Below are 144,179 nucleotides of genomic sequence, written 5' to 3' on the forward strand. Positions count from 1 at the left end.
TACAAAATAGAAGGATTAAAGGTGTTGTCAAAGACGCGGCCAAGGTCAAAATCAGCAGAGAGGGGCGCAAGGTCTGATACAATAGGAAGAGACGGAGGCAAGGGTCAAATAAAAACAGCAAAGCCACCTCCATATGAAGAACCACAAGCGGGAGCATCGCCGTACAGTACAATAATTACACAAATAATGCCTCTTACTCCCTCAGCCCCTTATTTCACAGACGAGGGCATAATAGATGCACTAATAGAAGAGGGAGACGGAGGTCTAAGTAGTAAATACTTAGTAACTACTGAGGATGAGGGAGGCAGCTCCGGGAGTGAAGAGGAGGATGATGAAGGGCTTGTGCCTTTCAGGGAGGATAATGCACAACAGATGTGGTTAGAGAGGAGAGCTGCAGAAGCCTATCATCAGTATAGAGATGTGACAGGGCCGAGCAATAATGAGAGCAGAGAAAGAGACGCTCTCCTTGAGTTTGAATTAAAGGAATTAAAATTAAGATGTGAAACGGCTGAGGAAGAGCATAGGAATGCTGAAAAGGAAAGGCGGAAAAAAGAAAAAGGGAATCAGGAACGACATCTCAGGGAGTTGCAAATATTAGAAATAAAAAAGAACATCCAAATAAAGGAAGGAGAAATAGCAAACAGATCAGCTTTAGAATTGCAAAAACAATCTTTCCAGGAACAAGTCGATCAGTACAGACAAGAGTTGAGCTATGTGGAGAAAAAATTGAGACATTATGACCAGATTGTAAAAAAGCAGGAAGAAGAAGCGAAAAAGCGAGAGGAGACAATTAATGCTTATAGAAGCTCAGGAAGCCTTCACCCCCCCAGAGAAAAAGACAACAACCCGATAGAAGTAAGCTCGGAGGAGGGGGATGATGAAATTGTCCAAACGCCACATTCCCCCCCACCACAGAAAGAACTAATGATGACGACAGAGAAAAAAACTAATTTACCAGAAAAAGAGGAGCTAAGACTCACAACTGATAATGGCCAGATAAAAATAATAAATAGCACCACAGAAAAATTTGAAATGCCACGAAAATACGCATATGTCACCTGGGTGAGTGACTATGAAACAGGGTCTGTAACAAAAATAATACAAACATCAAGAAGACAGAGCTCTTTTGCACCACGACAAACATATCAAGGGAATCACAGGGAAGAAAACTCTCCGAGGCTAAATTCAACAGCGGGAGGTCGAAGGAAGGGAAACCCAAATCAGATCAGGCCTGAGATACCAGGGTATTTTCCGCGAAAGAATCAAATGGAGGGACAGAGGTTACGGGAGACTCAGAAGGGTCAGAAACCAAGGAATTCAGGAATAAAAGAAGGAGCACCTGCCTGTCCGAGAGTGTCGGACGAAGATTTTCAGAAAATGACAAAGGCAGAGAGGGACAATTTAATGAATGAAAAGGAAGAATGGAAGATGAAGTGGATAAAGGACTATCAGGTAGTTCCTCGGGCAGGAAGGAGCAAAGCACAGTAACGCTCCCGGGGTGAGAAATAATCGAAAATGATATAATAGGGTGGCTAAAGATAAACGAGAACTCCAGGGGGTTACATCAGACACAGAACAAATATGTCCATCTTATTAGAGCCTTGGACAGAACCCATGAATAAATATGCCTTAGTGGAATTAGCAAATGGGAAAGAATGCACCATGCCAATAGGAAAATTTAGGGGCAGGGGTGTCTTGATAGGTCCCCATGCACTGTTGGCTTTTAAAGATATAGACTGGCTGGAGAGAAATCCAGTAAGATGGATGAAAGAAATAATAATTCCAGAAGTATTACAAAACGTAATAGATAAATCTGAATTAAGTGATAAAGAAAGAATAATAGGCATACTAAGAAAAGCAGAAGTGGCAAAATTCAAGAATGACGTAGGTATGATAAAAACTCAGCCATATGTTACTAGGGGAACGATGCCAGGAAAACAAAAACAATACCGGAATTGGAGGAACTCGGAGTCGTTAGAAAAGTAGATGAACCGCCTTGCTTGATGCCTGTTCAGGCTGTACCAAAATAAAATAAAAAAAAAAAAAATAAATAAATAAATAAATAAATAAATAAATAAAAAATAAAATAAAAAATAAATAAATAAATAAATAAATAAATAAATAAATAAATAAATAATATATAAAAAGTTCTTGGTAATAGCAGATAACGCAGGAGGAAATACAAGGATATTTCCCCTGATGCCTGAGACACAAGAAGAGGCAGAAAAATGCTCGCTGTCATATCTACAGGGAAACATGACAATAACAGAAATAAAAAGTGATAATGCCACAATATTCTCTGAGTCAAAGTTCCAGAAACTGTTGTATGATCTTCAAATAGAATACGTTCTTGCGATCACATACCAATCCAATACAAACGGTGTTGCGGAACGAGCTGTTAGATCAGCGAAAGAAGCAATAACCGCGATAGGGAAAGACTGGTGGAGCCATGACGATTTATTTTACATCAACCAAATATTAAGCCAGCCTAAACATCAAAAACAGTTACCAGATTGACCCAGAATTATCCTGTGTTACAGGCAAAAGACAGGTGGATAAAAAACGGAAAAGAATTCCGGGTAATCGACCGACAGGAAGGTAACGTAATATACATTACGGATGGAGGAAAAATATCACCCCCAGCAAGTCCGAGTTAAAAGGCGGTTTAAGGAATAATGATGTAAAAGGGATTGATAGGCTGGGACACAATTCCAACAGGGCCTCCGAAGTTATGACTTCAAAAACTGTGGTGGAAGAAGCGGTTCTCCCCACTTGGGAGGTTCCGTATCACCCTTCGGAGGTTGATGAGTTTTACCAGGTCTTACCGGACCGAGCCCAATTGACCATGGGATTGGTTATGCTCTGCTCTTTGGGGTGAGATGATGATGGTACGTGTACTGTTCCCAGGACATTTTCCTGGTTCTCTTCCCACGGAGAGGTAGTATCAACCGGGGAAGTGTTGTCTGTGTATGGAAGGAGTTTTCTGTCTCAGATGGATGGGTAGAAGACAGGACAGGAGGTTAGGATATGACTGTCAGCCGGAAGGAAAATTGGTAGGACTGGAGTTGGCTGGGGCCTGCCGAATTTCTAAAACTAAACGGAGGTTTGCTAAAGATAAAGTAGAACTCACAAACATAGGTGAAAAGCTAGGAGAAATGATTATAGCCCTGCAGGAGGAAAAGGAGGGAGGAAAAATTGAGGAATGGACGCCTCAAACGCTAAGTGCATCACAGAAAGATTGGATAACAACGGGGAGTGTGAATCCGGCTGGGGACCCAATGAGGGTTCAAGTGATAAAATATAAATTAAGTATCTTAGTGGGGTCTGAAGTGACAGGAAAAAGAAAAGATAAGAGAAAAACAGAAGAGAGATATGAGGATCTTTATTTAATTATGGAGGTTCTCACTCAAAGATGCATAGAAAATAAATCTAACATGAGTCAGATCATTGCTGTAGCTGCTAAAGCATGGGTCCGCGGTGGAATAATCAGGACATCAAAATTAATGCGGGTGGCTCCAAAAGATAAGAAAAAGAGGCTTAGGTGGCTAACGGAATGGACAAAAAGGAGAAATCAAACAGAGGATGATGACCTCACGGGAGCAGAAGTTGAACCAAGGGAGACTTGGGTGGATGCTCCTGTGAATGCACATAATAATAAGGAAAAGGAAGGATCGAGGAGAAAGCTTGTCTTTAGTGAAGAAAGAGATGTAAAAAGACCACAGGAAAACGAATCTGATAATGAATAGCGTCAATAAAAAAAAAAAAAATATAGAGAGATAAAAATAGAAATGGAAAGATGTGAATAATATAAGGAAATAATTGTGGTGCTATTCTCATTACAGAGAAAAAGGTTAGCCCATCGGAAGAATGGAACGGCTCCACCTAATTTGGAATAAAAGACATTATGATAAGGAGGCTAGAAAGGTATTATGGGAAAGAGATTATATCAAGGATATCAAAGAAAACAGACTTAAACCTTACGCCATAGCCGAAAAGAATAGGAAAAGAAAGGAATGGAGGCGGAGATGGGATGAAAAATCAAAAATAGGGATAATCAGTAAGGCCGTTGTAATCTTTCTGATATTGACACTCCTCGGCCTATTAACGGCAATTGGAGTCAGGACATGGATGGAACTAGGGAGGACAGGTTCCATTAAACGAGTGGTTAAAGAGAAACTGGTTAGGTGTAAATCATGTAATGTATATACACCCAGGGCAGAGGTAGAGATCCCCATCCCTTTTGGCACTGGGAGAAAGATGGTCTTTGATCAAGAGAGATACATAAGAGGAGGGATCCAATTCCTAGCTCTCACCCGAGGCTTGGTGGGAAGATGTGACAGGGAATTTTTTCTCCCTGAAATTACGGATCATAAATTAAAACAAGGGCATAATGAGGGAGATGAGAATAGGCGGCTTAGCTGCATTGAATATGACCAACACCCGAGGTCAAATCGGCCTGACAAATGCCTAAAGGAATTAATGTGGAAAAAGCTGGTGCTAAGAAACAACACAGCTTTAATGGAAAATCTTATGGATAAAGGGGAGGAAATATGCAGGAAAATAAGACTTATAAAGTTAGAAATGGTTAAAAGGGGCCTGAGTGACTATAAAGGAGAAATAGGCTATGCAATAGAGGGATGTATTTCTCTGTTCCCGCACCCACGGGGTGTAAGGTCAAAGGAGGAGCAAACACTGTCTCCAACGGGATTAGTGAGTATAAACATTACAAAGCCACAAAGTAAAATTTCACCTGAGTCACCTATAAGGAAGATAAACACAACAACTCCCCCGACGGCTGCATTAGACAGTACAAATGGTAATATAACAAATAAAGGAAGTAAGAAGTGTGTAAAGAAAATGGAAACAATGAAACTTAACGGATGCAAGATAACCTTTGAGGCTTACCAGGGGCCATGCTGTGAGGAAATGATAATGAGGATAATGGAACAACTCTCAAGAGTGGCCTATAAAAACATGTGTGAGGCAGTAAGTGGGGACATGGAAATATGCACAAGGGAGGATTATGAGAAGATTTATGACGATACTACTGCAGAAGGATTCGCTGTGAGAGAAAGCTGTATTGGTGAGAAAGAAGGGATACTTCAATAGAATGTAGATATCAATCCTATATTCAGATATTAAGGAAAAAATGGGAAATAACTGAAGAGAAGTTTGGAGTGTATAAAACAAACAGAAATTAGACGAATACTCAGTGTGGAATGTCCCATCTCATGATGAGATCACAGAGGAAGAATATAACATTGTGAAATGTCCTTCCACAGTTGATAAAGAGGTTTTTTTTGCAAATTTAAATTTGAACCGTTGGGAAAAAGGCTCTGGTTCATGATATTAAAACTATGCCATTGATGACCCCGGGGTTTACGATACAAAGAGATAAGAAGATTTCAAAGAAAATTAGATGGAAACGTGGTATTAGAGATTATAAAGGACAAAAAATGTAGCGTAGACGCCGTAAAATGGTATGTCAACATTTTCCAGAAATGGAAAGACGTAACAAAAAATTGGACTAGAAATTTCACATACGGGAATGGGACGCAATGTAAATCGATAAGGTTGCAGGAGACTATTTTGGAAAAAATAATGATGCAGGATTTTTTGGAAAAAAAAATAAATAAATAGGAGCCTGTATCATACAGGGAATGGTAGTCTGCCACGGATTCAAAGGAGGAAATATTGGATTGCACAGAGAAGCGATGACAGAAATCCTTTAAGACACTGTGTTTTTAATACAACCAAATCCCGATGAAAAAAAAAAAAAAAATGGTTAAATGATGATGAACCAAACAGTGTGGTGGATAAGTTAAAAAAAAAAAAAAAATGTGTATGTCTATCATATTGGGGTTGATTTGACGCAGGCTACGAATGCATATAAATTAATACTGGAAGTGGTCTTCAGCAACACCAGCAGAAAGGTAGCTGAAGAACCGTTTAGAAGTGATTTATGGGAAGAGGCGATGTGGAACTGCAGCGGACACCTACCTATAAATCTCACAGAACTAAGAAAGGAAGCAAAGATGAGGCCCTCTGCATTCTTTGAAGCCTGAGAATGGAGTCAATTAGCAGGTTTATTACTGGGACAGAATGAAGGCTGGAATAGTTTTGATTCGGCTGTAATGGGAGTCTTAGTGATTCCGCACCTGATAGCAATCCCTAGGGAGGATGGGTCGGTGTTACATAAATTTTTGGCTTATCCATTGCCTCCCGAAGACCATGACGGTTTGGAATTTTTTAATGAGAGGAACACCTTTGATTGGAAAGGAAAAATAGAAGTTAAGAAGGATTTGGGGAGTTTCTCTGATGAGATCAGGGTAGAAAATATGACAGAATGGGGAGAAGCAAGGAAGGAGTTTTTGCCAGAGGATATGCGCATATTAATAGAGGACATGCATATACGTTGGCAGATGCAGTTCTTTTATTCGTACCTGACAAAAACTACTTTTGGAAAGAGACAAGAGTGGATGGATGTGATGAAAATGTATAAGGCATACAAAGCATTTTTACAAAGAATAGAATATGAGAATACAGAGAGTACAGGTGAAATCTGGATTAAACCTTGGGCAGAAAAATTAGCTGCAAAAAAATATACATTAACAAATGAAGATAGGAAAATCCGCCATCTACTCCCAGACTTTTTGCACACAATTAAAAAGCATCACAAACACCAGGGTGAATGGAATTGGCAAGACTTCATACAGTCACCGTTCCCCTATCAAATGACTTTCCTCTATACCACCGAGAGATCATTATTCCTCACGGCACCCATAAATGATTGGAACGGCGAAAAGGATAATGAGACAATATTTAAGAAATGGTTGCCACTAACTCCTGATGCTCAATGGCATCAGCTTCGCTGGTCTCACGAAGATGAATCATGGAATCTGACGATTACAGAGGCGGCAGGTGCGAGAATAATTGGAAAGAAACCAGTAATAAAGAATGGTGAGACTTATGTAGAAAATATATGGAATACAGCTGAAGTTGAATGGCAACCTTGTAGGATGAGAGGAGGCGAATGGGAGTGTCTTAAAGATAAAACTCTAATACAGGAACTAAAGAAAACTGTAAATTCCACATATGCCTTTGCATCACACGATATGCTGACCGAGAACAGAAGAGGGATGTGTGTGATTCCCGGAAAGCATGTGAGGGTACCTCACTGGCCATCCCATGTGGCGTCTGTCGGATGGTTACAGGGAATAGACATAGGAGGATTGATGTATGATAGATTGAGGTTTGTTAGAAATGTGCTTTGTGATGGAAACAAATTAAAAAATAGGGAGAAAACTGTTCCAATTTTTCAGGAATGGAAAAATGATAATACAAAAATGAAACTAAAAGAAGATAGCCCATGGTATATCCCAACTGATACTGTGAGGAATTGTGCAGTGACAGAAATCGATAACTCAAGAATTGTACTGGAGGCCTCGGATGATGTTTTTAACTGTGAAGCAATAGGGAAGCATAGTTATAGAGAAAAGAGTATGGAAAAAAGGGGGACAGGCCTGCCAGCTTGGAGGATGTTTGGGGCTATGATGATCGGGGTCGCCGTACAGGGAGTAAAAAAGGGAGTGGTTGAAACTGCTCAAAATGTTTGGTGGTGGACCAAAGAAATAATGTGGTACCTTAAATGGATAATGCTAGCTATTGGGGGTATAATATTTTTGGCAGTAGTAGGAAAAATATTAGCAATTTTAAATTGCTGCAGAAAAATGTGCAACTGGGCATTTAGTAGAGCAGATAGAAGACACGAAACATTAGTGACTCAGTCTGCCAGGAAGTTGGACAAAGAAATACAAAAGAAGAAGAAAAGGCATCGTTTTAGGAAGAAAGGAGAGGCCCTTTAACCAGGGGCCTCCTGCTCAGCAAAGGCGTAAAAAACATCATAAGATTGGGCGTTGACAGGGCGTTCCCCGCCCACGGGGGGGGGAATAGAGGGCTCCTCTCAAGAGATATATACTGCCCATGAGGCGCCTTTCGTTACTCTTGCACAAGGAAACGACCTGCAGGAGAACTGATAAGCAGCTAACAGGCGACTGACAGAGACCTGACCAGATAGGAGGAGAATAGAAATGGCTGAAGCAACACCCAATTTCTATCATCCGGTAAATATAACAACAACTCTCACATCCACACCTATGCCTTGCAGCACGGCACTAAATAACCCTTTAGAGGGTACACTGGTTTTCAGCTGTTTAATACAACTGATATTGTGCTATGCTAATACAACAAAAATATTAAGAAACAACACAAATACGAATATGGATTGGGAATTTTGTAGTAAGGAATGGGAAAAGTGTGAGAAAAATCGACTGACAACAACTGAGGCACTAACTGCCTACTGCCACCACTATGTCCCTTCGGATGATACACTTGTGTTCCGCTGTTTAATACAACTGATGTTGTGTTATGACAGTGAAATTCAAAATAACACAGAAAGAATAATAGACTGGCAACTTTGTGCAAAGCAATTGGAAAATTGTGAGGCAATGACACTGGCACTTAACGAAAACCCAGCTGTCAGCCATGAGAATATAATTCTAAAAATTAACGCAGACTTCTTTCTGCTGGCCATAATAGCATGTCTATTGATTTTGATAGCGAGGAGAAACAACTTAATTGAATGGATAAAAGTTTTAACCTCATCAATTATGATAATTGTGGTGGGTATTCTCAGAAGATTCCTGCTGAGAATCACACCTTTACATACCTCCTTAGTAATTTTTTACATTTTATTTGGTGGCCTCCCTACCCGCAATTGGCAGGATGAATTCTGGATTGCGACCACAGTTATATACATCCTAGATATAATTTTAACTATAGTTAGGATAAAGACAACAAGAGTTAACCACTTTCGTTTTATAGGCGCAGGTATATATTCAATTTGTTTTCTATTAATATTAATAGCTATGTACAAAAAGGGATCGGCCCTCAGCAAAAAAATGACAAAAAATTTAGCAATAACATGGGGGTTTTTTTTTTATCTTCTCAGGAATCATCATGATAACTATGAGACAACCTACACAAGTTTTGGCCATAGCCTTTGTGGGGTTCGTCATAGGAATAAATCACCATAAAAGATTGATAGTACGGGATAGAAATGTTATTGACAGGGGAGGAATCCCCTTGCATAATATTTAATTTCATGCTAATGTTTGAATTCTCCTCCCCCATCATAGGACGGATGCTTGGGTGCCCCGCAATAAAAAAGTCTATGAGACACCCTTGACCCTGGGGAATTACCCCTATCCGGACAGGGATACTCCTTATTTCTTCAGTGAAATTACTGAGGGAAGGATGAGTTACCTGAACCCCCATCTTTACCTAATGACGAGAGCAGAAGCAAGGAAAGTTAATTTTACTGCACTCAGACAGGTGAGGGAGTTAGGCGATGGAATGGAGACAATTAACATCGGGAGTGACTACATCTCGTTTTACCAGAAACGTTACCAAAAACAAAACAGAAAAAACAACATCCTTGAAAAAAACAGATGTGGGGATATGTCCAAAATTCCTGCCGTGGCTCGGTTCCTGGCATTAGGGTGGAGCATGAGTGATGATAAAGACATAGAAGAGAAACTTAGCATTGAGGACGGGGAGGGAAGTGATTCTTCTTCAGGAGATGAAAAAGCTGGAGTTGGTTCCCCCGCTAAAAGACGAGGAGAGGATGGAGATGATATGGGTCCGGAGTGGAAAAAGGAGAGAATGGCTCTGACTGAGGCCCTGTCTGTGTCACCTCCTCGTGCTGTCTCACAGTCTCCTGCGTGTATGGAGATGGAATGGGAGAGAGATGACAACACAGGAGAGATCTTCTTTGCCGAAAGGGTGGCCAGAATATCCCCCTTCCCCACTGTGATGAAAGTCGAGTCTGCTGATGAAGTGGCTGACTGCTTTCCCCCGCTGGAAAATGAATCGGATGATGATGGGGCGGAGCTGTTGGGTGCAGAGACATTCGTGGGGTGAAAGGGGGGGGGAGGCCCCAATGAAGGCATAGAGACAGTGACACCTGCCCCGACTGATGACAGTCTGGAGAGACTGGAGCGGGCGTTCTCGGTTCTCAGCGTCATACTGGAAGACGTCAGGGGTGTCGTTATGTCGGTTGTAAAGGAGGGTCTCACCCCGCCACAAGGGGCCTCGGATGCCAGCAGGCTCTGAGAAGTAACGCCGTAAGGGGTTGACACCCTAGACGGGGGTGGCTACTCTGGAAACACCCGGCGGGCGACAGCTCTGACCGATGCCGGTCATATATGCTCATGATGATTAATAAGGAGGATGTTGTACGTTGGGTGTATTAATCATTCATTCATTACTCTGCAAAGAAGTGTTTATTTAACCACTACAGCTATATGCCTGTCCTGATGTGTCACGCCTATTAAAACTGCCATTATTATAAAAAATGATAGGAAAAATATTACACAAGAAAAGTTATGACCATCTGGTGCTAATACTTCTATTTTTATAAAAAAGGGATACTGTGTTTTGCTAAAACGCCTTGTGCAACCTTTTACACTGTTGTACTCCCGTTGAACCATGACATCTGCATATATGCATAACCTTTTGTACTCTTGTATGCCATGACATCTGAGTGAACTTGAAGCATCTGTTACACCAGTAAGGCATTGAAAAAAAAAAAAAAAAATAAAATGTACTTGTATTCTCTTTTCCTATTCGCTAAGGCGGTCAGGGCATGAATTATGACACACTATCACGCCACGCTTCTTGCTATATATATCTCACTGATTGTTAAGAACGGGAGCTTTTTAGAGGGAGAGCTTTTTAGAGACGGACATTCTGGTTGTTCGGCAGGCCCCTGTCCGTTCTTGTCGGCTGTCAGTTCAGGACTTTGATACTTTGAAACTTGTGATTGACTTTTGATTTTCTTTTTGTTTAATTTTTGTGAAACCTTTAATAAAATATATTAACTATTAAGAAGCCTTCTTGAGTAAATTAACCGCCTGCAATCATCCACCTGAGACAGCGCCCGGGTTTTGAAAAAGATACACTCCTAGACCTCTGGTAAGTGAAAGCCCCCTCGGTTCCTTTCCTCACAGAGAAGGGAAAGGGGGGGGGCTAGCTCATACTGTTGTAAAAAAGAATTGTTTCCAGCTTTGACCTACACTCGGTGGGTCTTAATATCAATCCCACAAAATAGCGAGACGACTCTTAGACTTCCTATAAGAGGAGGTACAATTAGTCTTATCTTTTATTAGAAAACAATAATAAAGGATAGGCAGCCAGCCTCGGTGACAAGGTAGAGGGGGAATTCTTGTATTAAGAACGGCAGTTTTAGATCCCCTACCGTTATAAAGTCCCGCGGGCTATCGACAGTAAGTCAAAAAATCTGGCTAAAAAATTTCAAACTCGTCAAAATGGAGATAAGGCTATAGTAAGGCATAAAAAAGGTCGAAAACATTTCAAACGCAACAAAATGCAGGTAAAGCTATAGTAAGGCAAAAAAAACCAAATTATCCGCATATTATCCGCATAAAAATGGGCGAAAACATTAGAATTGCCTCAAAATGATGGTAAGGCTACAGTAAGGCAAAAAAACTGGCGAAAAAATTTAAAACTCTTCAAAACGCAGGTAAGGTTATAGTAAGGAAAAAATACTGGCCAAAAAATTCAAATTTGTCAAAATAGAGGTAAGGCTATAGTAAGGCAAAAAAATGGGCGAAAAAATTTCAAACTCGTCAAAACGGAGATAAAGCTATAGTAAGGCATAAAAACGATCGAAACAATTTCAAACGCCTTATAACGTACGTAAGGCAATAGTGAGGCATAAAAATTTGCAAAAAAATTTCAAACACCTTAAAATGGAGGTAAGGCTGTTGTTTGGCATAACAAGAGGTGAAAAAATTTCAAACGCCTGCCTCATAATGGAGGTAAGGCATCAAAATGGGCGGAATTTTTTAAACGCCTGATAATGGCGGTATGGCTATAATAAGGCATAAAAACACCGCAAAACGGAGGTAACGCTATAGTAAGGCATAAAAAAGTGCTCAAAAAATGTAAACGCCTTATAACGGGGGTAAGGCTACCGAAAGGCAAACATTTTTCAAACGACTCAAAACCCAGGTAAGGCTATAGTAAGGCATGAAAAAGGGCGAAAATTTTATACGCCTTATTAGAGAGGTAAGAATATATTAAGGCATCAAAACGGGAGGAAAATTTTTCAACCACCTCATAACGAAGGTAAGGCTATTGTCAGGCATAAAAATTTGCATCAAATTTCAAACACCTGAAAACGGAGGTAAGGCTATGGAAAGGCATAAAAAATGGGCTGAACATTTTCAAACAACTCATAATGGTGGTAAGGCTAAAGGCATAAAAACGGGCAAAAAAATTTGAAACGCCTCATAACAAAGATAAGCCTATTGTAAGGCATAAAAAAGTGTGAAAAATTTTAAACGCCTTATTACGGAGGTAAAGCTATAGAAAGGCATAAAATGTTGGTGAAAAAATGTCAAATCTTTCACAGGTATTTTCAGAAATTACAGTTGATTCAGAAAAGTGCAGCCAGACTCCTGATGAGGGTGCAGAAATACGACCCTGTCCTTCACACCCTGCACTGAGTTCCATTCCAACAACACACCCACTACAAAATCTGACTCTTCACTCACCAACGTATTCATGGATCTGCACCTCAGTACCTCAAAGATCTCCTGACCTTCTACACACCATCACAATGCCTCCAAAGCACTGACAGCGTTTACCTCCACTGCCCCAGGAGACAGGGCTTTTCAGTCATCGGGGCCCAGGCTCTGGAACACCCTGCTTGACCACCTCAGGGCTCCACAGTCTGTAAATAAGAAGCATTTGAAAACGAATTTCTTTAAGTCATTTTTAGCCATTTTATTCTGTCTTGATTGTTAATTATTTGATTTTATATTACTGTTCTCACTCCCTGTAGCACTTTGAGATTTGTGTACAAATGTAAAGTGTGTAGCAAATAAAATCCATTATTATTATTATTATTATTAAATGCCTCAAAATGAAGATAAGGCTGTAGTAAGGCATACAATTTGTCGAAAAAAAAATTAAACACCTCACAACGGAGGTGTTTTGGAATTTTTTTAGCCCATTTTCATACCCTACTATAGCACTTCCAACGTTTTAATGCCATGAGTTTAACACCTCTGGCCTAAGGTCTATCTTTTTTTAAATTGGTCATAATTCGTTTAGTACTTTAGGCGTATTCTTGCTAACAAACAAACAAAGTTAGCAGTGATAATTATAAGACCAAAAAAACAACAAATACACATAATTTACACCTTTAACATGTTTAAAAGCAGATATTAGCATCTAAACTTTGTGTTTCAAGATTTATATCTATATGAGCTTTTTTCTCGCCTCTTATCGCCCTCTGCTGTCTGCCACTGGAACTGCTTCTATTGGTTCATCAGTAACCATGACAACAAGTAGACAAAAGTACCAAAATGTCAAAAACACAAACACAATTGAGCATGTTTTATTTTATTTGAAAATTCGATTTAAAAATTTTATACAAGGCATTTTTGCTTCAACATAAATGTGGAGGATCCATGTGCACGTCCACGGTTCACTTATAAATAAGCAGGTTTGGCCACAGCAGTAATAATACAATCCATCCTGGTTCTGAATCATACACACACACACACACACACACACACACACACACACACACACAGCTGTAGAAAAATAAATGTTCAACGCACACGTTTTAAAACCATCAGATTAACCCATTTACATCATTCCATCAATCCACTCCAGTGTTTACATTGAGTTACAGATTAACTCTGTTCTGTGTGGCTGTTTCTATTAAATGTGACGCACACACGTGCACACGTACATGTGCACGCTGATGCTCCAGTGTAAAGACATCATCACTTTATTACATCCAAACATTATCATATGTTAATGTTTCATTTATCAGGGAAATTTACTTTGATCTCCTGACATGTTTCGACTATCAGTCTTCCTCAGAGGCGCCTGCTGATCACTTTGATGTGTCCATTTAACAGTGCTTCTCAAAGTGTGGGGCCCCCTGGTGGGGACTAGAGGTATGACAGGTGGGGCGTGACTTTCTGGGATCATTAGAACTAAACAAACAAAAGTAAATAATGAGAACCTAAAAATGTATCAGAAATTCAAAGAGCATTAAATGATTAGACTGCATTAGATATGGAATGATAACTAAATGTAAAGTGGAACAAAAGTGTAAAAATTATGATTTAAAAAGTATGAAAACATAAATTTCTTAAACTTTTTGTCACAGATTGCAAACAATGCTCCTTTATTTCCTGTAATTTTGACTAATTAACTAATATTGTCATTAACTAAAACTTTCACATTCGGTTTTCATTAGTGTAATTGGGTCTTTGATTTTTGATTAATTATGATTAATTAGTTATTCTGTTAGTTCAATAAATGTGAAAATGTGATATTTGTCAGGATTATTTGGGTGGTGATGGGTGGGGGGTGATGGGTGGGGGGGGGGGGGGGGGGCAGTCGAAACATGTCAGGAGATCAAAGTAAATTTAATGGAAAAAAAAAATGAAACCACCTGAAGTGACATTAAAATGTGTCCCAGGAATATTTGACCATTTAATTCAAGCTCAACAATAAGGATAAATATGTCAGTCAACTCAATTTAGAATCATCATCATCATCATCATCATCATCATCATCATCATCATCATCATCATCAGAGCGGGGGAAGGGAGACACAATTCTCTCCTAAATCAACAATTCCAATGTAATTGTCTTAGCATTATTTTATTATTAACTATCTAAATTGTTTGATCTCTAGTGGGCCACAGATTTTAAGAAAGAAAAGGAGTAATTTCAACATTATTGTGCCCTAGTTTCCACTTCTACGTATACATAAAATACTAAATATGTAAGAAACTGACAATATCCTACTAATAAGTGACAGTTATCAGTCCCAACAAGATCTTAACTTTACATTTCTTTGATTTTTGGACCAATTTCTATTTAATTAAGGAAAATATGATGTAATAACTTGAGGAATGACATGTGATCTAGTCCAACACATCAGCTGATCATAGCACACGTTCATCTTCACTCACTCACTTCTAAACATTGCAAACGATGGTTATTCTACAGTTATTGTGCTTCAGGTTTGTTGCTAATCATGAATAAATTAAACTTGAATAAATCAAACCTTTTGTGCAACGTGGAAATAATCAACTACAGGTGGAACAAGTCATGTCACTAAAAGTAACGAGTAACTTTTACTTTGAGTACTATTTAATGGAGCTACTTTTCACTTTAGTCTATCATGTATTACATGTACTTGTGTAAAATTTCAAACAAGTTGATAAATCAATATTCTTTACACCTCTGCTAAAGTCCTAAGTCAAGTCTAAAGTCATGTGACTCCAGTCCTTCTTCTTTTCTCCTTTAATATTAGCCTACAAATTAGCCATTAGCTTGCTAATTAGCCATTAGCTTCCTGCTAGCTAACGTAATGCTTTTAAAGGGCTTGTTGTGTGTATAAAATCATTACAGATTAATGCTGTTCTGTTCACTTTCTGACAGTTATTTATAAAATAGAAATTAAAAGAAGAACCAGAGTAAATAAGCAAAACAATGAAGCTGGTGCCAAATTACAAACCCTTAATGTAGCTTAATATTTCACTAAAGGCTTTTTGTAAGTTGGTTATTCTCGTGTTGGTGAATCTTCAGAGTCATGTGACCCAAACATAGACTTTTAAAGGTCACAGAGGCTAAAACAGACCAGAATAAAGGATTTGTAATTATTTCAGCATTTAAATAAGTCACATAAAAATGTTTTATTCGGCTCATATAAAAACGGGTTCTTTAAAAATCTGGAATTAATGGAAAAGATACAAATCCAGCTGTGAACTTTTCCTCACGTGTTCTTTTCAAAATAAAGTAAAAAGTAGATGTTCCAACAAATCTAAAAGCTATTTTGTTCTGAAGAAAAATAATTGTGTGTTTCAGTATATATAGTGTATAATTTATTACAGTAGATAGTAATCTGTGAGCATGAGTCTGTCCTTTGTTGATAATTCAATATGTTTCTCTGTAAATGATGATTAAAATAATCTGAGCTTAAAGAACTGAAAGAGTCTGTGGACATTTTTAAAAGATTAAAAACCGACTGAAATGAAGCCAAAAGTAGAAAATAAAAGGCTTTAGGATTGTTTTGTTTTGTCCTCATGGATCATTTACTGTTTCTGTTCATTTGTTATGCAGCATTGATTTATTCTGTTGGACCCAAATCAAATAAACTAGTGGTTCTCAACCTGTTCAGGCCATGACCTCCAAAATAAAGGTCTCAGAGAGCGGGGACCCTCCAAAATAAAGGTCTCAGAGAGCGGGGACCCTCCAAAATAAAGGTTCCAGAGAGCGGGGACCCTCCAAAATAAAGGTTCTAGAGAGCGGGGACCCTCCAAAATAAAGGTTCCAGAGAGCAGGGACCCTCCAAAATAAAGGTTCTAGAGAGCGGGGACCCTCCAAAATAAAGGTTCCAGAGAGCAGGGACCCTCCAAAATAAAGGTTCTAGAGAGCGGGGACCCTCCAAAATAAAGGTTCCAGAGAGCAGGGACCCTCCAAAATAAAGGTTCCAGAGAGCAGGGACCCTCTTGGTTTAGTTGCAGAAAAAGGTAAAAATGAGCAAAAATTGTCTCAAATTGTTCATAAATATTCTTAATTTCTTGAAGGCATCTAGCAACCCCCTGTCAGTGTCTCACAACCCCAAATGGGGTCCTGACCCCAAGGTTGAGAACCACTTGTCTAAGTGACCGTCCCAATGTGCCGCAGCCTGATTGGCCCCTCCCCCTCCTCCTCTTCTTTTTTCTTCTCTGAGATGTGTCCTGGAGGATCCAGTGGAACCAACTTAATAATAATAATAACAATAATATAAGCAATAAAAGCTACATATGAAAATAAGCATAGAGCTATAGAAAGTAGAAAAGAGAATACTGGCGTAAAGAGTTAGTATTAAACAGATATCTGTGAATATAAAAGAGTTAAGGAAGTAAACAGTGCATCCTCCTGGAGCTAAATATTAAAGTATAAAAAGCAGCTGCTGTTAGACTAAGGACCCCGCTTGGTTCTGTGCAGGCACCATGATGGGCACCCCCCCCATGCGGACGATGTTGGAGGCTGTGATGGTGGAGGTGGGCAGTGGTGGGGGGGCGGGCACGACTCCTTGTGGTTGGCTGAAGGTGTGCAACACCTGGGCCTGGGGCAGCTGGCTGTAGCGCTCGGGTCCCGCCGCCGCGCTCCCATTGGTGGAGCTCTGGAAGGGGGCGGGCAGGGTGCTGCTGTTGTTGTAGCTGTAGTGAGTGGGGGTGGAAGCGCCGTGGTTGCGGGACGGCCGGTACCCTGCTGTGCTGCCCGTGGCTGTTATGATGGAGGCGGAGTCAGAGGGCGGGCGCTGGGCGTACTGCTGCAGGTGCTGCTGATGGACGGGGTCTCTGTGGTGGGCGGGGTCTCTGTGGTGGGGGCTGGAGCCGATAGAGGAGAGGGTCCCATTCTTAGAGATTATGTCAGAGCCCATCCCGCTCCTAGCCCACGACACACGCTTTGGAGCCTGGGCGTCTTCCCTGCACACACACACACACACACACACACACACACACACACACACACACACACACACACACACACACACACACACACATTTATATAAAAGATACATACACACATTTACACACTTTACAGAAAATAATGCACTAAAAAAATTATTGCAGTGAATCACTTTTTTTTTCACCACAAATACGGTGAAACCTTTCTTATTTCACTAGTTCTCAGTATACCATAATACTGATGCACAGATCACAACACAAGAAACAGGAGAACCAGCTGAGACGCTTTGCTGTGTTTTGTTTAAATAAAAACACTGGATAGAAAACTAAAGCCTCAGCTAACACCTCAATGTTAAACATGTAGCAGCTAACACCTCAATGCTAACACGTAGCAGCTAACAGTTCAATGTTAAACATGTAGCAGCTAGCACCTCAATGTTAAACATGTAGCAGCTAACACCTCAATGCTAACACGTAGCAGCTAACACTTCAATGTTAAACATGTAGCAGCTAGCACCTCAATGTTAAACATGTAGCAGCTAACACCTCAATGTTAAACATGTAGCAGCTAACACCTCAATGCTAACACGTAGCAGCTAACACTTCAATGGTAAACATGTAGCAGCTAGCACCTCAATGTTAAACATGTAGCAGCTAACACCTCAATGTTAAACATGGAGCAGCTAACACATCAATGCTAACATAAAACGGCTAACATCTCAATGCAAACATGTAGCAGCTAACACATCAATGCTAACATGTAGCAGCTATCACCTCAATGCTAACATGTAGCAGCTAGTACATCAATGCTAACATGTAGCAGCTAGCACCTCAATGCTAACATGTAGCAGCTAGCACCTCAATGCTAACATGTAGCAGCTAATACCTCAATGCTAACATGTAACAGCTAGCACTTCAATGCTAACATGTAGCAGCTAACACCTCAATGCTAACATGTAACAGCTAGCACCTCAATGCTAACATGTAGCAGCTAACACATCAATGCTAACATGCAGCAGCTAACACCTCAATGCTAACATGTAGCAGCGAACACATCAATGCTAACTTAAAACAGCTAACACCTCAATGCTAACATGTAGCAGCTAACACATCAATGCTAACATGTAGCAGCTATCACCTCAATGCTAACATGTAGCAGCTAGCACCTCAATGCTAACATGTAGCAGCTAGCACCTCAATGCTAACATGTAGCAGCTAATACCTCAATGCTAACATGTAACAGCTAGCACTTCAATGCTAACTTAAAACAGCTAACACCTCAATGCTAACATGTAGCAGCTAACACATCAATGCTAACATGTAGCAGCTATCACCTCAATGCTAACATGTAGCAGCTAGCACCTCAATGCTAACATGTAGCAGCTAGCACCTCAATGCTAACATGTAGCAGCTAATACCTCAATGCTAACATGTAACAGCTAGCACTTCAATGCTAACATGTAGCAGCTAACACCTCAATGCTAACATGTAACAGCTAGCACCTCAATGCTAACATGTAGCAGCTAACACATCAATGCTAACATGCAGCAGCTAACACCTCAATGCTAACATGTAGCAGCTAACACAGCAATGCTAACTTAAAACAGCTAACACCTCAATGCTAACATGTAGCAGCTAACACATCAATGCTAACATGTAGCAGCTATCACCTCAATGCTAACATGTAGCAGCTAGTACATCAATGCTAACATGTAGCAGCTAACACATCAAAGCTAACATGTAGCAGCTAACACCTCAATGCTAACATGTAGCAGCTAACACATCAATGCTAACTTAAAACAGCTAACACCTCAATGCTAACATGTAGCAGCTAACACATCAATGCTAACATGTAGCAGCTATCACCTCAATGCTAACATGTAGCAGCTAGTACATCAATGCTAACATGTAGCAGCTAACACATCAATGCTAACATGTAGCAGCTATCACCTCAATGCTAACATGTAGCAGCTATCACCTCAATGCTAACATGTAGCAGCTAGTACATCAATGCTAACATGTAGCAGCTATCACCTCAATGCTAACATGTAGCAGCTAGTACATCAATGCTAACATGTAGCAGCTAACACATCAAAGCTAACATGTAGCAGCTAACACCTCAATGCTAACATGTAGCAGCTAACACATCAATGCTAACTTAAAACAGCTAACACCTCAATGCTAACATGTAGCAGCTAACACATCAATGCTAACATGTAGCAGCTATCACCTCAATGCTAACATGTAGCAGCTAGTACATCAATGCTAACATGTAGCAGCTAACACATCAATGCTAACATGTAGCAGCTATCACCTCAATGCTAACATGTAACAGCTAGTACATCAATGCTAACATGTAGCAGCTAACACCTCAATGCTAACATGTAGCAGCTAACACCTCAATGCTAACATGTAGCAGCTAACACATCAATGCTAACATGTAGCAGCTAGCAGGGACAATGGTCCTAGTGGAGCAGACAGTGTCTCCAATCCACACTGACACTCAGACAGGGTTCAGAACCAATAATAAATCCATGAGTGACAAATGAACAAAGTCAGTGATAAATGATTGTAGTGACAGTCGACCACTCTGTGGTAGAGGATGTGGGCGGGGCTAGAAGCGCTGCTACAGATAGCATCGTCTGACCCAACTTATCAACTGTTATGTAGAAAAACTATTTCAGACTAAATTCATCATCTTCATCAGTTGTTCTGTTTATTTCATATTTACAGATATTATAAATATTTTACACTGTTTAGTGTATATTTCTCTGGAATGTTCTGGACTAAGTCATGTTTTTATTTTAATACAAAAATCCAGAAAAGCATGAATATATCTTAGTTAAATATAAGTTAGTGTTTTGTGAACAATGTAATCATAATAATATTTATTCATATTACACATTATGTTAGCACTCAGTGATGAAATAATCAACACTATTTAGTTGTTTAGGAACATTTATTGTTTTCATTGATTCAGTTATAAACTGGAAAACATGGCATCATTGTTTATTGTTTGGCTGTTAATTGATATTAAATATTACAAAGTTTCTAATTAATTTAATGAATTTTTTTTAATCTAGTCCAGATAAACGGTTCCTCCCACTTTGATTCTAAAAAGTTAATCTAACTCTGTGGCCTCACATCAAAGATGAAACTCCTGAACTCACTTGATGTCGTTGGCCATGTCATCCTCGCTGTAGCTCCGCCTCTTCAGGAAGAAGAAGAAGCCAATGAGGAAGAGGAGGAAAAGGAAGCCGAGCACTGAACCCACGGTGGCGCCGACGATCACCCCCACTCTAGTCGCTGAAAACACACAACGTGAGCAAGGAAGTGTGTGTGTGTGTGTGTGTGTGTGTGTGTGTGTGTGTGTGTGTGTGTGTGTGTGTGTGTGTGTGTGTGTGTGTGCGTGTGCGTGTGCGTGTGCGTGTGTGTGTTTGTGCGTGCGTGCGTGCGTGCGTGCGTGAACCTGTGACGATGTCCAGGTTGATGAAGCAACTTTCTGATCCTGCTGAGTTGCTGGCCGTACACACGTACTTCCCTGACATGTTGCTGCTCAGGTTGCTCAGCTTCAGAGTTCCTGTTTTCTCATCTACAACATAGAAGTCACACCCACTGCCTGTTAGCACGTTAGCTTCATGTTAGCTTAGGGTGAGCAGATTTTTAAAAGTCAAAACCTGGCCACTAATGTAAACAAAGAAGACAAACAGATTTTCAAAATAAACTATTTGCATATGTTTTTATTTGTAATGAAAAAAGGTCACAAAAAGTTAATTGTATTATTGAACCACATTTAAAATGGCCATCAGGAAAAAAAGCAACATAAATGAATAATAAAAATGTTCTTTTTGTCGTGTTGAGGAGGAAACATGAGAGGAAATGAACAGTAATATTGTCAATTCCATCGACCAATCAGTATCGAGTTGCAAACGCGTGGAAGACTTTTGAGCTTTTTAATTGGTTTATATTGCAAGTGTTACTATGGCAACTGTTGTGATTGACAGCTCACAGTCCACAGAGATCATGTTTTTAAGCTAAATGTGCTGCTGCTTTCAGGGTCTTTTCTGTAACAGACGTTTATTTATTAATAAACGGGACAAACTGGACTGAGTTTGTGAAAAACAGGACAAATCAATTGTTTGGGAGGAAATCGACCGAGACACGGGACGTAACTGTGGAAACCAGGACTGTCCTCAGTGTCCTAACGTCTGGTCACCCTATGTTAGCTTCATGTTAGCTTCATGTTAGCTAACAGCAGCACAGGGAGCAGTAAACCTACCTCTCAGCCCATGTTCAGGGAATAATAATATTTCAGTAAATCTGTGAAGTTTAACTCACACACTGATGATATTTACATTTTCTTCCATAAAACACACTCATGTTTGACAGGCAAAGTTAACTTTACCTGTTTCAGTCAATATTTTTCTATGAATTAAATAAAAAAAACAGAAACATTTCTCATTTATTTTTCATCAGCATCAAAATAATATTCTTAGAAATACAACAAATAATTAAGACATATTAATCCTTAACCTTTTCTTTCTATTTTAGTCCAGTCAATTCAAAAATGTCAAATGTCTCCATGTTACAGAGTTTGCAGTATTATTTTTTATTTGATTAATAATACGTCTGTTTGTCTCTTTCACTAACATTTCATATTATTATATTATATTATTATTATGTTATTAATGCCTCAAAGTCTGAAATCACATTTTAGGAACTTATTAAATCAAGCTTTAAAAAAGAACAATACACAGATAGAACATGATTATGTCATATTTGTATTTAATTATCAATTAGGCAATTACAATTATAATTGACCATAACCCTAAAAGTAGACTTATGGTGTGTTTGAAGTGTTGGACTCACTCAGCATGGGGGAGAAGAAGACCTCTGAGGTGGGGCTGGTTTTCCTCCACTTGAACATAGGGACGGGTTTACCTGAGGCAGACTGACAGCTCAGTGTCACGTTTCCTTTCACCACAGGCTTTCCAGACAGGGAGCACTTAGGGACGGCCGGAGGGACTGAGAATAGAGAGAATAGAGGAGGGGACAGCTTGTTTACAGACACTGAGGGACGTGAGGTGAGGAAAGGTGAAGTAAAGCGTATCTTCTCCTGCCTTTAACGTCCAGGCTGAGCTCAGCGGTGAGGCCTGGATTATCAGGAATGATGACCTGGCACAGGTACCGACCCGAGTCCGACTCCTGAGTGTTGTTGATGTACAGAGACACGTCTCTAGACGGCATGTTAGCAGAGAAGCCAACACGACCTCTGAACTGTGAACTGCCCACGCTCATAGAGCCTTTAGTGTAGGAGATGATCTGAGCAGAGTCAACATGACAACAACAGACAGGAAAACCATAAATAAACACCAGGAAAACCATAAATAAACACCAGGAAAACCATAAATAAACAACAGGAAAACCATAAATAAACAACAGGAAAACCATAAATAAACAACAGGAAAACCATAAATAAACACCAGGGGATATTTTATCAAAGTGTTCTTAAAGGGCCAGGCCTACGGTTTAAACCTGGTTTAAAACTGTCTGTGACCACGCCCCCTTTTCCCATTCCATCAAACCCTTTTCAGTTTGAAGCTCTCCAGCTCAGCCAATCAGCTGGCAGTGTTTGGATTAAGTGAACGTCTTCATAAGACCAATGAGATCAATCACAGATTTAATGATTAGAGAGTGACGGCTTTTACTGATTAAACAGCCAATAGAAACCAAGGCTGAGACAAACAGGAAGTGACATCATCTGGTACTGAGCAGTGAGAATAAAGGACGACCACGTTTAAGAAGTTTCTGTGGTTTGAACAAAAGTAGTAAAGGGATAAATATTTAGTCAATGTATCATAGAGAACAACTGAAGCATGTGATCTAAACATGAATTCTAATGAATGGAGGGAGCAGCAGTGGTGCTGTTGGATGCTGTTGGATGCTGTTGGATGCTGTTGGATTTCACATCCAACACTGCAGATGTTCCAGGTGCAGATGAGCAGTTAGTGATAGTGTATCTTTGTCATTGGGAGCCTTAGAGCTCCGCCCTGTGACTGTCCCTGAAGCCCCTCCCTCTCTGTATATCCACAGCTTTGTCATTATTAATCTCTGATCAATGAATAAACACATTTATACCGTGTGGTAAACAGAGGTGATGATACACACGTATATATTATATATTAACACTGATGGTTTAAACACATGTAGACTGTGATCATTAATAATACGCTACACATTAAACATATAATAATGATCATATCATCATTTGTATTAATTTACCATCATATTCTGTTTAATTTACTTTTAAAATACCTAATATTAAAGTGGTATTTAAAGTATAAAAAGTATTTTTGACTCATTTTTCCTTTTGTAGATCTATATTAAGTGTTTTAAAGAATCACTAAATAACTTCTTTAATAATGATGACATGGTTTCATTAAGAGTGACTCAGCAGATTAAACCTGGTCAGGAGCAGGTTTGACCCACGGACTGTGTTACTATGGAAACCAAGGTGTTTTCTCATTGATGAAACCACTGTTCCAGTAAGAACCAGACTTAACGGAGCCGGACTCTCAGATTAAAGCTGGACTAAACCCTGAGCTGGGTTTGATTAAACACCACCTGTACAACATCAGCAAAATAAGAGGAGGAGAAGGTTAACGCTCATGTGATCTCACCAGCTGTGTGCTGTTGGTGACAAAGTTCCATATGATGGTGTTGGTAGAGAGGTCAGTGCCTGTGTCTGAGCTGTAGGAGGCCATTAGGACCACCATCTGACCTTTGATCACATCCATACTGGTCTGAGGCATCTGGATCTGAGCAAACACTCCTGCATTAGAGATAAAGAAAGAAAACGTCTGATCAGACTTTACTGTCATTATGTCTTAAAACAAAGAAAGAATAACAGCAGAGTTCATAAATTCATGTACATTAGGCACAAGATCACTTCAACAATAAAAGCCTTTGATGTTTTAATAAAAGCTTCAAATTATATATCTGACATGTTTTAAAATATACATTTTACACAGCCAACACCACCAAATCACTTAAATCTCACTAAAGACAAATATGTCAAACTGTTTTAGATAAACTACACTACCCACAATACACCTGTAATGTGTAGTTTGTTTTTACAGCCATAGGGGGGCAGCAAAGAGCTGCTCAGAAATAAAGAACATGGAACATAGCTTACATTTAACATTTAAATACTTTAATTAGTTTATGATATTTACAGTGTACAGTACATAATTGTGTCACATTAAATGTGTTACTGTGTGTGTGTGTGTGTGTGTGTGTGTGTGTGTGTGTGTGTGTGTGTGTGTGTGTGTGTGTGTGTGTGTGTGTGTGTGTGTGTTTAAACGCTGCTCGTCCTTTGTTTTATTAGAGGACAGAAATGTCTCTTCACACTTTGTCATGTGCAGAAAAATGTGTTAAACATCTTCACTCTCCTCATCACCTCTTTATTATTTTATTATTTTAGTTCCATTAAAGGTGAAAGGTCAGCAGTGATCCATGCTGACTGCTGAATTATTGATGTGTGTGTGTGTGTGTGTGTGTGTGTGTGTCACTTCATTACAGCCGTCGTTTCACACAGAACAAACATCAGTGTCACTGATTTCGCTCTCACAGGAACAGGAAGTGATGCAATTCAACGAAAGAGTCCAATAATCAAAGCCTTCAACGACTAAACCACAAAGAAGAATCCTGACAGGAAGTGACACGCGACTGATCCAATGATCAGCTTTAGATTGATCATCTAAAGCTGATCAATCTAAATCTAAATAATAATGTCACATCAGTAACTATATTGTTCCCATGGTCACCATTAATATAAAGACTACATCCTACTTCACTTCATATTTAACAGTTACCATGGCTCAGAAATTCACAAGTTAACATTTTCATTACAATTATTTTGAAAAGGTAACAACAACTAATGTATATTTTTACTCCTATTTTGATGTATTGCATATTTTAAAAGCAGCTACACTGTTAATTTAAACTAAACTAATTTAATTCTAATTAGGTCCCTTGTTTTATGTTACTTAAGTGTTTAAGGGTTATGTTTACAGTTTGACTGTTATTATTTATTATTATTGTTTACAGACTAGTGTGCATGTTGTTCTTATTTTCTTTACACTCATTTGCCCAAAGACACAACAACAATGGCCACAGTTACAGGACGTTTTCTAATTATAAATGAATTATTCTGATATGAATTATTCTGAAATAAAGTGTTCTGCTTTGTGTTTACATGGAAAACATCTGCTTTAGGTCTGGGGGTTGGGAAGGCTCTGATTGGACAGGAGAACGTGACGTGTCACAGCTATCGGAGAAAACACATAACAACCTTTTATTGTCGGCTGTAACTGAGACGACCACATGAGAACTTTTATTTTAATTGTAGTTATGAAGCAGCAGCTCAACAATAACACACGGTTTCACTTTGGTCAGCTGAGCAGGAGAAGGAGGCGTGTGCATGTGCGTGTGTGTGTGCGCGTGTGTGCTTGTGCGTGTGTGCTTGTGCGTGTGTGTGTGTGTGCGTGCATGTGTTGGTGTGTGTGCGTGTGTGTGTGTGTGTTTCTGCGTGTGTGTGTTTGTGTGTGTGTGTGTGCGCGTGTTTGTGTGTGCGTGTGTGTTTGCGTGTGTGCGCGTGTGTGTGTGCATGCGTTTGTGTGTGTGTGTGTGTTTATGTGTGTGTGTGTGTGTGTGTGTGTGTGTGTGTGCGTGCGTGCGTGCGCGCGCGTGCGTGCGTGCGTGCGTGTGTGTGTGTGTGTGTGCGTGTGTGTGTGTGTGTGTGTGCGTGCGTGTATGTAATAGGTCCGTGTGCTTGTGTGAATGTCTGCATGTTTAAACCTGTCCACGCTTTACATCATATCCATATCTTTTAAGGCTCTTATTAAATAAATAATCTTGGCTCTAGTTCAGGCGGCCATCTTGGATTATGTTGTCACCAGCGCGTCATCGCGGCAAGTCGAGCATGCTCAGAACAACCGGAATTAACTTCCAGGGCACTTCTCGAGCACTGCCGAGGTGCCCTTGAGCAAGGCACCAAACCCCAACACTGCTCCCTTCATTGTAAAGCAACTTTGAGTATATAATAATAATAATAATAATAATAATAATAATAATAATAATAATAATAATAATAATAACAACAATAACAATAACAATAATAATAATAATAATAATAATAATAATAATAATAATAATAACAATAACAATAACAATATCAATAATAATAATAATAATAATAATAATAATAATAATAACTGAAAGCGGAATTAATTCTGAATTAAAATCGGAATAAATCACTTACCTAATTCAAATTTATTTTAATTCAGAATTACATTTGCATTTGGAATAAAGTGTTTAGGAAGGAATTAAAGCTCCCATGTAAACGTGGCTAGAACAGGATTTGAACCCCCAACCCTTCGGTTATGGGATGACCCACTCTATCACTGAGCCCTTAAAATTTCCATTCATTTCATGTAATTTAAGGGGAGGAAATACTATATCAAGCTATATATTGTTATCAGTTACATTTTGTCCATATCTCACAGAACTACTTGAGTATCTTCAGTTTTGATCCATAGCTCCAACCAAAGTCCAGATGTTCAGTCCCAGATGTCCTGGAGCTTCCAGTTTGTTCAACGCCAGCATGAATATCATCAACAATGTAATGTAATCACATGGTACGGTATGTGTCCAGTAGGTGAAGCTCTGACTGATGTGACATATTTTCATTGTGCTTTGACTGCATAATGTAGAGCTGTGAGAGGTTCAGGTAGAACACGTCACTAAAGAAACACACTTTATCCTCCTAAAGCTCCTCATAGAGGGGATGTTTCTCAACGTTCTGTCTTTGATTGCACCATCAAACACTCTTTACTTTGTTTTCAGTCTGTGAGTCGTTCAGGGACAGCAGTGGGTTTCCTCTCACTCTGGAGTGGATTTTCACTGCATTAAATAAAACGACCTTTCTATCATTTAAACGAGCACAATCTGTCATTCTCTACTGCAGTGGTTCTCAACCTTTATTAGGCCCTCCAAAATAAAGGTCTCAGAGAGCAGAGACCCTCCAAAATAAAGGTCCCAGAGAGTGGGGACCCTCCAAAATAAAGGTCTCAGAGAGCAGGGACCCTCCAAAATAAAGGTCCCAGAGAGTGGGGACCTTCCAAAATAAAGGTCCCAGAGAGCGGGGACCCTCCAAAATAAAGGTCCCAGAGAGCGGGGACCCTCCAAAATAAAGGTCCCAGAGAGCGGGGACCCTCCAAAAATAAAGGTCCCAGAGAGCGGGGACTCTCCAAAATAAAGGTTCCATAGAGCGGGAACCCTCCAAAATAAAGGTCCCATAGAGCAGGGACCCTCCAAAATAAAGGTTCCATAGAGCAGGGACCCTCCAAAATAAAGGTTCCATAGAGCAGGAACCCTCCAAAATAAAGGTCCCATAGAGCAGGGACCCTCCAAAATAAAGGTTCCATAGAGCAGGGACCCTCCAAAATAAAGGTTCCATAGAGCAGGAACCCTCCAAAATAAAGGTCCCATAGAGCAGGGACCCTCCAAAATAAAGGTTCCATAGAGCAGGGACCCTCCAAAATAAAGGTCCCATAGAGCAGGGACCCCCACTGTAGCTGAAGGTGGTTGAACACAGACATGAACATTGAAGAACAGTCATGTGGAGACAGGACCATCTATAAGGGGGAATAAAGGAGAGATTTTTGGGGTCCATCCATAAAGTCAGTAAAATGATGATCCATTGTTCTATGAATCTGTGATAACCACATTTATTTATTCATCTGAATAATATCCACTGTTATCCAGGAACGTTTATTATTATGTGGGTCATAGCATCATCTTAATGTAGCAGGCTTTATCCCAGGATTAATAGAGCATGGTTCTCAACCTTGGGGTCGTGAGACACTGGTAGGGGGTCGCCTGATGCTTTAAATAAACTAAGAATATTTTATGAACAAATTGAGCCAATTTTTGCTGATTTTTTTCATTTTTTCTACAACTCCACCAAACTCATCATATTTTAATCTATTTTCATCACTTTTTTTTGCCATATTTTTGCTCCTTTTTAATGTATTTTTGCTACATTTCTCTCATTTCTGACACTTCTACATCATATTTTAATGTCTTTTCTGCAGCAGCTTATAAACCATTTCTACCACTTTTACACCTAATGTCACATATATTGACCCATTATTGTCACTTTTAACCTCTTTTCATCATTTCATGATTATTTTTGCCATTTTAAACACATTCACTATTTGCCATGCCCATTATTTACCAGTTTAAACTAATTGTTGTGTTTTTTCCCACTCTAAATTGTAAATTAACCATTTTCCTTTTTGTCACTTTAAACACATTTTCTTTTTTGATTAAAACAAGGATTTAAACATAAGAAGAATAACATGAGTTCCACTGCATGTTATTCTTATTTTAGATGAACTAACATCATCTTGACTTCATTCCTAATGCTGTTGTTTTCATTGTTGGAGTGAAACGTGAAACTGCTTCATGTCCAAAGGTCTGCAGCGCTACTGTATCAGTTTCTGTGTCAGCGTGGGAACAACAGGGATTAATGACAGGGACAGTGTGTAGGATGGACTCAGTGGAATAAAGGTATTATTAGTGTTACACTGGGGGAAGTGGAGGAAGGAAGAGTCTGAGCAGTGAGAGGAAGGCCTGTTTGACTGATGGATGGATGAAGGATGGATGAAGGATGGATGAAGGATCAGTGGATGTGTTCAGATGACAGAAAGAAGCTTAAACATAAACGCAGTGAGTCACTGAGCAGAAGCTGAATTATGGATTTAAACTGGAAGAGGAAGGAAGGAAGGAAGGAAGGAAGGAAGGAAGGAAGGAAGGAAGGAAGGAAGGAAGGAAGGAAGGAAGGAAGGAAGGAAGGAAGGAAGGAAAGCGAGAGGAAGGAGGAAAAAAATGCTAATGAATTAAATAAAACTCAGACTAGTGTGTATGTATCAAAGTAAATATATGGAGGGACACGTGGGTGGGGGGGGGGGGGGGGGGGGGGGGCACGCTCTTATCATAACTCTTCTGTTCATATCTGATGAAAACAAAACTGTAATTACAGGAAAGCTTTACATCAGTGGTTCCCAAACAACAGGATAAAAACAGACAGAAAAAGTGGTAAAAAAGGTTCAAATATTGGAACAATTAGTTTAAACTGGTAAATAATGGACATGATAAACGGTGAATGTGGTTAAATTGGCAAAAAAAAATCATGAAATCTGGTGAAAAGAGGTTAAAAGTGACAATAATAGGTCAACATATGTGACATTATTGGAAAAGTGGTAGAAAGGGTTTATAAGTGCTGAACATATTGATATGTGATGTAAAAGTGTCAGAAATGTAGCAAAAATACATTAAAAGGAGCAAAAAAGTGATACTTCTAAATAAGTGGTTTCATTGTGTGCTTACTCAGCATTATTATTATTATTATTATTATTATTATTATTATTATTATTATATATTATTCCTCAACAGGAGGCAACATTTCCATGTAGGGTTACATTGTATCTGACATTATATTATTATATTATTATTTAAATGTGCAGCAGTAGGAGGAACATAGTTAGGGTTATTGATGAATAATTGATAAAATCATATTTTATATTTGCTCTCCATTTCATGAGATTTAAAAAGTGCTTAACGTTAAACTGCTGATGAACTTCAGAGTTCTATTATAATTCTATAATTCTGACCTCGTTATGAATTTATTTAAATCCAAACAGATTTTTTAGTCCTTAAAAAAGAACGAATCGCCATGATTTAATAATACAGCACCACGTCTACTACGGGACAATAAGAACGTGTTGATTCATCAATAAGTTGATTAGTTAATGATGTAAATGTGTTTCATATTTCCACTGTAAGTGTTTAATCAAAACTTCATAAAAAGTTAAAATAACCAGTCTGATAATCTGAGGAGATTAAAGTGGTTCTTAAACTGGGGGTCACGCCCCTTATTGAGGGCATGACGTCATGGTGATGGGGGGGCGCTAGAATGAACCCTGTGCATGAATAATATTAAATGTTTTTTTTCATGCATTTTCATGGAAATTACAATTATAAAGTCAATTATCTAAACTCAATTACAATTTCATTATGATTACAACAACAAGTTTTTAAAATTACAATTACAATTATATTTAGGCCATAATTGTCATTAATTATCAATGAACACAATTACAGTAATAATTGATCCAAACCCTGGATCACATACATCATGTGTTCATTACAATCAATTCATTCACTTTTCATTTCTATTATGTTTTCAAAAATAAATGTTTTTCTGATTGTTTTTGTTTTTACGTTACTAAAGAAAAACTAATAAACAAATGATTATCAGACACAAAGCTAAGCTACAATAACCTCATATAAATAAATAAAATATTCATCAGTGGTGAAATAATCCAAAGTTTGGGTCCAAAATAAAAATAAAGAAGTCACATAAATAAAAATAGTTTTATGCCCAATAAAGAGTAACTTTTATACTATAAATTAATACACGTCAGACTTTTTATTACACATGCAGTTATGGAACAATGAAAATAGTCATAATAAAGCATATGTTCATGCAACGAGACATTCCCCCCCCCCCGAGGGAAAAGATGAATGAAAGAAAAGGAAGGAGTAATAATTAGAGGAAGCATCGCGTTGAGAACATCTTAATAATTTGGTGAGTAAAGCTTTAATAATGTTCTACAAACCTCTGCACATGACAATCAGCTTAAAGTGTCCTACAGTGAGCGATGGTGGGAAAGAAAAGTTCAGTGAAGGAAGTAATGAGGTCTGATGCACTGGAGCTCAGAGGAGACATTTCTATTAGAACAAGCAGTGACCACGCTCTGGATCATCTGTGTGTGTGTGTGTGTGTGTGTGTGTGTGTGTGTGTGTGTGTGTGTGTGTGTGTGTGTGTGTGTGTGTGTGTGTGTGTGTGTGTGTGTGTGTGTGCGTGTGTGTGTGTGTGTGTGTGTGTGTGGAGGGGGTTCTAATGGAGGTCACAGAGGACGGGAACACTGTAGAGAACATGCTTCATCTCTTCAGGGTATAGGGTTAAACTCAGACTAGTGTGTATGTATCAGAGTAAATATATGGAGGGACACGTGGGGGGGGGGGGGGGGGGGGGGGCACGCTCTTATCATAACTCTTCTGTTGATTAAAGCATATCTGATGAAAACAAAACCGTAATTACAGGAAAGCCTTACATCAGTGGTTCCCAAACAACAGGATAAAAACAGACAGAAAAAGTGGTAAAAATGTTTCAAAGTGTTAATATTGGAACAATTAGTATAAACTGGTAAATAATGGTCATGACAAATGGTGAATGTGGTTAAATTGGCAAAAATAAATATCATAAATATGGTGAAAAGACGTTAAAAGTGGGTTTATAAGTGCTGAACATATTGATATGTGATGTAGAAGTGTCAGAAATGTAGCAAAAATACATTAAAAGGAGCAAAAATATGGCAAGAAAAAGTGATGAAAATTGGTTAAAATATGGTGAGTTTGGAGGAGTTCCAAAAATAAGCAAAAATGAGCTCAAATTATAAAAAAATATATATTTTTAGTTTCTTAAAGGCATCTGGTGACTCCCTCTCAGTGTCTCATGACCCCAAATGGGGTTCTGACCCCAATGTTGAGAACCGCTGCTCCGAGGGACAGCACGTGTGAGTGAGCTCTGTAGATAAAGGATGAACTCAGTGATCATCTAACTGTGATTTACATGTTCTGTTAAGAAGAGAAAGAATCAAGTCTTAATATCATTTTTTAATATAAAATAAAAATATATCAACAGACCAGGGGTGTTAAACTCATTTTAGTTCAAGGGCCAAATATGGAGTAGTTTCATCCACAGATTATATGTTAGAAAACTTGTAATTTCAACATTATTGTAGTTTAAACTTCTACGTACACATAAAATACTAAATATGAAACTATTAATATCCAAACAATAAGTGACAGATATCAGTCCTAACAGGATTTACACTTTAAATTTACTAGATTTTGTAAAAAAAAATTCTATTTAATTAATGAAAATATTATAGAATAATTTGAGAAAAATTGACGGATTTTGTAAGAATTTTGTTTTTTCAACAATTTAACATTAAAAATGACTGCAATCATGTGATATAAACACCTGCAAATATTGATGAGTTTTATTTACAAAATGATTCATTTTTTCTCTGTCATTTTTACTTTCTCCTGTGGGCCAAAATGGGTGCTCCAAAGGGCCAGATTTGGCCCCCGGGCCATGAGTTTGACACGTGATATAGGAGATATTGTAATTTTCTATATTGCTAAAATAGAGATGTGTATATATCTTAGACCTGAGTGTTTGTGTGTATGTATAGAACATAAATAAGTCCTTCCTGCTCCGTTCTCCTCCTCGTGTTTTTCCAACGCTAACGTTGTTGCTAACATGCTAACATGCTCACATGGCTACAATTACTGTCTATCTGTTGATCTCCTCTCTTCTATCTCTGTAATGAAAGGACCCACTGGTCCAAACTGGGATGTGAACACATGATGATAAGCGTCTCTCTAATAGTTTGTCTACATAGCGTCACATCTCCACCCAACCTCCTGAGACCCTACCTCCTCCTGAGCCTCGTCCTCCAGGGACGTTGTTTCACCGCCTCATGTTTTCCTTCCTGTGTCCTCCCGTCACGTTTCGTGTGTTTAAAGCCCTTCAACCAATGAAAAGCTTCCCTTAACGTTCTGATAACACACTTAAAGGAAGAGGATCAAAACCACACCCACGTCTTTCATTTCACAGATGCATTTAAAGCTGTTTTTGCCGTTTATTCTCAGGCCTTTGGTGATAATCAGGCTTCGTCTGAGGCTTTCCTGTAATTACCATCAGATATCATGTGTCAAAATCAAGGCCCAGGGGCCAAATCTGGCCCTTTAAAGCTCCCAATTCGGCCCGCAGGTGAAAGTAAAACATGACTCATTGTGTAAATCACAAACTAATTCAGTTGTAGATGATGTCAGCACCTCCAAATACACAGATTCAATGAAACTGATCAGTTTTCCCACGCCTATATCACATGATGGAGGTCATTTTTAACTTATAATTGTTTTAAGTACTTTCAATTTCTACAAAATCCTATAATTTACTTCAAATTATTTCTCAAAATTTCCCCAAATTAAATAAAAATTGGTCACAAAATAAAATAAATTGAAGCTCCTGCAGAGACTGATATCTGTCACTTATTGATTAGATATTGTTGGTGCTTTAAATACTTTAATTACTATTATAAGTGGACGTACATAGTGACAGATATATTTAGCGTTTCTCGTAGCTTCTTCTCTCTCAGGTGAAAATGTTTGCTATAAACACTGACATGTTGCTCAGTTTTAGAGATTATTAATATTCCATCACTATTTTAAAGCAGTGGTTCTCAACCATGAGGTCAGGACCCCATTTGGGGTCGTGAGACACTTGGAGGGAGTCGCCAAATGGCTTTAAGAAACTAAGAATATATTCTAAATAGTTTGACTTTGAACCAATTTCTGTGGTTTTTAAAATCCCATTTCACCACCTTTTCTACCATTTTTGGTCACTTTGAACCATTTTATTAGTGATAAAAACAATGATTTACATCTTTAAGATAAATAATAGTAAACTTCCTCTATAACAGTGTCACATATTGATCAGCTGTTTGTTAATAACAAACAGCTGATCAATATGGAGTTAAAAATAACCAGATGTATATCATATATAGTCATGTTGAGATATAATATATTGAGTTTTGGTCCATATTACCCAACCCTAACACACATACATTTAACCAATGATTGGTTAGAACAGATGCAGTTTAATCACACTGACATACTAAGAGTGTGTGTGTGTGTGTGTGTGTGTGTGTGTGTGTGTGTGTGTGTGTGTGTGTGTGTGTGTGTGTGTGTGTGTTCCCACATCGCTGAGCGTCTGTTTGTGTTTTCACTGAATTGCTGAGTCACTTTTCTGGTGTTTACTGACCATACACATAACACGAAACCTGATACTGATGATAAAACAAAGGTTTATATGTTGTCTAATGAACTCACACACACACACACACACACACACACACACACACACACACACACACACAGTTTTATAGCCATCACTAAATTATGTATTATCTAACACTTTCTGCTCTACTGTGTAACACTTGGTGTGCAGTGTGTGTTAATATTTAATGACTTACATTTAGCACAGACTCAACAAAGCAACATGGTAATATATTTAAATATGCTAATGTGACAATTTTAAACCACAAAAGTGTTAAAAAAAAAATCTACACCTAATGAGAATGAAAGCGATGCTTAAACACCAAGATTATTTCTAATATATGTGACAAAAATTATATTAAAGGAGATTACAACAGAATGTACAAAGCAAAAATAAATAAATAAAAAACAAAACAAAAGACAATGATATAAAAATGTATATTACATGACAAAAGCAATTAAAATTCTAAATGTGAATGAAAAACAGCTGAATGATTTGAAAAATATAAACATTTAACATTAAATGTAGATAAAAGTTCAACTAATGAGAAGCAAATTGATGCTTAAACACCAATATAATCTTTAATGTATGTGATATAAATGAGATTAAATGAAAGTAAAACAATCTAAAAAAAGTAACAAAAAGTACAAGAATATTTAATCTGTGAAAAAAATCCCAAAAAATATCTATATTTATATTGAATGATAAAAACAAGATGATAAATGTGAAAAACAGCTGCATTTAGTGAAATAATTTAAATTTAACATTAGATATGTAGACATGCTGTATGTAGTAATAATCAGATAAAATAATCTGATCAAACCAATCACAGGAATAATCCATATCTGATTAATGTGAAAGTAAAATAAACCTTTAAAATAAACCAGCATTTGTTGAAGAACCTTTTAGTCAAAATTATCAGCACATTTTAAACACAGAGAAAGAATAAAAGCTGCATGAATTATAGATGATGGAAAAGAGCAGAAAAAAACTCAGAAACAATAGAACGTTTTTAAAGCTTCCATCAGAAAACAGTCGTAAATGTTTTAAATACCATACTAACGTACTATTAATACTAACGTACTACTAATACTAACGTACTACTAATACTAACGTACTATTAATACTAACGTACTATTAATACTAACGTACTACTAATACTAACGTACTATTAATACTAACGTACTACTAATACTAACGTACTACTAATACTAACGTACTACTAATACTAACGTACTATTAATACTAACGTACTACTAATACTAACGTACTATTAATACTAACGTACTACTAATACTAACGTACTACTAATACTAACGTACTATTAATACTAACGTACTACTAATACTAACGTACTACTAATACTAACGTACTATTAATACTAACGTACTACTAATACTAACGTACTACTAATACTAACGTACTATTAATACTAACGTACTACTAATACTAACGTACTACTAATGCTAACGTACTATTAATACTAACGTACTACTAATACTAACGTACTACTAATGCTAACGTACTATTAATACTAACGTACTACTAATACTAACGTACTACTAATGCTAACGTACTATTAATACTAACGTACTACTAATGCTAACGTACTACTAATACTAACGTACTACTAATACTAACGTACTACTAATGCTAACGTACTATTAATACTAACGTACTACTAATACTAACGTACTACTAATACTAACGTACTATTAATACTAACGTACTACTAATACTAACGTACTACTAATACTAACGTACTATTAATACTAACGTACTACTAATACTAACGTACTACTAATACTAACGTACTATTAATACTAACGTACTATTAATACTAACGTACTACTAATACTAACGTACTATTAATACTAACGTACTACTAATACTAACGTACTATTAATACTAACGTACTACTAATACTAACGTACTACTAATACTAACGTACTATTAATACTAACGTACTACTAATACTAACGTACTACTAATACTAACGTACTACTAATACTAACGTACTATTAATACTAACGTACTACTAATACTAACGTACTATTAATACTAACGTACTACTAATACTAACGTACTATTAATACTAACGTACTATTCAGGCTAACGTACTATTAATACTAACGTACTACTAATACTAACGTACTACTAATACTAACGTACTATTAATACTAACGTACTATTAATACTAACGTACTATTAATACCAACGTACTATTCATACTAATGTACTATTAATACTAACGTACTATTCATGCTAACGTACTATTCATACTAACGTACTATTAATACTAACGTACTATTCATACTAACGTACTATTAATACTAACGTACTATTAATACTAACGTACTATTCATACTAACGTACTATTCATACTAACGTACTATTAATACTAACGTACTATTCATACTAACGTACTATTAATACTAACGTACTATTAATACTAACGTACTATTCATACTAACGTACTATTCATACTAACGTACTATTCATCCTAACGTATTACTCATGATAACGTACTATTCATGCTAACGTATTACTCATACTAAAATACTATTCATGCTAACATACTACTTATGCTAATGTACTACTCATACTAAAGTACTACTCATCCTAACGTACTACTCATCCTAATGTACTATTCATGCAAACGTACTACTCATACTAACGTACTACTCATACTAACGTACTACTCATGATAACGTAATACTCATGATAACGTAATACTCATCCTAACGTACTACACATACTAACTCATGATAACGTACTACTCATGCTAACGTACAACTCATACTAACATACTACTCATCCTAACGTACTACTCATGATAACGTACTACTCATGCTAACGTACAACTCATACTAACATACTACTCATGCTAACGTACTACTCATGATAACGTACTACTCATACTAACGTACTACTCATGATAACGTACTACTCATGCTAAAGCACTACTCATGCTAAGTAGTATGAGTAGCATGTGGCCCCACTTTTATCACAGCGGGGGCCACAAAAATATTGTGTTAGTTTGATGGATGATTTAGCACTGACTCAACAAAGCAACATGGAAATATATTTAAATATGCTAATGTGACAATTTTAGACCACAAAAGTGTTAAAAAAATCTACACCTAATGAGAATGAAAGTGATGCTTAAACACCAAGATTATTTCTAATATATGTGACAAAAATTATATTAAAGGAGATTATGCATTATACCACATAATGCACATTAATGTCAGCATTCAGAATAATAACCAATCAGAGCATTCACACAGGTTGTGTTTTGAGTGCGTCACAGAGCGCTCCGGTTGAACAACTGTGACGTCACGAGACAGAGCAGTTCTCATGATATTTATATAATCGCGCCAGAACGCAGTTAAATGTCTGTGTTCTAAACACAACAATAAACAGCTCAGTGTTCCTAACGAAGGAGAACAAGAAGGTTGGACTCTGGATTTGTCATAAACACATTTTTATCAACAGAGAAGAGATAAAACTGTAAAACCAGTAAAACATGAACTAAATCAAAGTTGCTGCAGTTTACAGTGAGTTACAGTATGAGAGGAATCAATATAGTGAATGTGAATTTGTTTTTACACATTATGACGTTTTGGTGATGTATTTACTTGAAATATAATCTGAAGTGTTTTATTTTGAAAAGTAATTTCCTGTTTAGCTTAATTTGCTCTGTGCTGATTGATGTGTCGTGCTCCACCAGAAATAGAAGTCCTGTGTATATCTGGTGGAGGACACTGGATACCACATCTGTGAAGGAGCAGACACACACACACACACAGTGGACCTGGTGGAAATGAACACATAGTGGAAACCTATCAGCTCTGGTGACGTAACGCAGCGGAGCCGCATCCAGTGAAGATTGGGCCAAATGTAGCCCTCGGGCCACCAGTTGCCTTCAACTGTTCTACTTGGTCACTTTCTCACTTCAAATGTTTTCAGAACTTTCAAAGTAAAAGTGGAGAATCAACAGAGATATTTAACCTCAGTGTGAACAAGGATTTTAACACTGGAGGTTCCAGATGCATCTTGGGAAAAATGGAAGTATACTTTAGTTTGAACGCTCACCATCCTATCCATGCTATAGTATATACTCATTGAGTTTGTAGTGGATGGTACATTAGTGGGACATTCTTCATCATATCTGTGTGACTTTGTGTTTTACAGGATAATTAAAGGACTGAAGTGTAACTGGGAAAATAAAGTGTCACAAAGACGTTAAACTACAGTTTATTAATGAGAAGGTGGAAGAAGCTGCTTAATAGTGTGAGTAGGAATAATGAGAGGCCAGAGGTGTGTGTGTGTGTGTGTGTGTGTGTTCATTTAGAAATATAAACTGACTTTGTGATAAACAGACTGAAGACAATAAATAACATCAACACTTAAAGCATCTGAGCTGTTGAAGATATCTGGTTATCCTCTCACTTTAATGCACACACACACACACACACACACACACACACGCACACACACACACACGCACACACACAGTTATTAAAGTAAGTGTAATGAATCAAACACCAATATAAATGTAAATTAAGTTCCTACACAGAGAGGAGAACCATCCTACATTACAACAAAGCATCTGCTCCACAAACCAGTGGTTCTCAACCTGTTCAGGCATATAGCAACCTCCAAAATAAAGGTCCCAGAGAGCAGGGACCCTCCAAAATAAAGGTCCCAGAGAGCGGGGACCCTCCAAAATAAAGGTCCCAGAGAGCAGGGACCCTCCAAAATAAAGGTCCCAGAGAGCAGGGACCCTCCAAAATAAAGGTCCCAGAGAGCAGGGACCCTCCAAAATAAAGGTCCCAGAGAGCAGGGACCCTCCAAAATAAAGGTCATTGAGAGCAGGGACCCTCCAAAATAAAGGTCCCAGAGAGCAGGGACCCTCCAAAATAAAGGTCCCAGAGAGCAGGGACCCTCCAAAATAAAGGTCACAGAGAGCAGGGACCCTCCAAAATAAAGGTCACAGAGAGCAGGGACCCTCCAAAAAATGGTGGAAAAGCTTGTGAAATGGGATTTTAAAAACCACAGAAATTTGTTTAAAGTTGTAAATTAGAGTGGATAAAAACCGACAGAAAAAGTGTTAATATTTGAACAATTAATTTAAACTGATAAATAATGGGCATGATAAATGGTGAATGTGGTTAAATTGGCAAAATATAATCATAAATCTGGTGAAAAGAGGTTAAAAGTGACAATAATGGGTCAATATATGTGACATTAGGTGTAAAAGTGGTAGAAATGGTTTATAAGTGATGAACATGGAAAGTGAAAAAAATGTGTAGAAAAGGAATTGAAATGTGATGTAAAAGTGTCAGAAATGAGCGTAATGTAGTATGTAGAAAAAGTGATTTAAATACGTTAAAATATGGTGATTTTGGTGTAATGTAATTGTTACAAAAATATTCTGTTTCTTGAAGGCATCTGGCAACACCCTCTCAGTGTCTTGAGATACCAAATGGGGTCCTGATCCCAAGGTTGAAAACCCCTGCACTAACATAGTGATGAAATCATAATAATTCCTTAAAGTGAGTAACAGCTCAGTTTTTACTACTAGTGTACACACTAAATATGGTTATGACACCGAGCAGGACACGCACGCACGCACGCACGCACGCACGCACGCACGCACGCACGCACGCACGCACGCACGCACGCACGCACACACACACACACACACACACACACACACACACACACACACACACACACACACACACACACACACACACACACACACACACACACACACACACACACACTTCCTGCGTATTGTGTGTAGATATAAGAGGAAAAAGCTGTGATCTCTGATAATGAACAGTTCCAGGATTAGTCTGTTTGTGTTAGTAAGTGGTGTTAAAAAGAAGTCCAGTCACTGGGGGTCAAACAGGAAATGACATCACTATGATCATACACAAACAGGAAGTGACTACACAAACAGGAACTTAAGGAATATTAAAACAAAAGCACAGATTTAGTATTCGCATTAAACCAACGAAATAGTTTTACTTTAGGTCGACAAACAAAAAATGAAGACTTTTCTGATTAAATTCTTTAAATGTATCGTTTTAAACTCATGTGATTGTTTGATCTGAGGAATTGATTTTAGATTGATTTTTGATTGATTTTAGATTCATTTTAGATTCATTTTAGATTAATTTTAGATTAATTTTAGATTGATTTTAGATTCATTTCTGTAACATATGAAATCGTGAGCAGCTAAACGATGAAAATGAATCAGATAAATGTCCTTTTACTAAAACCACTATCAGCCACAGGTGGAGCATCACCTACAGTGACAGAAACATGCTAGTGCTGGGCAATATATCAAGGGAAATCAGCACCTAACGTTTTTCCAACTTTATTGCTAATGGTAGACTAATGTTAATGCTAGGGTAATGCTAATGCTAGGTTAATGCCATTACCAGGCTAACGCTAATGCTAGGTTAATGCTAATGCTAGGTAAGTGTTAATGCTAGGTCAGTGCTAATGCTAGATTAATGCTAATGCTAGGCTAATGCTAGGTTAGTGTTAATGCTAGGTTAATGCTAACACTAGGCTATTGTTAATGCTAGTTAATGCAAATGCTACCTAATGAATGAATGAATGAATGAATAGTTGTATTTATCGTTGCACGTTACAGAGCGACAACATTTCATTCCAGTTTCATCACATCAAAAGAAAACATGAAATGACAATCACATACAGTATAACATGGGAGGAAAGGAGCGGGAGAACTGTGGTTCGCCACAAGGGCGGCGCCCCATATTTAGATGAAAAAAATGGGATAATAACAGAAAAAGGGGACTTGCACCAAAACAACAAGCAAAACTGCTAGCTAATGCTAATACTAATATTATTGCTGCATACTGATTTGCATTTTCTTCAGGAAATACAAATATTCTAGTTATCATAACTGTTGCACTTTCACAATTTCACAGCTGACACTATATATTTTCATATCTTCATCATCTATGACAGAGAAACCTGAAATATTTCAACCAGAGCAGAACAAAGCCTCTAATCATCACATGGTAAACATAACAGTGAGACGTGAGCCTGTTAAACCATCCAGGAGTTTTCACTATCACAGTGTGTGTGAGCGTGTGTGTGTTTCAGTGGAAGCCATTATAGTGATGAACTGCTGCCCTGGGTAGGGCCTGACAGGCACTGATGGCAAACAGGAGGAATGAGACTGAGTAGGAAGTGATCAGCAACACAAACAGATAACCACGATACATAGGGCCTGTACTATAAAGCTGGATCATTATATCCTGATACGTGTGCGTTAGCTTCAGCTAACAAAACATCCTCTGTACTATGAAACAGGATATAAACACGTTCACTAACCCAGGAAATTTCAGCCTGGCTACGTGTGCGCTCCTGTGACAAGGGGCGTGGTGATTTAGTCAAAATTATCATGATTATTGAACATAAGTTACCATGGTGATTTAGCCAGTAGTTACCATGGTGATTTAGCTTGTAGTTACCACGGTGATTTAGCCAGTAGTTACCATGGTGATTTAGCCAGTAGTTACCATGGTGATTTAGCCTATAGTTACCATGGTGATTTAGCCTGTAGTTACCATGGTGATTTAGCCAGTAGTTACCATGGTGATTTAGCCTGTAGTTACCATGGTGATTTAGCCAGTAGTTACCATGGTGATTTAGCCTGTAGTTTCCATGGTGATTTAGCCTGTAGTTACCATGGTGATTTAGCCAGTAGTTACCATGGTGATTTAGCCTGTAGTTACCATGGTGATTTAGCCTGTAGTTACCATGGTGATTTAGCTAGGGATGCACCGAAATTTAAATTTGTGGCTGAAGCAGAATAAAATATAAACACTTGGCCGAATATGGTTAAGTTTTTCACAATTTTTTTAATAGTGCATAATTAGCCTAAAATACATTTTTAGACTTGGTTTTTTAAAGAAAGCAAATGTTTATTGAATATTCTGACATTTTTTAAATATTCCAGTAGCCTTTGCTTTTCAAAAAAAGCACAACAAAGTTTTTCATTTATATTATTAGCCCTTCAATTAAGACAAAACATGTAAAACTAAAGTGCATTAAAGTGGATAAAACCACAACAAATTAAATATTAGCCACAATAAATAGACTAATTATGTAAACCTAGGGCCCAATAAAATCTGTTTTATTTTTTTCTCAAATTTCGTTTTATTTTTTCCCAAATTCCTTGTTTTCCATTTAATTTTTTAAATTCTGTTTTGTTTTGTTTTTTTTAAATATTTATTATTCTTTAAAAAAATATATAAGTTTTTAACTCTTTAACTCCAATGAGTAAACAAAATAAAAACTAATAAATAAAACCCATAATTAAACAAAAATGTATGTCAAAAATAAAGTAAGATACAATTATAAAGTAGATATTAGTTATAGTGACATGGATTATTCTGACTGCTCCTTTTTAATTATTTATATGTCATATAAAAATGTATGAGAACAACATTAATGTCACCTGATTCCCTCAGGGATCAATGGTTTACAGAATCTGATCAGGTTTATTGATTAAGTTTTAATCAACTTAGTTTAAATTAACCTAATTTAAATGATCCTATCTTCTGTAGTACTGATGAGATGTTGTTTGAATGTAATATTCTAATAACGTTGCTCCAACTGACTTTTATTTTGTAAACCGGAAGATGCCAAGGAAACGGTTGTACTTGAGGTAGCTAGCTGACTGTGAATGTGTAGCTACGACCAGTGTTGGGAACGTTACTTTAAAAAAGTAATTAGTTATAATTACTCACTACTTGATCTAAAAAGTAACTGAGTTAGTAATTTAATTACTCTATAATAAAAGTAATTTATTACCAAGTAAATTAACTATTTGTGTTACTGTTAAAATAAAAAGTCGCTCTATGTCAAATAATTCATATTTTTTAGATGTGTGTGTCGTTGTGAGATGCTTCATTAAATATGAGTTGTTTACAACAGATGTGGACAAAGTCTTCACTCCTGGATATAATGAACACTTCACATGTACGTTCTTGTTTTTGACCATAATTAATATAAAATAGTGTTTGTATTGTTACATTAAAAATAACAACTTTTCATCAGATTGTTCCACGCTCACCATCTCTGCTGATTCATCACATCTGTAGTGTGTGTGTGTGTGTGTGTGTGTGTGTGTGTGTGTGTGTGTGTGTGTGTGTGTGTGTGTGCGTGCGTGCGTGCGTGCTGGCTGCCTTAGCCAATCATAATCTCTCACCTTGTTTTTAACACCTCCTCACTACAGCTGAGTATGAAGCCAGGGATGTTTTCAGATCAGTTTATTTAATCAATGCATGTAACGCACCACATTTAACGCTCAGTAACGTTAATAGCGTTGTAACGGCGTAAAACACTTCCTACGAGGTACAGACAAAAGGCTGGAATAAAAAGAACTAAAGAACAACACAGACTGAGTTATTCTTAGATAGTCAGACATAACAGATCGAACACTGAGCAGGTGAAGATGATTAAAGCTGATCACGTTCTCACGGAGCGCCGCTGTGCTACATGAAACACAGACGGAACTTTTCAGGCACAGCAAAGTTAAACGGGCACTAAGAAATGTGCGTTGGACACCGAGTCACTGCACGTCATTGCGTCATACGCTACTATTCAGCCTTGCTTTTAACTCACTCCACCGAAGGCCGAATGTGGCATTTTTTGCAATTTTCGGCCAAATATATTCGGTTACTGAATATTCGGTAAATTCCCTAGATTTAGCCTAAGTTACCATGGTGATATAGCCTAAGTTACCATGGTGATATAGCTTAAGTTACCATGGTGATTTAGTCTGGTAAAAAGTTAAAGTGCAGCACACTGAATAAATCCGGTAATTGGACAGGACCAAAAAGTGTGTGTGTGTGTGTGTGTGTGTGTGTGTGTGTGTGTGTGTGTGTGTGTGTGTGTGTGTGTGTGTGTGTGTGTGTGTCTAAGCCAACCCTCACTGAGGTAAAACAGCTGATTAAATGTGTTGATCATCAAAATAAACTTTCATCTTTAACTCCAGCCACTTTCATCACAAAGAGCTTTGAGTAGCGCAGGAATTAAGTGGAGTCTGGAGGGAACGTCAGAGCTGCTGAGCTGAGAGATGATTATATACGCTTTAGATTTAGAGAGAAAAGGAGAGGAAGAGAGAAGAAGGTTTCTGTCTTTTTATGTGTGAGATAGAAAAACGTTTGTCTGGCACAGACGAGGTCCATAATGACGCCATTTGGTCATCTCATGGTGCAATGCACGCACACACACACACACACACACACACACACACACACACACACACACACACACACACAGACACACACAGACACACACTCATACATACACACACACACTCACTTTGGAATGTCTTCCTCTCTCAGAGCTAGCAGCAGATGCTAATGTTTGCTTGGTTAGCCTGGATACGTGTGTGTGTGTGTGTGTGTGTGTGTGTGTGTGTGTGTGTGTGTGTGTGTGTGTGTGTGTGCTACTCAGGTGTGCCCTTGTCACACTCTACTTCCAATCATCTTGATAGATTCTCACAGCAGGTTCATTAAAGCCTCTAAAGCAGACATGGACAGCTGGGGGTCCAGGGACCACCCTCGGTCCTATTTTATGTGTTCCCTAAAGTGAACGTACAAAATTACAGAAAAACACACAAAACAATAGCAAGATTCTACTAAAAATTGCAGGAAAATACAGTAAAAGACAAGAAAAACACAGTACACAAAGTTACAGGAAACAATGACAAAAGTCCACAAAAACAAAAACACATAAAAATGACTCAGCAAACCTACAGTACTAAAAAACAAGCAAAACAACAACAGAAATACGCAAAAAATACTCCAAATACACAATGTGACTCCAAAAAACATACATTTTACAAGAAAAATACACTAAAGGACTCAGAAATACACAAAATGCCTCATAACGACCAAGACAACAACAAACATACACACAACATTACTATAAAACTCTTGTTGTTTCCTGTATTAATGCTCAGATTGGTCTTTATTCTAAATGCTAACATGAATGTTGATCATGTGCCTCTTTGATATAAAAACACATTTTTGTGGCCCTGCGGTGATAGAAGTTGTCCACCTCTGACCTAAAACTTATTAAGATGAATTTATTTAATCTAACTTTAGTGCTTCATTATTATCGCTTTAACTCTCCTGCTTTAGGAGTGATCTATGATGTGTTTGTCTATAATGTAGAGCACCCTTGAATGGAGCAGTTTGTGTGTGTGTGTGTGTGTGTGTGTGTGTGTGTGCGTGCGTGCGTGCGTGCGTGAGTGCGTGCGTGCGTGTGTGCGTGCGTGTGTGCGTGCGTGCGTGTGTGTGTGTGCGTGCGTGCATGTGTGTGCGTGTGTGTGTGCGTGTGTGCGTGCGTGCGTGTGCGTGTGTGCGTGCGTGCGTGTGTGTGTAGTGGAGGGAAGCAGAGCCATTCGTCTTATTCTGACACAAACACTGATGATAAAACAGGAGGTGTCTCTGAGCACTGATGCAAACTAAAGATGTCAAACTGCTACACATGCTAATATCACCTGAAGATAAAGAAAGAAGGAAGAATAATCTGTTTTTTCTGTGATTAAAACTGTGTAAAAACGTGTTAAAAGGAACTGTTTATATACATATTAGAGTAGGGCTGCACGATTATGGCCAAAATCTTCATCACGATTATTTTCGATCAAAATTTGAATCATGATTATTGATCATGTTTGGAAAAACATCAGTGTTTTTAGGTCGAGCTACAAGACTCCTAACACCCCTCACTTTGTTGTTGTTGTTGTTGTTGTTGTTGTTGTTGTTGTTGTTGTTGTTGTTGTTGTTGTTGTTGTTGTTGTTGTTGTTGTTGTTGTTGTTGTTGTTGTTGTTGTTGTTGTTGTTGTGTACACTAGGTAACATCATTACTCCTCTGTTATTCATGAACGGGTTGGGCTGAAATTTGGTAGCTATAATCTATAGATGTGTACGCATCAACGCTCAGAGCCCAATTTTTGATTTGGGGCCCAGGGGGCCATTGACGATCATAAACCACAGAAAATAAGATAAAAACCAAAATAAATCGGAATTCACTCTTGATAATGTGTGTATGTGTGTGTGCGTGTGTGTGTGTGTGTGTGTGCGTGTGTGTGTGTGTGCGTGTGTGTGTGTGTGTGTGTGTGTGTGTGTGTGTGTGTGTGCGCGTGTGTGTGTGATTTTGAGTTTGGCCTTGATGGTCAGATGTAGCTTATCTGTGTGTGTAGGTGAAAGAAAGTGAGTCAGCATCTAAACCCTGTGAAAGGCATAAAACAAGAATCTGTTACAGAGCTCTGTTTATCAGAGCTTTGGTATGAGACCTTCAGCAGAGACTGTTTGTTGCTGGCACTGTGAATACAGCACAATCTGTCTGTACTGCGGGTAATCTAATCTAACATGACTCAGCAAAGGAGCAACGTCTCTGTTCAAAAGCACAACGATATAATGCAGTCACTGTGTATAAACACATGACACATTGTACACATGAACACATATTTGATGATATGATGATTAATATAATAATTGCCATAGCACATAAAAAAATCCTGCCTTATGCTCCTTTAAATGCAACTAAACTGCAGCCTGGGAAGAGCCGCAAAAATCCAAGTAAAGAGGTGGTAACTGGAATAATAATAATAATAATAATAATAATAATAATAATAATAAGTAGAAAAGCACTCAGAGAGCACAAACCTCCACCAAGCTGCTCAAGCTCAGCTAACATGGTAAACTCAGGATTACCATGACTACCTGTCAACATTGAGCTGTTGACTCTGAGAGAACCCATGACATCATCACAAGTTCCACAGTGTGGATGGGAAAACGAATAGGATATAAATATACTGTATCTATATATATTTTGGGAGCCAGAACATCACCAAAATGTAATCACCTGTTCCTTGTCCCATTTATTCATTTTCCTGAAAATTTCATCCAAATTCGTTCATAACTTTTCAAGTTATTGTAACTGACAGAATGACTGACAGACGGAGAGTAAAACATAAACTTACCGCTATGCAGAGTTAAAAATATTAATAATAAAATGAGAACAATAGTGTCTTTGCATCACTTCTGTTGATCAGGTCCTAAATATATCGTTATAGCAGATATTGTAAATGTCAAAATAGAAATCTGGATTTATCATTTATGAATCGTGATATATTACCCAGTCCTAATCTCATTTAACTTCTACCACTGCAGACACTCAGTGGTATGTATATATATATATATATATATATATATATATATATATATATATACAGTATAGCTTTTTCTTCAAAGGACCAGATGATCTTGTGGGTCATATTTTCACTTGCAGGTTCATGAGGAACGTGTAGAAGGTTCTGAGCTTTTGTTTTGAAACCCAAACCAGATTCATGTGATCACCTCTGAGTTCTATATAATAATAATAATAATAATAATAATAATAATAATAATAATAATAATAATCTGAGCATCAGACCATGAATTCTGATAATGTCACAGTTTATGCTGAGATACAGTGTGTCGCTCCAAGACATCATGGCTGGAAAATGTATGATAATAATAGTATTTATGCTACATAATTACACATAGAGGTGGAGTCACCCATGGGGGGGTCAGGTCTAAATACATCCAGAGTGAGCTCAACAACCTGTATTTATAAAGTAATTATTGTTTTTTCAGGAGAAATAATAATGATCATAGTACACTTACACACACACACACACACACACACACACACACACACACACACACACACACACACACACACACACACACACACCTGAGTGCTGTGAATGAACATCTCTATTAGGTGAGTGACGTGTGAAAGTGCAGAGGTGTTTATAATCACAAGACGAGCTGAAAGGAGATCATATAATAAATCATATTATTTATCAAATCATCTCAAACTACCAACATCAGTAAAAATGGTTCAAAGTGTCAATATTGGATGAATTAGTTTAAACTGGCAAAAGAAATCATGAAATCTGGTGAAAAGAGGTTAAAAGTGACAATAATGGCTCAACATATGTGACATGAAAAAAAATAAAAAAATAAAAATATATATATATATGTGTGTGTGTGACATTAGGTGTAAAAGTGGTAGAAAGGGTTTATAAGTGATGAACATGTCTGGAAAGTGGAAAAATGTGTAGAAAAGACATTAAAATATGATGTAGAAGTGTCAGAAATGTGAGAATTGTAGCAAAAATACATTAAAAGGAGCAAAAATATAGAAAGAAAAAGTGATAAAATAGGTTAAAATATGGTGAGTTTTGTGGAGTTGTAGAAAATATTTGTCTCCCAGTTTTAAACATCAATTAGACACAATTTTAACTCTAAAAATAAATGATTTTCATTACTTTATTAATTCTAATCTTTTATATCATAATAATAAGGTATGTTATTATAATGTAATATTATTCTAATGTTATTCTGTCTGTATGAATCTGTGCTACAGTTAAACCTTCTCATTGAGTTCTAATGAAAACACAAACATTAATAATAAAGGAGAAGAAGTCAAACACCTGCAGAAACACTGGTGATCAATAAATGATAGTAAACATCTTCATGTTTTATTATACACACACACACACACACACACACACACACACACACACACACACACACACACACACACACACACACACACACACACACATCTGTGTACTACAGCTGTGGAGGTGAATTCCTCAGTGTGAGAAAAGCATCATTACAGTAATATTTACTACAGACAGAAACTTTCAATGTGTTCAAATCAACTGAGGTCAAAAGAAAGAACACACAGCAACACACAGCAACACACAGCAACACACAGCAACACACAGCAACACATAGCAACACACAGCAACACACAGCAACACACAGCAACACATAGCAACACACAGCAACACACAGCAACACACAGCAACACATAGCAACACACAGCAACACACAGCAACACATAGCAACAAACAGCAACACACAGCAACACATAGCAACAAACAGCAACACACAGCAACACACAGCAACACACAGCAACACATAGCAACAAACAGCAACACACAGCAACACACAGCAACACATAGCAACACACAGCAACACACAGCAACACACAGCAACACATAGCAACACATAGCAACAAACAGCAACACACAGCAACACACAGCAACACACAGCAACACATAGCAACACACATCAACACATAGCAATAAACAGCAACACACAGCAACACACAGCAACACACAGCAACACATAGCAACACACATCAACACATAGCAACACACAGCAACACACATCAACACACATCAACACACAGCAACACACAGCAACACACAGCAACACATAGCAACACACATCAACACAAAGCAACAAACAGCAACACACAGCAACACACAGCAACACACAGCAACACATAGCAAAAAACAGCAACACACAGCAACAAACAGCAACACACAGCAACACATAGCAACAAACAGCAACACACAGCAACACATAGCAACAAACAGAAACACACAGCAACACAACGCAACACACAGCAACACATAGCAACACACAGCAACACACAGCAACAAACAGCAACACACAGCAACACATAGCAAGACACAGCAACAAAGGGCAACAAATGGCAACGTGAAAAAGGCTGATTAGAAACACAAAAAAGGTGAAGAACAATATTTATTTTTTAGTCTGAATAAAGAACAGTGAACTTTAAAACTCACACTTTATTTAACTATAGATTCATTTTAAAGATGAATTTAAAACATTTTGTGGTGTTGTGCATCGTTAAAGTGACTCAAATGTCAAAAAAATAATACAGGATTTGTGTTAATGTTTAAGTCAATGTATTATTTGTAGTAGTGTAAGGAAATTGAAAAACAAATGCTCCATAAATACGTTGGTATGTTTACAGACGGGTTGTTTAGTTTTTGGAGTTGATTTCATGATTTGTATATTTTTGTTATTTACTTTGTTTGGAGTTGTTTTTGTGTATTTTTACGTAATTTTTAGTTTAGTTTTTGTGAGTCATTTTGTGCCTTTTTTGTCTTGTCTTTTTGTGTACTTTTCAGTATTTTTTGTGTACTTTTCAGTATTTTTTGTGTACTTTTCAGTATTTTTTGTGTACTTTTCAGTATTTTTTGTGTATTTCTGTGTGTTTTTGGAGTAATTTTTGTATCTTTCTCTTTTGCATAATCTAATGTAATTTTAATGTTGTTTTGGGTTGTACACACAATGCGTGCTACACAATGTGCTTGGTGGTGGGCGGAGCTCAAAGATAGCTCTCCGTCTCATCTTTGCAGCAGTCAGGTGATTGGGTGAGATGGTGAAGCGGGGGGGTCTGTAAGCCTCATCACTAATAATCCTATCAGTGTTCAAAGGCTCTGTTGAAGGTGAGGAACATCTGGACAGAGGTGGAGAGGTGGCAGACGGGGGGGGGAGTCACACAGACACATGTAGACCCCACCCCCTCACCCCCCCTGGACCCTGACATCCAGCTGCCAACATCTGTCACTGACTGTAAACAAAGGCCTGATAGTGAAGGTGTCACTGATGCTAGCTGTTAGCCTTTGGTGGAACACGTTCTTTTAATTAGATTTATGGAAGGAAATATTTATTATTATGTTTAATAATGGGATCAACCCGTTTGGAATCATTATTTACCTGTAAATGAGTGTGAAATAGTAACCAGTGAAACTACAGACCTTAAAGGACCCAAACTATCAGAATACCTCAGCTTTAAAACCTTTGGTTTCCTTCATCGAGGAAAAGAGATGAAAAAATGAATGTTCTGTAACAGATAAATCTATCTGACCCGTGTCCTGTTCCACATCACACACACAGATGACTCACATACAGTACATGTTTGTTTGTTTTAGGATAAAATCACACATTTATACATTCACAGGTTTCTTTTCACCAGAAAACCAGAGACTTAATGTCTAGAAAGTGTCACAAACAGACCAATATGTTTAATTCCATCCATATACAGTAAGTGACTCTGCTGCTGCTCACACACTTCATAGAGCAGCGTTAGTCAGACTCATAATCAGAATAGATGCTTAAGCAGCCATGTGTTTTACTTTAACATGTGTTTATTGGATGAAAACAGAAAAAAGCTGTTGGAATTCCACTCTGCCAAATAAAGAAGCTGCTGTGCAATAAAACAAACTACTTTTAAAGACTGTCTGTGTTGTAAATGTCTCACTAACGTAGTACACACTACAAACTCAATGAGTATATACTGTCTATTATAGTATATACTATAGTATATAGTAGACTATATATACTATAGAATACACTGTCTACTATAGACTATAGTATATACTGTCTACTATATACTATTATATATATAGTCTTCTATATACTATAGTATATTTAATGGAAGACAAGAACGTATACTGTCTATTATATACTATAGTATGGTTAAGATGGTGAGCGTTCCCACTGAAGTATTCTTCCAAGTTTCCCAAGATGCATTTGGAACCTACAGTGTTAAAAACCTTGTTCACACTGAGGCTAATTATCTCTGTTGATTCTCTACCTTTATTTTGAAAGTTCTGAAAACATTAGAAGTGAGAAAGTGACCAAGTAGAATATCAACATGTGCTCATTAGATCCATAACTCATTATGAAGTATTTCATTCACTCATTTTCAGAGATCATCCATTTGTCTCCTGACAACTTCCTGTTACCTTCAAAATAAGAGCCATATTTACAAAAAAGTTAAAATATATATAAACAGTATATAATGGAAGACAAGAAAAGATGCTTTTATTTTGAAAAGAGGATGTTTGATTTTTAGCTTCAAGCTGGTCCCAGGACCATTTTACATTCAGCTCCCAATGCATCATGGGACAGTTGAGTATGACTAGTGTGTTCACTGTGCATACTTAAAACATGTCCCCATATAGTATACATCCTGGTATTTCTCACATACTCAATCTATTCATACTATCTAATGTGAACGCACTATATACTCATTTAGACGTCACACATTATGAAATCAGCAAAAACAATAAGCAGTGCATTTATACGATAGTTGTGCATTGTAAACGTGTTGTGTTGAGACGTCTAAGAGTATTAATGATTAGTAATCATTCTTTCATCACGTTGTCAATCTTTTTTCTATCTCAGGAAGTTATTGAAGCTCAGAGGAAAACTTTTATTTTATCTTTCTGCAGAAACTTCAGGAGGAACTGAAGCACACAAAGATAAATCAATTTATTGTGTGATGTAAAGGGCTCAAAGGGACACAACTTAGGCTCCTCCCACTTTATAACTCAATGCTATCAAACATGGGAAAAGTTTGGGCTAAAATATAAAGAAAGTGAAAAGTCTGTTTAGAAGCAATGGTTTAGTCATTGTTTAATGCGTTTAAAGTGATCAAACCAACAGGTCCAGCCCTCAACAGCTGTAGAATCATCCTCTGTTACACAACTCACGCTGTTACACACTGTAACACACTGTTACACACTATAAAACACTGTTACATACTGTAACACACTGTTACACACTATAACACACTGTTACACACTATAACACACAGTAACACACTGTAACACAGTTACACACTATAACACACAATAACACACAGTAACACCCTGTTACACACTATAACACACAGTAACACCCTGCAACACAGTTACACACTATAACACACTGTTACACACTGTAATACACTGTTACACACTATAACACACAGTAACACCCTGTAACACAGTTACACACTGTAATACACTGTTACACACTATAACACACAGTAACACCCTGTAACACAGTTACACACTGTAATACACTGTTACACACTATAACACACTGTTACACACTATAACACACAGTAACACCCTCTTACACAGTTACACACTATAACACACAGTAACACCCTGTAACACAGTTACACACTATAACACACTGTTACACACTGTAACACACTGTTACACACTATAACACACAGTAACACCCTGTTACACAGTTACACACTATAACACACTGTTACACCCTGTAATACAGTTACACACTGTAACACACTGTTACACACTATAACACACAGTAACACCCTGTTACACAGTTACACACTATAACACACTGTTACACCCTGTAATACAGTTACACACTGTAATACACTGTTACACACTATAACACACAGTAACACCCTGTTACACACTATAAAACACTGTTACACACTGTAATACACTGTTACACACTATAACACACAGTAACACCCTGTTACACACTATAAAACACTGTTACACACTATAACACACTATAACAAACAGTAACACCCTGTTACACACTGTAACACATTGGAACACACTATAAAACACAGTTACACACTGTAATACACTGTTACACACTATAACACACAGTTACACCCTGTTACACAGTTACACACTATAACACACAGTAACACCCTGTAACACAGTTACACACTATAACACACTGTTACACCCTGTAACACAGTTACACACTGTAATACACTGTTACACACTATAACACACAGTAACACTCTGTTACACACTATAAAACACTGTTACACACTGTAATACACTGTTACACACTATAACACACTGTTACACACTATAACACACAGTTACACCCTGTTACACAGTTACACACTATAACACACAGTAACACCCTGTAACACAGTTACACACTATAACACACTGTTACACCCTGTAACACAGTTACACACTGTAATACACTGTTACACACTATAACACACAGTAACACCCTGTAACACAGTTACACACTATAACACACTGTTACACACTGTAATACACTGTTACACACTATAACACACAGTAACACCCTGTTACACAGTTACACACTATAACACACAGTAACACACTGTAACACAGTTACACACTATAACACACAATAACACACAGTAACACCCTGTTACACACTATAACACACAGTAACACCCTGCAACACAGTTACACACTATAACACACTGTTACACACTGTAATACACTGTTACACACTATAACACACAGTAACACCCTGTAACACAGTTACACACTGTAATACACTGTTACACACTATAACACACAGTAACACCCTGTAACACAGTTACACACTGTAATACACTGTTACACACTATAACACACTGTTACACACTATAACACACAGTAACACCCTCTTACACAGTTACACACTATAACACACAGTAACACCCTGTAACACAGTTACACACTATAACACACTGTTACACACTGTAACACACTGTTACACACTATAACACACAGTAACACCCTGTTACACAGTTACACACTATAACACACTGTTACACCCTGTAATACAGTTACACACTGTAACACACTGTTACACACTATAACACACAGTAACACCCTGTTACACAGTTACACACTATAACACACTGTTACACCCTGTAATACAGTTACACACTGTAATACACTGTTACACACTATAACACACAGTAACACCCTGTTACACACTATAAAACACTGTTACACACTGTAATACACTGTTACACACTATAACACACAGTAACACCCTGTTACACACTATAAAACACTGTTACACACTATAACACACTATAACAAACAGTAACACCCTGTTACACACTGTAACACATTGGAACACACTATAAAACACAGTTACACACTGTAATACACTGTTACACACTATAACACACAGTTACACCCTGTTACACAGTTACACACTATAACACACAGTAACACCCTGTAACACAGTTACACACTATAACACACTGTTACACCCTGTAACACAGTTACACACTGTAATACACTGTTACACACTATAACACACAGTAACACTCTGTTACACACTATAAAACACTGTTACACACTGTAATACACTGTTACACACTATAACACACTGTTACACACTATAACACACAGTTACACCCTGTTACACAGTTACACACTATAACACACAGTAACACCCTGTAACACAGTTACACACTATAACACACTGTTACACCCTGTAACACAGTTACACACTGTAATACACTGTTACACACTATAACACACAGTAACACCCTGTAACACAGTTACACACTATAACACACTGTTACACACTGTAATACACTGTTACACACTATAACACACAGTAACACCCTGTTACACAGTTACACACTATAACACACTGTTACACACTGTAATACACTGTTACACACTATAACACACAGTAACACCCTGTTACACAGTTACACACTATAACACACAGTAACACCCTGTAACACAGTTACACACTATAACACACTGTTACACCCTGTAACACAGTTACACACTGTAATACACTGTTACACACTATAACACACAGTAACACTCTGTTACACACTATAAAACACTGTTACACACTGTAATACACTGTTACACACTATAACACACAGTAACACCCTGTTACACACTATAAAACACTGTTACACACTATAACACACTATAACACACAGTAACACATTGGAACACACTAAAACACACTGTTACACACTATAACACACAGTAACACCCTGTTACACACTGTAACACATTGTAACACACTATAACACACTGTTACACACTGTAACACACTCCCTACCCTCCTCTCACACACCGTCCATCCAGACCTACACACACCACTGCAGGTAGGAGACCCCCCCCCCCCGCATCACTCCCCCAGGACACTGGATATAATGGGTCCAACTCCAGTTACAGGGAACAGGTTTACACACACACACACACACACACACACACACAGACACACACACACACACACACACACACACAGGAGTCGAGATGTTGTGTATTTCTTTGTCACTGTATGTGCTTTATGAAATATGTTGTGTATTTTCTTATTGTCTTTTTGTGTATTTTTCTGTCATTCTGTGTGTTTTAGTAATAATTTTAGTATTTTTGTTGTTTTCTGAGTTATTTTAAGTATTTGCGTTGCCATTTTGTGTGTTTTGGAGTATATATTTGATAATTTTATGCATTTTTTTATTATTATTTTGTGTTATTAGTCATTTTGTGTATATTTGTTGTCATTTTGTGAATATTTTTAGTTGTTCTGGCAATTTTGTGTATTAGTGTTGCCCTTTTGTGTGTTTTTTGAGTCATTATTTGGTCAATTTGTGCATTCTTGTATTGTTATTTTGTGTTATTTGAGTCATTTTGTGTGTTTTGTAGGTGTTCTGGTAATTGTTTGTATTGATGTTGCCCTTTTGCGTGTTTTTGGAGTCAATATTTAATCATTGTGTGTTTATCAGTCACTGTGTGTGTTATCGTTGTTTTTCAGTCAGTTTTACTCACTTTGCACCTGATGAGAACTTTGTAAATCTGCTTTAAAACCAGCCCCCCCCCCCCCCCCCCCCTCACTAACCAGTGTGTGTGTGTGACAGAGGCGTACGTTCTCCAGTCGACTGCGTCGTGATGTGATAAAAACAGAAGGAATGCATTAATTCCTGAATATAAACCTTATCACAGTGAGATCGCCACGAGCCAGAAGTAGAGCTGGACCGACTGGAGAGAACGACAGGAAAGAAGAATGTAGAGGAGGGGCCTTATCTGGGAGCAGCAGGACTAGTGACGGGAAGTGGAGAGTCCGGGGGGGGGAAGAGGAAGCACACACACACACACACACACACACACACAGGCCTTTCCTGTCTAATCAGCGATGCAAGTGAGACAGAAAAGTCCCATCTTTCCCTCGTCCTGATTTTCAGTTTCATTTCCTCTATCTCCAGCTTGTTTTTCTGTCCTCGTCCCCAACCAGACCCCCCCCCCCTTATCAGCAGCTTTGAAATTGAATGTCGAACAAACAGAGGATGCAGTAGAAGGATGGAACTCAAGGACTCGTCAATATCAAACCAACAGCCTGATGAGGAGCAGTGGATCTGATCCAGTCCACAAGTCCTAGTACATTAGTTAGACCCCCCCATACTAACGTACGACTCACGCTAACATACTACTCATGCTAATGTACTACTCCTCCTAAAGTACTAACGTACCACTTACGCTAACGTACTACTCATCCCAACGTAATACTCACGCTAACGTACTACTCATGCTAACGTAGTACTCATCCTAACGTACTAATGTACTACTCATCCTAATGTACTACTTACGCTAACATACTACTCATGCTAATGTACTACTCCTCCTAAAGTACTAACGTACCACTTACGCTAACGTACTACTCATCCCAACGTAATACTCACGCTAACGTACTACTCACGCTAACATACTACTCATGCTAACGTAGTACTCATCCTAACGTACTAATGTACTACTCATCCTAACGTACTACTTACGCTAACGTACTACTCACGCTAGCGTATTCCTCACGCTAACGTACTACTCACGCTAATGTACTACTCATCCTAACTTACTAACGTACTACTCACGCTAACGCACTACTCATGCTAAAGTACTACTCATACTAACGTACTATTCATAGTAATGTACCAATGTACTACTCACGCTAACGTACTACTCACGCTAACGTACTACTCACGCTAACGTACTACTCACGTTAACATGAGTGAAAAAAAAGGAAAAAACAAACTTTCAAAATGGTAATAATAATAAAGGAATCATGTACGCATAACTGTCCTCTGATGCGTGGTCGATAAAACGGGCGGAGCAAGTTCTCATCCGGGGATTAACAGCGGCCTTGCTGAAAAGTGGACTTTGAATTGGAACGGGACATGGGCCGTGCGTGATAACGTTTCACACGCACACAAGTCCACACAAGTACACAGATTAAGAAACGGCCCATCATTTAGTCACAAACAAACAAGAGGGAACAATGTGGTGGGGGTGTGGTTAGCGCCATTGGCACCCCCCATAGTATCCTCTAAGCAGAAACGTAGTAGTGATCTGAACGTTTACAAGCTGCATTCAACCACTTTCTGTGAAGGAATTCTGTCAGACCGCATCTGGGTGCCCATTAGCTTAGCCCATTAGCTTAGCTCATTAGCTTAGCCCATTAGCTTAGCCCACCTCACATACCACCCAATGTGGTGTGAATGTAAACGTTTTCAGTGTGTATCCTGTACCGATATTATGAAGCCAACATCTGGATAACTTAATGTCTTATTTGGCTCAGAGAAGCTAAAGAAATGTTTCTGTTGTTGTCATAGCAACCATTGGCTTTACACTCAACCATTGTTTAGAAACTGTAGACCAACAGAACACTGTTGCCTAGCAACAACTAACAGGAATCAACCAATGTGCGTCACATCCTGTCCAAAACGGCGTTGCTCCATAGTTTATGACCCAAGGCATAAAATCATTCTAAAAAGTTCTTTTAATGTGTTTTTTAATAATAAAAAAGGTGCACATATTTTGTTTATCATTAATATATTAAACACATGTTTTTGTTATATACAGTTAAACTACAGGTACAGTTTAAGTATGCACAGTATGCATACTAGTCATACTCAACCGTCCCATGATGCATTGGGAGCTGAATCTAAAATAGTCCTGGGACCAGCTTCAAGCTAAAAATCAAACATCCTCTTTTAATTTTTTTAACTCTTGGAAATATACTTCAGTGGGAACGCTGATCATCCTAATACTATAGTATATAATAGACAGTATGTACTATACTATAGTATACTGTCTACTGTATACTATAGTATATACTGTCTACTGTATACTATAGTAACTATAGTATACAGTAGACAGTATATACTATAGTCTACAGTAGACAGTATATACTATAGTATATAGTAGACAGTATATACTATAGTATACAGTAGACAGTATATACTATAGTATATAGTAGACAGTATATACTCATATACTATATTTGTAGTGGAGAGTACATTAGTGGGACACTAACTACACAGCTTTTGCTTCTGTAAAGGATTAAAATCCCTTTTAAAAGTTTATAACAAAATATGTCATTTTTTTTTTATATTAAAATCCTTCAAAACATATTAAATGAAAAAGATTGTGTATCTAATGTTGTAATGGTCTCTGCACACATAGTACACCACACTATGAAAGAATTAACCAACCAATCTAATGCAGAGCAGTCAGAGGACACTGTAGAAAAGTTTTGTGTTTTACTTTGAAATGTCTTGTGTGTGTGTGTGTGTGTGTGTGTGTGTGTGCGTGTGCGTGTGCGTGTGTGTGTGTGTGTGTGTGTGTGTGTGTGTGTGTGTGTGTGTGTGTGTTCCCACTGGTTGTATCTTCATTGATTGGTTGTCCTGTTCCTGGTGTGTCCTGTTTGTCCTTCATTATACAACACTTCCTACTTTACTCAGTGGAGATTTCTAAAAGAAGCTTTACTTTGAAGGGCTTCAAGGTGTAAAAGTGGTAGAAAGGTTAATAAGTGCTGAACATGTCTGGAAAGTGGAAAAAATGTGTAGAAAATGTATTAAAATATGATGTAGAAGTGTCAGAAATAGGAGAATTGTAGCAAAAATACATTAAAAGGAGCAAAAATATGGAAAGAAAAAGTGATGAAAATATGTTAAAATATGGTGAGTTTGGTGTAAATGGAGAAAAAGTGTAGAAAAATAAGCAAACGTGTAGTTTCTTGAAAGCATCTGGTGGTGACCCCCTCCCAGTGTGTCGCGACCCCAAGGTTGAGAACCACTGTTTTAAGTCATAATAAACTGAATCTGGTCAGATTAGAAAAAGCTTTTGGCTTTGCTTAGAATGTTTACCTTTGAACTGGTTCCAGAAGCTTCTTCTATCTTAAAGACGTATTAACTCAGGATGGAACTGCATTGATGCTCTTATTCACGCCTGTCAGTTCACGCTAGGACGGAAACGCAGCATGTCCAGGTTCTACCATGGTAGAACAGAGCACATGCTGCCTCAGGAAATCATTAGTGTTGGTAAAAAAGTAGAAAACTGAAGCAGGAGAATCTGAAATGTATTAAAAATGTGTTTGACTTACACTTTAATACAGTTTTTATTCAACCTTGGGGTCGTGACCCCATATGTGGTCACCCAAATTTCAAATGAAGTTGCCTGAAATGTCTAGTGAATGATTAAAACAGCTTCTAATTAAAATTATTTTCTTGTCATTTATTGAGAATATTATTATTTTTCTAATTAAAACACTAGACATTATCAAACAACTGTATTCTACACGTTCAAATATAAATCTAGTTAAAGAAAACACAGTTTTCACTTGTTAATTAAATAATTATATATATATATATATATTTTAAACACTACTCACAATTTTAAACAATTGTATTCTATACTTTTATATATGTATATAAATACTGTATATATATATATATATATATATATATATATATAAAAATCTAGTCGAGTCACCACAGATTTTAGATCATCTTTGTTATGAAGAGAGAAATGACTTTAAGTGAAATAATTTAACTATATTGACAATAACAACTTATTTATTTATTATATTGTATTTTTCTGTTACAAGGTAGATTCAAGAAAACGTTGAGTGTCTCGTTTTAACGGAAATTAAAATACAATCACCCTCGTCACGACCGAAAAAAGGTTGTGAACCACTGCTTTGAAAAATAAAAAGAGAACGTTGTTGTATTTAAATAAGGTCTACATTAGGGCTGGGCGATATATCGAGGTTCTAGATATATCTAGTTTTTTTTTTTAAATTACAATATTGTCTATATATTAAAGCTTATTTTGTTTTAAAATCCTCGCTTTAAGAGTCGCTGCTTTCACAACCTTTCAGAACAGCATGAAAACCAAAGTTACTGTAAATGGATTTGTAATCCAGACCATCATCTAAACATCCACACTAAAGAACTCACTCACACGTGCTGTCTCTTATATTAGTCTATTCTGTTGAGGGAAGAATTGTCCATGAAATATGGCATACTTGCAGTTTTTGACCGACTGAATTCAAATCTGGTGGGAGGCGGAGCCAATTCTCAATGGTGTTGCCATATTGGACAATTCAAAATGGCGGCCTCCAAAAAACATGTTTTTCTGTTACTCGTTAAACAAAAGTCACATAATTCAAAATTAAAACACATTTCTAAGGTTCTGGACCCGAGGGATTCTAAATATGATCCAATATGGCCGCCAGTGAATATTTATGACCAAACTTTATTTGACAACATAGTATTATTAATTGATCAACCAAATCAGCTATTTGTTAATAAATGTCTGTTTCTTTCTGGTCAGACTTTATTTGAATTAAAAACATTGAGATGTATATCTATAAAAAATATGAGTTTTAGTCCACATCACCCAGCCCTAGTACACATGTTAAACCAGGGTTTGGAGACACCTCAGCATCTGTTGGTGTTTGTGTGTGTGTGCGTGGACTCACTGTGTGGAATAATGCATGCACCCCCCCCACCCCCCCCATACATCCCAGACCAGGCTTAATGGAATCCACTGGGACCATCAAACCATCTCAGAGGGAGAACAAACATGGGTTGAGGGTTAAAGTAGACGCCGTGGCATCAATCTGTGAACACGCTGACACGGCGAGAATCACAATGACATGTGATGAAAATAACAACCATCATGTATAATGCAGCCATTGAAGGCACCACTCTGACCGTCCCTCATACAAGGACCAACACCGTCTCTCAGCCCCCGTAGGAGGACGGATACATACAGACTGAGATAGGAGATGTTTGGGTTTGATGATCTACACATGAGAGGAACAGATACTTTACTCAACTGTCCAACAACAAACAAACCAGCAACGAGAGAGCGACGGAGCCCAAAGTATCCTTTGATTTTATGTTTTGATCAGTGTGAGGTCCACCTTTAGACACACCTTTACCTTCATTTCACTCCACACAGCGTGGAACCTTTTCTCACGTCACCAGTTCCCACTTTACCCATAATACTGATGAACAGACCACAATAGATCTGGGAGATATCCACCAAAACTCATATCTTGATATTTTTTCTTAAAATGGTGATAAACGACATGATTCTCAATCATTTCAATTCAAATAAAGTGTGAACAGAAAGACAATCATGGGTTAAGTTTGCTGAGGAAAAATTCCACAAACACATTTATTAACAAACAGCTGATCAATATGTGCTACTTTTGGCTTTTTCTCTCCTAAAGGATAGCACGTGTGAGTGAGTTGTGTAGTGTGTCTTTCCATCCATTCAAATGTGCTTTTCTGAGAAGTAGTGAAAGCAGCAACTCCTAAAAATAAGTATTTTGATGCAAAATAAGCACAAGAATTCCATTGTAGCAGTTCTTTTTTAACAAGTACAAATGGCAATAAACTTTATTCCATTCTATTCTATGAGCGATATTGTAATTGTTCATATTGCCAACTCAATATATCTTGAATATCGATATATCGCCACAAGAAACAGGAGAAGTCATTGCTGTGATAAAAACACTGGATGGAAAAATAAAGCCATGTTATGTAAAATTGTTAGAGAAAGAGTTTGTGGATCAGTGGAGATTTAAAATGGTTCAAAGTCACCAGAGTTGGTAAAAACAGACAGAAAAAGTGGTAAAAATGGTTTAAAGTGTCAATATTAGAACAATTAGTTTATACTGGTAAATAATGGGTATGACAAATGGAGAATGTGTCGCACACACACACACAGACACAGACACACAGACAGACACAGACACACACACACACACACACACACACACACAGACACAGACACACAGACAGACACAGACACACACACACACACACACACAGACACAGACACACACAGACAAAGACACACACAGACACACAGACACAGACACAGACACACACAGACAAAGACACACACAGACACACAGACACAGACACAGACACACACACACACACACAGACACAGACACACACAGACAAAGACACACACACACACACACACACACACACACACACACACACAGACACACAGACACACAGACACACAGACACACAGACACACACACAGACACAGACACAGACAGACACACACAGACACACACACACACACAGACACAGACACAGACACACACACACACACAGACACACACACAGACACAGACACAGACACACACACACACACACACACACAGACACAGACACAGATCACTGAATATTACCAGCAACTCACAAAACAACAACAAAAACCACAAAATGATGTTGATTAGAACATGAAATATAAATACAAAGGTCAGTGTTGGCCCCACATCAGGAGGGAGATGACAGAAAATTATAAAAACTATAGAAATAAATCTATTCAGGAGGAAATAAATACTTATTTACAAAATGAGATTATCACTCATTCATTCATTCCATTATTATGATATATAGATGTTTTTTCATAGAATTCTGAGCAAAATGTTGTCGTCGGACATAAACACTTGGATTCAAAAGTAAGAGAAAAAAAACAAGAGCCAAAAAAGTTTGAGAACCACAAATTTAGATCAAGCAGCACAAGTTGTCATTTTGACTGAAAAAGCTACTAAAGGTAGGGGTGTCCCGATCCGATATCGAATATCAATCCGATATCGGCCAAAAGATGAATATTGGATTTTATTGGACTGCGTTTAAAATCTCCGATATAAGCGCTCCAAAAAGAGAGGTGAACTCTGAACTTTGAGCAGTGGACAGTGACATTATTGTTGTTTTTGTCCCCGCCCCCACCATATACTGACAGTGAAAAATAACTGAAGTGAACTTGAATTGTTTGCATTTTAAAAGTATCATTTGTTTTTATTGGATTTATTTAGATTATTTTTCAGGGTCTTAAAATGTATTTTTTATTTATTTTATTCACTTGTAAAATACTGTAGATATTATGTTGAAGGTTAAAATATGTGTAACTAATTCATTAATAATAAATGTCTCAGTGTTTCTCATCCCTACTGTTGTTGACTGTTGTTCTCTGTTTGAGTGACATCACATGATCAAAACCATTTCTAACATTCCACACTATAAAATAAGTCATAAACATATGTATGATTATTATGAATATTGGTCTCAGCTGATACGCAATGCTGCAACATCGGTATCATATCGGAGGTGAAAAAGTTGTATCGGGACATCCCTACTAAATGATCTAAAAGCTGTTAAATGATCTATAAATCAGGCTGAATGTTTGACTCCAATAGAAAACTATGGATGTTTACAGGCAGTGTGACATCATCAATCACATGATTTCAAGATGGAGGAACACAGGCTCTAAAAGTGTAAAATAGTCCTATTTATAAAAGGTAATTAAATGAATATGATGCATAATAATGTGTTTACATAGATCGACTAACAATGACATTTAAAAGTGTAAAAACAGAGGAAAATAACTTTCAATCAACACAAATTATCTTTGATCAATTCAGACAAAATAAGAAAACCTGGAAGAGGAAATGGGTCTGAGATGATTACTATGGTGTGTGTGTGTGTGTGTGTGTGTGTGTGTGTGTGTGTGTGTGTGTGTGTGTGTGTGTGTGTGTGTGTGTGTGTGTGTGTGAGATAAATTATACTTAAGTAATTAAGTGACATCACTTTTAAAACCCATGATGTGGAGGAAGTAGGAGGCTGACACACACACACACACACACACACACACACACACACACACACACACACACACACACACACGTACGTACATCTGGTCAAGTTCTTTGCCCCCCCCCCCCAGATTAAAGCTACCAGGCTAATTTGCTGCTATGTCACAATTCCACCATAATCCGTCGTCTAATCCTCACCGACTCGATTAAGAAGCCAAATCTTTGGCTCAGTATCTGCTACACTCTCCATTTGTTCTCCTACCCCCCCCACCCCCCTCCCACCGCCCTCCCACCACCACCTCTGGACTCAGAAGTAAATCTTGATCCCACACTCTCTCCTCCTTCCATCCCAGTGATGCTCCTCCTGGGTCTTTGGTTCAGATAAACCATGTTGATGTTCTCTGTGAGAGCAGCTCTAACACTGGGTCACCTTCACAACTACATCAGATACTTCTCAACTTCATAAACTCCTCCTAATGACTCTGAGATGGACAGATATGGACTTTATGCAGCTAGAAACTGATCTCTTTATTACCAACAGTAGAGGGTGGAGCTTAGTGGCCTTTGTGATAAAAAGCAGCAACTTTAATCTATCCTCCAAAATAAAAGACTCACATTTAAAAAAAAACACTAAAATAATTGTTAAACTAACTGATGGATGCTTTTTATTGGCTAAAGGCGTAAAATACCCCCCTTTGGTCCTCGTCCTCTGAAGCCGAGCACAGTTTCAGTGCACGTTTAAAAACATGACTAAGATCTACTAAGTTACAAAAGAGACAAAAGCATGTTGTGGTTTGTCATATTCATCAAGAAAAGCCTGATGAGATAAACAACATCTGTCAACAGTTTGTTTCATTTTCAGACAGACGGTAATTCAGGGTTTTCATGGTGCATTAAGAAGCATTAAGTCATTTAATGAACTGTGCCAAAATCAAGGCCTTAATTGTTATTAAAAAGTATTAAATCTGAATTTATTGGGAAATAATGACATTGCTCAACAAGTTTTACTGTATAAGTTCAGTGAAAATACCATAATTATGGTCTAAAACATATTCAGCTGCAGTTTTTGGATGAAATTTAACACTTTCTTTTGCTGAAAACTTTCGTTTTCTCCAATTCTCATTCCTCTGTTTGATAAATGTTTGCAAATATTAAATGAAATATTTTTTTCTCCATTTGTGACATTAAAATATAGTATTTGGGCATAAAAAAAGGCCGTGGCTACGGGTACGTTAAACGGAGGAACGTAGACTGGTTCACTTGTCTGGTCATCACAGCTTCAGGTAGACTGAAGAACAGAGCTACGTGTGTGAGATCCTGGTAACAGGGACATAATCCTACCAGTGGGAATGTTTTTGATGATATTTCTCGCGCTAATCACATCAGTAACATGCATACAGCTCTGAGCACATATATATAGAAGGTGAGTTGAGCCACTCTTCATGAAAAACAATGTTCAGCTCTGTCCACAGCTTGAAAAAGGCTCAGCGTAGCGATATAAACGTGTAATCAAATACATATTAAATATGTTATATATTAAAAATTAATATCAAAATATACACCAGTATTCGGTATAAACTGGTATACCGCCCAGCACTAATTTAAATGATGCTTCTTGTGTCAAATATAGTTTGCGATTAATTTAGATGAATTAATTACAAAGTCTCTAATTATTTGGATTATTTTTATAATTAAATCCCACCACTTATAATGAACTTGTTTTATTCTTTTACCAGGAAATCTCTTGGGCATTTTTGTGTCCTACACACATTTCATCACAGTTTCTAGAACACTACTACACACCTACAGAACACAGAGTAGAGTAAATTCATTGTGGCGTTAAAAATAAAGGCCAACTTTATGCTACAGACCTCCATAAATAAGAAGCTCCACATGCTTCACTCATTCACTGATGACATGTCACCACTTCATCTGAAGACCTTTTGGTTCATCACACCACAGACTCTCTCCTCTCTGTGGGTTTATAATTTATTTACAGTGGTGGCGTGGGCGTCACGCATCAGCTTAGTGTGAATAACCTTGGGCTGGCATCACCTCGCTGAGTGCTAAGTTAAAGCTAGGAACAAATCAGCTTCAGGAGCACTTAGTGTCACTTCTGCTCATCTATGTAGTTAGCTAACAAAGCTAACAAAGCTAACAACAAGACGATGGAGAACAAAGTCCTGAAAACTCTTGGAACAAGAGGCTGAAAAATCTCGTTATTGACTCAGATCAAGAGTTTCAATGAAGCGGTTGGTTTCCTCCATGAATGGTAGTGTTACTAACTCGCTTCACTAGCATATTTTTTATTTTTTTTAATATTGTATTGTGAGTATTTCGTATCGTCAGCCCTATATCATATTTCATATCGTATCGCTAGTTAACTATTTCGTTACAGCACTAGTATTAAATGGATTAGATCTTGTTGTCATTCAGATCTCAGTAATATTAAATCGTCCAAAACTTCAAATGATTTTTAGAAATCATTAAAATTGCAGCAGAACTTGTTGAGGAAGAGGAGCTCATTTAAAAGCTCAACCAAGAGGTCACATGGAAATTAATTCCAGTGCCAAACGTTAGCAACAAATTATTTACATAAACCATTCATCAGCAGATAAACCAGGCATCCATTAGTGATAACCATCACAGATTAAAACTCTGGTTCTATGGCCTCGTGTCATCAGAGATGCGTTCAGGGACCAACATCCACATCTCATCAGCGCACGTTAGCACAAGCAGGAAGTGATTCTGTCTGTAATTATGGATCCAAACTCTGCAGCGGCAGCGGCGGCGTAAACAAAAGTTGGATGAAGGACGACCGACTAATCAGCGTCTGTCTTTTCTTTTCCATGCTGCAAACATTCCTTCCTCACTTTGATTCAAGCTGGTGAAATCCTAGAGAGACTTTGGGGAAATGAGGAACGTAGAGACGGAAAACAACGTTTTCATCTAAAAGTTGAGTTTTAAAATGGCTTTGTGTTGATGTGAGCTCTGCTAACTCCCAGTCCTCCTGGTTAGCATTCAGTGATGAGAAGATGGTGTGTAATCTGTGACTGATGTGTAGAGAAAAAGGAAAACAGTAGATATTGATGAGCTGTGTGTGGTTTGACTGTAATGTGTAATAATGACCAGGAGAATTGATCACTGATCAGCCAGATAATTATTACAGTACAAAAAAATGAGTCATTTGACAGCTTGGAGTAGTTTTATTATGAGGTGAAGGAGATGTTTGAGTAACAGGAATATCACGTATTGACGACATCACTATACCGCTGCTAACTGTTAGCCTTCCTGTGAAACCGTGAGCTTTCCCACAATATCACAATAATTATCGTAAAAGTGAGTTTATGACAGTGATTATACCAAAACGGCACATTTAGATATCGTTACATCCCTAATGAGCAGTGATGGCTCCTCCCACTCCTTCCTATTGGTCTGTGTCAGTAGCGACAGACCAACATTCCTCTGTGATTACATCATTACATAAACTTCTTTTCCTGATGATAGTGAAGGGGACAGTGGGAGGAACTCAGGAGATCAATTAGTGATCAGACCATCCGTTAGCACGTTAGCATCAGTGATGGGGCGCATGTGGGTGGATTCATCATGATGAAAGTGTTCCTATCCTGGGAATTGGTGCGACGGAAACTATGGAGGGATGAGAGGAACTCTACAGACTACAGAGGAACCACTGCACTGAGAACAATATGATGAAGACCTTTACTAAAGCCTTTGAGTAGACAGATACTGTACAGATGTGCACGTGGGAGTTACTAATGCTAATTCCAGCAAGTTCAATTTGTTAATTTATTAAGACAAACTTTTTCAGGAAATTTACTTGAATTTACCTGGTATGTTTAGACTGTCCACAACATTTAAAAAGAGGTCAACACAACAATGAAAAAAACCTCAATAAATTGTTAATAATAAATAAAATGAAAACCGTGAGCGGCGTCGTAGGTTCCGAAGGAGTGGCCGGGGTTGGTAACCCATTTGTATCTAATATGAGACTGTTTGAACTTTGTATATGAGAGTTATAGCGGTTTTCTATTATGGCGTGCTCATCTGAGAACGCAAAGCATGATGGGTAATTTTCACATTGAGTCTTGTTTATGGATGGACAGTCATCATGTGTATCAAATATGAAGTAGTTTGAACTTTTTATATGAGAGTTATAGCGGTTTTTCTATTACGTTGTGCAAAATGGCACCAGTCAAAAAAACCCAGTATGAAAGTGAAAACCAGTTAAAAATCACTCTCAGTGAATTTAGTGTAATTTACATCATAGATAAACCTCAACTATGAGAGACAACACAATAAAAAAATCCAGAAAATCACATTGTAGGATTTTAATGAATGAATTGGTAAAATAAGTATTTGGTCATCGACAAACAAGCCAGATTTGTGTCTCACAGACCTGTAACTTCTTCTTTAAAGGAGAAATATCATGGTTTTAAATCCTTCCTTTTTACATATAAATCATACAGTTGTGGTCTATATAAAGCAGAACTGCAATGCTTGGGTCTGAATTCCTCATTATTATAGCTCCACCCCTTTTCTGATGTGCTTCTGAGAGCAACTCGTTTTGGTGCTGTCTCTTTAAATGCAAATGAGACACTTCATACCCCGCCCCCTCTTCAGGTGACACTCGGTTCAACTCCACCCTGCTCGGCCATTTTTATAGTTTGATAGAAGAGATACGGCTATGTAGCGGAGCATAAACTTTTTATTCAGAGGTTATTTACAAAATGTCAACAACGTTAGACTTGTCCATCCAGCCTTACATGTTCCAGCCAGAGTCTGACCCAGTGGAGCGACATGAAAATGAAGAAGATGAACCTGCAGAACCCTAACAAGTGAGCTAACACAAGCAGCGAGCTAATGCTAGCGCCAAGCTAACGTCACGAAATGCATTTTAATAGTCTTTTCAAAGACAAAAACGTCAAAATGAAATGACTAATGAAAACTTTAGACTTAAATTAAATCACGTAGGCCATATCATCAAGGATCTAAAACGAGCACACAGCGCTAACATATGAAGACGGTGCTAATGCTAATGCTAACAAAACAATGACAGGGACGTCTTATCATCACACTTTTTAGCGTTATTTACAGCTTACCGAAGTGCTCTGTTCATCGTCTCCAAAGATAGAAGGAATTGAACCCTCAATCAGACAAAGTCTTTCTGTAAATCCTTCTTTATACTGGTGGAGGTTGATGAAGCAGTCATCATTGAAGTGCTTCACACACACAAAAATGACCTTATCCACAGATGTGGTACATTTCTATAAAAAATAAAACTCAACCAGACACTTTGAAAAGGTTCTGATGCTGGGAGACGGTGTAATGAAGCGTGTGGGTTACTACATCCAACAACCCAACATTTTGACTTATCCTCTCGTAACTTCTGCATCCTGGAGCTTGGACTACAAAATAAAAGAGAAATAAAAATGGCGGATTGCTCGAAGTGTTGGACCTGGAGTTGATGAACTAATTTGGCAGTTCTGCTGCAAATACTGTGACATTATTGTTCAAAAAACGTAATAGTGAATCGAAAAATCAAAACAGATTGAAAAATATGACCAAAACAGAATATAAAGATATTAACGGAGCATCTGAAGAGACTAATTTGAACTTTTCTGTACTTCTAAACACTGTAAATATACAACAAAATGCATTTACGGGCTAAAAAAGTGGATTTAGCATGATATGTCCTCTTTAAGAGGCTCCTCCTCCACTCGTTACCTGTATTAATGGAACCTGTTTGAACTGGTTATCAGTATAAAACACTCCTGTCCACAACCTCAAACAGTCACACTCCAAACTCCACTATGGCCAAGACCAAAGAGCTGTCAAAGGACACCAGAAACTAAACTGTAGACCTGCACCAGGCTGGGTAGAGTGAGTCTACAATAGGTAAACAGCTTGGTGTGAAGAAATCAACTGTGGGAGCAATTATTAGAAAATGGAAGACATACAAGACACTGATAATCTCCCTCCATCTGGGGCTCCAAGATCTCACCCCGTGGGGTCAAAATGATCACAAGGTGAGCAAAAATCCCAGAACCACACGGGGGGACCTAGTGAATGACCTGCAGAGAGCTGGGACCAAAGTAACAAAGGTTACCATCAGTAACACACTACGCCACCAGGGACTCAAACCCTGCATTTCCAGACGTGTCCTCCTGCTTAAGCCACTACATGTCCAGACCCGTCTGAAGTTTGATAGAGAACATTTAGATGATCCAGAAGAGGATTGGGTGAAGGTCATATGGTCAGATGAAACCAAAATACAACTTTTTGGTAAAAACTCAACTCGTCGTGTTTGGAAGAGAAAGAACACCATACCTACTGTAAAGCATGGGGGTGATAACATCATGCTTTGGGGCTGTTTCTCTGCAAAGGGACCAGGACGACTGATCCATGTAAAGGAAAGAATGAATGTATCGTGAGATTTAGAGTTAAAACCTCCTTCCATCAACAGGGACATTGAAGATGAAACATAGCTGGTCTTTCAGCACCACAATGATCACAAACACATCGCCTTGGCAACAAAGGGGTGGCTTCATAAGAAGCATTTCAAGGTCCTGGAGTGGCCTAGCCAGTCTCCAGATCTCAACCCCATAGAAAATCTTTGGAGGGAGTTAAAAGTCTGTGTTGCCTAGCAACAGCCCCAAAACATCACCAAAACAGATGTGCATGGAGGAATGGACCAACATACCAGCAACAGTGTGTGAAAACATTTGACCTCTGTCATTGTCAACAAAGGGTACATTACAAAGTATTGAGATTAACTTTTGTTATTGACCAAATACATATTTTCCACCATAAATTGCAAATAAACTCATTAAAAATACTACAATGTGATTTTCTGGATTTTTTTTCTCATTTTGTCTCTCATAGTTGAGGTTTACCTAAGATGAAAATTAGAGGACTCTCTTATCTTTTTAAGTGGGAGAACTTGTACAATTAGTGGCTGACTGAATACTTTTTTGCCCCACTGTACATGTGACGAATTTTGTATGAATAGGACAAACCTGCTGGTCGTGCGGGTCCATCACAGTTTGTGCGCGGTTTTGCGTTGCGTTTGTAATGCTCGTACGACCAAACCATTAAAGATACAAAAATGTCTTCAATGATTGTTAATCTTCAGTGAGTCCCAAGTGTTTGAAGCGAATCATATGAAGCCCCTCAGACTAGTTCGCGCAAATGTGTTTCCAGGGCAAAACACCATTTTTTGACTAAAGATGGCTGACTTCCTGTTCGGTTTTGAGCGTGGTCATTACGTAACTTTTTGCTCTTCTTATGGTCAATAATACATGTGTCGAATTTCATATGGATTGGCCAAACCTGCCAGTCGTGCGGTTCCATCGCATTTTTGGTGTTTATAATGTCGCCATGTGTGCATTTTTTAGCGATTTTTGTCATTGTGACAAATTATCTCGTTATTCAGCAGGCCTGAGGTGTGTGCAAATTTTGGTGAGACTTTGGGCCTCGTAGGGGGTAAGCTGGTGTGAAATAATAATAGAGACCCTAATTAAAACCATCAGAAAGAAGGTAAACAACACGTACAAAATAACACATTAGTACAGAACTCTTTGAAGTTAGTCAATGTAAACTTTTAATGTTGATCAAACTAGAGCTTTGGAGTCTATGTTTTAGTGTAGGAACAGGAGCTGGTCAACATGCTGGTAGAAATGCTGATGGTCAATCGTTTGGCGCGCATGTGTAGCGTGGAGGAGGTGCACGTGTAGCGGGGCTATGATGGACAGGGTTGGCTCCGCCTCTTCTGACATCACGCACGTAGCCGCCTTGACCAGCTTCATTTCCTGGATAAGTTTATTTAATATCCATCCAGGGTCCGTTGGTCTGCTGCTAGGCGTCTGATCTTTCTCTAGCTTTATGTCGGCATGGTGACGGACATGATGACGTAATGTTTGTTGTTACACAATACGCTATTTATCCAGAGCAGAGTTTAATACAGCTTTAATACAGTCATGGAATCAATATAAAGTCTTTAAATTGTACAGGTGCAGGTTTAATCACGGTTTGCTAAAGGGAAATGTCACGCAGCTGCAAGTCTTCCTCGTGTTTGCAGTTATTGGTGCATTACCGCCACCCAGTGGTCGCCAACAAAAATGTGAAAAATACAATAAAAAAAACAAAACGATACTGGGAAGCAGAATCGATTATTAAAATCGGCACCCAGAAAATCGCGATAAATCATTAAATCTTTATTTTTCCCCCACCCTTAATAAACAGATTAATCAGAATAAACTTGTCTGAACATCTGTGACATGTTATCAGTCATACATCTCTGGAAAGAAATGATGAGACCACCGCTAAAGCGTTCCTCTGCCTACATCCCCCAGAATGCCTTGCGGTTCTGGATCAGGAGTTGTTTCTTGGGTTGTTTTCCAAACAGAATTCAGAGAAATTATCGCACATATTTTCTATTGATATTGAACACATCTCTATTACAATATATGTATTATGGTTTTTATCGCCCAGGTCTACAACAACTATAGAGATAAATAGTGAACAGAAACACACAGTGTGTGAACTGACAGATGAACATAATTCTCACTTTATAAAAACAGAAGAGGAACAAATCTAATCAGTCTATTGATCAGAGGTAGGCAACTTTTATCACAGCGGGGCCACAACAACCTGTTTGAGAGAAGGGTCACATGATCAACATTCATGACTCAGCATTTAGAATAGTGACCAATCAGCATTAGCACAGGGAACAACAGTGTTTTTACAATCATTCTGTGTGTTTTTCTGTCATTCTGTGTATGTTTGTTGTTGTCTTGCTCGTTATGAAGCATTTTGTGCATTTCTGTAGTCCTATTTTACCTGCAAAATGTTTGTTCTTTGGAGTCATATTGGATATTTGTTTTGTTATTTTGTGTTTATTGGAATATTTCTTGTGTTGCTTTGTTAGTACTGTGGGTTTGCAGAGTATTTTTTTGTGTTGAGCTTGTCTTTTTGTGTACTATTATTGTCCATTTTTATATTTTTTTAGTTATTTTGTGTATTTTTGATGTTGTTTTGTATTATTTGGATTAATTTTGTGCATTACTGTTGTTGTTTTGTTCACTTTTAGTTGTAGTTTTGAGTGTTTTTGGAGTATTTTCTGTGTTTTCTTGTCTTTTAAGGTATTTTCCAGCAATGTTGTAATTATTTGTACTTTTTAATATAGTCTTGCTTTTGCTTTGTGTATTTTTCTGTCATTTTTCATCTGGTAATTAAATTAGACCGCATATGGCCCCCGTGCCGCCAGTTGTCCACCCTGCTTCAGAGGAACGTTGCTAAATTTTCCATGATGAGCAGAAAGTCCTGATATCCAGTGATAACACAGGGACAGAGCACATAGAGTTCAATGTCATCCCTGGTATAGATTACCAAACGCCTTCAGGATATCGTGCATTAATTCACCTCAATACACTTTTCAGTGAAAATGTGTGTATAAAAGTGAGCACTCTGCCTAATTACTCTTAATGTGAGCTTTTAATGGCTCTATTGGATGGTTGGCCTCAGGAAATCAGTAACGTAATGACCAGTCACTAATGAACGCTCACAACATCAATGCTGATGGTTTGCTGGAAGCCTTTCACTCACTTTGTGTTTTATATGACGATGTTTAACATGAACTTTATACTTTACACTGTGGGATCTTGAGCAAGTCCCTTAATCCCCAACTGCTCCCCGGGCGCCGCACCATGGCCGCCCACTGCTCCTCATGGATTACATATATGTACCTGTATGTAAATGACAATAAAGGCTAATTATTATAAAAAAACATAGAACACAATAAACTCCACTTAATCCAGGTTAGAATTCAGTTACCAAACTAACATGTTCTAGAGCAGCGGTTCTCAACCATGAGATTCCTTCAAGAAATTAAAAATATTTTCTACAACTCCACCAAACTCACCATATTTAAACCTATTTTCATCACTTTTTCTTGTCATATTTTTGCTCCTTTTAATGTATTTTTGCTACATTTCTCCCATTTCTGACACTTCTACATCACATTTTAATGACTTTTCTACACATTTTTTCCACTTTCCAGACATGTTCATCACTTATAAATCATTTTTACCACTTTTACACCTAATGTCACATATATTGACCCATTATTGTCACTTTTAGATTTACTGATTGTTTTTTATCCAATTTAACCACATTTGTCATGCCTATTATTTACCAGTTTAAACTAATTGTTCCTACTTTTTAAAATTACATTACCCCCCCCCTTCAATTTCTGCTACTTTTAAGCCAATATTGACACTTTGAACCATTTTTACCACTTTTTCTGTCTTTTATTGTCAACTCTAATTTTTGTAGTTTTTAAAATCACATTTTCCACCATTTTTGGTCACTTTGAACCATTTTATTAGTGATTAAAACCAGGATTTCCATCTTTAAGATGACTATAATAATAATAATAAACGTTCCTGGATAACAGTGGATATTATTCAGATGAATAAATAAATGTGGTTATCACAGATTCATAGAACATTGGACCATCATTTTACTGACTTTATGGATGGACCCCAAAAAGTCTCCACATGACTGTTCTTCAGCTACAATGGGGGTCCCCGCTCTCTGGGACCTTTATTTTTGGAGGGTCCCCGCTCTCTGGGACCTTTATTTTGGAGGGTCCCCGCTCTCTGAGACCTTTATTTTTGGAGGGTCCCCGCTCTCTGGGACCTTTATTTTTGGAGGGTCCCTGCTCTCTGGGACCTTTATTTTGGAGGGTCCCCGCTCTCTGAGACCTTTATTTTTGGAGGGTCCCCGCTCTCTGGGACCTTTATTTTGGAGGGTCCCCGCTCTCTGGGACCTTTATTTTGGGGGTCGAGGCCTAATAAAGGTTGAGAACCACTGTTGTAGTGATTAGACCAGAGGTGTCATTCTCGCGGCCCATGGGCAACAATTGGCCCGTGTGTTTTATACTGTATTCTAATGACGTGACTCGAGCCGTTATCAAATGTTTATCAGCCTTTAATGGAAGTCGTTAAAACATTATGAACCCCTCATTCTCCGCTTACGCCCGCCCTTCCCCAGCCTTCCAGCCAATCAACACGCAGAACACATGTAAACAAAGATGAACAATGGCAGAGAAAGCTGATTGACGTCCTCCGTGCGTCTGGTTGGCTAAACACGTGACTTTAACTTTATTGCTTAATTTTTTTTACCAAAGTTTTTTGTGGTATACCTGAAATTAAAGGTAGGGTAGGTAATTTTCTCCAGATACACTTTTTATGTTTTGGGTTGAAATTGTCTTTATGTCCTGACAAAAATTAAGATCTTATGTTCTCTGAAAAATGAACGAAGAAAAACCATCATCTGTAGCAGCTGTAAACCTGTAATAACTTTAACCAATCACGTCTCTCTGCTCGTTCTCAATCCCTCACATGCACGAGTTCACACTGAAAGCTTGTCACCGCTGACAGAGTTAAAACACAGTTTTTAGTCATGTTTTTTAACATATATAATGATGAAGTTTATTGTTTACTTACTGCTGAATGAGACATGAGACAACAACGTTTCTACACAATACAAGAGATGAGCTGAGCTCCTCTTCTGCAGCAGCTGTGAGCATGCATGTGAGTGAGATGGAGCACAGGGGGAGGGGGTAAATGTGGAGGCTACATTCAAAATCATGCTAGCTTTTGAAAATGACCTACTCTACCTTTAAAGAACTGCTAGTAATGACGTTTATGAAGATTTCATTTTTTTTACCAAAGTCTTTTTTTGTGGAATACCTGAAGCGACCCAGCCTCACGCAGACTCTGCCTACTGTGGCCCCAAAGTAATTTTAGTTTGAGACCCCTGGTCTAGATGGTCTTCTTGTACTGTACTCCACATCCCATGTACAGCAGGAACACTTCCTTCATATAGAAACAGAAGTAGTCAGTATATCTTTATTCCTCCTATTAGAGAAACACAGAAAGCGATGGTGACATTTAGGGGGGCAGCGTGCGCTACAATGCAGCGTTCTGTCACTGCGAGTATTTCCTTTGCACTTTCCTGTCTGCTTGGTGCACATCAGTGGGTTTAAGCCATTGTTCTCCAACACACACAGAATAACGCTGACGTCACGTGGTCGCTGTGAGGAAACTGATTTGGCCTTTAAAGGAGCTGCAGACCCTCAGAGACCCTGATTATTAACAATGGGTGAATGTGAGGACAGATGGACCTGTATGGGGGGGGGGGGGGGGGGGGGGGGGGGGCATCAGTGCTTCAGCTAAAACATGTGAATAAAACAGGTCACACTGTTTTACACACTTCATATCATCACTGGTTTAGTTTGAATGGTTAGAGAACCCATACTGTATGCATGTCCACCTGATAATAATCATAATAATAATAATAATAATAATAATAATAATAATAATAATAATAATAAAAAATGTATGCATTATTTAAAATGTTTAATTAATAAAAAATAAAAATAAAACATTAATGCAATTAACTCAGTTTTGTTTACTTCTGGTGCTGACTGACCCCTGACCTTTGGTGGAGAGTGCAGCCATTGACATAGAGACCTAAAGACAGGTAGACAGAGACATATACAGTATACAGAGACATATACAGTATATAGAGACATATAGTCATCCCACAATATAAATGATAAATTCCCATGTTGGAAATTAGCGAGGGCCATTTGTCCCTCAATTTAGCCAAGAATGCCCCAAAAAAAACATGTTCCACAGGACAAAACTGCCCCTGTTTGTTGTCAACAACTTATTCTTCAGAGCGGAACGTTGTTTACGGGAGCTCTGCACGGTGTCCACCGCCACCGCCCCCCGCACACACCGCCGTCTGTGTGTGTGAGGTCTACGTCATGGCTACCTGAAGCTACTATGCTGTGATACATCATGAAACACTACTTGGTTAAAACCATATAACCATCTAACAAAGGGAACCAATCCTAGTTCCTCCATCAGATCCACCCAAAGTTCTACAAACACAGAGACAGAGATGAACCTGTAGCAACGATTATGAACTGGAAACTCTACTGAAGCTAACTATGCTAAGCTAACACACCAACACACTGAGCTAAGTGCTAACGCTAACCTCTGCATATAAGGAATAATAGACCAAATAAAAACAACACGTTGCTTTGTTTATGGTCAGATTTAACACTTGTATGAAAGAATAAAAGCTAAACATGTCACACGTTGTGTGACATAAATATTAACATAATAACTAATGTCACTATTTATTCATCCTAATTTGTGAAATATTTTTTAATTATATTTCATCAGCAGTAAAAACACTATTGAAGTTATTTGTGCTTTTAATGTGCTTTTTTTTAATGTGTCTAATGTTGATATATCCATTTATTTGTGTTTGTAAGGAACCTGTTTACACTAAGTTGTGATTTTTTTTTCATTTATTGTTTTATTTATAGTTTTTATTTATCGGGAATTTTATCGTTATCGTGATAAATACTAGAAATTATCGGGATAAATTTTTTTTGTCAATATCGCCCATCTCTAATAGACACAGAGACATAAACATAGACATATGGACATTTCCTGATGCTCGTTGAAGAAAATAAAGTTAAACTTCATAAAGATGAATAATAAGATGTACTGGGAGGAGGTCGTCAGATGTCTTCTAGAAACTAAAAATATTTTCTGAACACTTTTCTGCTTATTTTTCACCCTTTTTTCTGCAACTACACCAAACTCACCATATTTTAACCTATTTTCATCACTTTTTCTTTATTTTCCATGTTTTTGCTCTTTTTAATGTATTTTTGCAACATTATTCCCATTTCTGACACTTCTACATCACATGTCCAGACATTTCTACCACTTTTACACCTAATGTCACATATATTGACTCATTATTGTCACTTTTAACCTCTTTTCAACATATTTCATGATTGTTTTTGACAATTTAACCACATTTACCATTTGTCATTCCCATTATTTACCAGTTTAAACTAATTGTTCCAATATTTACACTTTAAACCTTTGTTACCACTTCTGTCTGTTTTTATCCACTCTAATTTACAACTTTTAACTAATTTCTGTGGTTTTTAAAATCCCATTTTATCACCTTTTCCACCATTTTTGTTTACTTTGAACCATTTTATTAGCGAGTAAAATGTCCATGGTCTCTGGACCCTCTATTTGGGGGTCACAGCTGAAAAGGTTGAGAACCCCTGATTTACACAATGAGTCATGTTTTTGCTGTACTTTTCATTTTCTCCTGGGGCCGAATTGTGAGTTTTAAATGGCCAGATTTGGCCCCTGGTCCTTGAGTTTGACACAAGTGCACTAGTGTGTCGTAATGATGGACTTAAATTGTCCTGAGGGACGTTTCTGGAGTCCAGTAGATCATTTAATGTACATGTATTCAGAGTAAAAGTGATTAAGTCCTAAAGATAATAAAAAGATAAAGAACAATCCTGTGTAGCTTCACAAAGCATGAATTAAAGAATGAATTTTGTGTTTCCTCCCAGGGCTGCAGTTAATTTAGTTACTTTAGTTACTTTAAGTGAAAATAGAGCAAAATAAATCCAATTAGTCCTGTGTGTGTTTGTCAGGATGTTTAGGAGAAGAGATGATATTAGACACATCACACTGTGTGTGTGTGGGGGGGGGGGGGGGGGGGGGGGTCAGGGTGAGAAAGTATAGATATCTCTAATAAATAGTAATTATGGTGTATGTGCTGCAGCTATGGGAGGTTTGGGGGGGGGTCTGAACCTCTGAGCCATTATCACAGATAATGACATCCTCTGAGCTCTCTGGAGCCCAGTTGTGTGTGACAGAAAAATAGAAAATAGATAAGAGCTGATAATTACACACCCCACTCAGGAAGGGGGGGGGGGGGGGGGGGGGTACTACAGCACGAGAAGTAAACACATGATGAACGGAATGAAAGATCACATATTAAAAGTTAAAGTTAAGGCACATATAGCAGGATATATAAAGTAGAGATACAGAGGAATCATTAACCCCCCCGGACTGAACCCCTAGAGGATGACCCCCCCCCCCCGACCCACACACACACACACACACACACACACACACTGATGCTGATGAGATGCTGGAGCCTCAGGAGAGATGAGATGAAGGAGCGGAGGGGGTGGAGAGATTGGACAATATGATGAAAAAAGGCAGAGTGTGTGAGTGTGTTGGGGGGGGGGGGGGGGGGGGGGCAGCATAAATAAAAGATAAAACTAAAAGATCCATTCTTCATTCTTCAGTCACTGAGTAAAAAAACAAAACGTTAAAGATAAGACTCAGAGGAACATTAGAGGACAGAAGGTCCTCATTGTGATTCACCTGAGATAGAAACGATGCATTTAATGGACATTTCAATTATTAAATAGAATATTTACATTTCCTGAGGAACATGCAAGTGAATGCTGACACCTGTCATACTACATTAGCTTAGCATTAGCATAAGCTAGCATTAACATTAGTTAACATGAACATTAGCTTAGCATTAGCAATAACTAGGATTAGCTAGCATTAACTTTATTTAGCATTAACTTTAATTAGCATTAGCATTAATTAACATTAATGTTAGTTAGCATTAACATTAGCTTAGCATTAGCATTAACTAACATTAGCATTAACTAGCATTAGCATTAAGTAGCATTAGCATTAACTAACATGAGCTAGCATTAACATTAGTCTAGCATTAGTACCAACATACAATTAACATTAATCTAGAATTAGCAATAGCCTAACATCAGCAATTATCTATCAATAGCATTAACATTCAACTAGCATTAATATTAACTAGCATTATAATTAGAATTAGCAATAACTAGTAATAGCTAGCATTAACATTAACTAATATTAGCTAGCATTAACATTAATCTAGCATTAGCACCAACAAAGCATTAGCATTTGCCTAGCAATAGCATTAGCATTCACCTATCAATAGCATTCAACTAGTATTAGCATTAGCTAGCATTAGCAATAGCTAGCATTAGCAATAGCTAGCATTAGCATAAACTAGCATTAGCATAAGCTAGCATTAACATTAGTCTAGCATTAGCACCAACATACTATTAACAGGGGTTAAAAGTTGAAAAAGCTGAAATTTCCAATAGAAATGAATGGGAAAGAAAAAATGTAATAAGTCAAAAAGTTTAAAAGTTACAAAATATAAAAGAAATAGCATAAATCTCGGGAAGTTTCTGAATTTTTTGATCAATAATTGTAAAAATCGGACAAACGTTGGTAGAGGAGCTAACACAGACAATAATAACATAACAATAATAAGGATGGCTTCTGTATCCTCATTAATGAATTACTAATCAATAATACAGCCTGCACAAACTTTGGTTTAAGGTTATTCACTGTTGAGAATTTTTTTCATTATGAATGTAATAATTTTACTGTTGACTTTAAATGTGTTTATTTATTTGTTTCACAGACACCAAACATCCTCTTTCAATATAAATACATATTCTTCTGATTGGACTTTTGTATTTTCGGTTCATGTTCTAATCAACATCATTTTGTTCGTTTTTTGTGTCATTTTGTGTATTTTGTTGTTGTTTGTTCTTTTTATTATTCAGTATATTTTCCTTTTTATTTGTGTGTTTTGTGAGTTGCTGGTAATATTTAGTATTATTATGATTTTTAACTAAAAACAAACATTATAAAACCCCATATTTTTACTGCTTTCATTTGTTAATTTCCCCCTCTCTGTCTCCCTCTAGGACCCCCTGTAATGCCAATGCGTACCCCCATTTGAGAAACACTGATCTAATGGATGAATGCTTACAGTCTTAATCCTCATTATTATCTATATATATGAACACCATATTTTTATTAGAAAAATCAAGGTGGAGTATTTGAGAAACCAACCTGACGATTTAAAATGATCTTTTAATTACAGAGATATTAATTTGTTAAATTTCACCAACAATGAGCGACTTTTTTATTTATTATGAAACTGATTCAGAAACAGTTTTTTGATCTGGATCTCCTTCAAAGTTTAACAGAATATTTAATGGCCTAAAGCTGTATATTTGGTTAAAATTTGGTTAAATTATGTTGAGTAGTTTTGATTGTTATAATAAACAAAGGTCTGTGAAAATCTGTGACCTTCTTAGTGGAGGTGATAATTTGGGATGAAAGCTGTGATGTTTTCATCATTAGCAGCTAAAGGTCAACCTTCTGATGATTGTTGGTTTACTCACCGTTTTGTTGACTCAATAACATCCATTTTTATTTATTGATTTGTTTTCTCTTTGGGCTTTTTTCACACGTCCAAAATAAATGCCTTCACTTATTAATTAGAAGAACGTTTTATTAAAGAACACTGATGAACTCCATGAGATTAACTCTTTAAGTGTCATTAATAAACTAGAAAAGAACTCAGAGATCACAGATTCCACCAAGTGATTTATTAAACCACAGTTTTAAACTAATATTTAAATAGTGTTACATTTATTCTTTTTAACATTTGTCACAAACACGTAGAGTCCCATAAGACACTACTACATTACCCATAAGACACTACTACATTACCCATAAGACACTACTACATTACCCATAAGACACTACTACATTACCCATAAACCACTACTACATTACCCATAAGACACTACTACATTACCCATAAGCCACTACTACATTACCCATAAACCACTACTACATTACCCATAAGCCACTACTACATTACCCATAAGACACTACTACATTACCCATAAGCCACTACTACATTACCCATAAGACACTACTACATTACCCATAAGACACTACTACATTACCCATAAGCCACTACTACATTACCCATAAGCCACTACTACATTACCCATAAGAGCCTACTACATTACCCATAAGCCACTACTACATTACCCATAAGACACTACTACATTACCCATAAGAGCCTACTACATTACCCATAAGCCACTACTACATTACCCATAAGCCACTACTACATTACCCATAAACCACTACTACATTACCCATAAGCCACTACTACATTACCCATAAGAGCCTACTACATTACCCATAAGACACTACTACATTACCCATAAGACACTACTACATTACCCATAAGACACTACTACATTACCCATAAGCCACTACTACATTACCCATAAGCCACTGCTACATTACCCATAAGCCACTGCTACATTACCCATAAGACACTACTACATTACCCATAAGCCACTACTACATTACCCATAAGACACTACTACATTACCCATAAGCCACTACTACATTACCCATAAGACACTGCTACATTACCCATAAGACACTGCTACATTACCCATAAGCCACTACTACATTACCCATAAGACACTGCTACATTACCCATAAGACACTGCTACATTACCCATAAGCCACTACTACATTACCCATAAGCCACTACTACATTACCCATAAGACACTACTACATTACCCATAAGACACTACTACATTACCCATAAGCCACTACTACATTACCCATAAGCCACTACTACATTACCCATAAGACACTACTACATTACCCATAAGACACTACTACATTACCCATAAGCCACTACTACATTACCCATAAGACACTACTACATTACCCATAAGACACTACTACATTACCCATAAGACACTACTACATTACCCATGTAGTAACTGATAGCTATCAGTTAGATGTTAGCTAACTGATAGCTCATCATGTAGCCAACGCCAGGAGTGTTTTTTCCCTGAGCTGTGTCTGAAGGTGAAAACAGGCATAGGGTTCTGGTTCCAGCTGAGTGAGAACATGATGGGTCAAACTGACCCGTTAGCATTAGAGATGCTAACAGAAAGCTAACACATGAGGAAGGTTACGTTTAATAAGGTTATTTATTAAAGGCTCAGTAATTGGGATTAATTGTAATTGAACATGTAATTGAGAACATCATTGACTTTCAGGGGAAAAAATAAAAACTGTAATTTTAATTGTAATTGGAAAAAATATTGCGGCCATCGTAATCATATTTGAGTTGTAAATGAACATGGATAACTGAAGACATAATTGTAATTGAAAAATGTAATTGACCCCAACTCTGACAATTGCAGTTACACACACACATTAGGGAGACCCTGAGCTACTGCAGAGTGAGTTATTTATTAAGTGTGTGTGTGTGTGTGTGTGTGTGTGTGTGTGTGTGTGTGTGTGTGTGTGTGTGTGTGTATTCTATAGGACAGACATTAGCAACTGACGGCCCGGGGGGACCATGTGGCCCTTGGTCTGATTCATGCGGCCCCCAAAGTAAACATACAAAATGAGAGAATAATACATGAAACAGGAAAATACAGGAAAAGACAAGAAAAACACACAAAACTACTTCAAAAATGAGCAAGATGACAACAGTAATACACAAAACGACTAAAAAAATATACATAATTGCAGAAACTGACAACCAAAGTACCCAAAAAGACAAGAAAAACTCAAAAAATGACTCAGCAAACTCACAGTACTCGTGAACAAGCAAAATGATGATCAAAAATACACAAAAATTACTTCAAAAAACACAAAAATGACAACACAAATGCACATTATGACTAGAAAAATAATTCATTTTACAGACAAAAACACAACAAAAATGCACAAAATGCCTCATAACGAGCAAGAACAACAACAAACATACACAGAACAACAGAAAAACACATGAAATTACTATAAAACGTTGTTGTTCTGACTGTATTAATGCTCAGATTGGTCATTATTCTAAATGCTAACATGAATGTTGATCATGTGGCCCTTCAATAAAACAAAGACATTTATGTGGCCCCTGCAGTGATAGAAGTTGCTCGTCTCTGATCTATAGACATAAAACACTGCATGAGTGACCTGAGGATGTGCAAAAACACACGAAGAAGAAAAGCAACAGTTCTGTGAGTGTGTGTGAAGTCATAAGTGCACGAAGCTGTAAAAACACACACACACGCGCACGCACGCACGCACGCACGGACACACACACACACACACACGCACGCACGCACACACACACACACACACACACGCACGCACGCACGCACGCACACGCACACACGCACGCACACACGCGCACACACACACACACACACGCACGCACGCACACACACACGCACGCACACACGCACGCACGCACACACGCACACGCACACGCACACACACACACACACTCTAAGTAGAAGCTAGTAAGAATAGTTGAAGTCATCCTATCTGCTCTAATCTAAGCTCATGCCCTATATTCCCGTCTGTCTGCGGCGTTATTAAGTGTTCCTGTGTTATGATGAAGGACAGGTCACAGACACGTGTGTGTGTGTGTGTGTGTGTTGGTTTCTGTTTGCAGCATCTGTTGGAGGCGGTGCTCGCTCACAGCACACACACACATCATGGCTGTCCTTCTATAAAGCTCTATCTGAGACGAGCGTTTTAAACAACAAACAACATGGATGATGTTTGGAGGACGAAGCAGCAGCAGTGATGATGATGATGATGATGATGATGATGATGATGATGATGATGATAAAACCTGAGCGTTCTCTACGTTCCACCTGAGGCAACAACACAACGCAGCAATTAAGTTGATTCTAAAAGACAAGGTGAACCCTGAGCCACTGAGTTTTAAGATCAAAGTGTTTTTAATGACGTAAAGAACGTACGTACACGTCTTTGACCACAGCATCATCGCATACATTTTGTCTTCTTTAATGAACACAAAAATGCTAATTCTCTTCTTTTTAGAGTCAGAGATCTCACAGGGTCTGAGGATGGTTCTCAACCTACGGCTCTAACACACCAATACCAAACCCAATAATCTGACATGAGATTATTTAGATTTGGAATCTATCAACATATTTATTGAATAAAAACAAACTAAATAAATATTCAAGGTTTTGTAAAATCTTATTTTCAACTGTGTCCAAATATTCCCGTCAGTAGTTCTTCTTCACAACAACAACACGTGAGTTGGGACGATATGGACCAAATTTAATATCTCTGTATTTTTTCTCAAAATGGTGATTTACAAAATACAATTTAAAACTCAATAATTTTAATCCAAACAAAGTTTATCCAGAAATACAATTCTGGGTTAAATGTGCTGATGTAAAAAGCAACACAGGCTAAAATAACATCAGTGTTTAAGAACGTTTCAAACAATAAACTTGTATGTTTATCACAAACATGAGCAATCAGTGAAAATTAAATACACAAAATGACAGCAAAAAATAAAAAGAATTCATTACAAAAACACAAAACTAACAGAAAAATACAAATACTGTACTTAATAGAACAACAAAATAAACACAAGGAGAAAAAAAAGAAAACCTATAAAAACTTATAAACATACGGGGAATACACAAAAGAACAACAAAAATACATGGGACAACAAATACACAACAGAAGTAAAAAAAAATACACAATGGGACATTAATTAACAGAAAGCTGCACAATACGTGCTACAGTCATTTTCTCCTCTAAGAGGACAGCACGTGTGAGTGAGTTCTGAAGGTCTGGGTTAGAACAGAGAAGAAGAGAAAGAAACCACTGCTAAAACAATACTATAACCATATATTTATACTGTATATCGCCAAAATAGAAAACTCTATACATGTTGAATCTTGATATATTGCCCAGCCCTAATGGAAACTATTTACTCTTCATGTTGTGTTTCTCCTCTAGATAACTCTGATCTGTGATGAAGACGATGATGAAGGTGTGAACGTAGCTTTTACACCTCAGTAGTGACGAGACGCAGGCTGTGGAGGGAGAACGCTTCAAAGCCTCCGAGCTGGCCTGAGGAGCCTCACGATGAGCCTCACATGAGCCTCATGTGGCCCCTGAGCAGTAAACAGTCATTAGCCAAACTAGGCTACGTTAGCCTCACTGGGAACCATCAATTAAAGGAGCTATAACGCTGACTCTGCAGTCTGCACCGTGTGTGTGTGCTTTAAGGTGAGACGCACTTTTCTGAATTTTTTTCTGCTGGTTTTGGTCACTATAAATAAACATGTTCCGTCCCTATTAATACACTGGGCAGCACAGCTGAGGGCCACTTTATTGTTGTGCCTTTATTGTGAAAGGCCAAGTGTGTGTTTATGTAGTCGCTGGAAAACAATAGACAAAACTATGTTTAAGTGTCTACAAGAGATTAGTATCAGTATCAGAACGTGAACGCATGAATCATCCACTCATAGAGAAAACATCTCCGTGTGTGTGTGTGTGTGTGTGTGTGTGTGTGTGTGTGTGTGTGTGTGTGTGTCTTTAAGAGGCCAAACGTTTGGGAAAAGTCGCCTGGTTCTTTTCTCATGACCCCAAAGGCCACGCCCCCTTCCCTCTGGGTGCTGGGATGTCACAGACAAACCAGGAAAACCAGGAAATAGAATCCTGACTCCTCCCCCACCCTACATAGATGTAGAGTACATGTGCATGTGCTCACCTGCACTAAGTCACCTGGTTTCAAACCCAAAGCGCTGCTGCCTGCGACACATAAACAGTCACATCCCTCACATGATTCCAGTGGAAACTAAAAATAGGAATGTTTGTAGAACTAAATATTCTAGAGTCAGTGAATGTTTGATAAATGGTCTCAAAGTGTTCTTCAGAGGTCATTAGACAGGTTAATACTGCACTGCTCTACATTCATTAATGGGACTGTAATTAAAGTATTATAATTACATCAAGGTATTTTCTTTACGCTTATAGATTAATGTCATTCACAAGTTATCAGTGTCATAAATCACTGTTAGATTAATATGAAACTAAAAAAGCTCCTCTTAGACACAAAATTAAACAAAAGGAAAACGACCAGAATCCGTTATTCAGTTTTAATTCAAATCTAAATAACAAATAAACAATTGTTATTTTGTTTTTCTGATTTAAAACCAAAACAGAAATACAGAAAAATCAAAAAACAGATAAGCAGTGTTTTTTTTTTAACTTGTTCTGTTTGTGTGACGAGGAATTTAGAGCGAGAACTAAAGTCACTCCACATGGTTTCCCTCCTCAGGTCCTGGACCAGGTCTGCTCACATAATAGGACTGTTTAGTCAGTTCTATGCTCATGTTTTCATTCAGTCTGTGGATGTCGTAGAACGTAAAAATCTGCTCATCTTTATGTTTTGTTTTATGGTGTTATGCTCCAAATAGTATCTAGATAATCTGGTGACTGACTACAGACTGAGGAACAATAGATGTTGGAACTTCTACCATTTCACACTTTTGCAAAAAACAATTGCAGATTTTTTGAGGACAGTAAAAATGTTTATTTTGCACGTTAAAAATACCGCTAACGGCAGCCGTCAACACACACGGAAGTTTATCACCAGAAACTAAGAGCACCAGTAGATTTATTACACCACCTCTGGTTCCACACATCATGTACTTGTTTTATGTAACATACATTTTTATATTTTGATTTATTTATGTATTAATAAAACTTCAATTCACCAGTAATTCACTTATGCGTTGCTTCTTTTTATGTCCAGGAGCAAAAGTCACCAGATTATCTGGATACTATTTGGATCATAACACTGTTTGGTAAAGTTGTCAGATATTCAGATTCAGACTTCCAGCATCAATAACTGTTTAAAGAAACATCATCAACACATAAATAACATCTCTACCATCAGTGTGAGGTGGACAATATGATATAAGATCATTTTTAATAAACGCAGCAGAATAAAAGTCCGTCTGTGTGGTGACATTAAAACATTAAGCTCTCATCATAGTTTTTCCATAAATATCCAAATATCACACAAACAGAATTTAAATTTATTGTTTGGTTTTTCCTTTTTCTGATTTTAAATTAATAAAACAAAAAAACAACAATCAGTTTTTTCTGTTTGGTTTTGAAATGAAATAAACAAAGAACGAAGGTTAAATGGATTGATCAGAAACAAGTACAAAAAAGAGATAAAATAGACCAGACATGGGCCACATGTGGCCACGAAAGAATGCACAAAATACACAATTCTACTAAAAAATAACAGAAAAATAACAAAATGAGAACACAAACACCTCCAAAAACACACAAAATGATTCATAAGATACAGAATGATAAACAAAATACAGAATGACAAAACAAACACAAATAACAACTTCAATAATATTCAAACAAACACAAAATGAGAGAAAATTATGCACAAAAAAAAAAAAAAAAAAAACTAAAAGACTAAAAAACTACATTTTCTCACTTCAAATGATTTCAGAACTTTCAAAGTAAAGGTGGAGAATCAACAGAGATATTTAGCCTCAGTGTGAACAAGGTTTTTAATGCTGGAGGCTCCAGATGCATCTTGGGAAACTTGGAATTATACTTGCTTATCATCCTAATCACACTATAGGATATACTAGACCAGGGGTCCTCAGGAGCCCCTATCCAGCATGTTTTAGATGTTTCCTCTTCCAACACACCTGAATCAAATGATGAACTCATCATCAAGCTCTGCAGAATCCTGATGACCATCCTGGTCATTTCATCAGGTGTGTGAATAATATCTACTGTTATCCAGGAACCTTTATTATTATTATTATAGTCATCTTAAAGATGGAAATCCTGGTTTTAATCACAAACAAGAACACAGTCATCAACATCCCCCGCCAAAAATAAAAACGGAACAAGGATAATAACTCCAGAAAAAATAATTGCGCGCTTCTCATTTTCGAACTCCATCAAGGTATTGCTATTCTGAAACCACAAACTGAATTTGGTTATTTTATCTGAAACAGTTTCTGAGAAAAGCGTCACCTTTAACTTGGACGGAGCTCAAACCTATGTCCCCTTCACACTGTGTGGTGAGGACAATAAAATGGGTTCAAAGTGTCGATATTGGCTTAAGGTTGGTAGAAATGGAGGTTGAGGTAATGTAATAAAAAAGTTGGAACAATTAGTTTAAACTGGTAAATAATGGACATGACGAATAATGAATGTGGTTAAAGTGGAAAAAAATAATCATGAATCTGGTGAAAAGAGGTTAAAAGTGACAATAATAGGTCAACATATGTGACATTAGGTGTAAAAGTGGTAGAAAAGTAGAAATGGGAGAAATGTAGCAAAAATACATTAAAAGGAGCAAAAAATAAGACAATAAAAAGTGATGAAAATAGGTTAAAATATGGTGAGTTTGGTGGAATTGTAGAAAAATGGTAAAAATTAGAAAATGAGAACCTATGGTGTATAGAGCAGATTGAGTTTGTAGTGGATAGTACAGTCTGACATTTGCTTGTTCATGTGGATCTTGTTGGGTTTTTTCTTTCTTATGAATTTCATATTTTGTTAAGCACTTTGAGATGACTTTGTTATATTTTCTGCAATGTAAATAAAGTTGTATTTAATTTACAACACAGCCCTATGTGTACTAAACATGTGTAATGTGGACACACTATCTGTGTGTGTGTGTGTGTGTGTGTGTGTGTGTGTGTGTGTGTGTGTGTGTGTGTGTGTGTGTGTGTGTGTGTGTGTGTGTGTGTGTGTGTGTGTGTGTGTGTGTGTGTGTGTCCATCACAGAGGGTCTGAACCTGCTCTAATCTCCCTCAGGTTCTTGTTCTCAGGTCGTTACACAGACCTAGGAGGTGTAAATACGTGGGATTACATGAGGCCAATGATTGGACTCCCACTCTGGTCCACCTTAGTGTGTGTGTGTGTGTGTGTGTGTGTGCGTGTGTGTGTGTGTGTGTGTGAGAGCTGATAAAAGCCTTCAATCTTCTCCCTTCAATCCCAGTGGCACCAGCTGCTGGGGTCTCCAACAGGTGGGGCGCGGCCTTCCAAACGCACTAATCCGTCCTCAGAATGGAAAAGGGCTTTGTGTGTCCGTCCATTCAGAGCTATTCTGAGAATGAGGTAATTACTGACAGGAGCACAGCTGTACGGTGGATCACTGAGCTGCCGAGGCGTCGCCACACGTCCAACAGGAAACGACCCAGAGCCGCTCCATTGTCACGGCGCGGCAACATATTTGGCAGGAGAGGTAAAAAATGACTAAAAATACTTGTGATGTCTCCACAGAGACTGAGCCGCGGCCACGCAGCCAACCTGAGCCCCAGCGGAGCCTTTGAAGCCTGCTCAGCATTGACCTTGTTAAATAAGTAAAAACTCATTGTGGAACTCACCTGAAAAACAAACTGAACATGTTCTGTGTCCAGAATATCAGAGATAAAGAATGGCTTAAACCAGACATAGGCAACTGGTGGTCCAGGGGCCGCATTCGGCCCTCAGTCTAATTTTATGAAGCCCCTAAAGTAAATGTACAAAATAACAGAAAAATACACAAAACAAATAAAGTAAAAAACAAGAGAAAAACACTTAAACTACTCCAAAAACACACAAAACTACTATAAAAATGAACAAAACAACAGTAATACACAAAATTACTCAGGAAAATATACAAAATAATCTAATTCAGCTCCAATCAATCTGTTCTAGCGTCATACATAGAGCGATATAGACCAAAAGTCATATTTTTATATTTTTTCCTAAAATGGCAATATACAATATAAATCTCGATCATTTTTATTCAAATTCAGGGTTAAAATAACATGACAGTGCTATGAAATAACTTGAGTGTGTATCACAAACATGGACAAGTAGTAAATACACAAAATGACTACAAAACACAAAAAAACAGAAATACACAAAAGAACAACACAAATAATAAAACAACAAAAGGCCACAAAAAGAGAAACAATTCACAATGGGACAAAGAACATACAGTACATACAACAAAATAACACACGAAAGAACAACAAAATACATAGGACAAGATCGACTCCTAAAACAAGTCTTTTAATACAAAATAAGCTATGAAATAAAAATATATAGATATATGCGACAGGTATTTTCCATATCGCCAAAATTGAAAACTCGATATATCGCCCAGTCCTAATACAAACCAGTATTAAATTAAATAAGCTCTAACCTGGGTTTATAAATACAGTTCATACAGAAAGTATTCACAACGCTTCACTTTTCCCACATTTTATCATGTTACAGTTTTATTCCAAAAGGGATTAAATTCATTGTTTTCCTCAACATTCTACACACAATACTCCATAATGACAACATGAAAAACATCTTTTTTAAATGTTTCTAAACGTATTAGAAATAAAGAATGAAAATATAACATGTACATAAGTATTCACAGCCTTTGCTCAGTACTTTGTTGTGGTACCTTTGGCAGTAATTACAGCCTCAAGTCTTTAGGAATATGAAGCCACAAGCTTGGTACATCTGTCTGTGGACACTTTGGTCCATTCCTCTTTACAGAACCTCTGGAGCTCCATCAGGTTGGATGTGGAGCGTAGGTGCACAGACATTTTCAGATCCTCCAGAGATGTTCAATGGGATTCATGTCTGTGCTCTGGGCCACTGTAGGACATTCACAGAGTTGTCCTGAAGCCACTCCTTCCATATCTTGGCTGTGTGCTTAGGGTCGTTGTCCTGTTGAAAGATAAACCATCGTCCCAGTCTGAGGTCAAGAACGTTCTGGACCAGGTTTTCTTCTAGGATGTTTCTATACATTACTGTATTCATTTTTCCCTCAATCTTGACTAGTCTACTGGTTCCTGCTGCTGAAGAACATCCCCACAGCATGATGCTGCCACCACCATGCTTCACTGTAGGGATGGTATTGTCCAGGTGATGAGCGGTGCCTGGTGTCCTCCAAACATAACGCTTGGCATTCACGCCAAAGAGTTCAATCTTTGTCTGATCAGACCAGAGAACTTTGTTTCTCATGGTCTGAGAGTCTTTCAGGTGCCTTTAGGCAAACTCCAGGTGGGCTGCCATGTGCCTTTTACTAAGGAGTGGCTTCCGTCTGGTCACTCTACCATACAGACCTGATTGGTGGAGTGCTGCAGCGATGGTCTTCCTACTGGAAGGTTCTCCTCTCTCCACAGAGGAACCCTGGAGCTCTGTCAGAGTGACCATCAGGTTGTTAGTCACCTCCCTCACTAAAGCCCTTCTTCCCCGATCACTCAGTTTAGAGGGACGACCAGCTCTAGGAAGAGTCCTGGTGGTTCCAAACTTCTTCTATTTATGGATGATGGAGGCCACGGTGCTCATTGGACCTTTAAAGCAGCAGAAATGTTTCTGTACCCTTCTCCAGACCTAATCCTGTCTCAGAGGTCTACAGACAATTCCTTTACCTTCATGTTTGTTTAGTGGTCTGACATACACTGTTAACTGTGGGACCTTCTATAGATAGACAGGTGTGGGCCTTTCCAAATCATGTCCAACCAACTGATTCTACCACAGGTGGACTCCATCCAGTTAGGCTGTAGAAACATCTCAAGATGATCAGTAGAAACAGAATGCACCTCAGATCCATTTGGAGCTTGATCTCAAAGGCTGTGAATACTTATGTACAAGTGATTTCTTCCTTTTTTATTTTTAATAAATTTGCCAAAAATCTTAAACAAATGTTTTTAAGTTGTTATTATGGATTATTATGTGTAGAATTTAGAGGAAAAAAGTGAATTTAATCCCTTTTGGAATAAAACTGTAACATGATGAAATGTGGGAAAAGCAAAGCGCTGTGAATACTTTCTGTATGTACTGTATATATACAGTATATATATATATATATATATATATACGTATATATAAAATTCTATGGTCCTTGGCATCCTGTACGTACAGTAGTTTTGACATCATCACTTGGTCCAGCCCCAGTCACTGCTATATTTAGTGTGTGGTCAGACTAATGCTAACCCTAAACAAAGGACACATTAGTCAGGTCTTTGTCTGTGACGGTGGTTCTCAGATTATTTGTGCTGCTGTACCCCCCTTTGATAGATGAATAACTCTCAGAAACCCCCATTACAACAATATATGTAAAAAAAACATTTAAATGATCACTATTCTTCAAATCTCACAAACATGACATTTGTAACCATATTATTTAGAACAGTAATAATTACAAGAGTGTCAATACAATAGATTATTAGATTAATTGCAATTCAACATGTAACGATTGAATAAGGATTCATTGATGTTAAGAATCAATTGTTTTTCATAACAACAGCATAAATGACAGGAACATGAATGTGAACAAAAGTCACGGATGTAGCCACCAGACACCTGAAGGAACTGGTCAATAATGAGTATGACAAATGCTGAATGTGGTTAAAATGGCAAAAATAATCATGAAATCTGGTGAAAATAGGTTAAAAGTGACAATAATGGGTTAATATATGTGACATTAGGTGTAAAAGTGGTGGAAAGTGTTTATTATAGGGATAAACATGTCTGGAAAGTGGAAAAAATGTGCAGAAAAGACATTTAAATGTGATGTTGAAGTGTCAGAAATAGGAGAAATGTAGCAAAAATACATTAAAAGGAGCAAAAATATGGCAACAAAAAGTGATGAAAATAGGTTAAAATATGGTGAGTTTGCAGAAAAATGCTAAAAATAAGCAAAAATGGGCTGAAACTAAATATTATTTGTTTTTTGAAGGCATTTGGTGACCTCCTCTCAGTGTCTCACGACCCCAAATGGAGTCCTGACCCGAAGGTTGAGAACCAGTGGTCTGCATAACAGTCACATTTTTCTCATTTACAACTTCTTCATCTGAGCAGTGTGTTCTCTGTGGGTCACATGACCACATCTACCATGGCTGGACAATATGAACAATGACAATATGAATGTATATATAGACACGCACACGCTCACGCACGTGAACTTAAGCTCACAAATTGTATGAATATTCCAAAATAGAAACTTTTCATGAGACTTATTTATTTATTATTAATTGCATCCATTCAAACTAATCTGAATAAAAAACATAACATTTCAACAGATTTATTTGTAAGTAGTACTTTACAATAATCCAAGTCTTATAAAAATCTTGTTTTTATGACATACAAAGTAAAAAATATGACCTTCAACTTAAATTATAAGATTTGATCAGAGGTGGTAAAAGTACTTGTCTTCAGTACTCAAGTAAAAGTATTTATACTTTAATAAAAAATGACTCTGGTAAAATTAAAAGTATTGAAGACGTAAAAGTAAAAATAAAAAAGTAAAACAAATGTCCCTTCAATAATAAGACAGGGTTTTTAAACCAGCAAATTCCATATGTGTGTGTATATATATATATATATATATAGACATATATATATATATATATATATATACTGTATATATATATATCATCACAAACAAAACAAGATTTAATTTCAAAACAGAAAAACGCTGTTTATCTGTTTTTTGATTTTTCTGTATTTCTGTTTTGGTTTTAAGTCAGTAAAACAAAATAAGCACATTGTTTATTTGTTATTTTGATTTGTTTTTAAACTGAATAACCAAAGAACGAAGGACACACGGATTCAGCTGAATCAGCTTCTCTGTTGTACGTTTTTAGTTTGATTTACTATGACCACATTCAGCTGGAGAGCCTGCTGCTATTAGCTATCGACAGTTAGCTCTAATGAAGCTAATGAAGCTAATGATGTGAAACAGAGAAACTCTTTGTTTAAATCTTCTATTCTACGTTTCTACTTTAGATTCAAAGCATCATGTTAGTGACAGGAAGTGATCTCATTGCTCACTTCCTGTTCCAGGCTCTCATGAAGCCTCCAGTCTTCCTGTTGCTGAAGGCTTTTATTCATCAACACTTCCTGACTGACTGAGTGTTTTTAGGACACGCCTCCTCGCTCCACTGATGGGGACACGCCCACAATGGAGGTCCAGATTAGCACCAATCAGAGCTGAGTGTGACAGCAGCTGATGCAGGTGTTGTTTCTCAGATACGATCAATGTGAGGGCGTGTCTCTGTCAGCGTAGGAGAATGTTTAGTCAACAGAGCTGGAACACACAGTGCAGACATAGATGTGATAGATGGTGATAGGGGTCACAGTCAGCAGCACAACCACACAGAGCAGTTCTCATGGTGAAAATACACGTTTAGTAGAGGTGTGCCGAAATATCGATCCAACGATATATCGTCAGGTTTTGTCTTGCGGTACGTTATCGATTCACTGGATCCAAATATTGATTTTTTTAATTGATTTTTTTTTATATTGCAACATAGAAAACATGACAAAAACAATCTATATATACATGATACACAGAGATAATACAGTATATACTCAGTACAATAAGACAATAGGTGTGTGTTAAAATGGATGAAATGTCCTGTGATATATCGATTATCGCTGTATCGCTGTATGTGATGTTATCATTATCATGGGCAAAATATCGTGACAGTATCGTATCGTGAGGTACTTGGTGATACCCAGCCCTAACGTTTAGGGACGATATCCCACATTTACACTATACTTTCCTCTGTACACGGGGGTTAAATGTCTATTAACTCACTCAGTGCCATTGACGAGATATCTTGTCATTTGCATTTTTTCACGGGGATTACTAGAAAACACCCTGGCGGAGGTCTCTCATCAATATCTAAGCTGTGGGGTGTTGTAGTGACCAACTGTGTCCTGAAGATGGCAGCAGTACACCTTTAGATGAGAAATTAGCCACTGATGCTACCCAGCAAAGCAGAAAGAAGCAGGAAAAGAAGTAAGATTATGGCGCTACAGAGTGATATAGGGTATTGTGACCAATCCAGCAGCTCACAGCTCCACATACTAACACAGAACATGTGTGGACCTGAGTAGATTATTGATAATGTTGTGATCGTGAGATAAAGCCTTCAACTAACAGGGCTAAACGGGTCATCCCTGTGTGTCGGGGGGAGGAGGTAGGAGGGGGGGTGTGGAGGTGGGTACAAAATACCTCCAGCCTGTGAGCCAGAGAGCAAAACAATAGGTGACATGTAGGAGGTAGCAGCACACCTTTAGATGCGAGATCATCCATGCTCAGCAGAGCTCAGAGGGAGAGAGGAAAGGAGTTTACGAGACAGAAAATGGCACTACGTGCAGAGCTGACGTTCCCAGCAGTGCACACTCCGACCAGAGCAAGTGTGGAACTCATGGATAATGTGTCGAATGTGAGATAAAACCATAAAAAATGGGGAACGCAGTGACACTCTGTATGTCTGGGAGGAAGAGGAAGTTACGTGTGTGCAGACTGACGGGAGAGAAAGTTGGAGGAATGCCAAAATACAGTAAGAAATCCATTAAACTCTGACCCAGATAGATAAATAATAATAGTTTTATCATCAAAAACCTGGTCTGTGTTTTTTTTAGTTTTATATAAGGAAATAATGTTCAGATGTTAGAGTTGTCACTAAAGCAAAAAAATAAAAGCTTTAAAGTCACTGACAGGATTTTTTTTTCACAAAAAGACTTTTTTCTCAGCTTTTTGCTCTGAAACTGAAGATTTGTGTAGAACTTGCTCTATTCAACTGCTGATTACAAAACAATGAAACGAGCCAGAAACAAATGTTTTTATGATGAAAGTAGAGGCTTCAATCTTTCAGAATCTGTGTCAGATTTCAGATAGACATAGTAGAAAATATTCTGTTTGTCTTTAAAATCAGTCAAAATGCTGAAAAACAGCTGGAACTGAATGAGTTAAACTGGTCGTTCCATGTTATTTCACAAATGTTTCACACACTTTAGTCTAAAAGAATTCTGACATTTTTACCAATAGTGCAGTGATTATTCAATATTCACACTGTCAATGTTTAGTTTGATCTGATTAATACTTTTTGAGATATGGATAATGTAGTGACTTCTTCCAATAAGTCAGGAACATAGGAAAGGTAAATGTGGTAATACATTTTTAAAAAATGAAAAAGGTTACCTTTTCTTAGGACAAATAGATATTTTCATTTTTATTTTGGACTCAGCTTTGGATTATTTCACCACTGGTGAATATTTTTAATCCTTTACATGAGGTTATTGTAGTTTAGCTGTGTCTGATAATCATTTATTGTTTATTAGTTTTTCATTTTGTGACTATTTAGAGGAGCTGACATGTCCACCAGATAGGATGTATAGCAGATCTATGTCTATATTCTGAGAGAGTGGGTGGAGCTTATTACTATACCATATTTACCTTTATGTGTGATGGAGTTACAGATATATTGGAAGATGAACATGGAAGAAATATAAGAACACATACACCCCCCCCCTCCCACCAACTAAATTGTCCATATTTCAGAAAGTATTGATCAGATCAAACTAAACGTTTACAGTGAGAATGTTGAATAATTGGTAAAAATTCCAGAATTTTTTAGACCAAAGTGGGTGGGATGTCCTGAACATGTGTTGGAATGATCTAAATATCTCTATGACACAGTAAAAATATCACACATTAACACCATACGTAAAACGAGAGGTTTAACGTCCAGTAACTGGACAGAAATATCAAATATTACACAGAAAATCTCACTTGAATTCAGCGTGAGGAGAAATATAAAATAAATAATATAATGTAATAATAGTTAACTTAATTAACCATAAAAAGCATCTTTGACTTTCTGTGTTTGTAAAAACAGACAAAATACAGATGTCACTTCCTGAAACGGCAATATTGTCACTATTATTAAAATTATTTAAGAAAATGTTAACAAAATCAATCAGACACGTTAAATATAGCCTCACGTACACGTTTTGGGACAATATGACACATTTAGATTTTATTTGTCTTTATAAACATGTGGACAAATCATTTTAAAACAGAAAACTTTGTGTTTAATCTCCATTAATGACATTTAATCTGAGAAAACTGATGAAATAGAAACAAAGTAAATATGGATAAATTATAACATGTAACTGGATCTAAGAAAGTAGAGTTCATTAGGAAAGAACTTCTTTTTTAGGATTCATTCATTTAAAACACATTTATTTGTTTGTGGTCACATATAAATAAATAGTGTAAAAAGGAACTAGAAACATTTCCTAATTATTTTTAATACATTTGTTAAATATTACAGAGTACCCCCTGCAATGTGCTCCGGTACCTCTAGAGGAACACGTACCCCTGTTTGGAAACCACTGATTTAGAGTCAAAGCAGAGGAAATGATGAAGAATGTCACCTTGGTTCATCATCATCATCATCATCATCATCATCACTAATGCTAAAGTCAAACACACACTTAGTTGTAATAAAAGCAGATAAAGGTGTTTTTCTGACCTGAGATGGTCCCCAGGAAGGTGAGACAGAGCAGGAGAACTTTAGTGTTGGACTCCTCCATGGTTCCTGTGGTTCCTGGTTCCTCAGTCCGGTTCTCACACTATGTTCCTGTCGGTTCTCCCGCTGCTGGTCGCTGTTCGTCCCCACAGAGGAAGCTGCTGACCGGGATGACCGTCGGTCAGGGACCGGGTTTACCGGGTTTACCGGACAGGTGCTGCAGGTGATCGTGAGAACGTTAAAGGAGCGACTTCGTCCTCACACCGGAACACGCGCTGCAGAGTGTCCGAGAGAGCGGCGCGCGCACACTGTGGAAGTCACCATGACACGCGCGCACACACACACACACACATCACTCACACACACACAGACACACGCACACGCACACACACACACACACACACACACACACACACACACGGCTACATCCAAGAAATCCTCTAAACTGCCTTAAAGATCAAAGCAATCACCAAAATAAAATGTTTTTTCTCCTTTTATTTTGAAAGGAACACCCTCCTCCTCTTGTGTGAAAAAACCTGACACCGTTACGTCAGACCTGTGCAGGTAAACAGGTGAACATTAGCCCTGACTGTGTGGGATTTAAACCATTACAAAGAAAACTAAAGCGCGTTGGTTTAGAACTAAACACTGAACAAAATAAAACTATATCACTTTTGTTCAGAATTAAGAAAATAAAAGAACAATTCATGGAATTCAGAGTTTCAGAGCAGAATTTTAAATTTTTTACTAGAAAATACTTAAACTGTTGCAAGAATCCATTAATGAATTATTGAATGATTAATTATCCTGAGGTGTAGCAGAACCTCAGCTTTAGGATCAACCTTTCACTCTTTAATCCAATGCTTCTCAAAGTGTGGTGTGCGACCCCCCTGGTGGGGAATGGAGGTATGACAGGTGGGACACGACAAACAGGAGGAAATCTTCAATTTCATGTCAATCTTTTTAAAGTCCTTTCTTCATTGATAATAAAGATCATTAACACTAAACAGAGAAAAACTAAAAATGTAGCAGAAATTAAAAGAGCATTAAATTATTAGACTGCATTAGATATGGACCAGGAACTACATGTAAAAAAGTTCTACACTATATGTTGTTCAATCTAAACACAACAGCTATAAATGTTTTATAACTGTGACCATCAGCAGGTTAAGCCCAGTACCAGTTTTATCCACAGCCCAAGGCCAGTGCATCCATGACCACGGTTTGTGCAAGAACCACTTCTGAGAACCCAGGCTCCGCCCCGGGCCCAAAGACGTAGCCAGGCCGGCAGAAACAACGACAGCCACCGCCCCCATGTACACACCCGAAGGAGCCCCAAAGAGCCAAGCACCTGCGCACCCCGCCACCGACCCTAAACCCCAACCCAGAGCCCCCCTCCCCAAGCCCACTAACTGGCCATCATCCAGCCTCAGACGGCACAAGTACACCAGCCCAGGGCCCGCCGTCCCCCAGACAGCACGAGCCACGGGGCGACGCCCCCCACGGTGCCCGATTGACCGACAGCCGGCCCCGCGAGAGGGAGACACACCAATGACACACACCTAGCGTGGTGCAACAGCCCCCAGCCTAGGGCGCCCAGACCCACCCATCGGCCTGCAGATAGGAAGACAGCTGTGTTAGCTCGTATGTTAGCTTGTGTGTAAGCTCCCGTGTTAGCTCATGTGTAAGCTTGTACGTCAGCTCGTATGTTAGCTCATGTGTTAGCTCATGTGTTAGCTCATGTGTTAGCTCACATGTTAGCTCATGTGTAAGCTTGTACGTTAGCTCGTATGTTAGCTCATGTGTTAGCTCATGTGTTAGCTCATGTGTTAGCTCATGTGTTAGCTTGTGTGTAAGCTTGTATGTTAGCTCGTGTGTTAGCTCACATGTTAGCTCGTGTGTAAGCTCATATGTTAACTCGTATGTTAACTTGTATGTTAGCTCGTGTGTTAGCTAGTATGTTAGTATGTGTGTTAGCTCGTATGTTAGTATGTATGTTAACTCGTGTTAGCTCACGTTAACTCGTATGTAAGCTCGTATGTTAGCTTGTGTGTTAGCTCACATGTTAGCTCGTGTGTAAGCTCATATGTTAACTCGTATGTTAACTTGTATGTTAGCTCGTGTGTTAGCAAGTATGTTAGTATGTGTGTTAGCTCGTATGTTAGGATGTATGTTAACTCGTGTTAGATCACATATTAGCCCGTATGTAAGCTTGTATATTAGCTTGTGTGTTAGCTTGTATGTTAACTTGTGTGTTAGCTCACATGTTAGTTCATGTGTAAGCTTGTGCGTTAGCTTGTGTGTTAGCTCGTGTGTTAGCTAGTGTGTTAACTCATATGTTAACGCGTATGTTAGCTCGTGTGTTAGCTCATGTGGAAGCTCGTAAGTTAACTTGTGTGTTAGCTTATATGTTAGCTCATGTGTTAGCTAGTATGTGTGTTAGCTCTTATGTTAGCTTGTGTGTTAGCTCGTGTTCGCTCATATATTAGTTCGTATGTTAGCTTGTGTGTTAGCTCGTGTGTTTGCTCGTATGTTAGCTTGTGTTAGCATGTGTTTTAGCTTGTGTGTTAGCTCATATATTAGCTCGTATGTTAGCATGTGTGTTAACTGGTATGTTAGATTGTGTTAGCTCGTATGTTAGTATGTGTGTTAGCTTGTATGTTAGCTCATGTGTTAGCCTTTGTGTTAGCTCGTGTTCGCTCGTATCTTAGTTTGTATATTAGCTTGTATGTAAGCATGTGTGTTAACTCGTATGTTAAATTGTGTGTTAGTATGTGTGTTAGCTTGTATGTTAAATTGTGTGTTAGTATGTGTGTTAGCTTTTATGTTAGCTCATGTGTTAGCATTTGTGTTAGCTTGTATGTTAGCTCGTGTGTTAGCATTTGTGTTAACTCGTATGTTAGATTGTGTGTTAGTATGTGTGTTAGCTCGTATGTTAGTATGTGTGTTAGCTTGTATGTTAGCTCATGTACTAAGTGGCACCACACCTTATGTCTTATAGGGTTAGGGTGCGTGTGTGCGTGTGTGTAAGCAGAGAAACAGTCTAACCTCAGCCTGACATGAAGTCCTAGGTAATATAAAAATACTGACCTGATGTGCCTATAGTTTCCTATGGTTGCCTATAGTTGCCTATGGTTGCCTATGGTTGCCTATAGTTGCCTATAGTTGCCTATGGTTGCCTATAGTTGCCTATGGTTGCCTATGGTTGCCTACGGTTGCCTATAGTTGCCTATAGTTGCCTATGGTTGCCTATGGTTGCCTATGGTTGCCTATAGTTGCCTCTGCAACAAAGCTGGGGCTAATGTGAGTGGACTGTTTAATTATGAGAGGTGAGCAGGGGTTAGAGCTGTGATTAGATCCTCACAGAGAGGCTGAACATTTACAGCATTTCAGACTAAAGCTGACACACACACACACACACACACACACACACACACACACACACACACAGCTTAAATAAGGATTAAACCTGACACTGAGGCTATAACATACAGTCATCTAATATTTCTTTATTTGTAGACTCACTCATTTAAACACATTTATAAGGTTGTTTGGGGTCAATGTAACATTTTAAATGTTTTGATAAACTTATTTCAGAAAAATAACAGTCAATCACTTTTTTCACTCTAAACAGTGAAGAAACTTTCTCATGAGTTCCCAGTAATACCACTGTACATAATACTTATGTACAGACCACAACACGAGAAACAGGAGAAGTCGTTTTGTGGGCATTAATTTTAATTTAAATAAAAAACTAAAGATCTGGTTTAGTGGTTAGCACGTCTGCCTCACAGCAAGAAGGTCCTGGGTTCAAGCCCTGGGGTGGACACTTGGGTCCTTTCTGTGTGGAGTTTGCATGTTCTCCCCGTGCTGCGTGGGTTTCCTCTCACAATCCAAAAACATGACTAAGGTTGATTGAGTCTCTAAATTGCCCATAGGAGTGAATGAGAGAGTGAATGGTTGTGTGTCTGTGTTGCCCTGTGATGGACTGGTGCCCTGTCCAGGGTGTACCCCCACCCAGCGCCCTATGAGAGCCGGAGATTGGCACTGGCAGACCCCCGCGACCCTGTTAAACGGGAATAAGTGGGTATGAAGATGGATGGATGGAAGATCTGCGGAGCACCTCAATGCTAACATGTAGCAGCTAGCACCTCAGTGCTAACCATGTAGCAGCTAGCACCTCAATGCTAACCATGTAGCAGCTAGTACCTCAATGCTAACCATGTAGCAGCTAGTACCTCAATGCTAACCATGTAGCAGCTAGCACCTCAATGCTAACCATGTAGCAGCTAGCACCTCAATGCTAGCCATGTAATGGCTTCATTAATTCAGTCATTTACCAAAATCCATTTAAACTGGAAAAATGTTGCTTCTTGTGTTAAATATTGATAGGAAATTAATCTATATTGAATAATTATAAAGTCTCTAAGTAATTTCATGAATTGCCTGATGCATCCTGTACATTTCTGTGGTTTGTTCTTTAAAAATGTTCATGTTTATCTTTGTTTCCCGTTTTTACTTTCTTTTTATTCTTTTGGCAAATTTCTTGTTTTTAATACAATTGCAGCTGCTTTGCATCAGTTTTTGAACATTTTTGGTGTAAAGTTGTAAATATTCACTGAATAATGACCTGAAAATATACATATGTTTACTCTGATACACAGACATACATTAGTTACTGTACAGATTAGGATTACTTTATATATATATATATATATATATATATATGTACATACTATATGTATATACTGTATATATATATACTGTATATATACAGTATATACTGCATATAAACAGAGAGAAACATTGATATGCAGTCGAACACGTGAACACATGAATATTCAGGTGTTTACCTTCAGCATAAAACAGACACCATCATCTACACCAGGAACGAGTAGGTTCGAGGTGGGCAACTGGTGGCTCTGGGGCCACATGTGACCCTCAGCCTAATTTTCTACGGCCCTCAAAGCAAATCCCCCAAAACTGTATTTCAATAAGTTAAAATGAATACAAAATAACAACCACTTAAATAAACAAAATGACAACAAAAACACACAAAACAACAACACATTATAGAATAGTTCCAAAGACACACAAACTGTTCACACAATTACACACAATGACAGGAAAACAGAGGAAACAATAAAAATACAGAAAGTAACCACAAAAACATCAAAACCACAGACAAAAACACTGATAATGTGCTTTTCATTATGTGTAGGTTTCACAGGACATTAATGTATAGACTCATCATTGTTATTAAATATAGATTTACAGTGAATAGAAGGTGTTTATGGTGTGAGATGAGAACATAATACTAAAGATGACTGAATCATGTTTAGTGCAAACATGCTCTTTGAACACACACTATAGTGGAGTGTGTACATGATGTGTGTACCTTAGAAACGCCGCCCCTTTAATCTCACAGTGAATAATAACAAACACACCTTCATATTTACTGTGTCAACATCATCAATAAATTTAAATCTATAAATCATAGAAAACAATGAGTGAGTTTTTATTCAAACACAAAGAGGAGCCTGTAGCTTTAAGAAGCTCCACCATTGGCCTCTGAGCGCCACCTACTGCTAATGATACAACATTACATTACTTTAGTGTGTCAATAAAGTCAGTAAAATGATGGTCTATTGTTCTATGAATCTGTGATAACCACATTTATTTATTCATCTGAATAATATCCACTGTTATCCAGGAACGTTTATTATTATTATTATTATAATCATCTTAAAGATGGAAATCATGGTTTTAATCACTAATAAAATGGTTCAAAGTGAATAAAAATGGGATTTTAAAAACCACAGAAATTTGTTAAAAGTTGCAAGTACAGTATATACAATATATATTGTAACCCCCAAATGTTTTATAAGGGCTGGAAATGTCTTAAAAGTGAAAAAGAAAATGTGCATAAAAGGCAATTTTAATCTAGAAGTGGCAGAAAGTTTACTATTATTAAAGCCATAGTATATTAAAGATCATTATTTTAGTCAGAAATAAAATGAAATGGGTTTAAAGTGTCAATAGTATCTTAGAAGTGGCAGAAATGTAATTTAGAAAGTTAGAACAATTAGTTTAAACTGGCAAATAATGGTCATGACAAATGGTGAATGTGGTTAAATTGGCAAAAATAATCATAAAATCTGGTGAAAAGAGGTTAAAAGTGACAATAATGGGTCAACATATGTGACATTAGGTGTAAAAGTGGTAGAAATGGTTTATAAGTGATGAACATGTCTGGAAAGTGGAAAAATGTGTAGAAAAGACATTAAAATGTGATGCAGAAGTGTCAGAAATGTGAGAAATGTAGCAAAAATATATTAAAACAAGGTCTCAAACTCATTTTAGTTCAGGGACCAGTTTGTTCTGAAGTGGGCCACAGATTATACTGTAGGCTGGAAAATGCTCGACTTTCTTAAGTCTGCAAGTCACAGACAATATAAGTGACAGATATCAGTCCCTGCAGGATGTTCACCCACATTTACATGATTTCAAGATTGTTTTTTTAAATTGTTCTTATTATTTGGGGAAATTTTGTAGAATAATTTGAGCAAAACTGAAGCATTTTAGAAAAATGTGAGTTCTTTCAAGAATTAAGCTTTTATAAATATCATTTCTCTATAAAAGCAAGGAATCTCTCTCTCTTTCTGTGTGTGTGTGTGTGTGTGTGTGTGTGTGTGTGTGTGTGTGTGTGTCAGACTGAACCGAGACTTTCAACATGGCTGCTGCTTGATTCAAGGGTGTGCCATGTCAGATTTATGTGGACGCCCCACCCCCTGAGTCGACAGAAGTTATCAGTCCTAGCTTGATGATGTCATCAGTCTCAGCTAATACAGTGATGATGTCATCAGTTAGAACATTCGAACACATTGTGATATAAACAGGAAAACTGAACGCTGGCAAATATTGTAAAGTTTCATTGAATTTGTGTATTTTGAGGGACTGAGATATCTACAATCCAATTCATTGTTCATTTACACATTTATTCATGTTTTTTTCTGTCATTTGGGATGCTCTAAAGGGCCGGAATTGGCCCACGGGCCTTGAGTTTGACACATGTGCATTAAAAGGAGAAAAATATGGCAAGAAAAAGTGATGAAAATAGGTTAAAAATGGTGAGTTTGGTGTAGTTGCAGAAAAAGAGTAAAAATAAGCAAAAATGGGCTCAAAATATTCAGAAAATATTCTTTGTTTCTGGAAAGCATCTGGTGACCCCTTCCCAGTGTGTCGTGACCCAAAATAGGGTCCTGATCACAAGTTTGAGAACCCCTGCCATAGAGCAGTAGTATAACCATGTTCCTCCTACTGCTGAACACATAGAAATATAATAATATCATGTCAGATACAATATACGATGTAGTCCTACAGTGACATTAGCCTCTGAGTATTACCTCCTGTTGAATAATAATAATAATAATAATAATAATAATAATAATAATCTGTAAGGAGTCAATAAAACATTGTACACAGAATTATCATGTGATTTATTTAACTAACCTACTGGCATTTCCTCAAACTGTGAAAGTTGTTATATTTAGTTATTATGATTTTCAAAGCTAAACATCAGAACGTGGTGGTAAAGGTCATAGAACATCGTTAGCTAGCGTTAAAGCAACGTTGCTCTGCTTATATGTCTGTGTCACCACTAGAGGGCAGTCTGATTGTGCCTAAGGATAATGTGTCACAGGTAGCAATGCATGAGGCTCCTGACTGTTGCTATATTTAAATTATACTTTAGAATTAGCATTTTCTATAACGTACCCTCTATGACAATCAGCATAACCCTGGAGGTACCCGTACCCCACTTTGTAAACCTAGACCATGGAGGAAAAATGTCAATTGATGTCAAAATTAAAACTATTACATAAGACCCACAGTGTTCTCTAATGCAGGGGTTCTCAACCTTAGGGTCAGGACCCCATTTGGGGGCGTGAGACACTGGGAGGGGTCGGGTTGAACAATTTGAGCCATTTTTGCTTGTTTACCATTTTCCTGCAAATTCACCAAACTCACCATATTTTAACCTATTTTCATCACTTTTTCTTGCCATATTTTAGTTTCTTTTAATGTATTTTTGCAACATTTCTCCCATTTCTGACACTTCTACATCATATTTTAATGGCTTTCATGCACATTTTTCCACTTTCCAGACATGTTCATCACTTATAAACCATTTACACCTAATGTCACATATATTCACCCATTATTGTCACTTTTAACCTCTTTTCATCATATTTATGATTATTTTTTGTCAATTTAACCACATTCACCATTTGTCATGTCTATTATGTGTGAGTTTAAACTAAATGTTCCTATTTGTTAAATAACAGACCATCAGTTAAACCTGACGTGATGCTTCTCTGAGTTTATTCTTTATTTTAACTTTGTGTAAACTAAATGAACCTTTATGGTCATATTTAAAAAAAACTTTATGTAATATTTGGACTGAGATCAAACTAATGGATCCTCCAAATAAAAGTTTTACAGACAAATGAACACTTGTGTATTGTTTATTGACATTTATTTTAATTTAATCTTCCTATATTTTATTATTATAATGATGTTTTTTTACAGGAAAGACAAAAAGTCTCTTATTTTATCAACCTTGGATTCCAAGTATTAAAAACATAATTACAGAATAACAAACTCTGATTAACAACAGTAAATGTGTTGTTATGTGTAGATATAGGATAATTAATTATGTTGAGACTCTTTTATTTTTAATGCAGCATCATCAGGAAACTATGGAAGAGGATAAGGGCCAATTATGATGGAGGAAATAGTTTAAAGAAATTAAGAATAAAGTAAAAAAGATGAGATTAAAGTCAAAATGTCACAAATAAAGTTGAAATATAATGTCCAGATTAAATTTAAAAAGATAAGATGAAAGTTGTAATATCTTGAGATTAATTTCGAAAAGATGAGATTAAAGTCAAATTTTTGAAAATAAAGTTGAAAAATGTCAAGATTAAAGTAAAAAAATTAAATTAAACTGATTTTTAGATTAAATTCGTAAAAAAGAGGCAAAAGTCAAACTTTGGAGGCATGAAATTGAACAATCGAGATTATATTAGAAAAGACTAAATTAATGTTGAAAAACGAGATTAAAGTAAAAAAAGAAAAAAAGATTAAATTCAAAACCATGAGATAAAAGTCCAAATTTTGGGAATAAAGTTGAAATATGTCAAGAGTAAAGTCAAAAAAACTAAATTAAAGTTTAAAAGATATATTTCAACTTCATTCTTGATTTTCTAAAAATTATTTTCTCCATTCATATTGTCCCTAATTCCATATATATATATTGTATATATATATATATATATATATATATAAAACATGTTTAATATGATTTCTAACCCGTGTGCTGTGTCTGAATGTGCTCCCACAGGGCCAGATACCACAGAACACCTCTCAGCTGTAACATCCAGGCCTGTTTTTGATGTTTGGTTCTAAACCCCAGTAGAAGCTCCGCCCCTCGTTTATTTCTCTGTTAACACGTAAACATAGGAGACGGTGAGAAACGTTCACACAGACAACATGTCAACCATTAAAAAGAACATTTATATTATTTATCTCACCACAAAGAACCAAACATAGGCTTCAATAACATTATTAAATATATTTATATGTAACAGATCTCATTTACATTGCACTTATCAGTTCAGAATGACAATAACCACTAATAAAACTCAGTGCTTAGATATTGAATGTTTTAAGGTAAATAAAACACTTAAATCAGAGATAATCCCGATGCTAACAATGTAGCAGCTCCAGCCTCGTGTTTAGTTCCATGAACACACATTTCTACACAGAGATACAGAGAACTTTGATCACAATTGGGGCACAGATTATAATTTCAACATTAAAGTTGCCTAGTTTTATGTGTAAATAATACGTAAACCATGCAAGGGACTGATATTATTATGTAATAAGTGTCAAATATCAGTCACTGCAGGATCAACACTGACATTCCTTGATTTCTTGACTAAGCTGTATTTAATTTTGGGGAGATTTTGTAAGAAAATTGAAAGAGAAATGCAGGATTTTTAAAAAAACTCAAGAGTTCTTTTAACATTTTGAGAATATAAATATTGCCATCATGTGATTTAAGCACGGAGACAGAGTCCTGCAAATATTATGGAGTTTCATTAAATGTGTGTATTAGGAGGGACTGAGATATTAATTGGTCATTTACACAAATATTCACATTTTCTCTGTCATTTTTTAGTGGGCACCCTCCAAAATAAAGGTCCCAGAGAGCAGGGACCCTCCAAAATAAAGGTCCCAGAGAGCGGGGACCCTCCAAAATAAAGGTTCCAGAGAGTGGGGACCCTCCAAAATAAAGGTCACAGAGAGCAGGGACCCTCCAAAATAAAGGTCCCAGAGAGCGGGGACCCTCCAAAATAAAGGTTCCAGAGAGTGGGGACCCTCCAAAATAAAGGTCACAGAGAGCAGGGACCCTCCATAATAAAGGTTCCAGAGAGTGGGGACCCTCCAAAATAAAGGTCCCAGAGAGCAGGGACCCCCACTGTAGCTGAAGGTGGTTGAACACAGACATGAACATTGAAGAACAGTCATGTGGAGACAGGACCATCTATAAGGGGGAATAAAGGAGAGATTTTTGGGGTCCATCCATAAAGTCAGTAAAATGATGGTCTATTGTTCTATGAATCTGTGATAACCACATTTATTTATTCATCTGAATAATATCCACTGTTATCCAGGAACGTTTATTATTATTATTATTATAATCATCTTAAAGATGGAAATCATGGTTTTAATCACTAATAAAATGGTTCAAAGTGAATAAAAATGGTGAAAAGGTGATGAAATGGGATTTTAAAAATTACAGTGTATAAAAACAGACAGAAAAAGTGGTAAAAAGGGTTCAAAGTGTCAATATTGGAACAATTAATTTAAACTGGTAAATATTAGGCATGATAAATGGTGAATGTGGATAAATTGGCAAAAATAATCATGAAATCTGGTGAAAAGAGGTTAAAAGTGACAATAATGGGTCAATATATGTGACATTAGGTGTAAAAGTGGTAGAAATGGTTTATAAGTGATGAACATGTCTGGAAAGTGGAAACGTGCAGAAACGGCATTAAAATGTGATGTAGAAGTGTCAGAAAAAGGAGAAATGTAGCAAAAATACATTAAAAGGATATGACAAGAATATGACAAGAAAAAGAAATGAAAATAGGTTAAAATATGGTGAGTTTGGTGTTGCAGAAAAAGGGTAAAAATAAGCAAAAATTGGCTCAAAAATGTAATATTCTTATTTTCTTAAAGGCATCTGGTGACCTACTCCCAGTGTCATGATGCCAAATGGGGTTCTGACCCCAAAGTTGAGAACCCCTGCTCTAAAGGGCCAGATTTGGCCCCCAGGCCTTCAGTTTGAAACACATGCCATATGCTACGTGACATTCCTTTCTTTAGCTACAGCAGGGCTGCGTTCTGATTGGCTGATTGGTCGCTTTGATCCTGGGAAGAAAGGAGAGGTTTTTATCTCATAACGAGGAAAGTGAAACTGAGAATAACATAAAAACAAACATTCTGATGCTTTTAAAAACAGTGTGTGTGACTCACTCCACCAGACCAGGTCCACACTAAGGCATTTCACCACCTCTAATAGTTCCTGAGGAGGTAGATGGATGAGAACCACACTCACACATTAATATAAGCAGCAGAGAACACGTATAGTGCACCATCATATACTTCAATTCATTCATATTAATAACCATAACTACATCCTGTTCCAATGCTGCAGCTGTGAACAACACTAATCATATTTATTTTACACTGTAAACCCCAACATTCATAGTCATTAAATATTCTAGAAGTTCTACTAACTTAATTATGTCAAGTTGGTTTAACATTTTCTTCCTTTTTGAGGATCTTTAACTAATAATTTTGAGTAAATGTAACTGTATTTGTTTAGAAAGAAGCATAACTGATAATTACATACTAAGAATGATAAAGTCCTGTTGTTAGGGATCATTTAAAAAATAAACTTTATTCATAAAGCACCTTAATTTAACTGTTATCACAAAGTCATCCAACTTTTTAAGGTAATTAAACATTTTTTTTAGTTCTGGTAACTTATTGGGGTTTACAGTGATTATTTCAGATACAGGTTTCTCTCATCTTTATTCATTTCATTTTGAATAAAAATGTTAAAATCAGTGAATGATATTTCTTTAAAGGCTCCAGAATCTAAACAAACCTGTTTCACCTTGTCATGTTTTTATGAATTCCCTTTAAATGTATTTTATAAACACGTTGAGTGTCAGCGCCCTCTAGTGGCCATGAATGTTTGAGTCAGGGTTCAGGGGCCAAATATGGAGCAGTTTGACCTCTAGTGGGCCACAGATTATATGTTGGAAAACAAGTCATTTCAATTCATCATTGCTCCCTAGTTTACACTTCTTTTATATAAAATACTAAATATGTAAGAAATCAATAATATCCAAGCAATAATTGACAGATCTCAGTCCCAACAGGGTCTATACTTTACATTTCTAGATTTTGTGACAAATTTCTGTTTACTGAAGGAAAATTGAAGGATTTTGTAAGAATTTTAGTTTTTTAACAGTTTAAGATTAAAAATGACTAATCATGTGACATAAGCACAAAGACAACTTTGAGTTTCATTTCACAATGATTCATGTTTTCTCTGTTATTTTCACTTTCTCCTGAGGGCCAATGTGGATGCTCTGAAGTGTTGGATTTGGCCCCCGGGCCATGAGTTTGACACGTGTTTTAACCAATGAACAATGAGGCAGATAAACGTGTATGGAGGAGAGACTCACTGATACTTCCTGGATAAAAGTGCAAACTGCAGCAGTTTAAATACATAAATAAATAACAAACATACATTAACATATCGTAGTAAATAAAAAGTGCTTTGATTGACAAACCATCAGAGGTCACGTTATAAACACAACAGCACGTGTTATGATATGTGGATAAGTGTCAACCATGAGGATCCATTCAACATGTGAACAAACACAAAACTCACATTCTTTGTGGAACAATCAAATGTTGACCCGATTATTGACAAACATTGGTTCATTTCTGCTCAGTGGTGTTAAAGTTATCCTCCAACGTTTTTAAAAAGGTGTCATAAAATCTTCTAAATGTCCTTATTAGTAGATCTATGTCTAATAAACACATTATTATGCATCATATTCATTTAATTACCTTTTAAAAATAGGACTATTTACAGTTTTAGTGTTCCTCCATCTTGAAATCATGTGATTGATGATGTCACACTGCCTGTAAACATCTCATTGTTTTCTATTGGAGTGATTTTTAGGTAATTTAGCAGCTTTTTACATCATTTAGTAGATTTTTCAGTCACATAAACATCTTGTGGTTGATCTAAAAAACAGGAAAAGTTAAAGATGTCGATGTAAACCTCTTGTTTACAGAAAGAGGATAAAAACAGTTGTGACCACAGGGGGAGACAGTTCCAACTCGGAGGTTTGGTAATAGACAATAAAGCAGAGAAGAAGAGCTTTCCTAAGATGGAGAAAGATGGAGAAACACAGGTTCTAAAACTGTAAAGTAGTCCTATTTATAAAAGGTAATTAAATGAATATTATGCATAATTATGTGTTTTATTAAACATAGATCTACTAATAAGGACATTTAGAAGATTTTAGGATAGATTTGTAAAAACGGTGGAGGATAACATTAACGTGATAAATACCCGTGTTCAGATGGTCACGACACTCCTCGGTGGTTATATTTTAACGAATACCCTACAGCTGTTTCCAGGCACTCCACCAGGGAGCCCGCAGAGAGGAAATCCAGCTCCACCTCGATCAGTTTGACGTAAACAGAAAAGCGTTGGTTCAAGTCGCCGATGCCACAGTTCTCCTGCAGGAAGCGCGTGACGTCCGACGCCTTGCCGTGCACGCCGTGTTTCCCCGAGCCCTGAAAGTGATAAAACAGACTCTGCTGAATGGTCCGTTCCTTGGCGATGCCGAGGTAGCAGTAGGTCACTCTTGCTCCGGTCCGCTCCCGGAATTCTGTCGCTGCTCCGTCGAAGTGGCTCCTCCCCCCATTCTCCGACCCACACCGGGGGGAACCTTCAGCGTCTCCATCGTCCCAAGGAGAGGTACTGGACGCGTCACTGGAGGGCGTTAGCTCCTCGTAGCCTATGGCGTACAGTCCGTGGGTCTTTGGGAGGTTCCCAGGAAGGAGGTAGTGGGATCGGCGCTCGCTGCAGCCGCTTAGTCTGGACTGGGAGACGAGAACCCAGTCTACCTCCATGTGCAGCTCCAGGCAGCGCGCCTCGCTAATGGTGATATCCAAGTACTTATAGTAGACATTCTTCCAGTTCATCTTCTGGACTTTGGTCATGATGACGCGGCCCTCGGGCTTCTCTGGGTTGAAGTACTCCCTCAGCCTCTTGCCAAAAGGCACCTGGGAACTGATCTCCGCGTAGTGGTAGCGCACGTCCTCACGCCAACGGGTGTTGTAGCCCACGCCAAAGATGGCCAGCTTGTTGGAGAGGTGCAGCCGGGAGAACTCGGTCCACGTCTGGAAATTCTCCCACTTGATGTGAACGGACTCCAGGATGTGGATCACACTATGCATCACGTCTTTCTTCCTGGAAATAGTGAGGGATGAGAAACCCAGGATGTTATGAGCTAGCAGAGACTTTTAGATCAATAATCACTGCAGATCTCAAGCTCAACCTCTTAAGCCCCAGCCACTTTTCTCCAAAAATCACTTATCCATAACAAATAAGGTTTTTCTAAGCTTCTACATGACCTACATGGCTAATTTTTGTTCACATTTAAGTAGGACCCTTAGTGGGTATAGAGTATGTGAAATTTTGAAAATATATGATACTGAGTGACAATAAATGATGTTTTAATTACTTAAATCTGTAGTCCGCCCAAAAAAAACTGGAGATTTACATCAAATATAAAGTCAATTCTCATTATCGAAGGCTATAAAAGCATAAATAATTGAACTAATGTATAGACATAAACTGCAGGAAGTTTGAAGATGATAATAAACAATAGGCCAAAGATACACATGTTTTTGTACAAAAAAGTTCAGGCTGAAGCCCACTTTGCCACAATTGTGCCAAAGTTTTCCACAAGTTTGGAAACAAGTGTGTAACTGTAATATGTCAGTCACATTGATTCCAATCATTGTTAGTCTTATGTTTAACCACTAGGTGTTGCAGTTTAGCTTGAAATAAACACATCTATTTGTGTTCTGGTTTCTGCTGTGTCATGCGTAATGCTGTTTTTAGTTCCACTCTTTGGTGGCATGACGTATGGGTGTTATTCAGCGATGCTTCAACCAATCAGAATGCTTGACACAGTGTTGTAAAGCTCTATGGGAGTGGCTTTAGCACTGGCCAATCAGAGCTGGGTAAAGGAGAGATCGGCCATTTTACGAACGAGCCTTGTGCACCGCATTGTACGGATTTCTCAGCTGAGAAGTGATCAGCTGTGTGTAATGGTGGTATCTCTCTGACTACACGATATGGATTTATCAAAATATGGAGTTTTATGCACATTGGAGCAACTTTTGATAAGAACCAACAAAGGAAAGACACAATTTGTCATCATTGCTGACTTTTTCCACTGTGTATTTTCTGATTTTGTGGCGTTGTTTTGGTACGTAACATACCTGACCTGTATATCAGTGGATTCAGCTCAGCCTGTAGATTCACGTAGACTCTAATTATAGAGCTCTGTGGTTATTTTGTGACTCACGGCTGTGGAAAAAGCAGAGTTTGCCAAATTGTTGACTTTTCCCTCTTTTGAACATAATGTCCTGGTGTGTGTGCTGTGGTCTTTAGTTCTGAATGTTTATAGGCTACAGTTTTAGCTTCTATAGTTTCTTAGGAATTCAGAGAGGTATAGAATGTGTGATTTAATTCATTTACAACACTTAGACCTGTGAAAGTCACGGAAGCTGAAGCTGCCCCCACCGGCGGGTCCGTTGGGGCTGAAGAGGTTTTAACCATGAGTCCAAACCTGAACCTGACTGAACACCTTAAGGATGGAACAGGAGAGCCAGACTCTCTCCTCTAGGGGCCAAACTTTCAGATACTTTGTAACATATTGTTTTCAGTAAAAATATGACCCACTGTTTTTAATGACTGCAATGACACCAATGAATTCCTGCATTGTTTTAATATTCACTGTGCTATTATCCTGGATCAAGTGGCCCCTTTTAAAACTAGTAACACGGCTTGTCGACAGTCGTCTCCCTGGATCAACGACAAGATTGTGATTCTGCGGAGATTGTGCCGTAAAACCGAGCGCCTTTGGCACTCCTCCAGGCTGGAGGTCCATAGGCTCCATTTAAAGGAACTGGTCGCCTCCTTAAATGGACAAATCGAGGAGGCTAGATCTAATTACTTTCGCCAGTTGATAGCCTCTAATAAGAGAAACCCAAAGATGCTATTTGATACAATAAGCACTATTGTCTCGCCTGCTGTAACCGCTGTCACCGCACAGTGCAGGGCTGGTTGCAATGAGTTTCTCAACTTTTTTATTGATAAGGTCAGAGAAATAAAAGATAATATTTCTTCTCCTCCTTCCGGCAGTCAAGTCTGTGTTTACCCCCCTCCTCATGTTTGGTCATCCTTTAAGTCCGTCACTCAAGTGGATGTTCTCTCTTCCATAAAAAGCATGAAAATGTCATCATGCCGTCTTGACGTTGTCCCGGCTAGACTTTTTATCAACGTTTTAGAATCAATCGGTCCATTGATCACTAAAATGTTCAACATTTCACTCTCGGCTGGTGTGTTCCCGTGTTCCCTTAAACATGCTGTGGTGGAACCCCAACTGAAAAAACCCAGCTTGGACCCATCAGAACTTCAGAATTTCAGGCCAATTTCCAAGATCCCGTTCCTGGCTAAAGTTCTAGAAACGCTAGCCTGTAAACAACTGACATCATTTTTGGAGAGCAACAACACATTTGATACTTTCCAGTCCGGCTTCAGAAAGTTTCACTCCACTGAGACAGCACTGCTGAAAGTGTCAAGTGACATCATGATGGCTGCAGACTCTGAAAAATGTTCCGTCCTGGTCCTGTTGGACCCGTCTTCTGCCTTTGACACGGTGGATCATCATATCCTGGTTGGCAGACTGCGGGATGTGGTTGGCTTGTCGGGCCCTGTGTTGGAGTGGTTCAGATCGTACCTGACAGGTAGAACATTCTCTGTGTACTACAACAACGAAATGTCAGAAACTGCGGATTTAAAGTGGGGTGTACCTCAGGGCTCGGTCCTTGGGCCGCTTTTGTTCCTGATTTATTTACTCCCTCTCGGTGAGCTGATCCTGCAGTGCCCTGATGTCTCCTATCACCTATACGCAGATGATCTCCAGCTGTACTGCAGTTTTAAGCCCTCCGAACCTCAAAACGTGCTTTCCCTCACAAACTGTCTGGTAAAGGTAAAACAATGGCTGAATGAAAATAGCCTCCAACTGAACTCCAGTAAAACGGAAACCCTAGTCGTTGCCCCGGACATTATTGCTCCTCTTATCAAACAGCACCTTGGCGCCCTAAGTAGCACTGTTAAAAGTTCTATAAGGAACCTTGGAGTAATTTTTGATGAAGGGATGTCCCTAGAACGTCACTCTAAGCAGCTCATCAGGAACTGTTTCTTCCACCTGAGAAACATCTCAAAGCTGAGACACATAGTCTCTGGTCCTGAGCTTGAGATGGTCATCCACGCGTTTGTTTCCTCACGGTTGGACTATTGTAACAGTCTGTTTACATGCCTTAGCAAAAAGGATCTGGCTCGTCTTCAAGTGGTCCAGAACTCCGCTGCACGCCTCCTGACCCGTACCTGTAGGAGAGCCCATATCACTCCTATTTTAAAAACTCTACATTGGCTCCCTGTCATCTACAGGATGAATTTTAAAATCCTTGTGCTGACTTTCAGGGCCCTTCATGGCCAGGCGCCTGAATACATTGAGGGTCTTATCCAGCCCTATGTTTCAAACAGGAGCTTGAGGTCTTCCTCTCAAAACCTGCTGTTGGTCCCCCGCACCCGCTTTATAACACGAGGTGATCACTCTTAAGGCGGTAGCTCCTCGTCTCTGGAATGCTCTTCCACACACTCTGCGGATGCTGGACTCTGTGGATGTTTTTAAAAGTCATCTAAAGACTCACTTTTTTATGGAGGCTTTCTTGACACACTCCTGTTTGTGAATGGACTCTTTTATACATTGTAGCTTCATTGTAGTGGACTTTTATATGCATTGTGCCCTTTTTAAACTGTAAATTGTGAAGCACTTTGTGACCCTGTTCTGAAAAAAGCGCTATATAAATAAAATTTACTTACTTACTTACTTACTTACTGTTGCTTAATAAAGCAGAAAAAAATCTAGCTTTCTAGTTTTTTTGTAATGCAGGTTTGATTGATGATTTTTACCACTTTTCCTTTTCCTTTCCACTCTGTTACCATCAACCGTATCCATGGAAACCCCACAACAACTTTCTGATTAAGGGTGCCGAAAAAAATTGATTCACTTCCAAATCGCAATTCTTAATAATTACATTTTACAGGATTCAATATTAAATAAGGATTAAATAGAATCATATTTACTTGATTCTTTTTCTTTCTAACCTGTCTGACTCCACCAAAGAGAAAGAGTGAAATAAAAGGACTTACTGTGTTGGTTCCAACACATCAGTATGTATGAGAACAGCTCTGTTCTTAGGAACCTGGAGGTCTTCTGTACAACCAAACAAACACAGAGCTTAGCTGAAGGATATCTCTCCTGCGCAAACATCAGTGTCAGTTGAATGCTAACTCTCCTATGCTAACCCCGCTGTTAGCTGGATGCTAACTCTCCTGTGCTAACCCCATTGTTAGCTGAATGCTAACTCTCCTGTGCTAACCCCACTGTTAGCTGGATGCTAACTCTTCTGTGCTAACCCCAATGTTAGCTGAATTCTAACTCTCCTGTGCTAACATCAGTGTCATTTGAATGCTAACTCTTTTACGCTAACCCCACTGTTAGCTGGATGCAAACTCTTCTGTGCTAACTCCAATGTTAGCTGAATGCTTACTCCCCAATGCTAACCCCATTGTTAGCTGATTTCTAACTCTCCTGTGCTAACCCCATTGTTAGCTGAATGCTAACTCCCCTGTGCTAACCCCATTGTTAGCTGATTGCTAACTCTCCTATGCTAACAACACTGTTAGCTGGATGCTAACTCTTCAGTGCTAACCCGATTATTAGCTGAATGCTAACTCTCCTGTGCTAACCCCATTGTTAGCTGAATGCTAACTCTCCTGTGCTAACCTTGTTATTAGCTGAATGCTAACTCTTCTGTGCTAACCCTACTATTAGCTGAATGCTAACTCTCCTGTGCTAACACCGTTGTTAGCTGGATGCTAACTCTCCTGTGCTAACCTCATTGTTAGCTGAATGCTAACTCTCCTGTGCTAACCCCGTTGTTAGCTGGACGCTAACTCTTCTGTGCTAACCCCATTGTTAGCTGAATGCTAACTCTCCTGTGCTAACCCCACTTTTAGCTGGACGCTAACTCTTCTGTGCTAACCCCATTGCTAGCTGAATGCTACCTCTTCGGTGCTAACCTACCAGTGTCCATCTCTGGTTCCTGGAAGGCTGAGTCCAGCACCTGGTGACACCAGGCCTCCTGGGAGAAGTCCTCCAGGGTGGTGCTGCTGTCTGACTCCATCTCCTGATACAGACCACTGCTGTTGATGAGGACGGGGGCACAGCTCTGGGAGTCCCACCCCCCCTGACCAAACACCTTCTCCAGCTGCTCCAGGGTGTAGCTGCTCTTCCTCTTCCCCACACCGTGCTCCTTCACACGGCTGTAGCAGCGCCGTAGGGTCTGTGGGAACCAGAGTTAGGATTAATTACATTTTTCAATTACAATTATGTCTTCAATCATCTACGTTCAATTACAACTCAATTATTATTGAGTTTTTTCCCAATTATGATTAAATGACTATTATTTTATATCCTCAGAAAGTCAATAACAACTAGAATATTTGCATGGACACAGAGCGTGGGTACAGGGTGCTGAGACAGAGCCCCCAGTCCAGCAAAACAGCAGAAGATATTCACCATCACTGAGGGCCACGAGACAGACAGCACCACTGTAGCCACGCCCATCACAGCCCCCAGTGCAGAGCAAACACTGGGATAGTAATCTTAAAATTATAAAAACTACATAAATATAATAAACCTAAAGCTATAAAAACAACATACAAAATAATAATAAAAACACCCTAAAATGAATAAATAATTAGTTAAAAGCTCATTTGAAAAGGTGGGTCTTAAAATAGCATTAGCCTAGCATCAACACTAACCAGTGACGTGCTGTGAGCACTAGGGTTGGGTAGGCAAGTTGCAAATGGAAACCACCAATGTCAACACCAATGACAATTCCATATGTTTCTGCTGGCAAGTGTTAATCTACAAAATCAACATCATAAACACCATTAAAGAAACATAAACAATTATTTAATATAGCCTCCATACTCTCCTAACAACATATATCTTATGACACGGCAGCACATCTGTTGTTTGTGTTGGAAACAGAAACATGGAGAAGATGACAACAACAACAACTCAGAACATCCTCAGTGAGGAGCATCCACAAAGTCAATCCTTCCTTTTGTTCCATTCACTGTAGAAAGCATCAACAATGTTCTGACCTTACCTTTGCTGAAGGTCTGGTAGCTCAGGTGTTGGTCTCCATCTTTTAAAATATGTTGTTTTTCCTCAAAACAAAGTTTCTTTATCATCTCTGGCGCTGTCATCCTGACTGTAGTGTTATCCCGCCCACTAGCTAGAGAACGTAACAGCAGCCACGCTGGATCAATTCACTAATGCACTGTGAACTTACGTATAGCATTTAGCATAGCACGGTTACGTCCAAAGGCAGAGTAGAGAGCTGCCTTTGGACGTAAATGATCATCTTGGGGAAATGACTGAGCATGTGCAAACATATAAAGACACGCTATGGGAACAGAGGCTGAGCAGCAATGTGCAATTGGGAGAGGGTGTGGTCTCCTCCTGGCTCCTCCTCCTGCCTTACAGCGGGTGAGACTGTGCAGTGTCTCTGCCGTATCAGGAAATAGCGCTGTTTAGTCATTTAGGCTATGAAAAGCACAAAATGCTGACACTTACAAATGTATAGGTACTGTAGGCTATTGGAAATGGAAAAATAAATCATTTATAATTATATTATAATTAAAACAAATAATCAAAATACCAATTCACCCTTGGGTAGGCACTGCCTACCTTGCCTACCCTGACTGCACGTCACTGACACTAACGTAACATTAGCATTAGCCTAGCAATAGCAATGACCTAGCATTAGCATTGACCTAGCAATAGCAATAACATAGCAATAGCTTAACATTAGCATTAAAGCTGAAAAAAGTTAGAAAAAGAAAGCAGAAATCGACAACAAAAATGCATTAAAAGACAAAAAAAAATAACAAAACAAAAAAAAACAGACAAAAAATTTAAACCACAAAGACAAAAAACAAACAATAAAAATATTTCCCCCAGTGTTAATGCTCTGATTGGTCATTGTTATAATCTCTTGTGACATGAATGTTGATCATGTCACGTGACCCTCGGATCAGATACAGTCACATGTTTGTGGCCCCCTGTGATAGAGGTGCCCAAATACCTGACATTAAACACGTTGAATGTTCAAATCAACAATTTTATTGTAAAACATTGAACAATACCTGTAAAACAATGAAAACATATTGTTTTAACTGCACATGAGGTAGTTCAACCACTACTAAATTATATAACTTCCTTTAGTCTTTCATTTTTACATTTAAAAACAAGCTAAATGTGTCCAACAGGTTCCACTGCAGACCTGTTTGGAGCTCTTTGACTAAAATAAAGGGCACAGTCAGTAAATTGGTTTACAAAAAAGAAAATCACAGGGTTAAAGCTAGATGATAGTTAGATGATAAAATAATAATCTACAAATATCCTAAAGCACCAATAAAGTTTTAAGTTTCTTTTTGTTTTAACCATTATTTAACCAGGAAAAATTAAGAATCTCTTTTTCAACAGAGCGCTGGAAGCAGTTAGGGTTTAAAGACTTGCTCATGGTCCCACAGTGATGGCACACAATGGATTCAAACCGGTGACGGTTACTAGCTCACTTCCTTGACCTCCAGGCCACCATTGCCCTGAGAAAAATGTCCAAATGCAGCAGCTTTGTAGGTGTGAATAGTGCCTGGTTTCAGATGGTGTTCTGTGGGGGTTGGACCGGGGCGGGTCTTAATACCGTTCAAGTTCTAACAGCGGCCCACTGACGCTAGCTTTAGCTTTAGCATTAGCGATGTGGTGGTTTTTAAACATTGTTTCAGACTCTTTTCTAAACTTGTTTTAACCCTGATAAAAATGATTTTTAAATGTTTTTTAAGTTATATTGTGTGTGTGCGACTCCCACCGTCTATAACAAGTTCGGGTGAACCACGGCCACACCCACGGAACATCTGTGCACTGAATAGCACGTCCCACGTTCCTGAGAATTCAGTCAAATGACTCGGTTCCACAGAGTAAAAAAAGGTCTCTGAGAAACTGTTGACATCCACTCATAGAAGATCCATGTCAATTACAGCCTGATTCAACAACTAACGGAGAAGTAGTCATTTGAAAAATGGGGTCTCTGGCACCCCCGTGGCACATATGGAGTAATGGGCCTCATTCATATATTGGTATGTGTCAATGATTCAGTACCACCAACTGTTGCAATATTTGATTCACTAATAAATGGGAAAACAACTTTAATGGAAATTGCTGAAAAAAGGAGGTGGCCCCCCGGGTCCCCAATCAAATTGTGGAAGGCTTAATCATAATCTATGTTGAATTACTTTTGAAACGATATATCAAATGACTATGTTCCCATAAATTTAGAAATGACCAAAAATGGGGGGTGGGGCCCCCGGGCCCCATTATAAAACAAAGCGCTCTAGGCGTCTCATCATATTAATTCACAGAATATTCATACCAAACTCCAATGATCTAACGAGAACTAATGGAGGAATAGTCATTTGAAAAATGGGGCCTCAGGGTACCGAATAACAGAGGAGTAGTGATGTTAACTAAGAAGAAGAACAAAGTGAGGGGTGTTAGGAGTCTGGTAGCTCGGGATAAAAAACTGTAAATGTGAACCATAGAAGAAGTGTTCAGCCCTGTGAGTGCAGCCTCAGCGCTGCAGACAATGACCACCAGGGGAGCTGTCGCTTGAAGTCGCTTCAAAAGTTCACATTTTTCAACTTTGAGCAATTTCTAGCGTCTCAGGACGCACGACAAAGTCACTGGAATTGTGCGAGTCGCGTCTCTTGAAGGGAGGTCACATGACGTTAGCAGGGCTCACCAACATTTCTGAAACTGTGAGCTTCTTCTAAGTTATTGATGAATCCAAAGGGCTAACAATACTAACATTTCACCGTTTTATTTTTAGAAGAGGAAAAGATGAGTTAAAAAGGTAGGTAATAAAAATAAGTTTCAACATGTAACACTTTATTCATCTTCATTTATGCAATTGTTTCAATTTTAAATGACCACTTCTGAAAACATTGCATTGGAAATCACCAAGTTCCTATTTTACTTTTGCCACTAACTACTTTTAACTAATGGAGACATGCTTCTATAATTCAACATTATGTAAGATTTTATAAATCTATACGTCAAATCTGCACCATCTTTAACAAAACCTATCTGTGATACTTAAACACATTTGTGGTTATTTTACTGGTAATATTGAAAGAATCAAGTGCAGCAGGATTTAACTGTATTAACTCTTTGTGAGTTTAAAGCCTGGAACCTTAATTATATTTAGAGCTCATTGGTGTTAGAACAGGCCTGAGGCATACTGTTACAGTGTTATTAATATATATATATATATATATATATATATATATATATATATATATACTGTTACAGTGTTACTAATATATATATATATATATATATATATATATATATATATATATATATATATATATATATATACTGTTACAGTGTTATTAATATATATATACACTATTACTGTACCTGTCAAGTTTTGGATTTTAAAACATGGGAATTTTTCTGGCGCCCGCTACAAGCCGTCCCACCCCCCAACCAAGCTCCAGTATCCCTAATATTTCAAGATAGACGTACATAAAATCTAAAATATCCACTCATCAACCACTTACTAAATACATTTATGTGATTATAATCTGGTATTAACATTAAAATGCTGTGAACAGTCCTACTAGGGATGGTGATATGGACCAAAACTCATATCTCAATATATTTTATCAAAATGACGATGAACAAAATAAATCTAGATAATTTTATTTAAAACAAAGTCTGAACAGAAAAACAATTATGGGTTAAATTTTCTGATGCAAAATACTACACAGGCTCATTTATGAACAAACAGCTGATCAATATGTGCTACTTTTGGCTTTTTCACCTGTAAGGGACAGCACGTGTGAGTGAGTTCTATAGTGTAGCTTGTTATGGGGAAGGTCTGGGTTAGAACGCACTCATTAATCATCTAACTAAGCTTTACATAATGTTCTGAGACTGATTCTGAGTTTTAGGAGTAAACATTTATTTATTTTTTGATATATGCCATAATTTAGTTTTTATATCACCAAAATAGAAAACTCGATACATCTTGAATCTCGATATATCGCCCAGCCCGAATTAAATTATAAAACAGCCTAAATAAAAACATAAATGTTTATATCAAGCACATGTGTTTATTTAATATACTTACAGTTTATATACAAGTCAGCACGTTGTATATTTACTGTTAATTTCACATTGTTTGTCTTTAAGTTAGACATTAACATTTTATTTCATTACATGTTTTATTATAATTTCTCATACTCACTCATGTGGTTCTCTGGTATTCACTAATGACTTATTAGACACATTTATTACAGACTTTACATTATTTAACACTTTTTTAAAGCAGTGTATATTTGTGACGCTTGTGATTGGATGATTTTTCACGCTGACTTGGCAGGTCAGTTTAGAAAGGCAGAAGAATGTTTTTATTTAGTTATTTATTTCTTTTATTTATCTGTCATTTGATGCAATCTTGAGGACCACCTCAAATATGAGATGATTCATCTCAAGGGGCCTATCCTCAAAATAAATAAATTAGACTTTTTTATTACATTAAAATACAGGATGTTTACGGGATAATACTAATACGGGACGATGGCGGGAAAGAGGGGTAAAATACGGGAGTTTCCCGGCAAAAAAGGGATACTGGACAGGTATGGCCTGAGGGCCCCTCCAGTGGTCCATGAGGGATACCTGGTGCCCGCGGGCCTTATGTTGGTGACCACTGCACTAGGCAAACTGAAGTTGTGTTCGGACTGAACGCAGCTTCAGAGTCAGCAGTTATTGTAGCTTTTTAAATGTGTGTGTGTGTGTGTGTGTGTGTGTGTGTGTGTGTGTGTGTGTGTGTGTGTGTGTGTGTGTGTGTGTGTAGAGTAAATCACTGCTACCAGGCAGTGCAGTGACCGGGTGGTCGTGTGTTCTGAAGCCGCCCTACCTTCATCCTTTCCCGGCACTGTGAGGGGGTCCTCTCGTAGCCCAGCTCCGACAGGGCTCTGGAGACCCTCTCGTACATGGCGGGTCCGGGGGCCTTACCGGAGAACACGGTACCGGCCACCTCCAGCTGCTGCATCCGGGCCTCCGTCAGCCTCTCGTTGCCCCACACCGCGATCAGGGCGTTGGTCTCGGACGGGGTCCACGACATGCCGCGGCACACCGTCAAACTGTTGCTGTTGGCGGAAGAACAGGCCGCCGAGCCCCGGCCCCCCGCCCCGGAGCCCTGCACGTTGAGGGGGGAGAAGCGGTTGGGTGTGGACGGCTCGGACTGGTACTGGTTACTGTCGCTCAGGTCCTCAGACTCCGGGGACGGAACCTCGGTCTTTGGAACCTTTACCGGAGGAGAGATGTCCGGAGAACGTTCAGCTGGACCGGAGGCCGCCATGTTGGCTCTGTTGCTATGGAGAGGGAGGGGGGAGGGGGGGGGGGGGGATGTATGGAAAGATAACTGTGATATCAACAAAATACATGTTGTTAACTATTTAGTACCTTATTAGTTATCATGTAGGGATATTTCCCCTCTACGACTGTATTAGTATGTGTCAGTGTTCTACTAGTAAACTAGTAAATAATTGAAAAACAGCCAAAATGACAAAAATAAAAATTACTAATAACACACAGAATGACTCCAAACCACAGAGAACGATGAAATAAATACAAAAAAGGAATTAAAAAAAAAAACCCACTGAAAATAACATAAAAATGTAAAAAATGACAAGAAAAATACACAAAATGGAAAAAAACCCACAAAACAAAAAATGACCACAAAATGATGACAAAAAAAAAACACAGAACAACGAAAGAAATATGGAAAAGGAATCCAAACAACACTCAAAATAACAACATTTTTATTAAAAAAAAGAACACATGGAAACAAAGTGAACGTTTTCTCTATTATTCAGTGTCTTTGTGAAACTATTCATCCAAAATAATCATTTTATTGAATCTCAGCACAAACATTTAACACTGTGTGTTTTCCTGATCCTGGAATAAATAAAGCCCTTGTTTGGTGGATGAAGAGCTAAACAAGGCCTTTTATTGGATTTTTAGTGCTTTAAATGTCACGTTGGTCCTGATTGATCCCTGATTGATCCCTGATTGATCCCTGATTGGTCTCTGATTGATCCCTGATTGGTCCCTGATTGGTCTCTGATTGATCCCTGATTGATCCCTGATTGGTCTCTGATTGATCCCTGATTGGTCTCTGATTGACGGATCATGCTGTAGTTTTCTTTGTGCGACAGTGTTTGATGAGCTGTGTTCAGGGCCGTGGCTCTACCATCTGTCCTCTGTGTGTCAGTGGTCAGTTATAATCTGACCTGGACAAAGAACAACGTTAGATAAAGGTCAGAGAGAGGAAACCTGACATTTATGATTTATATAACCTTTATATGTCAGAGTACAGCTGTTCAACGGGTTCTGTCAAAGATGAGGATACAGATCATTAATGACTCAGCTTTTATTGTCTGATACAGAGTGAGTCACACCCTTTACCATCATAGATGACCACATAATAAACCCTCAAAATGAACAAAAACATAACTAGTCATTTTGCATTTCCTGAACAAACTGTAAGTGAGGATGCAGGTATTGGCCCGCGTCAGCAAATTCAGGCAAATGTATTTGTATAGTGTATTTCATACTAAGGCAACTCAGTGTGCTTTACATGATCAAAAAGTGCAACAGAAAACATTCAACAGCCTAAAAATCAACAAGAACATTAAAATCAGCAACAAAAACATTAAATCAAAAATAACCAAACATCTAGTCATACAAATAGTGTCTTTTCCATCGATCCATCTGTTCGCTCAAAACATTAGCACTAGCTAGCATTAATATTAGCATTTGTTAGTATTAGCTAGTTTCAATATTAGCATTTGCGTTAATATTAATGTTAGCATTAGCATAAGTTAGCATTAACCTTAACCTAACGTTCAGCATTAGCTAGTTTTAACATTAGCATTAGTGTTAATATTATTGTTAGTATTAGCCTAGCATTAGTGTAAGTTAGCATTACTGTAACGTTAGCATTAGCATGAACCTAGCATTAACATTAGCCTAATTTAAGCATTAGCCTAGCACTAACATTAGCCTAGTGGAAGCATTAGCCTAGCATTGGTCTAGCATTAGCATTAACCAAGCATTAGCTGAACATTAGTAATAAGGTTTAAAAAAGTTAAAAAAAAGGTTTTAGCTGAAAGTGAACAAACATGTTGAAGGTTGAAATCAGTTAAGAATGGCTGAAGTTCAGAGATAAATAGTTTAAAAGGTTGCAAAGTCAATAAATAGCAGAATCTCCAGAAATTATTTTAACATTTTGACACCAAACTTGTTGAAATCGGTTGAAAAATGTGAGAGTAGCAGGAGTAAGACGGAAGAAGAATTTGCAGAGTAATGTTTAAGGATGTTGGAAGCATTATTCATGGTTTCCAGTTGTTAGGGATCTTTATTGTCCTAAACTAAGGGAACACTTCCTACCTTTACAAAGCATTTTGGTAGTTTGTTACATTGAGAAAAGGAAAACACACACACTTGTCTCTAAAGTACCTGTAGTGTGTGTGTGAGTGGTTTTCTGTCTGTGTGTCGCCCTGTGATGGACTGGCGCCCTGTCTAGGGTGTATCCCCACCTAGTGCCCAGTGTGAGCCAGAGATAGGCACTAGCAGACCCTGAAAGTCACCCTGAAATAGGACAAAACGGGTCTGAAAATGGAATAATGGATGGAAACAGACACAGTTATGGATTGGATTCAAACCAATGTCCCTCATTCTACAGCACAGAGTGAGACCACCACTGCCCTGATTCACTAGAAGTTAGATAATTTACCAGGTGAACTTCCTGTGTCCTGATGAGTTAGAAATGCAGAAAGACATTTAAGGATTGCCTAAACTGGCAATAATGGCAATTTCTGCACACGTTCATAGAGGTGACTGCATAGTTTTTGTTAAAATGAAATAGTGTGATTAGTAATTTTCTCCATATAATGTTATAAGCAGTGTTGTGCTAGTTACTGAAAAAAAGTAACTAGTTACCATTACTAGTTACGACATTAACAAAGTAACTCAGTTACTATTTTGATTACTTACACCAAAAATGAATGCATTACTGGAAAAAGTAAGTTTTGAGTTACTTAAAATTAAAGAATGTATTATTTATTTTTGGTCATTTGTGTCCATACAGCTTCATATCAGTGCTGTAATAATATAATAATGCACTGTTGATCAACTGCTTTAAAACAACCATAAATGATGTGCATATAAAGCACAAAACAGCTGCTCCAAAATTAAAACAGTAATTTTTCAGCCTTAGCACAGTAATGTAAAGTAAGCTGTGCATATTCCAGCTGCACATTCTGCTGTTGAAAATGCTTATAAAAATAAATGTGAAAACTAATTCACAGCATTTTTCTCAGCTACACAATGTCAGGCTTATGAGCTGCAGTTAGCAGTGACTCAGCAGTAGCGACAGGCTGCTTATTTACAACAACATACCGTGCAATAGGTTGATCTGTCCCTGGATAACAGTCACAGTGTTAGCTTAGCTTCACAGATGCATCTTTTGGAGACAAAAATAATGCATGTATTTCCACTCTGAGAAGCTCGTCCTGCTCTCACATTGACTCGCCATGATTGGCTCACGTGATGTAAACAGAAACACGCTGACAATGCTTCTTCTTCTACTGTTTTACCGTGTTTGGCACGGCATCCCGCAAAAATATATAGCGCCACTGTAAACAGGAAGTACACTGCAGCTAGCAAAGTAACGGACAAACGTTACAAGTAACGCGTTGCCGCCCAACACTGGTTATAAGGCCTGTAGTCATAATTATAATATATAAACCTTATTGACTTTCTATCTCATAATTTTGACTTTTTATCTCATACAATGGTTGTGATGCTCATCCTACGTTTGCATTTTCTAGCTCTAAGTCACATATGTCAAACCCAAGGCTCGGGGGCCATATTTGGCCCTTTAAAGCATCAAATGTGGTCCGCAGGAGAGAGAAAAAATGACAGAAAAAACATGAATCTTTGTGTAAATTACCAAATAACTCAGTTGTAGATGATCTCAGTTCCTCCAAATACACACATTCAAAGAAACTAAAATATTAGCTGGGCTCACAGCTTTCCCTGGCTGTCATTTTTAATCTCAAACTGCTGAAAGAACTCCAAAATCCTGAGATTTTTCTCAAATTATTCCAAAAACATTCCCCAAATGTAATTAAAAAATGGTCACAAAATAAAATAAATTTAAGTGAAGATCCTGCAGGAACTGATTTCTGTCACTTATGATTTAGATAGTGGATATATTGCACAATGACAGACATTTTTAATAATAAACTGTAGAAAAATATAAAATGAAGATCCTGCATATTTTCCAACATAAAATCCGTGGCCCACAAGAGATCAAACTGCTTCATATTTGGCCCCTGAAGTAAAGTGTGATTGACACCCCTGGTCTACGGGATTACTGAGAGATTGGATCTGACAGTGACGAAGGAAAAGCATTCATACTTTTTTTATAGAAGTTGGATCAACACTTATAGTGAAACAAAGACCTTCATGTTCACCTCCATCTCCTCCTTTTCAGTCGTGTCCGAATAGCAACCATTCTCAATGTGACGTTCTTTTAGTTTACCTTTAGTTCCTCGTAGCCATGGTAACCTCTTTTCCTTTGATTTACATTCAAACATGTTATTTATGACAAAGTATTAGAAATGAGCTTTTAGTAGCGGGTACTTTTTTGGGTCTGGAGGTCCTGCCACTCTGTAATCTGTCCAAAACTTGAACTTCTCACAACAAAGACATAGCGTCCCCCCCTAAGGACACTCATGTAAATTCTCCTACATGTCCTTGGACAAAGCCCCCCCCCCCCCCCCCCCCCCCCCCCCCCCCCCACTGACTCCTCTGATGTTAAAACTACGTCCTAATCAACATTCTCCTCTTTAACGTCTTCCAGCTGGTCCCAGGTCCCCCCCACCCTCATCATCCCAGTGGATTCCCTCACCCTGAGCTCATCTCCCCCCAGGCCACCGTGGGGCCCAGGTGCTGCTACACAACCAGACGTTTGGGTAATTTGTGCTCCAGCATCCTAACACACACGGACATTAAACACTGTCTCATTAGGTTTGTTTGGACGAGACAGGAGACGTAATGAGAGGTGGTGTAATGAGCTCCAACATCTGATCTCCACCCGCCCCAAACTAAACATCCAGGTAGGACCCCCCCCCCCGGGGGGTCAGGGCCAAAGCCATGTCCCCCCTGCCCCTCCCTCCTCTCACAGATCAGAGAGGAGGGAGGGTGTCCCACTTCAACCCCACGAGTCAAGAGCTGCTCTTTGTTTTAGGATCAATTTTAGGATGAATCAACTTGAGTTTTCAAGTTAACCCAGTGGTTCTCAACCTTTTCAGGTCGTGACCCCCAAAATAAAGACAGGGTCAACTATAATGGACATGGCAAATGGTGAATGTGGTTAAATTGGCAAAAATAATCATGAAATCTGGTGAAAAGAGGTTAAAAGTGACAGTAATGGGTCAACATATGTGACATTAGGTGTAAAAGTGGTAGAAATGGTTTATAAGTGATGAACATGTCTGGAAAGTGGAAAAAATGTGTAGAAAAGTCATTAAAATGTGATGTAGAAGTGTCAGAAATGAGAGAAATGTAAAATAAAATGGGCTCAAATTGTTCAAACAATATTCTTCATTCCTTGAAGGCATCTGGCGACCCCAAATGGGGATTGACCCCAAGGTTGAGAACCTTGAGTTAAACTACTACCAACTGCATCCAAGTTTAATTTCCAGTGAGAGGAAAAAGAAGATCATAATTTAAAAGGTGCAGCTGGGTCACATTTAAATATCTCAGCTCATTTACATGAGCTCATGAATATTAAATCATCATCAAATAATTTTCATTTTGATGATGACATCATTTGCAAAGTCACTATAAAAATATCCATAAATCATCATCTAAATGCAAAGCCTTTGTTTTGTGTTTTAGCTGTTTGATTTTTCTTGGAACATAGCTGACTTTAAATAGATGACATCACTTCTCGGGGGGGGGGGGGGGGGGGGGTGATGAATGTTTCTTCTCATGATGAAGAGGAGACCCCTGATCATCCTCCTCATCCTCAGTAGAGCTCAGGTGTAGAACAGCTGAGGTTACTCCACTCCGTTACACAGCACAACGTCCTCAATTAGCCACTAGCATTACCCCCTAGAAATAGCCCTGAGCATTAGCCTTTATCATTAGCCTCTAGCATTAACTCCTAGCAGTAGCACCCAGCATTAGCAACTAGCATTTCCCCCCTACAATAGCCTCTAGCATTAGCTCCTAGCAGTAACACCTAGCACTAGCCCTTAGCAGTAGCACCTAGCATTAGCCCTTAGTATTAGCCCCTGGCATTAGCACCGAACATCAGTCCCTAGCATTAGCCCTAACATTAGCCCTCTAGCATTAGCCCCTAGCATTAGCCCCTAGCATTAGCTAGTATTAGCCTTTAGCATTAGCTAGTATTAGCCTTTAGCATTAGCTAGTATTAACCCCTAGCTGCCTTCAGCTGACCTGAGGCCACTTCACACACTCACAGATTCACCCTTTGGTTTAACCCTAATCCCCAAACATGGTAATATGAATACACAAAACAACAGGAAAAGTACATAAAATGACTCCCAAATCACAATAACAAAATAATATAAAAATGCAAACGTAAATACAAAAAAATTACTCCAATAACACAAAATACATGAAAACACACAAAAGGAAAACAAAAATCACAAAATGACTTTAATAACATAAAAAAACATACAAAATTACAGAAAAATCCACAAATCGACTACCCAAAATAAAAAACAATGACTCACTCACTCTGGATTCTGCTAATACAATAAAGTTCAATTTACAGAATTTCAAACAAATCAGGCCATTTATTTATTTATTTATTTTTTTATTTTTATTTTTTTTGCAACCCACCGCACCACCCCGCCACCCAACAACCCAGGATGCAAGTGTCGCCCCCAAGAGCAGCCACCCCCAGCCCGGACCCCCCCGTCCCGAAGCCACGAACCCCACCACCCCAGACGAGCCAACCCCCGAGCCACCAACCAAATCAGGCCATTTATGACAATAAATTCAGCAAAGATGTTTCTACATTCAATGATATTTTCACACATAGATTACTGTATTACAACTTGGGTGTATTTGATCAAAGTGTTCTGAGTAGAGCCAGGCTTATGTTTAAACCTGGTTCAGCTAAGCCGTCTGTGACCACGCTGGTTTTTACCATTTACACATTGAGAAGTTGTGCTGGAAAAAAGGAGACATCAGGGAGAAGAGCCAGTGGTTAAGAAAGTGGAATCTCTGGATGGAACTGTCAGGATTAAAGTCTGATATAATGTAATAACAGAGAAGATATACCATCTCATCCCAGAAATAGATTCTCAAGCCCAAATAATGCTCCTCTTAGGCAGGGACATTATCAGGTGATGGTCCACACAACCAACCCTATGCTCAGAAGCTAGATCTAGGGTGGGTCATTGTAGGTAATGTCTGTCTAGGAAGCGTCCACAAACCACCAACGATCAACACCTTCTACACAAACATCACAGAGTTCAAACACCTCTCTTTGATCGATGCCCTCATGTGTTTTATGTCAAGGAAAAATACAGTGATATCCAGGTCATCAGACACCATCCAACACCGTTACACAGTTCATCTGTTTAAAGTGTACTTCTGTTAAAACGTTTATTAAGAAATGTTTTGTGCTGTGGTCACTTTAAGAAGGAACAGGAAGTGAGTGTCCTATTGGTGTCATGTGACCTGTGTTTGGAGAAAATGGGAATATTGGGGTTGTAGTGTGACTTGTGATTCAATCCAGTGACATCTCTGACAGCATCGTGGGTACAGTATGTATCACTTAGTTCTTATGTTTATTCTTAGATGATTCTTTTTAAGGTGAATATTTAGTTTTGATGTTGTGATTGTTGGAAATGTGTCCAGCTTAGAAACATAGCAATCTGTCATATTTACACAGACTTAAATACATTAAATACAGTAACACATTCATGTGATTGTGTATATTTACATTGTGTTCATGTACATGTAAAAGACAGCGTAAGGCTGATTATGTATTTTGTGTGTTTTAGTTTCACACTTTTCTGTAACTTTAATAAACCTGTGGACAATCAGACAACGTCTTCAGAGTCTTAGAAAAGAGTTTAGCTTGAGTTACGATATATACAGTATACAGCACATACTGTATATGAAGGACAGAACAATGTCTATTCACTGATTCACAGAGAGAGTCGTTAGGTTGAGTCACGTAACCATCTATGATAAATGTCAGCGAGCATAAAAAAGCATGTATTTACAGCACAGCATCAGTGGGTTGTTTTATTTTGTGTAAAAATGGTAATAATGTAGCAGAAATGCTAAGAAAAAATCCAGAAGAATAAAGTTTAATGAGAAGTAAAGGCTTTATATCATTTATTCTTTTATTCTCTATAAATCTATTCATCTTTTTGTTTTTAAAGCAGATTCTTTGAAATTCTTAACAAGTGGCCCACATTGGGTCACCTTAAATGTTTCATAAATAATACAAAAAAATTAGTGAATAAAATGATATATTTATTTACACAACTGTACTTTATACTTTCACGTTTTCAAATGTATATCTAGTTCAAATAAAACGCAGAGGAACATTTCTGAGCTATCGTATATATATTCACTATCTTAACACGATATAAGAAACATCACCAGAAATTTGTGATATGAAAATATAATAATAAAAATATAATAACAATATCTTTATTTTTTACATAGCGCTTTAAGATGATAAAAAGAAAAGAGTACATATAATAATAAAAGTGTTTAGAGTCATTGTAAAATTAAAAGTCTGAATACATGAGATGAGAAAATGTTTGGGTTGTGAATTTCTGATTTAATCTTTGTTATTTATTTGTGTGATTGTTTCAAACCTGATTTTAAAAATGTATTTTAAGCTCCTCAGAACTCTTTAAACCATATTTCATTCTAAACATTGTGTTGGTTGTTGTATTATTTTAGATTGGTCTTAACTTATTTTGTAATCAGATACAGCAGGGATCATCATTTATATTTACCTCATGAGTTCATTTTGATGGTTTTATTAGTGATTAATTCAGGGAGAATGTTTGAAATACTCCAAAAAAATATAATCTTCATATTTGTAGATTAAAAAAAAGTTATTATTACTTTGCAATTGAATGACTCTTGTTTCTTCTTAAAGAAATACAACAATAAATAAATAAATAAAATGAGAAAAACAAAAATATAAGAAAAATAAATAATAAAAAAACAATGACTGTAAGTCATTATTTTTACACTTTAGTTCCTGGTCCATGACTAATGCAGTCTAATCATTTAATGCTCTTTTAATTTTTAGGGTCTCATTATTACTTTTTTTCTTTGTTTAGTGTTTATGATCTTTATTGTCAATGAAGGAAGGTTTTTAAGAAAATTGGCATAAAATTGAACATCCTTTGTTTGTCACGCCCCACCTGTCATACCTCTGTTCCCCACCAGGGGGCGCGCCCCACACTTTGAGAAGCACTGCATTAACCAAAAAACCCTGATTCCTCATTCTATGGAAATGAATTCCTAACCACAGGGAACATATCCATGAAAAATAATGTCACCTATTGATCAATGTAGTCAATTAATAATAATAATAATAATAAATGATTGTTTAAACACGTCACTTTAAATAATAATAGTTCTATCAAACCTGATCCCTGTTTATTGGCTGTCACTGTATGACTCATCATGACTCATCATGACTCTTTTTTAACTGATAGGCCTGAAAAAACACAGTCTATAAACCTGTATTTCATTATGAGCCAAAGTTTGGCCAAATGTTTTAAATAAATAATAAAAGTATCATTCAGTAACTTACATATTCAGATGGAAACACTTTAAGATGAGAACAGTAGTTTATACCAACATGATAGAGACAATGTCAGACATTTAAATTGGTTCTGCTGTTGTTTACTATATAAAAAGATAAACTCATTATTTATTGTGGCATTATTTTAATGTTATAACGTTTCATCATGTCTTAAATATCAGGATAAATGGAATGAATTATGAGGCCATATTTAAAGACGCGGCAGGCCTACTTTGACCAATCACTGAGCTGAGCTTAAAGTCCTTGGAGTCGTTTTGATTGGCTGCTTGTCTCATGACATGTAAGGTTAGAGCAGGGGTTCTCAACCTTGGGGTCAAATCAAATTTTAGCCATTTTTACTTATTTTTACCATTTTTCTGCAACTGCAACAAACTCATCATATTTTAACCTATTTTCATCATTTTTTCTTGCCATATTTTTGCTCCTTTTAATGTATTTTTGCTACATTTCTCCCATTTCTGACACTTCTACATCACATTTCAATGACTTTCTATACATTTCTCCACTTTCCAGACATGTTCATCACTTATAAACCATTTCTGCCACTTTTACACCTAATGTCACATATGTTGATGATATTTGACATTTTAACCACATTCATCATTTGTCATGCACATTATTTACCAGTTTAAACTAACTGTTCCAATATTGACCTTTTACCACTTTTTTTGTCTGTTTTCGTCCGCTCTAATTTGCAGTGACGTGTTGTGAGCACTAGGGTAGGGTAGGCAGGGAGTTGCAAATGGAGACCACCAGTCAACACCAATGACAATTTCATATGTTTCTGCTGGCAGACCTGCTGAAGCTCTGGTAGCTCAGGTGTTGGTCTCCATCTTTTAAAAGCTGTCGTTTCATAATCATCTCCAGTGCTGTCATCCTGACTGTAGTGATCCCGCCCACCATTTTCTCTGTTTCTGTGTTTCCAACACAAACAACAGATGTGCTGTCGTGTCATGAGATATATGTTGTTGGAGAGTATGGAGGCTATATTAAATAATTGTTTATGTTTTTTTAATGGTGTTTATGATGTTGATTTTGTTAGATGATAAATACTTGTTCATGTGGATCTTGTTGGGTTTTTTCTTTCTTATTATGAATTTTATATTTTAATAAGTACATTGAGATGACTTTGTTGTAATTTGTGCTATACAAATAAAATTGATTTGAATTGAATTAACACTTACCAGCAGAAACATTAAATTGTAATTGGTGGTCTTGATTTGCAACGTGCCTACCCAGCCCTAGTGGTCACAGCACGTCACTGCTTTGAACCCATTTTATTTCCAATTAAAACAAGGATTTCCATTTTTAAGATGACTATATACTATGCCCCAAATAATAACAAACTTCCTGCCACGTCTCCAATAAAACTGCTATTTTTTTACACATTTTTTTCACTTTCAAGACATTTTCACCACTTATAAACTCTTTCCACCACTTTTTCCACTTAATTTTGCATATGTTGACCCATCATTGTCAATTTTTAATTTCTTTTCATCATTTTATTTTTTTTTGCCAATTTAACCACATTCACGATTTTTAATGTCCATATTTTGCTAGTTTAAGATAAATTTCTCTTTTTAAATTCCATTACTCACAATTTGCATCTTTTAACTATTTTATGTGGTTTTTAAAATCCCATTTCACCATTTTTGTTCACTTTGAACCATTTTATTAGTGGTTAAAACCATGATTTCCATCTTTAAGATGATTATAATAATAATAATAATAAACGTTCCTGGATAACAGTGGATATTATTCAGATGAATAAATAAATGTGGTTATCACAGATTCATAGAACAATAGACCATCATTTTACTGACTTTATGGATGGACCCCAAAAATCTCTCCTTTATTCCCCCTTATAGATGGTCCTGTCTCCACATGACTGTTCTTCAATGTTCATGTCTGTGTTCAACCACCTTCAGCTACAGTGGGGGTCCCTGCTCTATGGGACCTTTATTTTGGAGGGTCCCCACTCTCTGGGACCCTTATTTTGGAGGGTCCCCGCTCCCTGGGACCCTTATTTTGGAGGGTCCCTGCTCTCTGGGACCTTTATTTTGGAGGGTCCCCGCTCCCTGGGACCCTTATTTTGGAGGGTCCCCACTCCCTGGGACCCTTATTTTGGAGGGTCCCCGCTCTATGGGACCTTTATTTTGGAAAGGTTGAGAACCACTAGGTTAAAGGTCGTTGACTATTATCAGAGGTGTTGGAACAGATGGTAGCTTTGGTTTGACCTATTGATCACATGACTAAGTTATTGGATGACAGTTGATATTTGACAAAGTTTGAGATGATTACTGTCGTTGTAAAAGCTGAGAAATAAAACCAACACGTATTCTCTCCATTGTTCATTCAAAAGACGCTTTGATATATTCTGAACGTGGATTTAGATGCAAAGATATGTAACGCCTCAGAGAATATTACAGTGATAATCCCTCAGTGTGACACAGGATTACCTGAACAGGGTCAGAGTCGCTGCTCATCTGACTGCAGCACAATAATGAAGCTGTGTGTGCGTGTGTGTGTGTGTGTGTGTGCGTGCGTGTGTGTGTGTGTGTGTGTGTGTGTGTGTGTGTGTGTGCGTGCGTGTGCGTGTGCGTGCGCGTGCGCGTGCGTGTGCGTGTGTGTGTGCGTGTGTGTGTGCGTGCGTGCGTGCGTGTGTGTGCGTGTGTGTGTCTGCTGTGAGCCTAATTAAAAGGCACTGGGTGCAGAGGGGGCTGCTTTGGCACCCACTGAGCTCCTTTAAACCCCTGCTTTCCTCTGCCTTTGATTAGCGTGCAGCGCTAATGCCCCTCAAACCTTCACTGCACATGTGACCTCACTACGTTTGGCTTTGTAGTCACTGGTCAAGGTGGGAAAGTAACGTCAGCAGAAAATGTGATATGTTTTCTTTGTGTATGAATGCTCACAGTGAGCACTAAGGATGTAAGACAGACATGGGCAACTGGTGGCCCGGGGGCCAAATGTGGCCCTCGGTCTAATTTTGTACGGGCCCCAGCATGGTTATATCCAAAATAACAAAAATACACAAAACAACAGGAAAAATACATACAATTACTCCTAATAACGACACAATAATATAAACAATGTAGACAGAAATACCAATAATGACTCCAATAACATACAAAATTACAGAAAAACACACAAAAACATAGGCGTAGATTCCATGGGTGCGTCAAGGTTCGACCACACATGGAGATGGCTGAGCACAAGTGATGCACCAAAATCCCGGCCACCAAAAATGGGCCAAAAGTTCATTTTCGTCAGAATCACTTCCTCAATGAAAAAATCAGACCGACACAGGATGTTGTGATGACGCCAGCGACGTTAGAAAGTAAATCATAGACAGTTGACGGACTCCCACCCAGCATGTCAGCGCACTGTTTAAGGAAGGGTAAAGGACCCATAGGAGAGCTCTTCTTCTCTGCTTTATTGTTTTCTATCAAACCTCAGCGTTGGAACTGTGGTGCCCTGTGGTCACAGCTGTTTTTATCCTCTTTCTGTAAACAAAAGAGGTTTACGTTCATCTTTAACTTTTCCTGGTTTATTAGAGCAACCACAGACAGCACAAGATGTTATTTTGACTAAAAAATCTACAAATCAGACTGAATGTTTCACTCTAATAGAAAACAATGGGATGTTTACAGGCCGTGTGACATCATCAATCTCATGATTTCAAGATAGATGAACACAGGCTCTAAAACTGTAAAGTAGTCCTAATTAAATTAATATGATGCATAATTATGTGTTTTGTTAGACATAGATCTACTCTATATAAGTACATTTTAAAGATTTTAGGCCAAACTTGTAAAAACAGTGGAAGATCCCTTTAAGGCAGTTCATGCCCATGTGACCTCACTACACATGTGACCTCACTGCACATGTGACCTCACTACACATGTGACCTCACTACACATGTGACCTCACTGCACATGTGACCTCACTACACATGTGACCTCACTACACATGTGACCTCACTGCGGCCCAGCAGAGGAGCGTGTTTCCCTTTGGCTTAATTTGTAGTCATTGGTCAAGGTGGTATTTTCCCAAAAATACACAAAATACATAAAATTACTCCCAAAACACACAATAACAATAAAATGATGTAAAAAATCTAAATGGAAATGCAAAAAAATCCTCCATTAACATACATAAGTACAGAAAAACACACAAAAGAATAATAAAATAGACAAAATGCCTTCATTAACATATAAAATTACATAAAAACACATAAAAGGATAACAAAAATAGACAAAATGACAGACCATTGTATTTGTAGGTGTGAAATATTTCAGCATTCTTTGATTAAGTCACCAAGTTCCTTCAGATGATCCTGCTGCATCGTCACAATTTAAAAAGATGAGATGTAATATAAACACTGTCATGTCACAATGTCTCTGGTCTTTGGAGAGAGCAGACGCGTTTTCATTCGCTCCGATAACACGACCTTGGCTACAGCTGGCTACAGCTGAACAGCCTGAAAAATTGGGCCCAAGACTGAAGGAAAATGGTGAAAAAACCACAGGGAGGCCCTTCAGAACCCAATTCGGGTTTGGAAGAGGTCAAGGAGATGATATGCGAGGGTCTACGAAACCTATCTGCCGAGATAAAGTCGCTGGAAAAGACGCTGGAAAACTCACTGGAAAGACTACAAAGCGAAGCAAAGGTACTGAAAGAAAAGAATGAAAGAAATGCTGAAGAGATAAAATTGTTGAACGCTAGGGTTGAACAGCTGGAACAAAATGAAAGAGAGAAAGATGTCATCATCACAGGCCTAAAGATAAAACCCAGGAGTGACGCGAGTGACGAAGAAACAAAATCGATTGAACAACAGGTCATTGACTACCTGGAGTCGAAGGACATTGTCCTGAACCCTGACAACATCAACTCCTGCCATCTCCTGCCAAAGAAAGATGATAACAGAGCTGTAAAAATAACCTTCACGAATATGAAATTCAAAGGAGAACTACTGAAGCAAGGAAGAAAGCTGAAGGAACGAAGGTTTTTATTAATGAAAGCCTGACAAAAAAAAAATGCAAGCATCGCATGGAAGGCACGCCAAATAAAAAAAGGAGGAAAGATTCTAAAGACGTGGACAAGGAACTGCAGGATTTACATCACACCACTGGGAGAAGAGAACGGAAAACCAATCCTCATCAAAACGATGGAAGACTTGGGAAAATACGAAGGATCCATCTAAACAACAAACATTACTGATGGTAATCATGGATATGGACCAGATCTATATAAACACTGGAAACAAACCCAGACTGTGATGATTTTACGGAGACTGAATTAAATGTGGAATCCAAGAGTAAAAAAGGTCTGTCATTGATTCATTTCAATTGCTAGGTGGTGGGGTGATTAAGGATTACATTAAATTTAAATTCAAAGTGTTTATTGTCATATGTGCAGTTAGAAACGTTTTCCTGTACAATGAAATTACTACCTTGCTTATGAACTAAGATATAATAATGTGTTTATACAAGTTAAATCTAACAGTGGAAAATACAACACTGCCAATAGAACTAACAACAGCTGGATTAACCTTGATGTAGAGACAAAACAAGCTGCAAACTTGTGTGTCCAAAAGAGACATTCCCGAGTGGTGACATTATGGATGAAAAGGGAAAAACCTTCCAAACACCTTCGAAAGAGGAACTATTCTTGAACTGGAGGAATGCTAACAACGTCTGGCAGGGAACAAGGCCAACATGAACAACGATAGAGAGGAGGAGGAATAAAAAAAAGACAACACTGTCTACAGATGAGAATACACAAAAAAGACTGTCAGACACCAACTAAAGAATGTTTGACCACAGAGACATGTAAACCCATGTAAATTTCGATGGTATACCAACAGGGACGGGACCCAGATAAGCAAAACTGCTTCTTTCGTCTCTTTTCGGCAATGTACAAAAAAAAAAAAAAAATGTAAAAAAAAAAAAAGTGAATGTAACCATGTCGGAAATAAACTGAATAAATAAATAAATAAATGTCCTGTGTGCTAAGCTCCTCCCCTTCTCTCAGCACACAGCCGTCACTCCGTAAACACTGTCTAACTTATTTTGACATCCTTTTACGAGCACAGCCGCTCCTACAAACAGGAAGCTGAGCATGATGAAATGAAGAAGCCTGGAGGGGGTCAGCTACAGGCAGCGCCTATCATTTCCACATCTACATGCACACAAACATCCACCTAACACACAACGTGAGCCAGGGACGAGACGTGTAATCCTGGGTTTAATTGCATTCGTGACACTTCACCAGTGTGGGATGGATCTCAGGTCCTTCCAAGGTCGCTGCTTGAGAACATACGCCTTTGATTGTGAAAGAGTCTGAGTAGAACATATGCATGAGTGTTGGTAATGACCCTTCAGTGCAATGAGCAGCTGAGACAGAGCTAAGCTCAAACAAACCTCTGAGAGATGAAGAGAAATGTTCTTTTTTTCTGTTCAACAAAACTAACTCTGTCTGTACAGGAAGCAGCTTTCAGAGGCATTAGGTTGGTCCTGGTGGGAATTAAAGCCTGTATTCTTATTTAAGTTATTTATTTAAGTGTGGACTTTCACATTTAAGCAAGTGTAAACACTTTCCCATTTTATTCCAGAGTGGTTATTTTGTGCCCTAGAATAACAAAATATAATAGGAAATAAAATTCTGACTACCGGTATTTTATATGTAACGCTGACGATTGAACCTTACTTTATTAACATTTTCACTACTGACTGAGTGTCTCCAGACATAACTTCATGCTGGTGTTTTTGCTTGTTTTCCAATTTATTCATTTAAATATATAAAAACACAATAATTATCACTCTACACATTTCATAACAAACCTAAATGTTCCTGACGTTCTACCTTCAAACAGAACCTCATGTAACCATCCATGAAAAAGCTACTGAACCTTCCCACTTTATTTTAAGCTATACATATCTTCGCCGCGGCACAGACTCGCCGCTCGGTTGCCATGTGGTTTGTTTACAAGTAGCCGCATGTGGTGAGCTTAGACTGTGCAGTGAGAAGCCGGGGGGAAGAGAGTAGAGGCAGCCGCTATGTAGGCGGAAACTGGTACCGGTAGTATCGTAATCCACGGTAGTATCGTAATCCACGGTAGTATCCGTCATGTGGAATTTCTAGTATAGTAGGAACCGTTTCAATTTGGACACGCGAGGGTTAACGTGGGTACCATGCAACTATAGAGTGGGGTGATTATTATCTCAGTCTGTGTTTTTTTGGTTTCATAAGGTTAAAGAATGTCATGTGGAACATTTTTCCGTTTGTTAATCCACACGCTAATGTTGTGTTGTTTATTTCTGCTGTGTTAAAAGGGCGGCTTTTATTACAAAAAAAACACTTTCTACTGGTTTTTCTACAGGGTTATTAGGTAGGGTTGGCCACTTTCTGAAAGCAAAGAATAATTTTAACCTAAGATTTGTATTTATTTATTTATGTTATCCTATCAGTATGGCAGCCACATAAGGAATTTTATTCCATATTTTAAGGGACGGTGCAGGGCAACCCTAGATATTACGGATGCACTGAAATGAAAATTCTTGCCCGAAACCGAAATGAAGAAAAACCAAGGCCGAAAACAAAATATTATGGGCAATATTAGTCCCATTGGCATTTATGGCTCTGAATGGTACTAATCGCACTAAAATTAAAACATTACAATTTGATATGAATCATTGATGCTTCAAAGAATAATATGAAAATATTAATTTAGCACCGACATTCTAACAATGCACAATATAAAATAAAAATAAAATGACCCCACTCATCTAATAAATAATATTGTACAGGCCTATAACTGACTGAGCTGCTGAAATAGTCAAATTAAATGTTACTCATTAAAACACAAAGTGCATTTAAGTTATTGCTGAAGATCAGCTTCTCTGCTGTATTCATTGGTCTATAATGGTCTTTATCACGCAGACCAAGTACCGTCGTGATGTAGTAGTGAGCAATCTCTTTGAGACGTGCGCTGACGGACTGAAAACCATTCGTGCCTCAGGTTACAGTGTTGTGGTCCGTGTTCCCTTGTATGTAAATTAGGTTTTATTTCTGCAAAAGAGCAACAGTACAACACAAATGAAGGTAAACAGGAGGATTATTGTCATATATATGTATATATTGAGTCCATTTAAAGCTTCAGCTTCCTTGTAAAGTTTACATTTTATGTTAAAGTGCTTGAATTTTTACTCTAAAAAGCAGCACTGATGACAGCGTATAAAGAAAAGTTAAGAACCATTAGGGATAAGCTACAGGTTTTGGGCAAGAAACACCAGCCAGGAGTGTTTGCTGGAATAATTAATTAATTAATTAATTAATTAATTAGGTACTTATGTCAACTCATGGGGGCGTGTCGGCACATTCAACACGAGCGCCCCACCTTAAAATAATCTCGTAAAACTCCAGTTTTATATCCATCAGAGGCAGCATTTAAACGTAAAAACCACAGTCGATTTGGTTAATTTAATCGTGGAGGGTAAAATTATAATCAGGATTAAAATTTGATTAATTGTGCAGCCTTAGGGCATCGTTATTAAAAATGTCTACAGACACGCCTACTCATACATATGCATGAAGGAGCCAAAAACATCCTGTTATTAAGAGTAAGTCAGAAAGTGTTCAGAGGCTAAAACTCTGGAAAACGGGCGAGTTTGGGGAAAATAAACCTCAAATATAATGTTGTTGGGTTTCTGGAGATGAGTGAAAAATGATATAGGACCTTTAAAGAGTTATAGTGACATATTTTTGGTTTTCTATTAAGGTATATATAATATTATAAAAATATAATAACATTATAACTCACCTGGGTTTCCTGTTAGCCTCAAATGCTATTTTCAGGAGAGTGAGAGTCATACTTAACCCTTAATAGTTTTTGTTACAATGGAATCTGTTTCTCCGCTGATTTTAAAAGGATAGATAATACTTTAGTAAATAAAGTGTCCCCTATTTGGCGAGCTGTGGTGAAAGGGTTACACACACACACACACACACACACACACACACACACACACACACACACACACAAGCAGAGTATAATGTCAGCAGTCAAATCTATAACAAAATACATTTGTATTTTATTATTTTATATCACAGCCACATCCTCTTTATTGACTGTGAGGGACCACAGACGACACCCAACCTGGGTCGTCCATCACCCATGTCACATGACTGCTGTGACTCCCCACAGCACACATGCATATTCACAGGATCTGGTGTCTGGTCTGAGGAGAGCAAATTGCTCCCCACTGTGTGTCAATATTAAAATGGGCTAATAAAGAGGGTAAGATTCCCCTCCAGTAATGGTCCCCCAGGGGCCCCAGCCTAATGAAAGGCCTGCCCTGTTCAATGGACAGTGATCACTCAAACACACAGGCTTTTAATGGGTGAACAAACAGTGGATTGTTCAGTTTAAAAGAGGAAACTGTATCATTTTTCAGTGTTGTGTTGAATGACTGTGATAGGTGAGGATGATTTCACACCAGCTGAAAAAGTAATGATAGTATATAAATGAATTCAATAATCATGAAACATACAGTATGTATACATACAACACAACTGC

The 144,179-nt window shown here is 37.9% G+C and overlaps 2 protein-coding genes across 2 annotated transcripts; both read right to left on the reverse strand.

The window, feature by feature from the left end:
- Positions 1-16,654: 16,654 nt before the first annotated feature.
- On the reverse strand, positions 16,655-99,366 carry esama (endothelial cell adhesion molecule a). Its single transcript, XM_028466175.1, has 7 exons — positions 99,020-99,366; positions 24,257-24,408; positions 22,697-22,898; positions 22,446-22,601; positions 21,046-21,168; positions 20,747-20,882; positions 16,655-17,594 (listed from the first exon to the last, which is right to left on the reverse strand). The coding sequence occupies exons 1-7, from the start codon at positions 99,078-99,080 to the stop codon at positions 17,078-17,080; spliced, it is 1,347 nt and encodes a 448-aa protein (XP_028321976.1). The 5' UTR covers positions 99,081-99,366; the 3' UTR covers positions 16,655-17,077.
- A 12,978-nt stretch (positions 99,367-112,344) lies between these two features.
- Positions 112,345-125,048, reverse strand: msantd2 (Myb/SANT DNA binding domain containing 2). Its single transcript, XM_028466168.1, has 4 exons — positions 124,604-125,048; positions 118,633-118,891; positions 117,696-117,759; positions 112,345-113,654 (listed from the first exon to the last, which is right to left on the reverse strand). The coding sequence occupies exons 1-4, from the start codon at positions 125,045-125,047 to the stop codon at positions 112,763-112,765; spliced, it is 1,659 nt and encodes a 552-aa protein (XP_028321969.1). The 5' UTR covers position 125,048; the 3' UTR covers positions 112,345-112,762.
- Between the last annotated feature and the right edge of the window lie 19,131 nt (positions 125,049-144,179).

This window comes from Gouania willdenowi, chromosome 14, assembly GCF_900634775.1.
Source record: "Gouania willdenowi chromosome 14, fGouWil2.1, whole genome shotgun sequence".
Classification (NCBI taxonomy): Eukaryota; Metazoa; Chordata; class Actinopteri; order Blenniiformes; family Gobiesocidae; genus Gouania; species Gouania willdenowi.

What these genes read in the sequence shown, in the direction of transcription:
- esama (XM_028466175.1), bottom strand. Translation starts at nt 99,080, where the DNA reads ATGGAGGAGTCCAACACTAAAGTTCTCCTGCTCTGTCTCACCTTCCTG. An exon ending in GCTCAGCCTGGACGTTAAAG is followed by an intron (nt 22,602 to 22,696) that starts GCAGGAGAAGAT and finishes CTCTATTCTCAG; the next exon opens with TCCCTCCGGCCGTCCCTAAG. An exon ending in CAACCTGGACATCGTCACAG is followed by an intron (nt 20,883 to 21,045) that starts GTTCACGCACGC and finishes GTGTGTTTTCAG; the next exon opens with CGACTAGAGTGGGGGTGATC.
- msantd2 (XM_028466168.1), bottom strand. Translation starts at nt 125,047, where the DNA reads ATGGCGGCCTCCGGTCCAGCTGAACGTTCTCCGGACATCTCTCCTCCG. An exon ending in AGTGCCGGGAAAGGATGAAG is followed by an intron (nt 118,892 to 124,603) that starts GTAGGGCGGCTT and finishes TGGTTCCCACAG; the next exon opens with ACCCTACGGCGCTGCTACAG. An exon ending in GATGTGTTGGAACCAACACA is followed by an intron (nt 113,655 to 117,695) that starts GTAAGTCCTTTT and finishes CACTATTTCCAG; the next exon opens with GAAGAAAGACGTGATGCATA.